At 38.9% G+C, this 131,825-nt stretch overlaps 1 protein-coding gene across 7 annotated transcripts; it reads right to left on the reverse strand.

The window, feature by feature from the left end:
- Window positions 1-69,117: 69,117 nt before the first annotated feature.
- YTHDF3 (YTH N6-methyladenosine RNA binding protein F3) lies at window positions 69,118-121,375 on the reverse strand. 7 transcript variants are annotated; one of them, XM_049853723.1, is made up of 7 exons: window positions 121,188-121,375; window positions 120,607-120,631; window positions 118,761-118,848; window positions 117,114-117,259; window positions 114,717-114,802; window positions 103,730-105,328; window positions 69,118-72,254 (listed from the first exon to the last, which is right to left on the reverse strand). In XM_049853723.1, the coding sequence occupies exons 4-7, from the start codon at window positions 117,169-117,171 to the stop codon at window positions 72,231-72,233; spliced, it is 1,767 nt and encodes a 588-aa protein (XP_049709680.1). In that variant the 5' UTR covers window positions 117,172-117,259; window positions 118,761-118,848; window positions 120,607-120,631; window positions 121,188-121,375; the 3' UTR covers window positions 69,118-72,230. The 7 variants fall into 7 exon arrangements, with proteins under 7 accessions (XP_049709680.1, XP_049709681.1, XP_049709678.1 ...); XM_049853724.1 differs by lacking the exon at window positions 118,761-118,848; XM_049853721.1 differs by lacking the exon at window positions 118,761-118,848 and having other exon boundaries at window positions 121,077-121,375.
- Between the last annotated feature and the right edge of the window lie 10,450 nt (window positions 121,376-131,825).

Here is a 131,825-nt window from a genome sequence, read left to right on the forward strand (position 1 = left end):
GTCCTCCCCGCCTTTTGGTATTAAAATGTCATACCTTTTATGAAATGATGGTGACAATAAATAGTAATTATTTGTTGTTGATGTTGTTTTAATAAACTTGGTTAAATAAAAGTGTGGCACCTTGTGTGAGCCCTCAAATTTTTCTTTAGATTTTCTGAGTTCACTAAAGCCAAAAGTCTGGGAATCATTGGACTGAGACAATATCAGAGAAAGACCACAAAGCCGGATGCAGGAGGCATTAGGGTTATCAGCCTGCAAAGCATGAACGGCTATCATTCTTGAAAAAAAGAATTTGAAGAAAGGCTAAAAACAAAGGAAAGCAGCCACAGGGTTTAATAACATACCGGGCAATATGTGAGGGGTCCTTGTATACGATCCTATGTAATCCTTATAATGCCTTGTAAAATAGGCCTTATCACCTTAATGTTAGTGACGTTGTAACTGATGCTCGGAAAGGCTAAAGAAGTTGTTCAACACCACTCAACAGGATGGTGGCATAGCTAGAGATGCTGGGGGCAGCCCCACAGCAGCTGGGGACAAGAGAGACATCCCCAGAGAGGAACTGATTTTTAGAGACAGTGGAATTGATGGTTATATCTTAGGGCACAGTGTGTAGGACCCGGTATTCATTTCTTTAGGCTGCCATAACATAGTACCACTAGTTGGGAGGCTTATAAGAACAAAAATTTGTCTCGCAGTTCTGGAGACCAGGAGTACAGAACGGGGAAGTCATCCATGTTGATCTCTTCTGAAGCTGTGAGAGAGAATGTGTTCCATGCTTCTCTGTTGATGCCAATCCCAATCTCTGCCTCCATATTCACATGGACATCTTCCCTCTGCGTCTCTTATCCTCCTTTATAAGGACACCAGTCATATTGTATTAGGACCTACCTTTTTTTTTTTTTTTTTTACTCTAGTACAACCTCGCGTTAACTGATAATATCTTCAAAGACTTTATTTCCAAACAAGGTCACATACACAGGTACCAGGGATTAGTACTTCAACATATCTGTTGGGGGAACACAATTCAATCCATAACAGACCCCAAAACAGAGAGTGGGGGAAGGTCTGCCCTGTCCTCTTAGGATAGACAGGGACATCCTCCTGAGATAGAAATAAGTTGGAATGCTTTGGCAATGGACCCAAGCAAACAAATGATTTTTATCTTCAGCCCCATTAAGTTACCTCACATCCACACACATCCATACAGAGGGTCATAAACTTTAACTTCCTGTCCTCCAGGTGTTTCTGCTGCCATCTCAATCTCAGCACTTTGTCTCATGTCATCGACAGTGTTTTCGACAGTGTTTTTTTGTTTGTTTTTTTTTTTTTGTCTTTGTTTTAAACTGAGCTAGCTCTACCACTGCATTCTGACAGTATAACTAGCATTAGTCTGGGAAGAGGAGTTGTTCTGCATTAAAAAATAAGTATTGTAGACAGATACTCTTAGATCTTCTTGCATAGCTGAGGAAGAATCAGGACACAGAGTGTTAAGAGAAGTCAAAGAACAAAGGAAAAGGAGCATTAACGAATTCTCAGACGTGTTGGAAACCTGTTAAGTCCTAGGTTTGACACTCAGACGTAAAGTTAAGTAGTTTTTTTTTTTTTCAAGATTGCAATTTTACAATTGAATATAATCCAAGGATGCTGTCTGTCATTTTACAAAACGTCACTAATAGTTACAGCTGAAGTACATGTTAACTTCTACCAAGGGGATTCCCCTAGGAATTAGTTTTCTAAGCATTCTGGAGAAAGATGATCTTCCATGAAATTCTGCATCTCTTTTTTTTTTTTTTTTGTATTATCTGCTTATATTTGTCAGGAGGGCCACATTGCAAAGGCATTAAAGTTTTGGAGTTAGAAAGGGAGATCGTCTGGTCAATGTCTTTGTTTAAAAGGCAAGGAAATAGGCATATTAAAGTCCAACAACTAATCAGTGACAATCATAAAAAGAAACCCAGGCCTCTTTGTTCCTGATCCAGGACCCATTCTGTCTCATCACTGGGCATTTCTTGGGTTCAGGTAATCTTCATCATGCCTTTCTATGTTTAAAACCCCTTGCCGTCAAGCCGATTCCCACTCATAGTGACCCTATAGGACAGAGTAGAACTGCCCCATAAAGCTTCCAAGGAGCACCTGGTGGATTCGAACTGCGGACCTTTTGCTTAGCAGCAGTAGCTCTTAACCACTACACCACCAGGGTTTCCTTTCTATGTTTAGTAAGTAGTAAAATCCTGTCCCTCATAAATCAACAACGACATATTTCTCAAATACTTATCTAGGAAAGTAAGAAAGAGTTAGGGAAGTATTTCCTGAACTGATCTCTGATATATTTCTGAATTTATATTCATCAGCCTATCAATTTTTAATCAGAAAATGAGATACTATCTAGGAAGATGCCTTGTTAACTATTCAGAAATCTTTTAATGTGATATATTGTTATTGTTATTATCACTAATTCTACCATTACCATATTTGAATTTGGTGTTGAAGCATAGGAAAATAGGCAGTAATTCAGACTACTAACTGGGAGAGAACTATCTAAATCATACGTTGTATTATTAAAATGTAGTGTTATTATTGTCAAGTCCATAGCAAAGTTACTGCTAAGAGTCTGCAACTAAATATAGTTTCTCTCTGTCCTACCTCAGGATAAGAAACATTCGTACTTGGAAATACATACCTGCATACTATAATTAATGTGCTAGATTCCTGAAAAAAGAATTTATCCTATTAATTACTGTAAACATGCCTATATATTAAAACCTCATTAATTCAGGTTTCCAATAATTCAGAGTCTAAGCTCATTTTCTCAGGGTAAGCTCATTTTCTCTACGCCAAAATGAAATATACCTTTTTTTTGGCAGATAATATAAAGGTATATTTCAGTAGGGCAGGAGCTGAATTAATGAAACTTAAGTTGTTTTTTTTTTTTTTAAGTATATAGTCAATGGCAAGAAATTCTATTTGAAAGACTAAAAATCCTACATTGCTGCCATCTGGTGGTCAAAAGTGGTTCTCTATTATTATTTTAAAAAACTATATTGTATAACTTAAAATTTACCACTGTGTGCATGCAGTTGCAAGTTTAGATGTACTACCAAAAACTAAATGAAAGCTGAGAATCAGAAAATAACCTGTAAAAGTGTACATTTATATTTGTAATACGCCCAAACAAATTCTACACTTGGCCATGTTCTATAGCGTATTATTATTTACTGTATAAAACAAGGTCCTGTCTAGTGAATAAACCCCAAAACAATGAAGAGGAGTCTTTGCTAAGCCCATGTCACGTTATTGTGTTGGTATAATATAGAGTTTAACAGGCCAGGAGTTATAAAGTCCAACTACCATGAGTCCAAAGTCACTGAGTGGTGCAAACAGCTAAACACACTCAGCTGCTAACAGAAAGGCTGGCATTTCAAGTCTGCCCAGACATGTCTCAGAAGAAAGACCTGGAGATCTACTTCATAATAAGCAGCTATCATAAACCCTACGGAGCACAGATCTACTCTGACACGGACGGGGTCTCCATGAGCCAGAGTCAACTTAGCAACAACTGGCGCCATGGGTGCAAGCCATGTATTAGCTAAGTGATCTTTGGCAAATAACCTAACAGACATAGATTGCATTTCCTCATTTTTAAGATGGGGATAATTACACTTACTTCTCAGGTTTGTTGTGAGGATTAACTTTGGAAACATAAAGTATCTGACACATAGTAAGCATATAATAAAATGGTAGTAATAACTAGTATATATGCACCAAGTAGCAACAAAGACTAGACACAAGGAGAGGGTATAATTTTGTCTGGACCCTACCACTGACTTTTTAGTCATCCTTGTCCTAAAATGCAAATCAATCACTTGCTTTCTACCCCTCCCGTATAATCACCTAGGACAGGCTTCATTGTAACTTCTCCTACTATGAGTTTTACCTCTTGAGAGGCAAAACATTTCTTGGTATAATGACCAAGAATATAAGGAATCCAACCTAAACCTTTTAACTACTTCCTTTAAGGGACAAGTCCCAAGCCCAGAGGAATTCTTCCCATTAACCTGGAGATGGTTACCCGATTAAGAGCGTCATTCTGATTCTGATCATTCCCCACCTGTCTGGGCATTCTGGCACAGCAGAGAGTGTCATCTGGACAGCCCCTGCTATGTCCTAAAAAAGGTAATTTGCAATCAAGGACCAAACACTTAACTCATCAGAAGTTGTTTCCTACACTCATGTTTCCCAGAGGACTTCACTCAAATGTTTAGACTTAAATTGTGATTTCTGCACTAAGGAGGTTTTGTTGCAGAAAAACGGCATTAGAGTTTTCGTCATATTGATGTAGCACACTCCAGTGACTACATGACACCTCCCCTGAACAGCCTGGCCAGACTGAACCCTGCAAGCCTGCAAGTCAGTAATACTCATTAAGCACTGTATGCTTGCTTGTGTTCATAGCTGTGCTAGGTGATGAAGACCAGTCAAAAACAAATAAATAAAGACGTAACCCCTGCCTTCAAAGATCATAATGTCTAGCTGGGAGGACCCAACAGTAGTGGAGGGGTATATTAAGAAATCACATTAATATAATGCAGACAGAGTACTTCGTTCTTTGAAACAATGGAGAGAAAGAGATCAGAGTCCACCGACATGATTTTAATCTGAGTGTCTCTCACTCACAGTCAAAATGAGTATCAGGCTCTCGGTGCATTTCTGTCTTCCATGGAGTTCATCTCTAGTCTACATTTCACTCCGCCAAAAAAAAAAAAAGTTCAGTGGCTAAATCACTTCGAAAATCATTTAATTGATCGCCGATTACTATGTAAATTGAGCCCCTGAAACAAGCCAATGTAATATTCTTGGTCTAAGGGCATATAAACAGAAATTGGTTTGTAATTTTTACCTAATAAGCTTGAAAACAAGCTAGAGAGGAATTAATGTACAATTCAGGTTTGTCATCATCAACTCCTAAGTGCTGGAGTCTAGACAGGCAATAATAAAGATTAACAATCTTATCAGGATTATGAGGCAGCAAATCATTGGAAAAGATATTTTTGATTTATTATCATCATCAAAAGAATTATTCCAGAGGTATAGGAAATGATACAAGTCAAATTCCAGAAGAGACAAAGAGTCCATTGTTAATCACTAAAATGACTCTTGTATCTTGTTGTTGTTGTATCTTGGTACCTCAAAAATTATTTGAAAACACAACAAAGGAATTAATTATGCCTATCTCAGAAAGAAGGATATGTAGCCAAGTCATCAGTAAACATTTACAAGGGCCTAAACCACATCAGACTGTATCATCTATCTTGGCAGAACTGAATGGGTACCTAGGAGTACCAGAGCAATGATCATCTATTTAGACTACAACTCAACAGTGTTTTATGATTTAAAAAAGAAAAAAATCACAAAAAGTCTGTAGCTATTTGAATAAAGGAGCTGAAGATGACATTGTAACTAACTGGTTTTTAGAAAAGCATGAATAAAAAACAGTGCTATTGCCTATCATGTTCTTATTAATTTCCAAATTGCAACACAGGAATTTGGGATGCAACTCATCTTTCTAAGTTAAAAGATCTGTCTCAGCACTTAAACTCTGAAAATATGTGATGGCTCAAAAAAAAAGATGTGCTAGGGAAATACAGGTGTGTTGGGGGGTTAGGGTGACAGCGGGAATCTCTGAAGGTGGCAAAAACTCAGAAGTCAGATTGAGGAGAATCAGTGTCTTGACTGATAATCACTTGGCCATATCCTAGGGGATGCTGTAGGACCACATAGTTGCTCTGAGTTTGCTTCTTCAGCCTATCACACCCCTCGCTCTCAATGACCAAGACTGTATTTTCTCATCTGCTTACTGTAAGCATTAGAATGTGAGTTCCATGAGCACGAGGTTTTTATGTTCTTTCAGCTGCTAAATTCCTAGTGCCTAGAAGAGTGCTCTATAAACAGTCATTGAATGAATAGTAAATGTGTTGTGTTAAATATACTCATGAAGATCATCCAACTTCTCAATGCTTTTCTCTGCAGTAATAGTAGGCACTTACAAAGGCAAATGGAAAAATATTCCATTCACCAAAAAAACCAAGCACATGTCCATAAGTTAATTCTGACTCATAGTGACCCTATACAACAGAGTAGAACTGCCCCGAGAGGGTTTCCAAGGAGCAGCTGGTGGATTCAAACTCCCAACCTTTTGATTAGCAGCCATAGCTCTTAACCACTGCACCACCAGGGCTCCATTATCATCCACAGAAGTGACAAAAACTAGAAAGTAAAACAAATGTAAGAAGACAAGCACAGCACATTTAGGAAGAACAGTATAAGTTTATTTAAAGACAAACTTGGAAAAAAGATATAGTATTTTTTGTATGGCAGGACTTAATAATAACATCAGTTTTTCCCAAAAAAAAAAAAAAATGTAAATCTATGTAATTCTTATTAGTATTCCAAAAAATATTTTAATTCAGTAAAATTATCTTGAATTTCATATGAAAGAATAAATGTCCCAAAATAATCAAGAAGAATATTTTTTATATGACAAGAAGAGACATACTATATAGCTACTGGAATAAAATCAACAGGGTATTGACATGAAAACAGAGTTTTAAAAATCAGTGGAATAGAATAAATAATCCAGAAATAGATCCCAATGTATGAATGACAAAGGGATATATGAATTTCATGACTAATAAGTTGATCACTTAATAGGGAGTACTGGCATAGCTAGTGCTCCAAAGGAAAAAAATATAGTTAGATTTCTATTTACACTATACATAAAACAAATCCCAGGTGTACACAAAATTCAACTGTAAAAATAAATCCAACAAAATGAAATAAATGAAAATGTTAGAAGAAAATCTACAGGGCTACATATACAATCTAGGTATAGAGGGATAGCTCTCATCCAGGTCAGAAAAACTGAAAGCCAAAAAAAAGAACAAGAGAAGGAACAAAAGAAAGGAAGGAAGGATGGGAAGACAGGAGGGAGGAAAAAGAAGGAGAGAGGGGAGGAGGGATAGAGGGAAGGAGGAAAGGAAAGAGAGAACAAAAGAAAATGCTTGCCAATACTTTCCTAAATTAGGGTAAAATACCATAAAGTCAATAGATAAACAGTACTTTGGGAAAAAAAAATTTGCAACTTAGAAGACAGATGAAAATTTAGCATCTATAATATAGTGAAAGCTCTTACAAGGTTAGGTGGAATGACGTGGGCTAAGAATATAAATAGTTAACAAAAGAGTAAATACAAATGACTGGCTAACATACGAACAGATGTTCAGATTCATTAGTAGTCAAGGAAATTAAAAAGGAGTAACTATGGGATATCACAACATCTGACAAAAAATGATGTGATATCTCATAAACCAAAAAAACCAAACCCATTGCCATGGAGTCGATTCCAACCCATAGTGACCCTAAAGGACAGAGTAGAACTGCCCCATAGGATTTCCAAGGAGTGGCTGGTAGATTTGAACCGCTGGCCTTTTGGTTAACAGCTGTAGCTCTTATAGTCACTTCTTTTTTTGCCCCCAAGAATGTGGGGGAAAGGAGATTGTCAAATATTGCTAGATGGAATGTGAGTTTTACAGCCTTTTGGGACAACAATCCAGCAATATCTATTAAAGTTTAATATGCCATTTCACCCAACAATTCTACTCTGGGAATCTATCCCATAATAATGTGATCAGTGTCTTAGTCATCTAGTGCTGCTGTAACAGAAATACCACAAGTGGATGGCTTTAACAAAGAGAAATTTCTCAGTCTAGTAGGCTATAAGTCCAAATTCAGGGCATCAGCACCAGGGAAAGTCTTTCTGTCTGTGGGCTCTGCAGGAACGTCCTTCAAGTCGATATTCCTCTAGACTAGGAGCTTCTCTGTGCAGAAACCCCAGGTCCAAAGGACGGGCTCTGCTCCCAGTGCTTCTTTCTTCGTGTTAGGAGGTCCCCAACTCTCTGCTTACTTCCCTTTTATCTCTTGAGAGAGAAAAGGTGGTGCAGGCCACACCCCAGGGAAAATCCCCTTGCACTGGATCAGGGGTGTGACCTGGTAAGGGTGTTACAATCCCACCCGAATCCTCTTTAACATACAATTACAATCACAAAATGGAGGACAACCACAGAATACTAGGAATCATGACCTTACCAAGTTGATACACACATTTGAGGGGTGGGGACATAATTCAAATATACTTGCAATATCCAAAAATATTTGCAAGTATATTTATTAAGCATTGTTGGCAACGGCCAGCAAGGTGGCTCCTCATCAAGTTGGGGAATGGTCGAATGCGTTGAGATTAACTTGCATCATGAAGTAGAATACATTATTTAAAAGAATGGCTTAGAATTACACCACGTACTTGGAGAGATTTCCTTGAAGTTTTCTTGAGTGAGAAAAGAAAACGCAGAAAATTAGGAATAATATAATCCCGTTTTTAAGAACTGAAAAAAAAAGTCTTGTAGGTACATGTGTATATGTTTGTATGTCTACATAGTTTGTGTGTAATCACAGAGCAGAAGGAAAACACATGATTTGGGGAGGAGGAAAGGAGAGGGGCAAAGGAAGAAAACAAAGAAGAGAAAGAACTCATAGGCCTAAAAAAGCTTTATGGTACAACCTGTTTAGGCATTTAGGTAAGATTATATGTGTGTGCGCGCACACATGTGAGGAAAAAAACTTAAATTTTAAAAATTAAAAAGGGAGCAAGCATTCAAAAGAGAAGAAATTGGCTATCAGCCTTTTCAGACTTATGTAACTTCAATTAACTCAACTGCTAGCCACTTGTTAAAACTCAGAAACCCTGGTTGCATAGTGGTTAAGTGCTATGGCTACTAACCAAAAGGTCTGTAGTTCAAGTCCACCCACCAGGCGCTCCTTGGATACTCTATGTGGCAGTTCTACTCTGTCCTATAGGGCCACAATGAGTTGGATTCAACTCGACAGCAACGGGTTTGGTTTTGTTAAAACTCAGTGTTGGCAGCTTTCAACAATATCAGATACTTAAACAACTTCGGTCCAAAATGTTAAGGCATTTTTAGTTTTTTAATTGTTCTTGTCTTTTTCCTTCTCTCTCTACCTCTTCCCCTATTTAGAAACAAGAACAACCTGTTACAGATGCTTAGTATTATCCACACAAATCAGTTTACCTAAAAACATGGAAATTCTTTCAGCTGATATGTCTACCAACTGGTTTTCTAAGCATTTTGAAGCATTTATGAACTCTAAGGTAATCTATTAGGTGAGAGCCTTCCCTAAAAGCAAAGCTGTTCAATTCCAAGAAAAGTTTGCTTTTGCAAAACAACAGCAAAAGCTCGTGTCTCCTAAATTACAAAAGGCTAGAGGCTACGTTTCCAACACAGAAGCAACAACTTCTGAAACACCTTAATAAATTTCTGTGATTGTTACAAAATGATAAAGTCAAGCAAAAACAAAGAAGGATATCAATTTCTCAAAACTTCAAGGTCAAGAAATTCGGTTTCGGCAACCCTTCAACAATTTATAATGAGATCAAACTTGTCACCAAATACCTTGGGGAAGTAATTACAATGGACATACTTTTATGCTACTGGTTAGCATAAAGTGTCACCAAAGAATTAAGAATGCTGACAATGTTAGAGGCTTAGAGAATAATGGGTGAGAAATGTGAACACCACAGAAAGTGGTTTTAATACAGAGAGCCAGTCTGCAGAGCAAAATTAATTTAAAAAAAAAACTGAATTCAGTTTGGTATAATTCAGATAATCTCTGCCTGTTGAAATTTTACATTCAACTCTCATCTAATCATTCACTCAACCTGACTCCCTGACCCATTATCTGCTTTAGGTGGATTGACCAAAAAGTACTTCAATTAATAATCATCACAGCTTCTTTTTGTTGTGCTCCCTACTCTATAAAAAACAGTTGCTGTTGCAATCGGACTAAACCAAAAGCAAAGAAGTTTCCTGAATAAACTGAGTGCTTCGAAGGCCAGCGTAGTGGGGGCAGGGGTCTGGGGACCATGGTTTCAGGGGACATCTAAGTCAATTGGCATAATAAAATCTATTAACAAAACATTCTGCATCCCACTTGGAAGGGCGGCATCTGGGGTCTTAAACGCTAAGATGCATCAATTGGTCTCAACCCACCTGGATCAAAGGAGAATGAAGAACACCAAGGACACAAGGTGATTACGAGCCCAAGAGACAGGAATGCCACATGAACCAGCGACTACATCATCCTGAGACCAGAAGAACTAGATGGTGCTCGGCTACAACTGATGACTGCCCTGACAGGGACCACAACAGGGAACCCCTGAGGGAGCAGGAGAGCAGTGGGATGCAGACACCAAATTCTCATAAGAAGATCAGACTTAATGGTCTAACTGAGACTGCAAGGACCCCAGTAGTCATGGCCCCCAGACCTTCTGTTGGCCCAGGATAGGAGCCATTCCCAAAGCCAACTCTTCAGACATGGATTGGACTGGACAATGGGTTGGAGAGGGATGCTGGTGAGGAGTGAGCTTCTTGGATCAGGTGGCCACTTGAGACTGTGTTGGCATCTCCTGCCTGGAGGGGAGATGAGAGGGTGGAGCGGGTTAGAAGCTGGCGAAATGGACACGAAAAGAGAGTGGAGGGAGAAAGCGGGCTGTCTCATTAGGGGGAGAGTAACTGGGAGTGTGTAGCAAGGTGTATATGGGCTTTTGTGTGAGAGACTGACTTGATTTGTAAACTTTCACTTAAAGCACAATAAAAATTATTTAAAGAAACAACAGCTGCTGTTGACTCGATTTACGGTGACCCCGTGTGTCAGAGTAGGACCGTGCTCCACAGGATTTTCAATGTCTGATTTTTCAAAAGTAGATCCCCAGGACTTTCTTCTGAGGCACCTCTGGGTAGCCTGGACCGCCAATATTTTGGTTAGCAGCTGAGCGCATTAACCATTTGTACTACCCAGAGATGCCAAATAAGAATCACCTTTTATATCTAATCTCAATTAAGCGTAATAGCAATTTTATGACATGTTTGTTTCACCATTCTAAGATGAGGAGACTGTGACCTGGAGGCGTATGATGAATACGACCAAGGTCAAACAGCTGGTATGTGGCAGAGAAAGAATTCAAACACAGCTGTAGCTAGTTTCAAAACCTGTGCCTTTTCTGCTCCACTTCCATGGGTCTCTCATTAAATTAGTCATGCCCTAGGAAAGTTCTAACACAGAGAACCCACCATATCCACAACCATCTAACTTGGAGTCAATGATTAGCCATATATACTAGGTCCTAGTTGTCTCCAGTTCAACATCTGTGAGGTGGGTCAGAAGACACAGCTGCCCATCCCCATCAGCCTCATTTTTCTTAGACATTCAGCTAGAGAGCAGATACCCAGTCCATCTGCCCTAATCATTACACCGCCCTCATCACCACCATCAATATCCCTGACTCCCAGGACTCATAAGTGACCTCAGAAAATTAGTCATGACCCAATCCATACCCTCTTTCCTTGGGAGACATACATATTTTGTCCTCCTAAGCCCAGAAAATCTCATAAGGGCCACGATGTTTAAACTAACGGATGATTAAAATATGACTTCAGAATCTATCTCTAAGGACATCATGAGTTAAAGCACTCAGAGACTTTTTGCAGTAGAAGTCTTTTCATTTTACAGTTGAGGAAACTGGGACCAAAGAGGTGACATTATACCAGGTGTTCATCACCCAGCCCTTCCTACTTTCCAATTTCATCTCATGTCTCTCCGATATAAAGGTAGTCCCTGAATTATGACAGTGTTCCGTTCTGACAACGCCATCATAAATTGGTTCTGATGTAAATCAAATACCTTTTTTTTTTTTAAGTGTTCATCATTCTTGCCTTTTATTATCAGTATTTTTATAAATCTGGTCTTTGTCTTCGGGGGTTGAAAACATTACATATAAACTTGTTTGTTGTCATTGTTAGGTGTGGTCGAATTGGTTCCAACTCTAGCGACCCTATGTACAACAGAACAAAACACTGACCGGTCCTGCGCCATCCTCTCAATCCTTATGCTTCAGCCCATCATTGCAGCCACTGTGTCAATCCATCTCGTTGAAGATCTTCCTCTTTTTCACTAACCCTCTAAACTTATAAGCCTACCAACATATTTTAATGCATACATATACACATAAAAAAATACACAAATCATAAAAATTTACTCTGATGAAGAAGAGTAGGATAACATTGGCATTTTGTCAGTTGCAGTAATAACTCCACTTGAGGAAGGTTCTGAATCATATGGATTACCCCTGGAAATGGAAATGGAGTTTCTAGTCAGAAAATTAGTGACAGTTGTCTCTATGGTCCTTTTCTTCACACATTTCAGGGTAGCATCTTATTGCTTCCCAAATCTGCCTATTGACTTTAGCTAAACGTTCATTGTTTGGGTCCATGTTTTCAAGAGACTGAAGCCCTGATTCAGCTTAGAAAACTAAATGTATACAGCAGTGCTTTGAACAGTAAATCATAAAATAGAACATCTGCAAGTGAACTTCTGAGAATAACATTAGCAAATTACTTATTATAACATCGTACATAGTACATATTACTAACGATAAGATACACACAAAAAAAAGACTTTGGTAAGTGTGGTTTGTCATAGTTTGAATATGTCATAAGTCAAAGACTACCTATATTCCGTGCTCCAATTATAACACACAACTCAGAGTAAAGCCGTTAAGTACAATGGGCAATTTGCTTAACATTCCTGTACCTCTGTTTCCTCATTTGTGACATAGGAATAATTCAGCTTGCAGTCTTTCAACACATTTTTATTGACATTCTCCAGTACCAGGCACTTTCTAGTCAACCCAGGGCTTCAAATGGGTTTGTTCTGGTTCAACCCCTAATGAGAATGTACATTTCTACAAGTTTCCAGGAAGTTATACTTAAGAATACCCAGATGCTTCAGTTCCAAATGTTCGAAGTGGTTCAAAGGACTGAGTCAACATCCTAGAATTGTTATGAGAATTAATGAGGATTGATTAATGAGGATTGTTATTGTTGTTATTATTTGTCTTCAAGTTGGCTTCAACTGTTGGCAACCTTATGAATAGCGGAATGAAATATTACCCGGTCCTGTGCCATCTTCATGGTCATTGGTATGTTTGAGCTCACTGGCATGGATATTGTTTCAATCCATCACTGGCCCTCTACTTTACCAAACATGATGACTTTTTCTAGCAATTGGTCTTTCCTAATGATATGCCCAAAGTAAGTGAGTGAGTTTTGCCGTTCTCACTTCTAAGGAGCATTCTGGTTGTATTTCTTTTAAGGCTGATTAGTTTGTTCTTCTGGCAGTTCATGGTATAGTCAATATTCTTCACCAACAGCATAATTAGAATGCATCAATTCTTTTTCTGTCTTCCTTTTTCATTGTTCAGCTTTTCCCATACATACAAGGCAATTGAAAAGACCATGGCTTAGGTCTGGAGCACCTTAGTCATAAAAATAACGCTTTTGCTTTTTAAAACTCTCAAGAAGATGAAAACAAAACAAAACAAAAAAAACCAAACCCAGTGCCATCAAGTTGATTCCGACTCATAGTGACCCTATAGGACAGAGTAGAACTGCCCCATAGAGTTTCCAAGGAGCGCCTGGTGGATTTGAACTGCCAACCCTTTGGTTAGCAGCCATAGCACTTAACCACTACGCCACCAGGGTTTCCTCAAGAAGATGAAGGAGTGTTAAATTCTATGTAAAATGTTAACACGTTGTTGCTGTTAGGTGCCATTGAGTCAATTCCTACTCACTGCAACCCTATGTACAACAGAACAAAACACTGCCCAGTCCTGTGCCATCCTCAAAATCAATGCTGTTTGTGCCCATTGTTGCAGCCACTGTGTCAACCCATCTCGTTGATGGTCTTCCATTTTTTCGCTGACCTGGTACCTTCCCAAGCATGATGTCCTTTTCAGGGTATAGTGACTGCTAAATAGTAACTCCTCTGTAAATATATTGACTGTTACTAGTAGTAGTATTTCCTTATCACATCTCTACACCTTTGTACATGCTGCCCAATCTGCCTGAAATGCCCTTCCCCAGCTTATCCATCCTTCAAGACTCAAAATATCACCTTGACTGCAAATGGGAATGTGGTCTTATTCATAGTAGTAGTTCCTACATTTAGCAAAAGGGCAAAAGCAGAATATATTCTCCATTCATACATACTAAAGAAATGAACGGCCTGCCTGAACTTATACAATCAGTTGGTCATAGAACCAGAGTTCCCTGGTTCCCTGATTCCCTGACCCAATCTTTTCTCTCCAACGTGCTGCTTCTCTGAGTCATCAGGGAGAGCGGCCACAATCTCACGGTGTCACAACACTACAGAGTGACTTCCTTTGCTTCCTAAGATGCCTGGATCAGTCTGAGTCCAATCAGAAGACACAAACCACACAGTGATTTAAACAAGAGAAGCTTAACCTAAAGAATTGTTAAGCTGTGATTTCAGAATAATTTTAAGATGTAAGAAAACTCTATAAGGTACCCTAGGGCTAAGGGTGAGTACCCAAGGAAGGACAAACATAGCACAGGGTCTTCTTCCCAAGTCTAGGGTTCAGACTTCATTGGAGAAGGGATAGTTGCAGTCCATTGGGTAACAAGAAGTTCTCTGGTCCACAGTCATACGGCAGCAGGAAGCAACCCTCAGTGGTGTAGGCAGTCTGTGGCTGATGAGCAAGCACACAGGGGTGCAGAGGGAGTGGGGCACCAGTGTAAGCAGCTCTGGAGTATCTGCTACCTGCATTGGGACAACTGTGGGAGACAAACCAGGATGGAGGGAGCAGGCAAGCAGAGGGAGTCAGGGCACTGTTGAAGACAGGAAGCCTAGAGTGTCTGATGTTTGTGTTGAGAGGTCTTAGGACAGTGATCCGGCCAGGTATGCAAGATCACCATCATGGATTGAATTGTGTCCCCAAAAATGTGTGTCAACTTGGCTAGATCATGATTTCCAGTATTGTGTGATTATCCACCATTTTGTCATCTGATGTGATTTTCCTATGTGTTGTAAATCCTACCTCTATGATGTTAATGAGGTGGGATTAGCAGCAGCTGTGTTAATGAGGCAGGACTCAATCTACAAGATTAGGTTGTGTTTTAAGCCAATCTCTTTTGAGATATAAAAGAGAGAATTGAGCAGAGAGACATGGGGACCTCATACCACCAAGAAACAAGAACCAGGAGAATACCTCAGCCTTTGAACCCTGAGTTCCTGCACTGAGAAGCTCCTAGACCAGAGGAAGATTGATGACAAAGACCTTTCCCCAGAACCGACTGAGAGAAAAAGCCTTCCGCTGGAGCTGGCACCCTGAATTTGGAATTCTAGCCTCTTAAACTGTGAGAGAGTAAATTCCTCTTTGTTAAAGCCATCTACTTGTGGTATTTCTGTTATAGCAGCACTAGATGACTAAGACAATCACTAACAGACCATGCATTGTGGCTCATGGCCAAGGCACTGCTGACAGACAGTACAGCCACTTGAACCAGCAAGAAAAGCCCCTTCCTCCTGCAGTGGATCACCACAGCCCCTGTGAGAAAGCTTAACACCACATTCACTGCAAAGGAGAAATGTTCAAAGATATTCTGTCCATTACCGCAGAGCAAGTATGAATGATGAATTTGGAGCCGAGAGGTGATACACTGATAACTAGCAAAAGGTCCAATGGAAACCTAAGTGTGTGACAACTGCTTAGGCTAATTCTGTTAAATTCAGTTAAAATGCCAGCCTAACATGAACAATAGGATAATGAAAGAATATATGAAGAATAATGAGATAAGACAGGTAAAAGTGTAGTGCAAAATAACCTTTCAAGTGATATTTTTAAACAGTTCCCTTAACAGTGTTATAAAAGTTTGCTGTATTAGTTATCTATTGCTGTGTAGCAAATTATCCCAAAACTTAGTGGCTTAAAACAATACACATTTATTATCTCACAGTTTCTGTGCATCAGGAATTCAAGCTCAGCTTAGCTGGGTCTTCCGAGTCAGAGTCTCTCACAGTGCTTCAATCAAGGTGTCATCTGGAGCTATGGTCTCATCTAAAAGCTCAACTGGGGAGGGACCAAATTACTGGGCTTAGAGCTGGGGATCATGGTCTCTGGGGACATCTAGCTCAATTGGTATAACATAGTTTATATAGGAAATGTTTTACATCCTATTTTGATGAGTTAGCGTCTGGGGTCTTGAAAGCTTGTGAGTGGCCACCTAAGATACTCCTCTGGTCCCACTCTATCTGGAGCAAGGGAGAATGAAGAAAACCACAGACACAAAGAAAATATTAGTCCAAAAGACTAATGGGCCACAACTACCACAGCCTCCACCGGACTGACCGAGTCCATCATAACTAGATGGTACCCAGCTACCACCATCGACTGCTCTGACAGGGATCACAACAGAGTGTTAAAGACAGAGCAGAAGAAAAATGTAGAACAAAGTTTTCACTCACAAAAAAAGACCACACTTACTCGTCTGACAGAGGCTAGAGAAACCCTGAGAGTATGGCCACCAGGACACCCTTTTAATTCAGTGCTATAGTCACTCCTGAGGTTCACCCTTCAGCCAAAGATTAGACAGGCCCATAAAACAAAATGAGACTAAATGGGCACACCAGCCCAGGGACAAGGACAAGAATACAAGAGGGGACAGGAAAGCTGGTAATGGGGAACCCAAGGTTGAGAAGGGGAGAGTGTTGAGAGTGCAGAAAGCTCTCACATCTTGGGGTTGGCAACCAATGTTGCAAAGCAATATGTATATTAATTGTTTAATGAGAAACTATTTTGCTCTGTAAGCCTTCATCTAAAGCACAGTAAAAATAAATAAATAAAAGCTCAACCAGGAAAGGATCTGCTTCCAAGTTCACTGGAAGTGGTTGTTGGCAGGATTTTGCTCTTGGAGAACTGTTGACCTGAGGGCCTCAGCTCCTTGCTTGGTTTGGCTGGAAGTTGCCCTAGTTCCTTGCCACATGTGCCTCTCCAGCTTCCTTCACCAGAGAAAGCATGTAAGAAGAGCTAAAAAGTGCAAACAAAACAGAAATCACAGTCTTTTATAACCTAATTTTGGACCTTTGCCATATTAAGTCCCTGCTTGGTGCAAATGGTTAACACACTCAGCTGCTAACTGAAAAGTTGGTGGTTCGAGTCTACCCAACCTCAAAAAAAAAAAAAAGGCCTGAAAAATCAGCCATCGAATACCCTATGGAGCGAGTTCTACTCTGACACACATAGTGTCACCATGAGTCAGGATCAACTCCACGACACAAGGTTATTCATTAGAAGCAAGCTACTAGATCCAGCTCACACATCAGGGGAGGGAATCATGCAAGCGCATGAATACCAGGAGGCAGGATTATTGCAAACCCTGTCAGAAGCCTCTGGCTTTATTTCTCTTTTGCTTTTTATTTCTATTTTCCTAAAATATAAAATTAATATGTGAAGTTATAATTGTTTAAAAACCAACTTTGGAAATCTAAATATGTAATTCAATTTGGATAATGTATTAAAAGAACTCTGCTCATGTGCAAAGTGAATACTATCAAAACTAATAGTCAAAAAAAAAAAAAAAAAAGCCTTACAACCAATCCATTGACAACCACTCACAAAATCCTCCTCAAGTTAGGCAAGTTGAACCATTTCAAGCAAATTATGAAATGCTTCACAGAACAAATTTAATGTCTACATTAATGATATATATATCCCAGTCTTATGATGTCTTAGGTATCTAGAGCTGCTATAACAGAAATACCACAAATGGATGGCTTTACCAAAGAGAAATATAGTCTAGAAGGCTAGAAGTCCAAATTCAGAGTGCCAGCTTCAGGGGAAGGCTTTCTCTCTCTATTGGCCCTGTGGGAAGGTCTTTGTCATCAGTCTTCCCCTGGTCTAGGAGCTTCTCAGTGCAGGGACTCTGGGTCCAAAGGGCACACTATTCTCCTGGCTCTCGTTTCTTGGTGATATGAGGTCGCCCTGTCTCTCTGCTTGATTCTGTCTCTTTTATCTCAAAAGAGATTTGCTCAAGGTACAATCTAACCTTGTAAATTAAGTCCTGCCTCATTAACGTAACTGCCTCTAATCCTGCTTGATTAACATCATAGATGTAGAATTTACAACATGTAGGGAAATCATATCAGATGACAAAATGGTGAACGATCACACAATACTGGGAATCATGGCATAGCCAAGCTGATACACACTTTTGGGGGACACAATTCAATCCGTGACATGTGCATTTATAAATTCTTTCTCAAAAGTTAGATTTACCAGTTCTGTACTTATGGCTATCCAAGATCATTGGTTACAAAACATTATTATCATAGTAAAAGAGGTTTTATTAATCATTCAATTATGTCCACCACTGTACATATACATATAGAATGGCCTTACATTCCAGAAGTTAACATTATAAAAGATTTAAGACTGATATGACTAAACACACATATGGCAGGGGTTTTATATTATGCTTTATTATCTATTCACATCGCCCTTCCAGGGCTAATGGGTATTCAGAAAATGATTTCTTAAACAAATGCTATATCAACAAATATTTGTTAAATGGTTATTATATGCCAGCAACTACTAGGTGAGAATGGGCGAAAGGGAGGAAGGGTATAGTAGTGAGCAAGAAAAATAACATCCTGCTCTCATAGGACGTTCTCTGTAGTGGGAGAGCTAGACATTAAATATGTAAATGAATAAATAACATAATTACAGAATGTGATAAATGCTATGAAGGAAACCAGTGGGGTTATGTAATACCTGAGGGAGACCACATAGGATTATGGAGAAAAGTGTTTTTGAGAAGGTGATGTTTGACCTGAGATCTAAAGGATGTGACTGAACTGTTGTTGTTGTTGTTAGGTGCCGTCGAGTTGGTTCCGACTCATAGCGACGCCAGGCACAACAGAACCTAACACTGCCCAGTCCTGCGCCATCCTTACAATTGTTGTTATGCTTGAGCTTGTTGTTGCAGCCACTGTGTCAGTCCACTTCGTTGAGGGTCTTCCTCTTTTCCACTGACCCTGTACTCTGCCAAGCATGATGTCCTTCTCCAGGGACTGATCCCTCCTGACAACATGTTCAAAGTATGTAAGACGCAGTCTCACCATCCTTGCTTCTAAGGAGCATTCTGGTTGTACTTCTTCTAAGACAGATTTGTTCGTTCTTTTGGCAGCCCATGGTATATTCAATATTCTTCGCCAACACCACAATTCAAAGGTGTCAACTCTTCTTCTGTCTTCCTTATTCATTGTCCAGCTTTCACATGCATATGATATGATTGAAAATACCATGGCTTGCGTCAGGCACACCTTAGTCTTCAGGGTGACATCTTTGCTCTTCAACACTTTGAAGAGGTCCTTTGCAACAGATTTGCCCAATGCAATGCATCCTTTGATTTCTTGACTGCTGCTTCCATGGGTGTTGATTGTGGATCCAAGTAAAATGAAATCCTTGACAACTTCAATCTTTTCTCCATTTATCATGATGTTGCTCATTGGTCCAGTTGTGAGGATTTTTGTTTTCTTTATGTTGAGGTGTAATCCATACTGAAGGCTGAACTAGACTTCCAAAAATCTAGTGGAGAGTATTCCAGGCACAGGGAAGAGTAAGTACAAAGACTCTCCTGTGGAAAAGTGTCTTAGTTATCTAGCTCTGCTGTAACAGAAATACCACAAGTGGATGGTTTTAATAAAGAGAAATTTATTTCCTCACAGTAAAGTAGGCTAAAAGTCCAAATTCAGGGCATTGGCTCCAGGAGAAGGCACTCTCTCTGTCAGCCTTCTCATCAATGTTCCCCCAGACTAGGAACTTCTCCACATAGGGATCCCAAGTCCAAAGAACGCACTCTGTTCCCAGCACTGCTTTCTTGGTGGTATGAGGTCCCCTTGTCTCTCTGCTTGCTTCTTTCTTTTTTTGTTCTCAAGAGATTGCCCCAAGACACAATCCAATCTTATAGATTGAGTCCTGCCTCACTAACACAACTACCACCCATCCTCCCTCATTAGCATCATAGAGACAAGATTTACAACATATAGGAAAATCACACAATTCCGAGAATCATGGCCCAACCAAATTGATACACACATTTTTGGGGGACATAATTCAATCCTTGACATTCCACCGTTTGGACCCAAAAAAATCATATCCTTGCAACATGCAAAACATATTCACCCCATCATATCATAGTCCAAAGTCCAAAAATTCCTCTTCATCTGTGAAATTTAAAATACAAGTTATCTGCTCCTAAAGGTACAAAGGGTAGAACAGGTACAAGCTAGACATTTCCATTACAAATGGAAGAAACTGGAGGAAAAGAAGGGATAACAGGCACCAAGCAAGTCAGCAGAACACATTACATTAGCCCTCAGAGCTTTGAAAATAATCCTCTGTTCTCTGAGACAATTTACACAATGGCCCTACCTTCTAGGCTCTAGGTATTGGCCACACTCTCCAGATTCTGAGTGGAGTTCCCTCGGCCCTGGGCTTCAGCTCCACTTTTCAAGCCCATTGAGACAGCAACTCTGGTCCCTTAGCTTTAGATGCACCATTCTCCTAGTCCATTTTATTGGTGACTCCACCCCTTGAAACCCATGAGGTCGTGGACATACCTTTTGAGATTGAGGTAACACAGCTTCTTGTCTCTTCGGCTTCTGCTTCTTGCTTTCTTGGCCTCTCGGCTCCTTGGGCCTAACATCCACATCTGCCCTGCTGGGGCAAGTGTTCCAAAGTTCTGTAGCTCCATCAATAATTGCCTGAAGACACCCCACTCCTCCAGGTAACCTCCTACGCACAGGCACTCAGCTCTCTTGCTCTGTGGGTCAGCTCCAGTGCTGTGTTGCACTGGTCTCTTGGTTCTGCCGTTGCAAGTTCTCTGCTGCTGCCGCTCCTCTATCCATTCACAGTTCAAAACTGCTTCTACATTTTAGGTATCTGTTACAGCAGCACCCCATTCTCAGTACCCTGGATATGGATTTGCCTTCCCCGCACACAATGCTTCTGCCAAAACTTACAGAATGCCTTATCCATCATCATGGTATCCCACACAGCATTGCCTTGGATCAAGGGACTCACTTCACAGCAAATGAAGTGGGGCAGTGGGCACACACTCATGGAATTCACAGGTCTTACCATGTTCCCCATCATCCTGAAGCAGCTGGCTTGATAGAAGGATGAAATGTCTTTCTAAAGACACAATAATGGCATCAGCTAGGTGGCAATACCTTGCAGGGTTGTGACAATGTTCTCCAGGAGGCTGTATACACTCTAAACCAGCACCCGATATGTGGTGTTGTTTCTCCCATAACCAGGACTCATGGGTCCGGGAACCAAGGGGTGGAAATGGGAGTGGCACCACTCACTATTACCCCTAGTGACCCACTTACAAGATTTTTGCTTCCTGTCCCCGAACTTTACACTCCGCAGGTCTAGAGGTCTTATTTCCAAAGGGAAGAATGCTCCTGCGTGGAGACACATCACTGATTCCATTGAACTGGAAACTAAGAATGCCAGCTGGCCACTTTGGGCTCCTTATGCCTCTGGATCAACAAGCAAAGAAGGGATTTACCATACTCGCTGCTGTGACTGATCCTGATTACCAAGAGGAAATTGGATTGATATTACATAAAGGAGGTAAAGAAAAGTATGTCTGGAACGCAGGAGAGCCCTTAGGGCATCTCTTAGTACTACCATGCCCTGTGATTAAAGTCAATGGAAAACTACAGCAACCCAATTCCAACATGACTAATAAAAACCCAGACCCTCCAAGAATGAAGGGTTGTTGCACCCCACCAGGCAAAGAACCACGACCAGCCGAGGTGCTTGCTGAGGGCAAAGGGAATAAAGAATGGGTGGTGGAAGAAGGTAGTTCTAAATACTAGTTATGACCACATGATCAGTTGCAGAAACAAGGACTGTAATTGTTGTGATTATATCTGCTTTGCATGTGTGCATCAAATATGTTTGTTTTCTTCACTTATAAAATACAATCTGTAAATGAGGCTAGTGTGTTTTCAGTGGTACACGTGTTAGTTGTATAATGTTAGGCACAAGTATGACTTTATAATTGTCTTCATTCAGAGATTATTTATGGTTTAAGGAGATGTGTACGGTCGCCAAATTGACAAGGGGTGGACTGTGATTGTTAAGATTGTGTGTCAACTTGGCTGGGCCATGATTCTCAGTGTTTATATATGATCACTCCCATGACAGAATCTGCTGTGAGTAGTCAATTAGTTGAAGGGGAGTTCCCTTGGGGGTGTGGCCTGCATCCAAGTATAGGCAGATGTTCTTGCTTTTTGCTTGCTCTGGATCCTTCAGCTGCTTCCTGTTCGTCTGACTTCTGGCTCCCGGAACTTGAGCTATCAGCTTTTATCTGCCAATCTTGGGATTAGTCAATCTTCACAGCCTGTGAGCAGGAGCCCTACCCCATGACCTACTAATCTTGGGTTCCCCAACCCCTGCAGCTACGTGAATCAGGAGAAGCCTTGTGTTCTTGCCCGCCAATCTTGGAATTCATCGATCTTCACAGCCTGTGAGCAAGAGCCCTGCCCTCTGACCTGCCAATCTTGGGTTTGCTAGTCCGTGCAGCTATGTGAATCGAGAGAAGCCTCTATTCTGATCCACAGACTTGGGACGTTCCAGCCTCTACAATCACTTGAGCTGTTTCCTTGATATAAATTTTTATATTTATTTATAAGCTTTACTGGTTTTTTTCTCTAGAGAACCCAGCCTAAGACAAAAAGAATTTGGAGTGACTGAGCAAGAGAAAAGGACATAGTGTACCTGTCGCATGGTGATGAAGGGAGAGAAAATATGACAGGAATTTGGGCAGGTAGGCAGAGGCCCTTATAGGCCCTATCATGCAGGGCCTTCTAGACCAGGAAAAGACTTTGGGAAACTACTGACGGGTTTTACATATAAAAGTGACATAAGCCGATTTGTATTTTTTTAAGTTCTCCCTGGATGCTGTATGGAGAATGGATGAGATTCATACAAGCATGAGTCAAAGTGACAGTGCAGGTAAGAAAGCTATCACAGGTGGCCAGTAGCAGTGGACTTGGAAAGAAGTGGGTTGTTTAAAAAAAAAAAAAAAAAGGAGGCATTTGATGTGAATGGTGAGAGAAAGAGAGAAATCAAATTTGATTCCCCTGATTTGGGACCTGAGCATTTATTAAGACTAAGGGAAGAGCAGGTTTCTAGGTAGAGCAGTGGGCACCTTTCAGGTTGAATGACAGAGAACTCTATTTTAAATAATTTGATATGCTTATTTAGTCATCCAAGTAAAGATGCTAGCAGTAAGATTTACAAGTTTGTAGCTTAAGGGACGAGACGGCCTGACACCAGACGAACTCACCTGAGGAAAGATTGTAGCTGGAGAAGAAAAGTGCTCCAGGACCAAGCCCTGCGGCATTCAAACCTTTAGAGATTAGATGAGAAGGATAAATAGGAGGAGGAATCAGCAGTTGAGATTAAGTAGCAGGAAAACAGGAATGTAGTGTCAGGGAACCCAAGGAGGACATCAACTTTGGTGACAGAAGAGAACCAACAAGTGCAAAAGAAATCCTTGGTGAGATGGATGTCATAATAGCCACAATAATGGACTCAAACATGCAAGTGATCATGGCGATGATGTAGGGCTGGACAACATTTCTTTCTGTTGTACATAGTATCACATGAGTTGGAGTAAATTCACTGGCAGCTAACAGCAACAACAACACCTAGTTAAGGAACACCCATAGGAAGCACTTGAACACTAACACATACTCCACCTGGAAGAAGAGGAGTTAACAATTGTGGGATCTCCTTTCACCAGTAGAGGGGGAATGGAAGTTAATGAGTACTTCCTACTTTTCATCCTCAGTTTCATTATTGAAACATATATCATAAAGTTCTTCCAAAAGTGTCAGCAGCATCAAACATCATCTTCCCAGAGTGGGGGCCAAATAAATAACATATTCCTGTATTAGTTTTCCATTCTTTGTCTCCCATTCCCTCAGCCCCTCACTCCTGCTCCCTTGTATCACATTCCCAAATAAGCTACCTGTAATAAGCCTTTGTCTCAGGCTCTGTTTTCAGGGGAATCCAGGCTGAAACATGCATTATGGTCAAAATATGGTTGACTATGTCAAGAGGGGTGGGATGAGGGCCAAAATATGGATGATCAATAGAGTTGAGTGGGGGCTGGATTGAAGGAAGGCAAGACCCAAAAGAGGAAAGTCGGTGTGTTGGTTAATGTTATGTGTCAAATTGGGTAGGCTATAATTCTCACTGGTTTGGCAGACACTGTGTAATCATCTTCCATTTTGCAATCTGATGTGAGCAGCCAATCAGTTGCAAGGGGAGTTTTCTTGGGGGTGTGGCCTGGATCTAGCATATAAATGAATGTCCTGGCAAAGCTCTCTCTCTCCGTCTCTCAACCCTGCAATGTTCTTGTCATCTGACCTCTTGTTCTTGGGCCATAAGCCAGCAAAGGCCTCTAGTCTGCCACCTGACCTGTAGATTTTGAGTTCGTCTCCCCCTGCAATGAAGTGTGCCAGCAGAAGTTTTCACCTGGTAGTCTGACCTACAGATTTGGGATTTGCCAGCCCCCACAGTTCTGTAAGCCATTTCCTTGAAGTAAATTTATCTCTATATACACTTCACTGGTTTTGCTCCTCTAGAGAACCCAGATGATGACGGTCAGAAAACATTTACAGTAGTCAGGAGAGTAATGATGAGAGCCTGACATAAAGTAGTACCAGTGGAGATAAAGAAGAGACAACTGATTTAAACATCACTGAGGAGATTTAAAAAAAAAAAAAAAAACTCTCTGGTTTAATGAATAGATGTGGATGTAGGAATAGGGAGAGCCAAATATGGCATCATGGTTTCCATCCTGAGCAATCCAATATGAGATGATGCAATTCATAAAAATAATTAAAAAAAAAAAAAAAAAGAGGAAGGGCCAAGATGGCAAACTAGTCAGAAGCTTCTGCTGATCTCTCTTACAACAATGACCCAAAAAAACAAGTGAATCAATTATATATATGACAAGGTCGGCAGTTCAAATCCACCAGGAGCTCCTTGGAAACTCTATGCGGCAGTTCTACTCTGTCCTATAGGGTTGCTATGAGTCAGAATTGACTCGATGGCACGGGGTTAGGAACCCTGAGCATCAAAGGCAAAATTAAGGAACCGGTCTCAGCGACAGAGGGGGGAAAGATGGTGCAGAAGCTGCAATGAGTGCTGAGCCCATGCAGGCCTCAGCTCTGATTCCTTGATGCTGTTCTTTGACACAACTGTGGTGGGGCTGTTGGTAGTTTCCTGGAACAAGGCAGATTCGATGAAAGAAGGCAATCAGAGTGGTGCACCCTTGACCTTGTGGCTCATCTACAGCAGTATTAAGGAAGCAGGACCTTCAGCAAAACAAAACAACTGAAGTGTAGGCACCCCGACTCCCTGGTGTGACAGCTGAGGGACTGGCTATGGAGTTTAGCACATAGCTGCTTCAGCAAAAGAAGGCAAGGGCCAGATGCAGCCTGAACCCCTGGGGAAATCTCATCTGGAACCCAGCCAGCACACACAGAGCCTCTGAATCTGAGCTAAAACAGGCTCTCGGTACAAGATAAGTGATTTTGTCAAATTTACCATATGTGCAGATCTAACAGCTCCTTCTTTTGAAAGAACTCTCTCTTATCTATCTGATCCCTTCTCCTCTGCCCCAGCTGGCTTCTTTAACAATTGAATTCCCTGGGCCTGAGATAGAACTTGCTGCTCTCTCTGACCCATCCTCCTGGCCTGAGAGAAGGAGCAAATTAACAAATGAGGGGAAAAATACTTTCCCGACTCCCCTAACCAGGAAGATCAGAGTAGAAACGGCTCCAGTCCAGGCATAAGTGATCCACAGACCTTGTCTTTCACCCCTGCATAGATGCAGTTGGCAAATCTGTTTGAGGTCTGAATGTAACTGTTTCAGCTGTGCGGTGGAGAGGCAGGTTTTGGAGGTCTGATACCACTCTGCCTATTAAACAGGGCTTTCACCTACCCACAGCAGGGGCCTGAGGACTGGAGGCTCCGTCCACGCCACCTAGCCACCTACGAAAGGGGTCCAAGGATAGTGGGCCTACCAGTCCTTACAGGTATAAGCATTGGGTGCCTAAGGTACAGCTGCAAAGCCCACCCACCAGAGTGCTCTAGAGAACAGAGATGCTCCTTCCTCACTGACTCTTGGAGGAAGGCTGTCAGCCCCCTGCCTTCCTCAGAGTGTGACCCCCTGCTGCTACCAGAAACAAGTTCATACACCCATCACCACTGCTCCTCTAAGACAGTAAGTGAGAGCCTACACTACAGACTAGGTCACCGACTATTCAGGACGCCTGAGCTGAATCTATACAAGAATAGTGAATGGACTCCTAGGCTCATATACCTGGTAACAGTTCTAGCCATCTAGTAACAGGACATTAGTGCTTCAAAGACTCCAATAATCAAGTTAGCTCACTCTAGTAGCCTATTGGGTATATTGAAACAAAACAAAGCAAGAAACTAGGACACAGTGAACAAACATAAAATAAATTAATACATCAACTTATAGATGGCTTGGAGAAAACAGTCAATATCAAATCACATAAAGAAGCAGACAATGACTGCTTCAACAAACTCCCAAAACAGAGAATCAAGGACTCTCCCAGATGAAGATGTATTCCTGGAATTACCAGGATGCAGAATACAAAAGATTAATATACAGAACTCTTCAAGACATCAGGAATGAGATCAGGCAACACACAGAAACAGCCAAAAAAAACACACAGATAAAGCAGTTGAAGAAATTAAAAAGGTTATTCAAGAACATAATGAAAAATTTAATAAACTGCAAGAATCCATAGAGAGACAGCTATCAGAAATTCAGAAGATTACCAATGAAATTACAGAATTAGACAACTCAATAGAAAGTCAGAGGAACAGAAATGAAGAACTGGAATGCAGAATTAGAGAAAATGATGGTAAAACACTTGCCAACAATATATTTGAAGAAAAATCAGATAAAGGAATTTAAAAAAATGAAGAAACCCTAAGAATCATGTGGGACTTTATCAAGAAGAATAACTTGCAAGTGATTGGAATACCAGAACAGGGAGGGATAACAGAAAATATGGAGAGAATAGTTGAAGATTTGTTGGCAGAAAATTTCCCTGACATCGTGAAAGATGAAAGGATATCTATCCAAGATGCTCATCGAACCCCATACAAGGTAGATCCCAAAAGAAAGTCACCAAGACATATTATCATCAAACTTCCCAAAACCAAAGATAAAGAGAAAATTTTAAGAGCAGCTAGGGATGAGTGAAAGTCACCTACAAAAAAGAATTAATAAGAATAAGTTCAGACTACTCAGCAGAAACCATGCAAGCAAGAAGGCAATGGGACAGCATATATAAACCTTTGAAGGAGAAAAATACTCAGCCAAGAATCATATATCCAGCAAAACTGTGTCTCAAATATGAAGGTGAAGTTAAGACATTTACAGATAGACAGCTTAGGGGATTTGCAAAAAACAAACCAAAACTACAAGAAATACTAAAGGGAATTCTCTGGTTAGAAGATCATCACCCCAACACTAGAACACAGAACAGAGCAACCAGTTATCAGTTCAGATAGCAGAATCACAAAAATAAATCAAGATTTAAAAAATGCACAAAACAGGGAATCAATGATGTCATTATGTAAAATATGACAATAAAACCCAATGACAGTAAATAAATAAAAAGGGACTAAATAAAGTAGGCGTAGATCTTCCATATGGAAAAGAAATCAAGGTGATATAGGGAGATACAAGTTAGGATTAAACTTAGAAAAACAGGGGTAAATATTAAGGTAACCACAAAGAAGACTAACAATCCTACACTTCAAAATAAAAAACAAGATAAACATAAAGACCCAGCAAAAAAAAAATTCAACAACAATGTAAAAGAGGAACACACAATTTACAAAGAAAAATTTCTCAGCACAAAAAACTAAGTGGAAAAATGAAACTGTTAACAACACACAAAAAAGGCATCAAAATGACAGCACTAAACTCATACCTGTCTATAATCACACTGAATGTAAATGGACTAAATGCACCAATAAAGAGACAGAGAGTTGCAGAATGGATAAAAAAACAAAACCTGGCTATATGCTACCTACATGAGACACACTTAGACATAAAGACACAAAGAAATTAAAATTCAAAGGAAGGAAAAAAATACATTAAGCAAACAACAATCAAAAAAGACCGGGAGTGGCTATACTAATTTCTGACAAAACAGACTTCAAACTTAAATCTACCACAAAGGATAATAAAGGACACTACATAATGATTAAAGTGACAATATACCAGGAGGATATTACCATATTAAATATTTATTCACCCAGCCACAGGGCTTCAAGATACATAAAACAAACTCTAAAAGCACTGAAAAGTGAGATACACAACTCTATAGTTTTAGTAGGAGATTTCAACGCACCACTTTCAGTGAAGGACAGAACATCCAGAAAGAAGCTCAATAAGGACACGGAAGAGCTAAATGCCACAATCAACCAACTTGACCTCATAGACATATGCAGGACACTCCACCCAACAGCATCCAAGTATACTTTCTTTTCCAAAGCACATGAAACATTCTCTAGAATAGACCACATATTAGGCCATAAAGCAGACCTTAGCAGAATCCAAAACATTGAAACATTACTAAGCATCTTCTCTGACCATAAAGCCATAAAACTAGAAGTCAATAACAGAAGTATCAGGGAAAAGAAATCAAACACATGGAAACTGAATGACACTTTGCTCAAAAATGATTGGATTATAGAACAAATTAAGGACAGAATAAAGAAATTCACAGAATTCAATGAGAATGAAAACACTTCCTATCAGAACATTTGGGACACAGTGAAAGCAGTGCTCAGAGACCAATTTATATCAGTAAATGCATGCATACAAAAAGAAGAAAAGTCCAAAATCAAAGAACTATCCCTATAACTTGAACAAATAGAAAGAGAGCAATAAAAGAAACCTTCAGGCACCAAAAGAAAGCAAATAATAAAAACTAGAGCAGAATTAAATGAAATAGAAAACGGAAAAACAATTGAAAGAGTTAACAAGACTAAAAGATGGTTCTTTGAAAAGATTAACAAAATCAATATACCATTGGCCAGGCTGACAAAAGAAAAACAGGAGAGGACGGAAATAACTCGAATAAGAAATGAGACGGGTGATATCATAACAGACCCAACTGAAATTAAAAGAATCTAAACAGAGTACTATGAAAAGCTGTACTCTAACAAATTTGAAAACCTAGAGGAAATGGACAAATTTTTAGGAAAACACTAACTACCTAAACTAACACAAACAGAGACAGAACAACTAAATAAACCCATAACAAAAGAAGAGATTGAAGAAGTAATAAAAAAACTCCCAACAAAGAAAATCTCTGGCCCTGACAGCTTCACTGGAGAATTCCACAAAACTTTCGAAGGAAAGTTAACACCACTACTACAAAAGGTATTTCAGAACATAGATAAGAATGGAATACTCTATGAGGCCAGCATGTACCTGATACCAAAACCAGGTAAAGACAGAGCAAAAAAAGAAAATTACAGACCAATATCCCTCATGAACTTAGACACAAAAATTCTCAACAAAATTCTAGCCAATAGAATTCAACAACATATCAAAAAAATAATTTATCATGACCAAGTGGGATTCATATCACGTATGCAGGGATGGTTCAACATTAGAAAAACAATCAGTGTAATCCACCACATAAATAAAACAAAAGACAAAAACCACATGATCTTATCAATTGATGCAGAAAAGGCATTTGACAAAATCCAACATCCATTCATGATAAAAACTCTCAGCAAAATAGGAATAGAAGGAAAATTCCTCAACATTATAAAGGGCATTTACACAAAGCCAACAGCCAACATCATCCTAAATGGAGAGAGACTGAAACCATTCCCTTTGAGAACAGGAACCAGACAAGAATGCCCTTTATCACCATTCTTATTCAACATTGTGCTGGACGTCCTAGCCAGATCTATAAAAAAAAAAAATAAAATAAGGCTAGATAAAGAAATAAAGGGCATCCAAATTGGCAAAGAAGAAGTGAAAGTATCTCTGTTTGCAGATGACATGATCTTATACACAGAAAAACCTAAATAATCCTTAAGAAAACTACTGAAATGAATAAAAGAGTTCAACAGTGTATCAGGATACAAGACAAACATACATAAATGAGTTGGATTCCTCTATATCAACAAAGAGAGTGACAAAGAGGAAACCACCAAATCAATACCATTTACAATGGCCCTTAAGAAGATAAAGTACTTGGGAATAAGTCTAACCAGAGACGTAAAAGACCTATACAAAGAAAACTACAAGACACTACTGCTAAAAAAAAAAAAAAAACTGCTAGAAACCAAAAAAGACCTCATAAGTGGAAAAACATACCTCGCTCATGGATAGGAAGACTCATCATTGTAAAAATGTCTATTCTGCCCAAAGCAATCTATAGATACAATGCAATTCCGATCCAAATACCAGCGACATTTTTTAAGGAGATGGAGAAACAAATCACCAACTTCATATGGAGGGGAAAGAGGCCCCGGAAAAGTAAAGCATTACTGAAAACTAAGAACAAAGTGGGAGCCCTCACACTACTTGATTTTAGAACATGTTATACCACCATGGTAGTCAAAACAGTCTGGTACTGGTACAACAACAGATACATAGACTGATGGAACAGAATTGAGAATCCAAACATAAATCCATCCACATATGGGCAACTGATATTTGACAAAGGCCCAAAGTCTGTTAAATGGGGAAAAGACAGTCTCTTTAACAAATGGAACTGGCGTAACTGGATATCCATGTGCAAAAAAATGAAACAAGACCCATACCTCATTCCACGCACAAAAATGAATTCAAAATGGATCAAAGACCTAAATATCAAATCTAAAATGATAAAGTTAATGGAAGAAAAAACAGGAACAATACTAGGAGCCCTAATACATGGCATAAACGGTGTACAAAACATTACTAGAATTGCAAAAGAGAAATTAGATAGCTGGGAGCTCCTAAAAGTCAAACAACTATGCTCATCCAAAGACTTCAAAGAAAAAGTAAAAACATTACCTACAGATTGGGAAAAAGTTTTTAGCTCTGACATTTCTGATCAGCAGCTGATCTCTAAAATCTACATGTTACTGCAAAAACTCAACAACAAAAAGACAAACCAATTAAAAAATGGGCAAAGGATATAAACAGACACTTCACTAAATAAGACATTCAGGCAGCTAGCAGATACATGAGGAAATGCTCACAATCATTAGGTATTAGAGAAATGCAAATCAAAACTACAATGAGATTCCATCTCACTCCAACAAGGCTGGCATTAATCCAAAAAACACAAAATAGTAAATGTTGGAGAGTTTGTGGAGAGACTGGAACACTTATACACCGCTGGTGGGAATGTACAATGGTACAACCACTTTGGAAATTGATTTGGTGCTTCCTTAAAAAGCTAGAAATAGAACTACTATACGATCTAGCAATCCCACTCCTTGGAATACATCCTAGAGAAGTCAGAGCCTTTACATGAACAGGTACATGCACATCCATGCTCATTGCAGCACTGTTTACAATAGCAAAAAGATAGAAGCAACCAAGGTGCCCATCAATGGATGAATGGATAAATTATGGTATAGTCATACGATGGAATACTATGCATCGATAAAGAACAACAATGAATCTGTGAAACATTTCATAACATGGAGGAATCTGGAAGGCATTATGCTGAGCGGAATTAGTCAGTTGCAAAAGGACAAATATTGTATAAGACCACTATTATAAGAACTCAAGAAATAGTTTACAGAGAAGAAAATATTCTTTGATGGTTATGAGATGGGGGAGGGAGGGAGGGAGGGAGGAAGGGAAAGAGGGACTTACTAATTAGATAGTAGACAAGGACTAATTTAGGTGAAGGGAAAGACAACACACAATATAGGAGAGGTCAGGACAACTAGACTATACCAAAAACAAAGAAGTAACCTGAATAAACTGAACACTTTGAATGCCAGCGTAACAGGGGCAGGGGTTAGGGGCCCATGGTTTCAGGGGACATCTAGGTCAATTGGCATAATAAAAACTGTTAAGAAAACATTCTGCTTCCCCTTTTGGAGAGTGGTGTCTGGGATCTTAAATGCTAGCAAGCGACCATCTAAGATGCAACAATTGGTCTCAACACACAAGGAGCAAAGGAGAATAAAGAACACCAAAGATACAAGGTAAGTATGAGCCCAAGAGTCAGAATGGGCCACGTAAATCAAAGACTACATCAGCCTGAGACCAGAAGAACTAGATGGTGCCCAGATACAACCCATGACTGCCATGACAGGGAGCATACCAGAGAATCCCTGAAGGAGCAGGAGAGCAGTAGGATGCAGACCTCAAAATCTTGTACAAAGACCAGACTTAATGGTCTGAATGAGGCTAGAGGGACCCCGGAGGTCATGGTCCCCAGAACTTCTGTTAGCCCAACATAGGAACCATTCCTGAAGCCAACTTTTCAGACAGGGTTGGACTGGACTATAAGACAGAAAATGATACGAGTGAGGAGTGGGCTTCTTGGATCAAGTAGACACATGAGACTATGTGTGCAGCTCCTGTATGGAGGGGAGGTGTAAAGGTCAAGGGGGATAGAAGCTGGCTGAATGGACACAGAAACACAGGGTAGAGAGAAGGAATGTGCTGTCTTATTAGGGGGAGAGCAACTAGGAGCACATAGCAAGGTACATATAAGGTTTCGTATGAGAGACTGACTTGATTTATAAACTTTCACTTAAAGCTCAATAAAAATATAAAAAGAAAAAAAGAACACAGTAATCAAGATAAAAAAAAAAGAAGGTGAATAAATTTGGTAATGGGAAAGAGGAATGAAGAGCTAAATTTATGTACACTCAGGAGGACATATATCCTGTCACCAACAAACAACATATCGTGAGGTTCAGGAGAAAGGTCTGGATCAGAGATCCCACTTCAACCCCACATACCTGATTCTTTCCTCTGCCTACTCTAGGATCGGCGTTAGATTAACCTCATTCCTTATGAGCCAAAACTAAGTATGACTGCTCCTATATGTTCCCATAGCACCTGCACTTCTGTTATTGGAATTTATCATGTGATAAGCTATTTATTTATGCTTCTCCCGCAATATAACATAAGCTCTTTGAGGGTAGGGAATTTGATTCATTCGTCTTTGTATTTCCAGTGCCCCCACTAAACCCAATGCTATCCAGTGAATTCTGGCTCATAGCAACGCTATAGGATAGAGTAGAATTGCCCCATAGGGTTTCAAAGGCTAAATATCTTTACGAAAGCAGGCTGCCACATATTTCTCCTGCAAAGCAGCTGGAGGGTTCAAGCTACCAACCTTTCAGTTAGCAGCCAAGCACTTTAAACACTGCACCACCAGGAATCCTACCAGTACCTGTTGTTGTTGTTAGGTGCCATCAAGTCGGTTCCGACTCATAGCAACTTTATGTTTCACTGCCTAGCACTCAATAAACACTTATTGAATGAATGAATGAACAGTACATTTGAAAGTTATCAATACAGAGTTGCTGGTTGGATTTGTAAAGTAAGTGTAGGATAAGAACAAGTCTTAGAATAGAACATGATTATCATTACGCATGCAAGAGTAAGTCCATATTAGATGGTGACTACAAATGTTGATGCAAGGTTGCTCTATTTCTTAAGCAAGATGGAGTGTTTCCCAGCTCCTTTCTGAGTAAGACTGTCTCTCTTCTGGCCTAGAAAACATGGTGTTTTCAAACATACAGACTGAAACCATGCATTGAATTACAAACATAATTGATGATTATTTCTTTTTAAAAGCTTGTTTTACAGTCATTCAACAGATATTTATTAACCAATTACTGTGTCTCAAAATGAGCAAAAGATAGATAAACCCCTTGCTGCCACGGGGACTGCTGTCTACAGGTGGAAATGGATCAATGAACCAGTAAGGATCAAAATGTGATGAATATTATCATAGGGAAGAACAGGTACCATGGAAGACAGAAAAATGAACCCTACTTGGGCATGGTGTCAGGGTATGACCTAGGCTGACTCAAAGGCTGACTATGAAGGAGCTGGATATGAATAGACTCCACTCCACGTAGAGTTGTTTCACCACCTCCAGTGCCTAGCGCAGTAATTGCTGTCTAGTTCTTAGCCAAGGTTAGAGTTGTTTCCCAAGTATAGCTTAATGAGGCCTGCAAAATCTAACTCTTTCCCTCCTCTGGAGGGGTGAGACTCTGAATTACAGCAGGTTATTTAGCTTCGGAGTCCCTAGGTGATGCAAACAGTTAGTGTGCTTGGCTGCTAATCAAAAGTCTGGAGGTTGGAATCTACCCAAAGGCCCCTCAGAAGAAAGGCCTGGCGATCTACTTCATAAAAATCAGTCCTTGAAAACTGTATGGAGCACGGTTCTACTCTGAGACACATGAGGTAAAACTGACTGGACAGCAACTGGTACTGGTACTGAGAAGCTCCTCCTTCCCTGCTTCCTGCAACGTCAGCTTCCGTTTCTCTTTCCACAACTGATCCTGGCCACCATCAAAAGATTCACTTTCAAATAGGAAGAGCAAATTTATTCTAATTCTTTCTCTTGCTCTCTCTCTCTGTCTTTCTGATTTGCACAACCAGAGTATGGATTTCCCATACTCACCACCTCCTCCATTCCACTCCCAATGCCCCCCCCCCACGCCATCACCCTTCCCTTCACTGATGTTCCAATACAACTGTCACAGCTGATTTGCCTGATGAGGATTTTGACAACAGGTGACTTTCCTAACCACTTTTTATATACCCTTAACTTCTCAGCTTGCAACTTTGGCAGACAAGCTTAAATTCATTTAATGTAGGTTTGGAAGATAAGAAAGCAATCCTTAGGCTCACTTGTTTGGGAGATTACACACTTGCACACAATATGAACTACTCAGGGGCTTCAGTTTAATTTACTTATCATTGTCCCCAAACTATTGCTCTTGCTGCAAACTCTGATCTTGAATCGTTTCTCCATTTGATATAATTCAACTTTCTTTTCAGAGTTGGGAGCATAAGGCAGGTTATTGCTACCATTACTGAAAATTTTATGTAACACTTCACAACTGCAAAATAATATACCAATGTAAGGACAGCAGACCATCTTAGTTCAGAGTTTGAGGAGGGCTGTCACAACAGCTATTCGCTATATCTCCTAAGAGAAACTTGGTAATGACATTTCTAATGAGAGCAATCACAAACATTTCTCCATGCTTCTTTGAGAAATCATTGCTAAACTCCCAAGCCAGAAAAAAATAAAACTGCTTAAAAGGCTAATTTGATATCTAAGTTATTCTAATTTACCTTTTTCTCTCCAATAGGGGGAGTTAAGCCTACTCCAGTAACACATATTAATATCACATTTTCTACCCTCCAGTTTTATTTATCTTTAAACAAAACTAACATTTATTTTTGAGCTGCCTCTAATAAGGTTGTTTTTTTTTTTAATTGTTCTTGAATTGAGGGTGGTACTACATCTTTAGTGAGGTTGACAATTTCTTTTTTTGTCACATCATGTTCCATTAAAATGCTTGACGTACTGGCCTTGTTAAAATTTCAAACTGCTGAAGAAATTTGTCTCTAACAAAAAATATGTATAGATATGTATGTGTGTGTGTGTGTGTGTGTATTGTGTATGTAGATGGGAGGAAGGAAGGAAGGAAGGAAGGAAGGAAGGAAGGAAGGAAGGAAGGAAGGAAGGAAGGAAGGAAGGAAGGAAGGAAGGAAGGAAGGAAGGAAGGAAGGAAGGAAGGAAGGAAGGAAGGAAGGAAGGAAGGAAGGAAGGAAGGAAGGAAGGAAGGAAGGAAGGATAGACAGATAATAGGTAGATAGATGATAAAAAAAAATAAAAAGAGAGTCCAGTACATACTGTTAAATTAAAAACACACACACACACACACAGTTGTCACAGAGTCGATTCCAACTTATAGCGACCCCATGTATGTCAGAGTAGAGCTGTGCTCCATAGTGTTTTCAATGAATGATTTTTCAGAAGTAGATAACCAGGCCTTTCTTTCAAGGTACCTCTGGATGGACTCAAACCACCAACCTTTCAGTTAGTAGCTAAGGGCATTAATTGCACCACCCAGGGACTCCATTAAATTAAAAGTACCCAGTGATTCCAAATATATCATTTTAAAACCTCTCTCTACATACCAAACCAAAATCAAACCCAGTGCCCTCAAGTCGATTCCAACTCATAGCGACCCTATAGGACAGAGTACAGAAATTCAGCACACCAAAGAGAATCATGTCTCTAGGAATGGCAAAACTTACTTGAGTTGTGTAAACAAAGAGTTATCTGAAAGTGCCAAACAGGCACATACTGGACCATCTGTGACAGAGATATGCCCATTTTTGCATTTCGTGGATTTTGGAGGAAACATCGAAGACCTCAGCTTAGTAGCTGTACAAGATGGAATTTTACCTGCCCTACGTTCCCACTGTCCTTCCTTCCCATATGCTTTTTTATGCTTCCAGATAATGAGGATCGCTATTGTTTGTATTTTGTGTTCCCATTGAACAAATTTAAAAACATATTCCATTGTACTATCTTAATTTCTAAATTTCTATCTTCTGTCAGGCTTCTAAGATAGTGAAAAAGTTTTCAAATGGTGAGGGGCAATGGTAAATCTTAAACACTTCTGGTAGGAGTGTAAATGATTAAAACAGCCTCAAAAAACAATTTGACAAGATATAGTGAAGCCAAAAATGTTCATACCCGAAGACACAATAACTCCATTCCTACATATGTGCCCCAGAGAAAATGCTTGCATGTTTACGTGGGGACATGCATGAGAATGTCCAAAGCAATCTTATCTCAACAGCAAGATAATGTAATCAACCTAAATGTTCATTAAGAAAAATAATTTTAAAATTGCCATGTATTAATAAGCTGTAATATTATGTAAAAGTAAAAATTAATGACTTATAGCTGCAGGTATACACATGTATGAATCTCACAACTATAATGTTGAACAAAAAAAATCAAGTTGCAGAAGTAAAAATACACTATAATGTTACTTCCGCAAAGCTCATCAATATGTAAAACAATATTAAATAATGAGGATGATAAACATTAAATTCCGGACATGATTACCTATTGGAAATAGATAGAAGATGCAATCAGGGAGGGGTAACAGGGAGAACTGGCTATTGGTAGTGGTTTCTTTCTTAGGCTGGGTTATAAGTACATGAGTCTTTGTTGCATTCTTCTTCCTCAAATAATGCTACTATTTATTGAGCAGCTACTCTGAGCAGGACACATTGCATCCATTATGTCATTCAAAATCATGCAAGATAGATATACTCCTTTAAAGAGGAAGGATATGCTCAGAGAGATGATTACTTCCTCTGGTCACGTAGTCACAGCAAAGGTGGGGTGTCAACATAAAATTTAAAGTCATTGTTACGCACTTTCCACAGCATATCCATTGTCTTGACAGACTTTTCTTTGTGAGGCCAACCCCCTCCCAGTCTAAGGCCATATGGCTGACTCCATCCTCCAACTCAAGAGAAAAACACATAATCCCTAACTAGCCAGTCAGAGGACTCCATGCTCTTAGGCACAATAATAGATTCTGAGAAGGACAGGTGACGCAAGCCAGATCATTGAAACACAATCCTGGAAACTTTATGAAATTATTAGGGAAGAAATGTTCTCTCTTTGTTGAGTTGGCTTAAGCAACAGGAGACAGTTAAGGTATTGTAAGCTGCTTGGTAACTAGGATGGACTTGCTAGGTTTGTAGGATGTAAACCAAGACCACTTAGTGGCCATCTTTGCTACCACTTGTGGAGAACCCATTTGAGAATGAAAATAACAGAAAGAAGAAGACACATGGTGAAAACAGAGATCTTCCTAACAATACCAGTTGAAACCTGGACTTTTCACTAAATGAGCCACTAAATTCCCTTTTCCTTGGTTCAGCTCCACTTGAATTTCCATCACTTGCAGTTAAAATTGTCCTGATAAATCAGGTTTTGTTATTATATGCTTTCATAGAACGACAGCTCTTTCCTTCATTTCCTCATATGTCAGTATATAATTATTCATTTATTTGAATGTATGTTGATTATTGTGTTTCCCTCTTGTCTTGGTTATTGAGGGCTGCTATAACAGAAATACCACAAGTTGATGGCTTTCACAAACAAATTTATTCTCTCACAGTCTAGGAGTCTAGAAATCCGAATTCAGGGCATCAGCTCTCAGGGAATGTTTTCTTTCTTTGTCAGTTCTGAGGGAAGCTTCTAGTCTAGGAGCTTCTCAGCTAAGGGAACCCGAGTCCAAAGGACATGCACCCCTCCTGGCACTACTTTCTACATGATATGAAGTCCCTCTATCTCTCTGCTCAATTCTGTCTTGTATGTCTCAAAAGAGGTTGACTCAAAATACCACCTAATCTTACAGATTGAATTCTGCCTTGTTAATAAAGCTGCCTCTAATCCCGCCTCATTAACATCATAGAGGTAAAATTTACAACAGGTAGGAAAATCACACCAGATGACAAAATGATAGATAATCACACAGTACTGAGAATCATGGCCTAGCCAAGTTGACACGCATTTTTGGGGGACACAATTCAATCAATAACACCCTTCTAGACAGTAAGATCCATGAGATCCAGAACCATGTCTTATTCTTCTTATTCCACCATAGTAGTCTCAGTATTTCCCAGAACAACCAAAAGGGTCTTAACACACATTTTCAAGTAAGAGAGAGAGAGAGAGGAAGGGAGAAAGACAGAAAGAAAGAAACAGAGTTTCCACTCAACTTTTGCCTTCACAGAAGCACAAAGCAGAACGAAGGCATATCAACTACCTGTAATAATCAACTTAGTCCTTCATTCATAAACAGAAACGAACAACCAAGGATCACCAGATATTTGGAGGAAGCCTTTCAAAGAAGTGTTAGGTGAGGAAATCTATCAAAATGTAGAAGTTGAAAAGAAATAGAATAAAATTTTGATAAAAGGAAAAACAGTTAAAAGACATGAAACCTCTGCCAGAATATTCAAATCAACTAATATAAATTCCCATTAGGGTGGGAGAAAAGCAAATAAATACAGGCAGAAAATATTGCAAAGCTAAAGAATAACGTGAATCTTCAGTCTGGAAGTATCCAGCAACATGAATGAAAAAAAAAAAATCATTATGTAGACGTATCTTTGTGGAAGTCAGAGCACCAAAGCAAAGCAAGCATCCTGCGCAAATAATAATAATAATGCTATATTTAAAAGGAGACGTTTCAGACTGGTACTAGAACTCTTACCAACAAGACCAGATTTAGGAATATAACAACGCAATAGTTCTAAATTCAGACAAAAAAACAATTTTCAATCCAATACTCTACATTCTTCTAAACTATCAACAAGTATGAGAGAAAACAGAATTTTTCACGCATACAAAGACTCAGAAAATTTACCCTGTACCACCACCACCTATCCTTGATGAAAAAATATTTACGTGGAGATATTTACATGAAAAAAAGCTTTACTTCATTATGTCATCCAGGAAAATGAAAAAAGAATCCAAAAAACGAAAGACAATAGAGCCAAGAAAAAAGTAATCTAGGTATGCAATGAAGACGACATCTCAGATGACAGACAGGCAGCGGGTCCAGAAAGCAACCAACCCGAATTAAAGCAGAAGGCAGAGGCTCTGAGGAAACTGTCCACAAGGAGAGAGTAAAATTCATTCAACAGATGAAGCTATAAGGAAGCTGAAGATTTTAGTCGTGAGGATAAAGAAGGTATAAGCTTCTACCATCAGAAAGAAAAAAGACAGCTGTGGCGGGAGGGGCAGGGGAAGTAAATAGCTGTACAAGAAAACTATGCTCCCAAATCTAGAATTTAACATGATTTTGAGCTGACTTCATATAAGAGAAAATAAATACATTTGACTGTGTTACTTGGAACAGAATGTAAGTGTTACAAACCTTGATTATGAAAAAGTTGTGAAGTAGAAGTGTAGGGATACCTAAACACGCCTAGGTGGCACAACAGTTAAGCCCTCGCCTGCTAACCAAAATGTTGGCAGTTGGAACCCACGCACCGGCTCCGTGAGAGAAAAGATGATTTGCTCCCGTAAAGATTACAGCCTAGGAAACCACAGGGGACAGTTCAACTCTATCACATGGGGTCGCTATGAGTGAAAATTGATTCAATGACACCTAACAACAGGGAAGTGTTTTTTGGCAGTGGTAGTTCAGTGGTAGAATCCTTCCCTTCCACGAGAGCGAACCAGGTTCCATTCCCGGCCAGTGCGCTTCATGCACAGCCACCACCCAACTGTCAGTGGAGGCTTGCTGTTGCCTTGATGCTGAAGTGGTTTCAGCAGAACTCTCAGAGTAGGACAGACTAGGAAGAAAGGCCTGGCGATCTACTTCTGAAAATCAAACAATGAAAGCCCTAAAGAACACAAGGAAGTTGAGCTGACTCAATGGCAGCTAACAGGAGGGAAACGTAGGCATGCTGACTCCCTCATCTTATATGCTGTATCCGTGGATATGAGCATTTTAGATTTAGGAAGGTAAGCAATGAAAAAAACTAAAAACAAAAATATTTAGAAGTGGTTAATTTTGGAGAGAGCAGGAGAAAATAAGAAACTTTTCATAGATATACTCCAGACCAGCTTGAATTATTCTTTTCTGTGTTGGAATTACTTGTGTAACAAAAAAAAAAGGTGGGGGAGATGACCAAAACTGCATAACTACATACTCATATTAGGCCTTTTGAAAGATAAATTTGTTTTAGGTCAGCTTTGTTGTAGTAATCCATTGTTGTTGTTGTTGGCTGCCTTAAAGTAGATTCCTGACTCGTGGAGAACCACGCACAACAGAACAAAATGGTGCCTGTTCCTAGCCATTCCCACGATGGCTATGGGTGGGGAACCATTGTTGCCCACGGGGTTTTCATTCCATGATTTACAGAAGTAGATCACCAGGCCTTTTTCCGACTCTGTTTTTAGTCTGAGGCTTCTGCTGAAACCAGCACGACATCATAATAACACATGGGCCTCCACTGACGGATGGTGGCTGTGCATGGGTCCATTGCCCTGGAATGGAACCTGGTTTTCCTTATGGAAGGGGAGAATTCCACAACTGGACCACCAAAAAATGCACCCTTTTAAGTGCAAATTTGACAAATGTACCCAATGATGTAGTTACCAGAATATTTTCATCAACCCAAACATTTCACTCCTCCCACAAACGCCACCCCGCCCCCCCAATCCAATCATCTAATTTCTTCCCCTAAAGTTTTACCTTTTTGAGGATGCCATATGAATGGAGTTGTACAAAGTGTAGCCTTTTGTCATCTGCCCATGAGGTTTTTGAGATTTACCCATGGTGTTGCATATATCATAGTTTGTTCTTTTTATTGCCAAGAAGTATTTCATTACATAGATATACAACAATTTATTGATCTATTCATCAGTTGATGGGCATTCGGGTTGATTCTTGTTTTAGACAATTATTAGTAAAGTTGCTATAAATGTTAGCATACAGGTCTCTTGGTGGACGTATGCTTACAGTCTCTCGGACAAATACCGACAAGTGAGATTTTGGGGACATATGCTAAACATTGTTGTTGTTTGTCTCTGTGCAGTCGGTTCTGACCCATTTGTTACAGAGTGGAACTGTTGCATAGGGGTTTCAAGCAGATCGCCAGGCCTGTCTTCCAAGGTGCCTCTGGGTGGGATTGAACCACCAATTTTTGGCTAGTGGTCAAGCTCTTACCCATTTACACCACTCAGGACTCCATTAAGCTAAATGTATGCTTCACTTTCTAATAAACTACCAAACTGTTTTCCAAAGTGACTGCCCCATTTTGCATTCCCACCAACAATGTATAAAGCGAATGAAGTTTTCCACACGGGTAGTGGGTGGGGGTGGGGAGGGCTGATTTTTAAGCACTCCTCAATCATTCCGTGGGTAAGGGGCTCATTATTGGTGTTGTCGTTTTGTCTGTTATACAGCTGGTCTGGAGAAGCTACAGCTCTTATGCTCTGAATAGCTTATTCCATGGTATTTTATTATTTCCCGGGATTTTTATCAACCTGGAGGACATCTCTCTGAGCTGACCATGATGTAGTCACTGAAGCAGAAATCCCAAGTAGGAAGCCTTTCTGTGGCACATGATTCTGCCCCACTGAATTGTCTCCATGATGACATAAAGCATTGGGCTGAGCGTGAGACGGCCTAGCTGCTGCCGTTCACCCTCGGACAGCCTAACTGCTCTGTGTTTCCAACACACAGACACATCAGCCAAGTGTCGTAACAGTGCCCTGGCTGGAACAATTTCCTTTAGATTCTGCCCAGAAACTGAATACACCTACTCCTCACTTATCGACTATCTTGTTGTCTGACATTTCACATTTATGACAATAGTAAAAAAATCTACTATCTGGGATCACTTTACAGGCAAAGGAACACCAAGAATTTCCAGCAGCCTCCAGAAGCTATGAGAAAGGCATGGAACGGTTCCTCGCTCAAACCTCTCAGAAAGAATTAACATAACTGAGACCCTGATTTGCACTTTAGCCTCCAGAACTGAGAAAATAAATTTCTGTTCTTTAAAAAAAAAAATCTACTATCCGACTCTTTTATGCATGAACAAAATATGTCTGGCAGTAACAAACACTGAGGTGCAAGGCGAGAGTAACACTGGCTATGGTGGTTAAGGTCGTGTGTCAACTTGTCTGGGCCCCGAGTCTCAGTCTGGCAGTTATGTAATCATGTAACTTGGCAGTTACATAATAATGTAACCCTCCTCCTTTTTGTGATCTGCTGTGGTCATCTTCCACAATGCCGATTTTCACATAACGACCTGGTTTTTGGAACCTAACCATGTCGGTAAGTGAGGAATAGGCGTAGTGTCTTCTTTATATCTCTCCCTTCATATATATCATATACAGCTAAAAGAAACCCATTGGCCCTCTCTATTCTCCCTGAAAACCCCTTGAAGCAAAATGTGTTAAAATTATGACTGTACCACTTACCAGTTGTGTGACAGTGGACAAGGTATTGATCTCCTTTAGTCTGAATTTCCTCACCTCGGTAATAGGAATACTGATGCCATCCTTGTAAGGTTGTTGAGACCAGTATAGTAATGTCATAGAGTAACAAAATATGCTCCATTTAAAATGAAATCAGGAAAAATTTACTGGAAGAACAGGCAGCCTGAGCTGCAGAGGCACTGAGTCTCACAATGTGAAATCCAGCCCAGTCCAAGGAGCTATAGGCATTGAAGCAATATTTACATTGTTAAACCAGGAATAACGTAATAGTCTGATTGGATTACTAGCGTTAAAGGATGGTTGGCAACAGCAGAGGCTTTACAGTGAATGGTGAACACAACATATGTGAATTTACATGATTGGTGGCTTACAGGTTTGTTTTAAGGCTCCTTGGGAACAAACTAATAATATTGTGGTTGGTGCCTGGTGAAGTAAGATAGCTGCCGGTGGAATAGCTGAAAACAGGGCTTTTGCTACAATTGGTTTAAAGAGTATAAGTTGATTAGTTACTACTTGGTGATTATAGAGGGTTTTACAGGGGTATTACAAGACAATTGCAAGGCACTCATTTCTAGGAACATAGAGGTTAGATACATTGTTCGTATCAAGGCTCTTTGGGAATCAACTGACCGCATTCTTTCTTAGTTTGGTTATAGAGAAAACATTTTCTTAGCTACAAGATTAAGTCTACATGATGGTTAACTGTTACTGAAGTAAAAACAAAGGTTCAAAATGGGGTCAGGCCCAAACCTGAACCAACCATTTCAGGTATGCCAGACATCTCTATTTTTAAAACCCTTTCACAGTAATTTATGCAAAGTGCCATAACCACAGGTTCATTAGATGCATTTTCTATTTTCCATATTATTACCATCTGCCAAGCTTTCTGTCATAGACAACACTGGTCACCTTTTTTCCAGCTCCCAATGACAATTTCCTCCTGTCCTTCCACGCTTCACTGACCGTCTCTTTGAGTCCCTTCTAGCTTTCACCTATGCCAAAGCCAAACACATATGTTTGAGGTTTTTATTACAGCATCACCCCACTTCCAAGTAACAATTTCTGCTTTGGTTCTTATTGCTATGCAGCAAAAAACCCCACAAAACTTAGTAGCCTGAGAAAACAATCATTCTATTCTCTCTCACACTTCGGTAAGTTGATTGGGCTCAGCCGGGTGATTCTACTGGTCTTTCATGTGGTCTCCCAGTTGGTGATGAGACTGAAGTCATTTAGAGGCTTCCCTCAGACAATAGAATAGATCAGTCTTTCTCTCTCTCCAATTAGCGTCACGTGGTCTCTCCAATGGGGTAGGCAGATTTTTAAAATATATGCATATGGGCATTTATAGCTCCCAAAAATCAAAACTGGAAGCTGCCAGACTTTCTTAAGACTTGGTGCCACTTAGCACAGGGCCACTTCCACTGCCTTCTGTTGATTAAGCAGTTATAACGTAGGTGAGATTCAAGGGGAAGATAAACTTCACCTCTTGATGGGGAGCACGCAACAGAACTGCAGCCATTTTTATGTACCACCCATAGGCTTATCAGAAATGTACTTTAGAAAGTATTTGCTACCAGGCACATAAATGGCATATTGAGTTGGTTGTCAAAAGTTTTGGCCACAGCGACCTGGGAGGACCACCTGACCTTCCCTTTGCTGTACACTGGGCTCTTGCTCAAATGCATTTCCTTGAACAGATTTTGCTGTTGCTATTTTATGCAGACACATTTCCACTGACTCATTTCCCGTGATAACAGTCTTACATCCCAAGAAAAATAAACCTTTGATTTGTTCTTGAGGGAGTGGAGGAGGAAAGAAGGTAATGTTTAAAACAGAGATTAAGAACTGAAGATAAAACAGCACACCTCTTGTTGCTGATGAAAACCAAAGTGTTAAAGGAAGCAGCTAAAATCAACCACACTTCCAGCTTGTTGCTGACAGGAATGAAAGGGGGCAGGGAGCACTGAGTTTTCACAGCCTCTATTTCTGACATAGGTTCACTCACCTGGATGCATCACCTTATCACGTTACTGCAGCATTAGGCTCCAGCAACATCTTCTAGACAAGGTAGTAGTTTTTACATCTTTATGAGTCAATAGAGAAGGTCCAAGGTCATTGCCAATTAAATGCTTTTCAAGAAGGAGAAGAAACAGTTTGATTTATCTCATTAAAGAAAATGACATAAAATTAGATGTGTGGAGGTATTATCAGACTTGGGCAAAAATCATGGATTGATTGATTTACTCATTAAAAAATTTGTGTTGACAAACAGATATATGCACACCCATGTTTATTGCAGCTCTGTTTACAATAGCAAAAAGTTGGAAGCAACCAAGGTGTCCATCAACGGATGAATGGGTAAATAAATTGTGGTATATTCACACAATGGAATACTACGCATCGATAAAGAACAGTGACGAATCTGTGAAACATTTCATAAGATGGAGGAACCTGGAAGGCATTATGCTGAGCGAAATGAGTCAGAGGCAAAAGGACAAATATTGTATAAGACCACTATTATAAGATCTTGAGAAATAGTAAAAACTGAGAAGAACACATACTTTTGTGGTTACGAGGGGGGGGAGGGAAGGAGGGAGAGGGTTTTTTATTGATTAATCAGTAGATAAGAACTGCTTTGGGTGAAGGGAAAGGCAACACTCAATACATGGAAGGTCAGCTCAATTGGACTGGACCAAAAGCAAAGAAGTTTCCAGGATAAAATGAATGCTTCAAAGGTCAGCGGAGCCGGGGCGGGGGTCTGGGGAACACGGTTTGAGGGGACTTCTAAGTCAATTGGCAAAATAATTCTATTATGAAAACATTCTGCATCCCACTTTGAAATGTGGCGTCTGGGGTCTTGAATGCTAACAAGAGGCCATCTAAGATGCATCAGTTGGTCTCAACCCCCCTGGAGCAAAGGAAAATGAAGAACACCAAGGTCACATGACAACTAAGAGCCCAAGAGACAGAAAGGGCCACATGAACCAGAGACCTACATCATCCTGAGACCAGAAGAACTAGTTGGTGCCCGGCCACAATCGATGACTGCCCTGACAGGGAGCACAGCAGAGGACCCCTGAGGGAGCAGGAGATCAGTGGGATACAGACCCCAAATTCTCATAAAAAGACCATACTTAATGGTCTGACTGCGACTAGAGGGATCCCGGCTGCAATGCTCCCCAGACCTTCTGTCGGCACAGGACAGGAACCATCCCCGAAGACAACTCATCAGACATGAAAGGGACTGGTCAGCGGAGGGGAGAGAGATGCTGATGAAGAGTGAGCTAATTAAATCAGGTGGACACTTGAGAGTGTGTTGGCAACTCTTGTCTGGAGGGGGGATGGGAAGATAGAGAGAGAGGGAAGCTGGCAAAATTGTCATGAAACGAGAGACTGAAAGGGCTGACTCAATAGGGGGAGAGCAAGTGGGAGAAGGGAGTAAGATGTATGTAAACTTACATGTGACAGGCTGATTGGATTTGTAAATGTTCACTTGAAGCTTAATAAAAGTTAAAAAAAAAATTTGTGTTGACTTTTTTAGTCTCTACTATAGGGCAAATGCTGTTTAAAATTTTAAAATGAAGTGTAATAAAAGGCAGTATAAAAGAAGTACCTTTAAAAAGGTAATTTATAAGAGAGGGTGATGCTGTTAAAATTATATAACCATTCCACTATCTGCAAAGGACCTCTTTAAAGTGTTGAAAAGTCAAGCTGTCACCTTGAAGGCTAAGGTGCACCTGACTCAAGCCATGGTATTTTCAATTACACCATATGCATGTTAAAGCTGGACAATGAATAAGGAAGACCAAAGAAGAACTGACGCCTTTGAATTGTGGTGTTGGCGAAGAGTATTGAATATACCATGGACTGCCAAAAAAAACGAACAAATCTGTCTTGGAAGGAGTACAGGCAGAATGCTCCTTAGAAGCAAGGATGGCGAGACTGCTTCTTACATACTTTGGACATGTTTTTAGGAGGGATCAGTGCCTGGAGAAAGACCTCATGCATGGCAAAGTACAGGGTCAGTGGAAAAGAGGAAGACCCTCAATGAGATGGATTGACACAGTGTTTGCAACAATGGGCTCGAGTATAACAATGATTGTAAGGATGGCACACGACTGGGCAGTGTTTTGTTCTGTTGTGCATAGGGTCGCCATGAGTTGGAATGACTCGACAGCACCTGATGACAACAACAACAACATCCCACTATCTATGATGCAGTAGCAGCACCAACTTGACTGTTTGCTCTTCTCTGCTTCATGGTGGCCAGATAAAACACAAACCACACTGGTCCTTTGGGCAATATGACTAGAAACTGCCTCTATTGTTGACTTGAGAATGCCAAATCTTCACTCCGAATTTTCTACAACTATGCTCTTCCTGACACGGTGCCTGAATGCCACCATGAGACTCCCCTTTTAGGTGAGCCACTAGAAGTCCATTTGAAAAATGCCAGCAAGCTTTGGTATCAAGGTGTAATCAAGATTGTTCATCCAAATAGCTAGCTGAGTGCATGCCTTTGAGGGAACCAGACATAGTACAGGTATAACTTCATACAGAATTCTAGAATATTGTCGCACCACAGAAGAAAAATTTGGTATAAAAAGTACTATGCATTAGTGCGTTTATTCAATAAAGTATCAAGCCTGTATAAATGGATTTAAAAAAAAATCCCCACTCTTAATAATAATAATACACATTCCCTCTTATTGAGGTCATTATATTATGACAATGCATATATTCACTCTGCCCCCTACTACAAAAATATCATCAAAGTGCCCACTCAGGCTAAAGGGAGGTTAAATATTATGTCAGTATCACACAGTGGATAAGTGGCTGAGCCATGGTTTTGACCCGAGTATCCCTGACATCAAAGACCCTACTGGTTCCACTATGCTAAACTGCCTCAAGTAGAAAAGAAGATTATAATTCAGTGACCACAAAGGAACGCCATCTAAGTCAGCCCCACAGAATCATGAAAGTTTTCAGGAAGACACTGAAGGTTGAATTGAATCTTGAAAGATCAGTAGATTTATTCATTTAAATTAGCTTATAAATGATAAGAATAAGCTCTTGGTAGACAGCTTAAACCAAAGAAAGATATAAGGCAAAAAGTAACTCTCCCCTTTTTCCTCTCCCAAATCCAGCAAGTCAAACAACATACTTCAGAAGTAATGCCTTGTGCATACTTCCAGAAATTTTCTCCATAAAATCATTTTAAAATTGTTTTAAATTTCAAATGCAAACTGTGCATTAAAATGAAGTATAAATCTTATACTTAAATTATGTATTAAATTTTAAAACTAATGGTACAGACCACTATATGTGCCATGAGTTTCCCCCCCTTCAGTGTTTTTTTTTTTTTCTTTTCTTTCTTGTTTTTTTTTATTGTACTTTAGATGAAGGTTTACAGAACAAACTAGTTTCTCACTAAACAGTTAGTACACATATTGTTTTATGACATTGGTTACCAACCCCACAACATGTCAACGCTCTCACTTCTTGACCTTGGGTTCCCTATTACCAGCTTTCCTGTCCCCTCCTGCCTTCTAGTCCTTGCCCCTGGGCTGGTGTGCCCCTTTAATCTCATTTTGTTTTATGGGCCTGTCTAAGCATTGGCTGAAGAATGAACCTCGGGAGTGACTTCTTTACTGAGCTAAAAGGGTGTCCGGGCCAAACTCTCAGGGTTTCTCCAATCTCTGTCAGGCCATTAAGTTTGGTCCTTTTTTGTGAATTAGAATTTTGTTCTACGTTTTTATCCAGCTGTGCCTGGAACCCTCTATTGTCAGAGCACTCAGTGGTGGTAGTGGGGGACCATCTAGTTGTACTGGACTCAGTCTGGTGGAGGCTCTGGTAGTTGTGGTCCATTAGTCCTTTGGACTAATCTTTCCCTTGTATCTTTAGTTTTCTTAATTCTCCCTTGCTTCCAAAGGGGTGAGACCAGTGGAGTATCTTAGGTGGCTGCTCACAGGCATTTAAGACCCCAGATACTACTCACCAAAGAAGAATTAGAACATTTTCTTTATAAACTACGATATGTCAGTTGAGCTAGATGTTCCCAGAGATCATGTTCCCCACAGCCCTCAGCCCAGAAATTCAGTCCCTCAGGGAGTTTGGATGTGTCTATGGCACTTTCGAAAACCCTGGTGGTGTAGTGGTTAAGTGCTACATCTGCTAACCAAAGGGTCAGCAGTTCGAGTCCACCAGGCATTCCTTGGGAATTCTATGGGGCACTTCTACTCTGTCCTACAGGGTCACTATAAGTCAGAATCAACTCAAAGGCACTGGGTTTGGTTTTTGGAATGGCACTTCCATGACCTTGCCTTGTACAAGTTGTGCTGGCTTCCCCAGTATTGCGTACTTACTCTTCATCAAAATTACCACTTATGTATTGTCTATTTAGTGTTTTTCCATCCCCACCCCTCCCCTCCCTTGTAACCAACAAAGTTTTTTTTTTTTTCAGTATAAACCTTTTCATGAGTTTTTACAGTACTGGTTTCATACAATATTTATCCATTTCTGACTGACTTATTTCACTCAGCTTAATGATCTCCAGATTCATCCATATTATGGAATACTTCATACATTCATCATTGTTCTTTATCAGTCCATAATACTCTACTGTATGCATGTACCAAAGTTTGTTTATCCATTCATCTGTTGATGGGCATCTAGGTTGTTTCCATCTCTTTGCTATTGTGAACAATGCTGCAATGAACCTGAGTGTGCATATGTCTATTCATGTGATGACTCTTATTTCTCTAGGATGTATTCTTAGGAGTAAGATTGCTGGATCATATGGTATTTCTATTTCTAGCTTTCTTAAAAAAGTGCCATATCATTTTCCAAAATGGTTGTATTATTTTGCATTTCCGTCAGCAGTGCATAATAGTTCCAGTCTCCCCACAGCCCCTCCAACATTTGTGATTTCCTACTTTTATCTCATTGTGGTTTTCACTTGCATTTCTCTAATGGCTAGCGATTGAGAGCATTTCCTCATGTGTCTGTTGGCCACTTTAATGTCCTCTTTGGTGAAGTGCCTGTTCATTTCCTTTGCCCATTTTTTAATTGGATTATTTGTCTTTTTTTTTTTTGTAGAGGTGTTGGATTTTCTTGTAGATTTTAGAGATTAGATTTTGTCTGATTTGTAATAGCCAAAATTATTTTCCCAGTCTGTAGGTTCTCTTTTTACTCTTTTGGTGAAGTCTTTTGATGAGCATAAGTGTTTAATTTTTAGAAGATCCCAGTTATCCAGCTTATCTTCTGGAGTTTGAGTGTTGTTGGTTATGGCTTGTATCCTGTAAATGCTGTGTATTAGGGCCTCGAGAGTTGATCCTACTTTTTCTTCTATGAACTTTATACTTTTGGGCTTTATATTTAGGCCTTTGATCAATTTTGAATTAGTTTTTGTATATGGTGTGAGGTATGGGTCCTGTTTCAATTTGTTGCAGAAGGACATCCAGTTTTGCCAGCACCATTTGTTAAAAGGACTGTTTTCCTCATTTGATGGACTTTGGTCCCTTGTCAAAGATCAGGTGACCATAGGTGGATGGATTTACATCTGAGTTCTCAATTCTGTTCCATTGGTCAATGTTTCTGTCATTGTACCAGTACCAGGCCGTTCTGACTACCGTAGCTGTGTAGTAGGTTCTGAGGTCAGGTAGTGTGTGTCTTCCTACTTTCTGCTTCTTCTTCAATAGTGCTTTACTTATCCAGGGCTTCTTCTCTTTCCATGTAAAGCTAATGATAAGTTCTTCCATCTCTTTAAAGAAGGTTGTTGGTATTGGATTGGGATTGCATTGTATTTGTGAACTGCTTTGGGTAGAATTGTCATTTTCACAATGTTGAGTCTACCTATCCATGAGCATGGTATGTTTGTCCATTTATGTAGGTCTCTTTTGGTTTCTTGCACTAGTGTTTTGTAGTTTCCTTTGTATAGGCCTTTTACATACCTGGTTAGATTTATTCCCAAGCATTTTGCTTTTTTAGGGGCTGTTATAAACAGTATTGTTTTCTTGATTTCCTTTTCATCATTCTCTTTATTGGTGTATAGGAATCCAACTGATTTTTTTTTTTTTTGTATGTTTATATTGTATCCTGCTAATCTGCTGAATCTTTCTATTAGCTCCAGTAGTTTTCTCATGGAGTCTTTTGGGTTTTCTATGTATAGTATCATATTATCCACAAATAGGGACAGTTTATCTCCTTCATTACCAGTTTGAATACTGTTTATTCCTTTTTCTTGCCTTATTGCACAAGCTAGGACTTCCAGCACAATGTTAAATAGGAGTGGTGATAAGCGGTATCCTTGTATTGTTTCTGTTCTCTAGGGGAATGTTTTCAGCCTCTTTCCATTGAGAATGATGTTGGCTGTTTGTTTCGCATAAATGCCCTTTATTATGTTGAGAAACTTCCCTTCTATACCTATTTTATTAAGAGTTTTTTATCAGGAATGGGTATTGGTCTTGTTGAATGCCTTTCCTATGTTGATTGAGATGACCATGTGATTCTTCTCTCCCCTCCTATTTATGTGGTGGATTACATTAACTGATTTTCTAGTGTTAAATCATCCTGGCATACCTGATATGAACCCTACTTGGTCATGGTGTATTATTTTCTCGATATTGTGCTGAATTCTGTTGGCTAGAATTTTGTTAAGAATTTTTGCATCTATATTCATGAGAGATATTGGTCTGTAATTTTCTTTTTTGTGGTGTCTTTGTCTTGTTTTGGTAACAGGGCTAAGCTGGCTTCATAGAATGAGTTTGGAAGTATCACTTCCTTTTCTGTGTTCTGAAATAGTTCAGTATTACTGGTGTAAGCTGTTCTTTGCATGTTTGGTAGAATTCTCCAGTGAAGCCATCTGGACCAGGGCTTTTTTTTGTTGGGAGTTTCTTTATTACCTTTTCAATGTCTTCTCTTGTTATGAGTCTGTTCAGATTTTCAACATCATTTTGTGTTAGATTGGGTAGGTAGTGTGTTTCTAGAAATTTGTCCATTTTGCCTAGGTTTTCAAATTTGCTGGAGTATAGTTTTTCATAATAATCTGTTAAGATCCTTGTATTTCAGTTGGGGCTGTTGTAATGTCCCCCATTTCATTTCTTGCATTATTTGTGTCCTCTCTGTTTTTCTTTTGTCCCACATAATTCTCCGTGTTTCTTCATTTTTCTTTGTTCTTTTTTCTGATTTTTCCCCAAAGTTGTATTCAAGTGTTTTTCTTCAATTTCACTGATCCTGTGTTCCATTGTTTCAAACCTGCTCCTCAGCCCTTCTCTGACACTGTCCATTTCTGAAACCTTGTCATTTATCTTTCAGATTTCTAATTGTTGTTTTTGTATAATTTCTAGTTGTGAATTTATTTTGGCATTTTGTTCCTGTATTATTTTCCTTTTTTTTTTTTTGTCAGTATTTTGCATGAATTTGAATTTTCCTTGTTTTTGTCTACTTTTGGTTTCAACTCTTGGATAGCTCAGAATATTAGAGATTTAAATGCCCTATGAGGTAGTTCTAGTGTCTTTTTTTCTACTGGAAAGTCAGCTGGTGTTTTATTTTGGATGCCTACTGGAGCCATCCTGTCCTGTTTTTTGTTTTGTTTTGTTTTTTATTATCTGCTGGCTTCAGGACATTCAGTAGTTACTTTCTTCTTTCATTTATGGTAGATTTGTTTATTTTGTCCTGTTTTTTTGTTTTATTTGGTTATGTCTGAGCAGGCAGGCTGTGTGTTCTTTGTTGTTCGTTCATCTATGAGCATGATACTTTTCACCTCTTTGTTCAATGAGCAAGGCCAGTTGCTCAGCTATGGTGCAGCAGAGCAGGTCCAGCTGAAGGGGAGGGACTGGGATGGATTATTTGTGGCACATACTAGAGCCACGGAGGGGGGCCAGGAGTCAGTGCATGGCAGGTTCTGGTAGGCCATGCCTGTGCTGCTTGTGGGTGTGATGTTCAGTGCATGGTGCAGGTAGGCAGGAACGAGTGGGAAGGTTGTGATGTGTAGGGCTAAGATAGGTATTCGAAAGAAGAGAGAGAGAAGAAACAAACAGGAGCCAAAAAAAAAAAAGTGTTAAGGGAGCTTGCCATTGGAGGGAGAGATGAGAAACTGAGACATGGAAAAAAACAGAAAGAGAAAATAATAATAATAAAATAACTATGTGTTAGAAGAAAACAAAGAAAAGTAAAACCGGGATCCCACAGGTGCAGCTGCAAAGACCGGGGAAGTGGCTCCCAAGCCCCACAGTACAGCCTGGCTAGAAGAGGCAGAGATGTCACACATCACCAGCTATTCAGGAGACAGGAAGTGAAGGGAAGTATAGTGAGATGAGAAGCTGAGAAATAAAGAAAGACAAAAAGGAAAAAAGGAGGGAAAAAAATGCCCCCAGGTATCCCACTGACGTGGTTGCACAAATACGGTAAGTGGCTCCCAAGCCACACGGTACAGCCCAGCTAGAAGGGACTTCCAAGCCATGAAAAGAAAATAGACAAATGAACAAAACAGAACAGAACAAAACCAAACCAAAGAAGAAAGTCCCCAGAGATCCCACCAACTTGGCGGCACAGACCAGGGAAGCAGTTCCCCAGCCAAGCAGCACTTCACAGCCTTTCAAGAAGAAGCAAAGATGGCACACAGAGCCAGGTGTTCTAGAGAAAGGAGGGGGAGGCAGTGAGAGGCAGGGAAAAAAACAAAAGAAGCAGAAAAAAGTAACACCAGTGACATAGAAATGGCACTGAGGGATCTGGCATGGAGTTAGAACTGGTGCCTCCTGGCCAAGAGACTGCAGCCACTAGGAAGCAGTGGAGGCTGAGCAGGGAGAAGAAGGGTGAGGGGTGGGAAATCATATATTATGGGTTACCAGGTGCTCTGTCTCCAGCTGGGACTCTGTGAAGTTGCTTTCTTATACTTCCTGTCCACCGATCTCCAATGTAGGCGGGGAAAACCCAAGTGACATAGAGCCTGCACTTCCCAGCCGGCTGAACAACCACAGCCAGCTAGGAAGCAGCGTAAACCGAGCAGGGAGGAGAAGCATGGGAGGTGAGAAAGCATGTATCACTGGTTACCAGGTGCTCTGCCTCCTGCTGGGAGCTCTGTGAAGCTGCTTTCCCATACTCCCTGTCCACTGATCTCTGACAGGAGTCCAAGATGGCCCACCCATGCTGCATTAGCTGATAGGGGACCTCTGCACATATTTCTTCTTACTCTCTGTTCTCTGTCAGCTTCTTATTCCATTTGGTGCTTGGCTGAGTTCTTTATCTCTTCATTTGTCCTTTAGGGTTCCAGGATTGACGTTTACCTCTGTTTTACTTACTTATTTTTGGGTGTTTGTTGTGGAGGAACAGTGTGGTGCTTCTGTCTATAGCACCATGCTGTCTCCACCCCTAGTGGTCACTACTGTGAGTTTTTTAACTTAAAAAAATATATTAAAATCTTCTCATATCAGCATTAATGGTTACGTAGTATTCCATGGTACAGAAGGCCCACAATTTGTTTCTTAGACAGATTAGTTTCCCTTTTTAAATTTTCTATTACAAATAATGCCACAAGGAGTATCCCTATGTATCCATGCTTTTGTGTGTGTGTATGTGTGTGCACTTACCCACAACAGAAGAAATTCCTAAAAGGGGAAGTTGGAATTGTGCTTAAATAATTGCAATGGCTGAGGTGTAGAGGGTAGATTTGAGTGAGACCTTGGGGGCAGAGAAACCAGTTAGGAGACATTGGGGAAGAACAGGGAGAGAGAAAAATATAAACAGTAGCACAGCGTCAGACACACGGATGTGGCATAAAGAAGGTGCTGAAGAAAGGCCTGAAATGAACTTTTCTGCTTCACTCCTGCCAACCACCAACCACCCATCCACATACAAACAAACACACGTACATATACACCAGATCTCGTGCAGATACAACCCTCCCTAATGAGCACTTTTCATAAAATGCTGTGATGGTAATCCTTTGTGGTCTCACAGTCCACCACATAAAATTGCAGGCAGGGCAGAGCAACAGTTTTCATGCTAGTAATCCCTATAAGACTTTTTGAAGCCCAGCAGAGGTCTTCAGGGAACCTGACAAAAACACAACTAGGGCAATGGCCTGTAGAGCAGGTGACCTTGAGGACCAAGAAGATTGATGGTAATGGGATAAACCCATTTCTAAAATTGTTGTTATTGTTGTTTGCTGCCCTTGAGTCGCTTCCCATTCAGAGCGACACTATGTACAATAGAATGAAACACTGCCAGTCCTGCACCATCCTCACAATCATTATGTTTGAGCCCATTGTTGCAGCCACTGTGTCAACCCATTTCATCAAGGGTCTTCCTGTTTTTCGCTGACCCTCTACCTTACTAAGCACTAAGTCCTTCTCCAGGGACTGGTCCCCCCTGATATCATGTCCAAAGTACATGAGATGAAGTCTCACCATCCTCGTTACAAGGAACACTCTGGCTGTACTTCTTCCAAGACAGATTTGTTTGTTCTTCTGGCAATCCATTATTCAATATACTTCACCAACACCATAATTCAAAGGCATGAATTCTTCTTCTGTCTTCGTTATTCATTGTCCAGCTTTCGCATACATATGAGGCAAGTGAAAATATCATGGCTTGGGTCAGGCACACCTTAGTCCCTAAAGAGATATCTTTGTTTTTGTAATTTTATAAAATAACAGCCATAAAATTATCATTGTTTTCCTTGTATCAACTACCTTTATAGGAGTGCTGGGAGTGATAATGGGACTGAGGAGGGGACAGATTGAAAAAGATGCCTCATTTTTTGCAGTCTCTCAAAGTCCATGTATATTCCCCAATATGATAAAGTGGGATAATTGATAATTGAGAAAGCCTAATTCAAAATACTATAGTTTTTTTTTTAAAAAAAAAAAAAGCAAAAACCTCTACCAGTGCAATAGAAAATTTAGTCAAACCTCAATAGCTCCCTCTGCTGTCAGTTTGTGCAATTTTTTATTTTTGTAATTATTCAATTAAGAGCCATATTGAGCTGAGTGCTGTAAAAGTACAGTTGATGAAATCCTTCTCACTTTACCAAGAATTGGAAACATCACTTCTGAATCATGAATAATGACCATTTTATGGTTAAACTTTTTTTTTTTTTAATGGCACTGGTACAGTGGAATTTTAAGAAAGTGATTCAATTTCTGAAGTGAAAGCAATATATATGACTCAATAAAAAGGAAAACTCAATCTCTAAACATTAGATTAATATTTTTAAATATCAGTTATCTAAACAATTTTGGCCATGTGAAAGCTAAAAAAAACAATGATTTTAAGGAGGATCTATAGTTGAATACTAACACAGATTAGGAAGAAAGGCCTGGTGATCTAGTTCTGAAAATCAGCCAGTGAAAACCTTATAGGGATATTACCCATAGTACAGTGATCTATTAAAAAAATAAAATCTATATGAAACCAAAAGGTCAATAATTATTCTAAAGCAAAAATGAGACGATAAAGAGAACGCCAGAAATGAAACAAACAGAACACAATGAAAGAGAATGTTGACCCATTGTGAAAAATGTAACTAATGTCACTAAAAAAATTGTATAGAAATGGTTAAATAGGAACCTAATTTACTGTGTAAACTTTCACTGAAAACACAATAAATTATTACTTAAAAGAAAACCATATGGATCACAACAGTCTGATTCTGTTGCACATGGGATCTCCATGAGTCGGGAGTCAACTTGATAGCTAACAACAACATGGCTGAGTCCAGAGAAGGAAAAAGCACTAGCCAGACTAAGAAAAGAGCAGGTTTTTCTCCATGAAGATAGATAGGACCGCTAATGAGAAGAGTTGGGGGGAGCAAAAACTAACACTAGACTTCACTATGCCAGCATGTGCATTTTCATTTAATTCTCAGAAAAATTCTGAGTAAGGATTCTGTTTTACAAATAAAAAGACAGAGACATTTAACAGTTTGGCCAATTAACAACCAAGGGTAGGTCTGAAACACAGATTTAGATGTATTTTGCTTTGAAGTGAGAACTAGAAAATCTGATTTCAAAGTCCTGGTTCTGTCATAAACTGGGACTGAGAAAGTCATAGCCTCCCAGTCTGTTTTTTCATTAGTGAACTGCAAAAATGAGATTAAATGATCACTTACATCCTTCACAGCATTCTAAGTGATCTGAGGGTAAATCATATTGTATTCCCTCGTGATGGTTAAGTTTGTGTCAATTTGGCAGGGCCTTGATTCTCAGTGGTTTAGCAGTTATGTAATGATGTAGTCATCCTCCATGACGTGATCTGATGTGATCATCCAATCAGTTGTAAAGGGGATTTCCTAGGGGGTGTGGCCTGCATCCAATATATAAATGGATGTTTTGGTAAAGCTCACTTGCTTGCTCTGGATCCTGCATCCAGCTTGTCATCATCTGACCTTCAGTTTTTACGACTTGAGCCAGCAGCATGCTATCTTACCTACCAATCTTACAGTCCTCAGCCTGTGCAGCCCATGAGACAGCAGCCTGCCGTCTGGCCTGTTGATCTTGGGTTTGTCATCCCCTCCATGACTACAGTCCCGCAGCTACGTTAGTCAGGAGAAGCCTCCAGCCTGATGCCTGACCCATGGACTTGGGACTTACCAGCCTCTACAACCATGTGAGCCATTTCCTTGAGATAAATCTCTCTCTCTCTCTCTGTGTGTGTGTGTGTGTATACACACGCACACATTTCACTGGTGTTGCTTCTCTAGAGCACTCAACCTAAGAAACCCCACCATATCTGACCCAGACAAAATCCAGTTTAAATGAAAATCAAAAGCAATTTTGGAAGAGAGGAAGGGAAGGAGTGAGGGGAGGAAGAAAGGGAGGGAGAGAGGGAGGAACAGAAGGAAGGAGGGAAGAAAAAAGGAAAGATTGGTTTCAGAAGATCAGCTGAAGAGAATCTAAAGATGAAATGGGAATACTGTCAGTCAATTTGCCCTTGGTAAGGAAAATGAAACTTATAATAACTTTTTTAATTGTAGCAAAATATCTGTAACAAAAGTTACCATTCTAACCATTTTAAAGTATACAGTTCAGGGGCATTAATTGTATTCCCAATGTTGTACAACCATCACTATCATCTATTTCCAGTTTTTTTTTTTTTTTTTTAATCACTCCATACAGAAACTCTGTACCCATTAAGTAATAATTCCACTTTTTCCAGTGCCTGGTAATTTCTAATCTACTTTGTGTCTCTATGAATTTGCCTATTATAGATATTTCATATGAGTTGTTGCTGTTGTTAGGTGCCATCGAGTCAGTTCCAACTCATAGCGACCCTATGTACAACAGAACAAAACACTGCCCAGTCCTGAGCCATTCTTACTATGGTTGTTATGCTTGAGCTCATTGTTGCAGCCACTGTGTCAACCTACCTCGCTGAGGGTCTTCCTCTTTTCCACTGACCCTGCACTTTGCCAAGCATGATGTCCTTCTCCTGGAAATGATCCCTCCTGACAACATGTCCAAAGTATGGAAGACGCAGTCTCGTCATCCTTGCCTCTAAGGAGCATTCTGGTTGCACTTCTTCCACCACAGGTTTGTTCATTCTTTTGGCAGTCCATGATATATTCAATCTTCTTCGCCAACACCACAGTTCAAAGGCATCAATTATTCTTCAGTCTTCCTTATTCATTGTCTAGCTTTCACATGCATATGATGCAACTGAAATTACCATGGCTTGGGTCAGGTGCACCTTAGTCCTCAGGGTGACATCTTTGCTCTTCAACACTTTAAAGAGGTCGTTGGCAGTAGATTTGCCAATGCAATGCCTCTTTTGATTTCTTTACTGCTGCTTCCATGGTGTTGATTGTGAATCCAAGTAAAATGAAATCCTTGACAACTTCAATCGTTTCTGAGTTTATCATGATATTGCTTATTGGTCCATATTTTCTTTATCTATTTATCTGTTGATGGCAGCTGCTTGGGTCATTTCCACATTTTTGTTTTTGTTTTACGTTGAGGTGCAATCCATACTGAAGGCTGTGGTCTTTGATCTTCATTAGTAGTGTTTCAAGTCTTTTTCATTTTCAGCCATCAAGGTTATGTCATCTGCAAAACGCAGGTTGTTAGAGTCTTCGTCCAATCCTGATGCCCCGTTCTTCTTCATATAGTCCAGTTTCTCGGATTATTTGCTCAGCATACGGTATGGTGAAAGGATACAACCCTGATGCACACCTTTCCTGACTTTAAACCACTCAGTATCCCCTTGTTCTGTCCGAATAACTGCCTCTTGATCTATATAAAGTTTCCCCAAAAGCACAATTAAGTGTTCTGGAATTCCCATTCTTTGCAATGTTATCCATAATTTGTTATGATCCACACAGTCGAATGCCTTTGCATAGCCAGAATCCATCTGACTTCAGCAACGATATCCGTGGTTCCACATCCTCTTCTGAAACCAGCTTGAATTTCTGGCAGTTCCGTCTATATACTGCTGCAGCAGTTTTTGTATGATCTTCAGCAAAATTTTGCTTGCATGTGACATTAATGATATTGTTCTATAATCTCCATGTTCATATGAGTAGAATCATGCAGTATTTGTCCTTTTGAGTCTGGTTTGTTTCACTCAGCATAATGTCTTCAAGATTCATCCACGTCATAGCATGTATCAGAACCTAATTCTTTTTTATTGCTGAACATTCCACTGTATGTATGTGCCACATTTTGTTTATCTATTCATCTGTTGATGGCAGCTGCTTGGGTTGTTTCTGCATTTTTGGCCATTGTCATAATACTGCTATGAATATTTGAATACAAGTATCTGTTTGGGTCACCGCTTTCAATTCTTTTGTGTATAAACTTGGGAGTGGAGTTGCTGATTCATGTGGCAATTTTAACTTTTTGAAGAACGTCCAAGTTGTTTTCCAACTTTACCACTTTGCTTCTCACTAGCAATGTATGACAGTTAAAAGTTCTCTACATCCTGTGCAACATTTGCTATTTTCTTTCTAATAATAGCCATCTGAGTGGGTATGAAATGACCAAAAGGTTAGCAGTTGAAATCCACCAGCCCGTCCTTGGAAACCCTATGGGGCAATTCTACCCTGTCCTATAGGGTCACTATGAGTTGGAATTGACTCAATGGCAACAGGTTTGGGTTTTTTGGTTTTAATAACTAATAAGAAGCCCTGGTGGAGGAGTGGTTAACACCTTGGATACTAACCAAAAGGTCAGCAGTTCAGGTCCACCAGCCACTCCTTAGAAACCCTATTAGACAGTTTTACTCTGTCCTATAGGATCGTTGGAAACCCTGATGGTGTAATGGTTAAGTGCTATGGCTAGTAACCAAGAAGGCTCCAGTTTGAATCTGCCAGGTGCTCCCTGGAAACTCTATCGGGCAGTTCTACTCTGTCCTATGGGGTCACTATGAGTCGGAATCGACTCAGCAGCAGTGGGTTTGATTTTTTGGTTTACAGGATCATTATGAGTCAGAATTGTCTCGACAGCAATGGATTTGGTTTGGTTTTGGAATAATTAATAAAGGAGCCCTAGTCACTACATCGACAGGGAACTGCCTGAAATTCAAGCTGGAAGATGGGTCTTGGCTGAAAGCAGAGAATACCAGAAAGATGTTTACCTGTGTTTTATTGACTATACAAAGTTATTCGACTGTGTGAATCATAACAAATTATGGGTAATATTGCAAAGAATGAGAATTCCCGAACACTTAATTGTGCTCATGAGGAACCTGTACATAGATCAAGAGGCAGTTATTCGAAAAGAACAAGGGGATACTGTATAGTTTGAAGTCAGGAAAGGTGTGTGTCAGGGTTGTATACTTTCACCATACTTATTCAATCTGTATGCTGAGCAAATAATCCGAGAAGGTGGGCTATATGAAGAAGAATGAAGCATCAGGATTGGAGTAAGACACATTAAGAACCTTCGATATGCAAATGACACAACCTTGCTTGCTGAAAGCGAAGAGGACTCAAAGCACTTACTGATGATAATCAAAGACTACAGCCTTCAGTATGTATTACACTTCAACATAAAAAAATATTGATAATAAAATAATCCTTACAACTTGACCAATAAGCAGTATCATTATGTTGTTGTTGTTTAGGTGCCATCGAGTCAGTTCTGACTCATAGCGACCCTATGTACAACAGAACAAAACACTGTCTGGTCCTGTGCCATCTTCACAATCATTGTTATGCTTGAGCCCACTCATTGTTGCAGTCACTGTATCAATCTATCCTGTTGAGGGTCTTCCTCTTTTTGATGACCCACATTGCCTTATGACCTGATGTACAATGCAATACATCATTTGATTTCTTGGCTGTTGCTTTCATGGGCATTGTGGATCCAAGTAAAATGAAATCCTTCCTTTTTTTCAATAATGGATGTTTATGCATTTCATTTTTGACAACTTCCAATTTCCCCAGATTCATACTTCATACATTCCACATTCCGATTATTAATCAATGTTTGCAGCTCTTTCTTCTCATTTTCAGTTGTGCCACAACAGCAAACGAAGGTCCTGAAAGCTTGACTCCATCCACGTCATTAAGGTCAACTCTACTTTGAGGAGGCAGCTCTTCCACAGTTGTATTTTGAATGCCTCCAACCTGAGAGGCTTATCTTCTGGCCTTACATCGGGCAGTGTTCCACTGCTATTCATAAGGTTTTCACTGGCCAATTTTTTCAGAAGTAGGCCACCAGGTCCTTCTTCCTAGCCTCTCTTAATCTGGAAGCTCCATTGAAACCTGTCCACCATGGGATACCCTACTGGTATTTGAATATCAGTGGCATAGTTTCTAGCAACACAGCAACACACAAGCCACCACAGTAAGGCCACGTGACAGAGGAGTGGTGGAATACCATGATAAACAGAGAAAATGCTGAAGTTGTCAAGGATTTCATTTTACTTGGATCCGTAATGAACACTTATGGAAGCCACAGTCAAGAAATAAAATGACATATTGCATTGGGCAAATCTGTTGCAAAAGACCTCTTTCAAGTGTTAAAAAGCAAAGATGTCACTTTGAGGACAAAGGTGTGCCCGACCCAAATTATGGTATTTTCAATCACCTCATATGTTTGCAAAAGCTGGACAACGAATAAGGAAGACCAGAGAAGAATGGATGCATTTGAATTATGGTGTTGGCCAAAAATATTGAATACACCATGGACTGCCAGAAGAACAAACAAATCCATGTTGGAAGAAGTACAGCCAGAATGCTCCTTAGAAGCAAGGATAATGGGACTTCATCTCACATTCTTTGGACGTGTTATCAGGAGGGCCCAGTCCCTTGAGAAGGACATCATGTTTGGTAAAGGAGACGGTCAGCAAAAAAAAGAGGAAGACCTTCAAAGAGATGGATTGACACAGTGGCTTCAACAATGGGCTCAAACACAGCAAAGATTGTGAGGTTGGCACAGGACTGGGCAGTGTTTTGTTCTGTTGTACACAAGGTCACTACAAGTCAGAACCAACTCGATGGTACTTAACGATAACAGAAACAACAGTGGCACAGCAGTTTAAAGTGCTCAACTGCTATCCGAAAAGTTGCCAAGTTCAAACCCACCAGCTGCTCCATGGAAGAAAGATGTGGCAGTCTGTTTCTATAAAGATTACAGCCTTGGAAACCTTATGGGGCAGTTGTACTCTGTCATATAGGGTTGCTATGAGTCATAATTGACAGCAATGGGTTTAGTTTAGTAATTAGATTGAACATCTTTTCATGTGTTTATTGGCCATTTCTATATTTTCCTTGGAGAAATGTCTATTCCAGTCCTTTGCTCATTTTTTTACTTCGGCTATTTGTCCTTTTGTTGTTGAGTTGTAAGAGTTTTTATATATGCTGGGTATTAAACTCTTATTGGAGGAATTATTTGCAAATGTTTTCTCCTGTTCCATTGGTTGTCTTTTCACTCTCTTGATGATGTCTTTTGATGCACAAAATTTTTTAACTTTGATGAACGTCAATTTATTTTGTTGTTGTTGTCCTTTTGTGTCATTTTCAAGAAACCATTATCGAATCCAAGGTCATTAAGATTTACCGCTATATTCTAAAACTTTCATGCTTTTAGTTCTTAAATTTAGGTCTTTGACCCATTTAAATTTTTTTATATGGTATAAGCATCTAATTTCATTCTTTTGAATGTGGAAATCCAGTTTTCTCACACCATTTGTTATAAAGCCTGTTCTTTCCTCATTGAATGGTCTTGGCACACTTGTCAAAAATCAGTTGGCCATTTATGCATCAAGTGATATTTGCAATAGATTTAACCTGAAGCAGATATGAAAATCCAGCTGTTTTCTATTGAATGAGACAGTGAATGTTTTAAAATGTTTTAATATCTGATATAGTAAGTATCAATAGATATAACCTGCATGAGCAAAAGCTCCTTGGGTCTTTAATAATTCATAAGTATGTAAAGGGGTCCTAAGACTAAAAAGCTTGTTGCCAAACTTGTTAATAAAGTATAATATTAAGTATATTTAAATATTACAAATATTATTGATAATTTATTAAGAGTCCATTAAGACCAGACACCTGGGACTGTAGATCTGATTATTAAAACCACTCAAAAATCATGATAATTTGTGTCTACAGTGAGATATGCAACACTCTGGAGTAGTGTGAAAAGAGATTCACATCTGAGGCTTTCCTTGACAACAGCACAAACTGTGACTTCATTGTGAATGGAGTTTCCACACCAAACTGTAAGCCTGAACAAAAGGGCAAGAAGAGGCTGTGCATACACATGTGCTATCCATATGCCCTTTGTTTGATGTATGACCTTTTAAATATTGCCTGGAAAGCAGTGGGTAATTCGAAAACAAAACAAGGCTAGCTGAAAAGCCTAGGCTACATATTCCCAAGACAGGTATTTAATGGCTAACTTTCTTTTCCACAGGCATTTTCACACTTACTAAAAACAAGTATGGAGGATGGGAGGAGAGGAGGGAAATCAGTTTACGTATCTCTGAGAAATGAAAGGAGTGCCTTTACAAAACAGGAATGACTTGCTCAAGGCAATTCCAAAGACTTGACATGGTCTCAGAGACTTTACATTTAGACACTAGGAATTATTAATGGGTATATTTCTTCTCCTCAACATTTCATACAGGAAACATTTCTTACAGTTTAAATACTTGAATTAAATCTTTAACTGCTAGTAAAAGCTAGTACATTTCCTAAATGGTAGGTGTGAACATTTTTTCCCTTATTGCATTTACTTGCAAAGATAACAGCTTTATCAATATACGTGTAAACTTGCAGCCATGTGCAAAAAAAAAAAAAAGTTCAACCCAACCTATTTAATGCAGAGGATAATAACTGTTTCTGGATTTTAGAAAGAATAATTTCAAACATTTTGTTTGTAACGAAGTGTTAAATAATGAAACCTACTCGAAGTAGATGCATAAAAAAGTGATACATATAAACCTTAAACATTTTAATTTAAAACAGACAGGCTTTAATCCACCAATCATTTGCTATAGGTTCAAGATTTTTTCTTTTAATAGGCATCTGCTGATGTGAGTTCCCTAATGTCTTTCTTCTCTGCACCAAACCTATAATGCATCGCCTGAGACTTTCCAGTGGAGTGAGAACTGGAAAAATACTTGTAAACTAAGTCCAAATGTCTACATTTTTAGGAAGTCCCCTTAAGCTTTTACAGTTGTTAATCTATACTTAGACAACTCACCTTTATCCGGCATTTTCAAAGTAGTCAACTTCATTTTCAGAGAACCAATCCTTTTTCAGCCATAGTTCATTAGTTTGCATATTTAAATTTCATCATAAAAGAAACAAGTAAAACAGGAATAAACACGCTTAAAAGAAGCACAAATGACCCTTGGTAAGCATACAAACTGAAAGGTGGGCTCAAAAGTGCATGGACATACTGAACAAAGCTAACGTTAATTGTGCTCCAGCAGTTGGGAGCCTGACAGAGAAAATGAAGGAAAGAGAAGCCATTGCTGAGGAGTTGATTCCAAATCGTAGTTGGAATCACAGTAGGATTGCTCTACAGGGTTTCCAAGGAGCTGCTGGTGGATTTGAACTGCTGACCTTTTGGTGAGGAGCCAAATACTTAACCACTATGCCACCAGGGATCCAAGGAAACAAAGAGACAGTTAATCCAGTAAGTCCCAAGCAGAAAAAATAAGCGTAATACATTTGTTGGGGATAATAGCTCAACAATATTATGCTGAAGCTAATATTTTGTTTCATTTGTAAACTTTTTAATCTCAAGATATAATTTTCCTTTGAATATATAGATTAGAATTGTCATCTTATTTTGAGTACAACAAATATCCCTTCCTTTTAAAGTTGCATGATTTCACTGGTAAAATATGGAGGTAAATATACCCACACTAGTATTTCCATTTTAAAATGTTACTAAAAATTCATTATGAAGCTCTTACAATTTACTTGTGTATTTAAATGGCATTCAATATCTCCAGGCATTCTTAACAAGCACAGCAGGAAATTTCTTCTATTGTTTATAGGTTTCTATTATTCCCCATTTGCTTTGTTTTTAATCTCATTTTCCTTTGGTTCTGTCGTTTGCTCTAGCAGGAAAAAGTAATTTGTTACAATTTTACTTATTTAGAAGCGGCATGGCTGACAGTCACTGAAAGCACTGGAAACCAAGAATAGCAAAAACAGATAAATGTTAATTTAAGTTTTATTCAGGCAGCAACTGTTCTCAAGATCTGAATGGTATAGCAATATGAATTGGAAGTAACGCACTTTTAACAATGCCTAAGCTGGGGCAGTTCTACTCTGTCCTATAGGATCGCTATGAGTCGGAATCGACCCAATGGCAGTGGTGGGTAGTGGGTAAGCTGAATCTGAGCAGTAAAGATTACTCTAAGAAACCTTTAAAGGCAATCAGTAAACTCTAAATTTTCCATAAGATACAAAAGATAGTACAGTGAAACCTATGAGAGCCAGAACTTGACAGGGCTGCCTTGTTTTTCCGGGTCTCTCAAGTTCTCCTTTGACAGGGTGCAGTCTTACCACTTTCCCATCTCTTGTTTTAGTGGAAAATATTTGAGTTTTTCCTCCAACGGATTTCCACCTTACACAGGTTCCAGGTCTCACAGGTTTACTGTAGCTACTAACATTTAATGGCTTGCCATGGGTCTAGGAGTTGTGCTAAGCATTTAATGAATACTACTTCATTTTTTAGGTAAAATCTGTTATTTTTTTTAATCCATGAGATCTATCTAGGCTTAGAGAGAGCAAAGGTGGACCTAGGATTCCAACCCAGGTCTATTGGATTTTCCCCTATACAACTGTAATTTCCATTCTGGTTACGTATGTGTCATTTAGAAATATGTTTAGTCATTATACCATGCAGCTTCAGAAGTGCATCAAAAGAATTCCATCAGTAAAAGGATGCCAACCTACGTAAATCACTTTAAAAAAAAAAAAGCACCATTCCAACTATAACATACTGCTCACTCAGTTCCTGGATAAGATTTTTTTTTTATTGCCACCATCTAAATCTCTATTACTACATCTACAATCCCCTTATTAAAATCATTGCTTCTCTATACACACAAGTACAATTAATTCAAGGAATAGGAAGAAGTCTACATTAGAATTCCTCCTATATACGACTGTTTTGTCAAAAAGAAGGGAAAGCAACTGCGGAGTTTTAACACAGAGAAGCAAATAGAAAAGTGTATTGGCACACAGGCCTGCTGGAGGAAGGCTAAGTAGTAAGATTCCCTTACTCCCCTTCCAAAAATACAAGGATACGGGGGAGCTTATCATCCCATTCTTTACTGTGAACTGCACACAGTGACTCCCTCACAAGGAGCACAGTAAGAAGGCAGAGGGGAGATGGGGGAATACTTTTACCTCTCGTGGAGATACCTGGCAAATGCTGCTTCAGTCAGGGAATCAAGGTCAGCATCAAGTCACAGATCATGCACCTAATACGTTCCTTGGTATCAGATGAAAATGGCACCTTACCGCTATGACTTTTGTTGCCAAAACACCTGGGCCCAGTCTAACCATGAGAAAAACACCAAACCCCAAAAGAGGAGCACCCTACCAAATATCTGACCAGTACTTCCTCAAAACTGTCAAGCTCCTAACAAGTTTGAGAAATGTCACAGCCTAGAGGGGTCTGTGAAATGACAACTAAACGTCATGTCATATCCTGGATGGGATCCTGGAACAGAAAATGAACATTCGGTAGAAAGTAAGAAGTTCTGTAAACTTTGTAACCAAGATACCACACTATGGTAAGGTGTTAATAATCGGGGAGACTAGGTACAGAGTATGTGGTAACTCCATGTAACATTTTCTCCATTTTTCTGTAGTTTCCCCCCCCAAAATTCAACAATAATGTGAAATGGTGGCAGAAGAAAAACAAAACTTGGATTTCTCTGGGACACATTCTCTTGCTTCTCTTTACGAGTAATTGTGCTAAAGACGAAGATTTTCTATTACTACATTTCAAAACCCACTGGAGGGAATGTGGCCACATTTTATCAGGTTCAGTCATGAAATGATTCAGGATACTCGGTACCAATACTCTGAATAAAATAAAGGATGATTATTAAAACTTACATTGGTTTTTTAACATATTTTCAAAAGAACAAATGTCTGCCACTGCTAGAACAAGTCCACAAAGCTAACTACTTAAATCACAATTACAAAATCTCAGAACTGGAAAGTACCCTTAGATGCATTTTCCTGCAGCTTCCTGGTTTTACTGATTAAAATGCCAACAACGAAAGGAAATGATTTTCCCCGTGTCAACCTACCAGTTAGATGTAACAACCAGAAGTCGGGTCTTTAAACTGCCAATTCTAAATTCTTTCCCTATACAGTACTTCCCAGTTTGGTTACACATTGTCAGTTAGAAATATTCGATGAAGTTTTGAAATGACATTCCAGTACATAAGTCTCTAAGGGTGTGTTCTACATAAGGAGTAGTCTTTGGAGGTGCAAGTGGAGTGCTGGGGGTGGATATTTAGTTTTAAAAAAGGTGGGGGAACCCACTAGTGTTATGAACTCCATGCTCGTATCTTCCCTGTACGCTGTTTTACAGTTTTTCATTTACGTTTAGTCCCAACATTGTACAGGTAACTCAAATTTGATAGTAGATGAATTCTGAATTTGGTGGACTTTTTTAAGTAAACTGTGATTAAAGTGGCACTACTATGTGTGGGTGACACATACGGGAGTTTGTTACATCGGACAGTTCTGCTTCTCCTACTGTACTGAGACATAAGGAAATAATACACATAAGACTATATACCATAGCAAGTACTGTGTTTAGAAAGTGAAGATAAAGACCTTGAACTGGCCAGTTAACTTCTGACTGTGAGAATATTTGAGTCATTAGACTACAATTATTAAACCTAGCATCACTAAGCAAGATAAAGCCGCTGAGCTGGTTTAGGAATTAGGGTTCCAACCAAGAATAAGTAGTTTCAAGTAAAAGTATGCTAGTAAGATGTAAAACCTCCCTTTAGGTGACCAGTAAAGCCGGCTTCTGAAATGTGGCAGTGTGCTGGTAGAGCACCATTCGTCACAGGCCAGCAGATGTTTTCCCTCCTCTGAACAAGTGCCTTGGCTAGACAGCCTGGCACTAGTCAACGCACCATCAGACCTACCTTCATTCTATCAATAACCAGCTCTATTCCAAGGAGTTATGTACGGATTGTTAGAAAAACATTCTTTGGTACCAAAAGTGGGGGAATCAGGGTTATTAGATGGCTGTTGCCACTGCTACATGAAAATAACCAGACCCACTTTCTCTGAATTTAGTACTATGGGTATGTAATTCAAGAATTTATTTGAGAAGGTAAAGATTAGGATAAACTGTTATCTTCTCTCTTTAATTCTTCTATTTAAACAGCCAAACTAGAATGAATTCTATAATCTATCTATACTTTAAAGATATGTCAATCAGGAAATCCATAATACTGCAGGCAAAATGTTATAATGCTCTCTGGCAGGCAATACATATTTATAAAGATAAAATGGAAAGAACACAAATATGAGTGAATAATTTTTATTGAAACCCTCCAAGATTAAAGAGGACCAAATGGTGAGTTTGGGTACCATAACAGAAAATCTCACCTAACTGTACCATCATTCACAGGAATGAACAAACCCAAACACGACAAAATTCAAATTCCCATGTAATTGCTACAAGTGAATGTAAATGAACTAATCATTTCATCATAGCCTCCCTTTAAACATACAAAAAAGAAGGGAATTTACATGGCATAACAAAAGATATGCAAAACTTAATGAAAACACAATTCTCTTAAATTTCTCAAACTTACTTTTAAAGGATGCAAAATGCACTTGAAATGATTAAATGACTCAAGCTGATTCTTTTTTTTTTTTATTGCAAACTGTTTTAACATCAGCTTAACCCCCATGCATGGTATTCAAAAAGAACGCAGCTTTTGAATTAGAAAGATCACTTAAATTAAGGAATTAAGTACTGAAATTAGGAAAAGCCTGGGTTTTTTTTTTTTTTTTTTAAAGGAATCTTCAAGTACCAACATGTATAGAGAAAGAATACTAATTTTGGTTACATTTTCCCCTTTACTGTTAAATATACAAACTATAATACCTTTCAAAATAAAATACCCACATAGCTTTAATAAGAAACATTCATAACCAGAACTTGGAAAAACATTAAGCAAGAAATTTACTGGGCCAATAATTTCTCAATTTGTGGTTATTCAAACATTTGCTTATGTGCCTCCTGTAGAGCCAAGGTTCTCTCCCTTTTGGTATCTACAGGAGTTAAGAAACATTCAGTTAGTTGTGCTATTGAGACAACCTGTGATAATTTCACTTAGGGGAAAAACATCTTGCAATACCTTGACAAAATAAGGAGGAAGAGAAGGTGGGCATTCTGGAGAAAACTTAAATGAGAAAAACACAACATTACCAATTGAAAAGAAAACAAAGTTTGTTTCCAAAGGAATGCTGCACCTATTTCACTTAAGATTAGAAATTCAGGTTAAAGGCACTGGGATATACTCCTCACCATGAACAGACTATTCAATCACATTGGACATTTCTGAGTCTACTACTGCAATCAGCTCACTTGCTAAGTGTTCATGACACTTCTCACATAGAAACCTATTGCAAATTAAACAAGTTTAATCCATTTATAATGTAACGATTTTTATAAAAATATTCGGAGTTGCTAATAAGCACCAAGAAAAAGAGATCCTTCAGGGAGAAGACTCAGATCCTTCCTACAAGGTCACCCCTTTCCGGTTTTCTCTAATAGGGCCTCCAGAGTGACAACGGTCATCTCTGACACACCCAATCTACATATATATATATATATATCTAACCTTAGGGACGCAGAACATTGCTGTCGTGACTATACCCAAATGCCGATTTTCATTATAAATAGCTAAAAGACATTTAACAAGATTTCATGGCTTATTTCTTAAACCCTTAAGAAGATAAAATAGGTGCAATTTTCCTTTAAGAAAGTCTTTATTTTGTAATATACTGTATTTTGATGTTCCCTTCAGTGAACACTGATATAACTGTTCTGGGACTACCAAAGAACTGTGAAGTAGCTATGGTTATCTCCAAATACTGTAATTTTTTTACTTGACTACAGTATTTGCATACTTTAAGAAAACATTGTACAAAAAAATTATATAAATGAAAGCCTCAAAGAAATATGTCACTAATTTGTTGAACTGAGGTGACCAAAGACCATAGTAAATGAAAATATTTCTAAACATGATGTAAACATAAGTGGAATAATGCAAAACATCAAGGTATTCAGATCTACTGTATTGCTATTTTCACCCTTAACAAATCATCTTTCTATACAGCTTTCTCCTTTCAGAACAGTAATGTAAGGGGCAGTACATTATCTTCATAACTTTATGCCATCAAATCAGTTAATACAGATGCTTGACACATTCAATTATACAAAATCAATCTGTTTCAAGATACAAAATTAATGTTGATATGTAATTAATGAAAAAAATAAGATGTTAGAAAAAGATAACTAGAAGAATACCCAGATATATGCTGTATTCCCATTTATATAGCTCTGATCAATAAAACATCAACACATTCACTTAGATACTGATTTAATCCATGGATCAAGGCCATATTTTCAAATATTTTAAGGATGCCAGGACACTGCAAAAGCTGGAGAAAAAAGTGGAGGAACAGTATATATGCTTGCTAAACAAGAACTATGTTTATTTTGCTAGTGAATATCTAGAGTAATAAATTTTTACTTCATGATAGCAATCAGGCTCGCAAACACCCAGAAATAGGAATTAAGGGTTTTAAATGTAGTTATAAAGGTCATAAAAAGTCTGATTAGACTGAGGTACATTTACTCAAAATTTTGAGATTCATTAAGTGGTAGCAAACAAAATAACTCCTCAGACAAATGCACATTTTTCAGTATACACGTTATGGGGGGGGGGGGGGCGGAGAATGTGCATTGGCTGGTGAAATCCACCAGGCTGCATGTCAGTATTTTGTTACACCAAACAGTTTGAAGACAAGGGAAATGCTCTAATATAATTTCAGATTATGTTTCATTTGGCTAAAATAGAGCTTAAGGTTGCTTCGCCATATTAAAATTTACTACAATAATTTTCCACATGAACATTTAGACTTGACTCCAGGACTAAATATGGCGTGATTATTTTGCTTTTAATCTGTCAAACAGCTAAAAATTGACAATTTAAAAACTACGACAAAGAAAAAGTTGAAGCAGTGTGACTCTTACATCATTGAACCACTTCTTATGGTTAACTGTTAGTATTTAACAAATTCAAAGAGTTAATGAATCCTTGCATTCATTCAGTCTTCTGTGCCTTAGCTAGGATGCATAATTACAAAAGACAGCAGATACTGGTAAAAGCTTCAGGACAGAAAGTGCTTGACGAAGTTACAGTTCTCAAGTGTGTTTGGTGAGAGTATGAGGGCAGACGCGCTGATGAAAACCAGTACAAGAAGAGTCAACACCGTGGTTAGAGTGTTCAAAGATGTCACCTTAAGCAGAAAAAAGCTTTAACAACGTCTTCTTTGACTTATTAGACATTTCCAGAGTCTACGTCATTAGTGTTGTAATTCTAACAGGGTTATCTCCATATGGTTATTGTTTGTTTCTATTTCTCTCCTGAAAGAAAAACATAAAAAGAAATACAATAAAACACTATTGTTACTTAAAATATAAATCACGTACACATATAAACCATCTCCATACAAAGGTCTTGAAATATTAATCCAAGCGATTAGTTAAGAATGACTTACTATTCTTATGCAGTCCATAGTGGGATCATTGCCACAAAACATTTTAAATAAAAATTCCAAACACAAAGACCTATTTCAGGAAAGTAAAGGTCCTCTCCACAGCCCTATTTTCTCTTAGGATTTTGATTAAGGTGAGAATATTATAACAATGCCTTTCTGATCCTTTCAATGAGTTTTTTTTTTTTTTTAATTTACTGTGGTAGATCTACACATAACAAAACGTTTGCCATATCACCATTCTTCACATGTACAGTTCAGTGTCAAGGAGCTTTTGATGATGAAGTATCAAATAAATTAAAACAAGGCCTTTCTAGTGAATGAAAATGTTCAGCTGGGGTGGAAGAAATGAAGCATGGTAAAGAACTTGAGTAAAATTAAGATTTCAGTATTAAGAAAATAAAAGAATTAGAAGAATAAAAAACCTCTCTGAATCACAAATTTCCTCCGTATCTTATTTTCACACTCAGCACATTATAAATTTTCATCTCAAGAAGTATGATCAGTGTAAGACTGAAGAGGAAATCACCAAATCAATGCCATTTACAGTAGTCCCCAAGAAGATAAAATACTTAGGAATAAATCTTACCGGAGATGTAAAAGACTTATACAAAGAAAACTACAGTACACTTCTGCAAGAAATCAAAAGAGACCTACTTAACTGGAAAAACGTACCTTGCTCATGGATAGGAAGACTTAACATTGTAAAAATGTCTATTCTACCAAAAGCGATCTATGTATACAATGTAATTCCAATCCAAATTCCAATGACATTTTTTAATGAGATGGAGAAACAAATCGCCAACTTCATATGGAAGGGAAAGAAGGCCCGGATAAGCAAAGCATTACTGAAAAAGAAGAAGAAAGTGGGAGGCCTCACTCTACCTGATTTTAGAACCTATTATACCGCCACAGTAGTCACAACACCCTGGTACTAGGACAGCAACAGATACGTAGACCAATGAAAACAGAATTGAGAATCTGGACATAAATCCACCCACATATGAGCAGTTGATATTTGACAAAGGCCCCAAATCAGCTGAATGAGGAAAAGGCAGTCTCTTTAACAAATGGTGCTGGCATAACTGGATATCCATCTGCAAAAAAATGAAACAAGACCCATACCTCACACCAGGCACAAAAACTAACTCAAAATGGATCAAAGACCTAAATATAAAATCTAAAACAATAAAGATCATGGAAGGAAAAATAGGGACAACGTTAGGAGCCCTGATCCATGGTATAAACTGTATACAAAACATTACTAACAACGCAAGAGAGAAACCAGATAACCCGGAGCTCCTAAAAATCAAACACCTATGCTCATCCAAAGACTTCACCAAAAGAGTAAAAAGATTACCTACAGACAGGTAAAATTTTTAAGCTGTGACATTTCTGATCAGTGTCTGATCTCTAAAATCTACATGATACTGCAAAAACTCAACTACAAAAAGACAAATAACCCAATTTAAAAAATGGGCAAAGGATGTTTGAACGGGCATTTCACTAAAGAAGACATTCAGGTAGCTAACATATACATGAGAAAATGCTCACGATCATTAGCCATTAAAGAAATGTAAATCAAAACTACAATGAGATTCCATCTCACTCCAATGAGGCTGGCATTAATCCAAAAAATACAAAATAATAAATGTTGGAGAGGTTGTGGAGAGACCGGAACACTTATACACTGCTGGTGGGAATGTAAAATGGTACAACCACTTTGGAAATCGATTTGGAGCTTCCTTAAAAAGCTAGAAATAGAACTACCATACAACCCAGAAATCCCACTCCTCGGAATATACCCTAGAGAAATAAGAGCCTTTACATGAACAGATATATCCACACCCATGTTTACTGCAGCACTGTTTACAATAGCAAAAAGCTGGAAGCAACCAAGGTGTCCATCAACAGATGAATGGTTAAATAAATTATGGCATATTCACACAATGGAATACTACGCATCGATAAAGAACAGTGATGAAGCTGTGAAACATTTCATAACATGGAGGAACCTGGAAGGCATTATGCTGAGTGAAATTAGTCAGATGCAAAAGGACAAATACTATATAAGACCACAATTATAAATTCTTGAGAAATAGTATAAACTGAGAAGAACACATTCTTTTGTGGTTACCAGGGCAGGGGAGGGAGGGAGGGTAGGAGAGGGTTATTTACTGATTAGTTAGTAGAGAAGAACTACTTTAGGTGAAGGGAAGGACAATACTCAACACATGGAAGGTCAGCTCAACTTGGCTGGACCAAAAGCAAAGACGTTTCTGGGATAAACTGAATGCTTCAAAGGTCAGCGGAGCAAAGGCGGGGGTTTGGGGACTATGGCTTAAGGGGACTTCTAAGTCAATTGGCATAATAAATTCTATTATGAAGACATTCTGCATCCCACTTTGAAATGTGGCATCTGGGGTCTTAAATGCTAACAAGTGGCCATCTAAGATGCATCAATTGGTCTCAACCCACCTGGATCAAGGGAGAATGAAGAACACCAAGGGCACACGATAACGCTGAGCCCAAGACAGAAAGGGCCACATGAACTAGAGACTTACATCATCCTGAGACCAGAAGAACTAGATGGTGCCTGGCCACAACCGATAACTGCCCTGACAGGGAGCACAACAGAGAACCCCTGAGGGAGCAGAACAGTGGGATGCAGACCCCAAATTCTCATAAAAAGACCAGACTTAATGGTCTGACTGAGACTAGAAGATTCCCGGTGGTCATGGTCCCCAAACCTTCTGTTGGCCCAGGACAGGAACCATTCCCGAAGACTACTCATCAGACAGGGAAGGGACTAGACAATGGGTTGGAGAGAGATGCTGATGAAGAGTGAGCTACTTGTATCAGGTAGACACTTGAGACTGTATTGGCATCTCCTGTCTGGAGGGGAGATACGAGGGTACAGAGGGTTAGAAACTGGCAAAACGGTCACGAAAGGAGAGACTGGAAGGAGGGAGCGGGCTGACTTACTAGGGGGAGAGTAAATGGGAGTATGTAGTAAGGTGTATATAACCTTGTATGTGACAGACTGACTTGATTTGTAAACTTTCACTTAAAGAATAAAAATTATTAAAAAAAAAAGCTAGAAATAGAACTATCATGCGATCTAGCAATCCCACTCTTTGGAATATATCCTAGAGAAATAAGAGCCTTTACATGAACAGATACATGCACACCCATGTTCACTGCAGCACTGTTTACAACAGCAAAAAGACGGAAGCAACCAAGGTGCCCATTAATGGATGAATGGATAAATTATGGTATATTCACACAATGGAATACTATGCATCAATAAAGAACAGTGATGAAGCTGTGAAACATTTCATAACATGGAGGAATCTGGAAGGCATTATACTGAGTGAAATTAGTTGCAAAAGAAATATTGTATAAGACCACTATTATAAGAACTCGAGAAATACTTCAAACAGAAAAAAATACTCTTTGATGGTTACAAGAGGGGGGAGGGAGAGAGCGTGGGAGAGTGGTACTCACTAATTAGATAGTAGATAAGAACTATTTTAGGTGAAGGGAAAGACAACACACAGTACAGAAGAGGTCACCACAACTGGACTAAACCAGAAGCAAAGAAGTTTCCTGAATAAACTGAATGCTTCAAAGGCCAGCGCAGCAAGAGCAGGGGTTTGGAGACCATGTTTTCAGGGGAAATCTAAGTCAATTGACATAATAAAATCTATTAAGAAAATATTCTGCATTCCACTTTGGAGAGTGGCGTCTGGAGTCTTAAACGCTAGCAAGCGGCCATCTACGATTCATCAATTGGCCTCAACCCACCTGGACCAAAGGAGAATGAAGAACACCAAGGACACAAGGTGATTACGAGGCCAAGAGACAGAAAGGGCCACATGAACCAGAGACTATATCATCCTGAGACCAGGAGAACTAGATGGTGCCCGGCTACAACCGATGACTGCCTTGACAGGGAACACAACAGAGAACCCCGAGGGAACAGGAGAGCAGTGGGATGCAGACCCCAAATTCTCATAAAAAGACCAGACTTAATGGTTTGGGTGAAACTAGAAGTACCCAGTGGTCATGGTCCCCAGACCTTCTGTTAGCCCAAGACAGGAATCCTTCCCAAAGCCAACTCTTCAAATGGGGATCGGACTGGAAAATGGGATAGAAAATGATACTGGTGAAGAATGAGCTTCTGGATCAAGTAGACACATGAGACTATGTTGGCATCTCCTGTCTGGGATGGAGATGTGAGGGCAGAGGGGGTCAGAAGCCGGCTGAATGGACACGAAGAGAGTGGAGGGAAGGGGTGTGCGGTCTTATTAGGGGGAGAGCAATTAGGAGTATATATAAATTTTTGTATGAGAGACTGACTTGATTTGTAAACTTTCACTTAAAGCGTAATAAAAAAAAGTATGATTAGTGTTGGGTAGATTCAGCTGACTGGTGCTTTATAACATAACAAATTGAGAGAAGTGTAACAATTCTTCAAAAGCCAAACTGAGTAATATTTTCACAATATTTATTAATGAAGTATTTACGCGTAACACTTCTGTCTGAAAAAAGATGGCTAAGCCTGCACATGCCTGTCAGTGGAATGCATCAAGTAGTCTGTTTGCACCATCTTGTATTAATGTACAGCTCAGTGGTTCTCAAAAAGTAGCAGGTATCAGAGTCACGCTGATTACTGGACCCCACAAGTCTGAGGTGGGACCTTGTGAATTTGCAGTTTTAACAAGTTCACAGGTCACACAGAAGCTCCTGGTCCAGGAAGCATACACTGAGAATCACTAGTGTTTAACCACTTACCTGTCAGTCTGTCATACTGTGGTGGCTTGCACGTTGCTGTGATGCTGTATGCTATGCCACTGGTATTTCAAATACTAAAAGGGTCACGTATGGCGGACAGGTTTCAGTGGCGCTGCCAGACTAAGACCAGGAAGAAGGACCTGGCAGTCTAGTTCTGAAGAAACTGGCCGGTAAAAACCTTATGAATAGCAGCAGACACTGTCTGATACAGTGCTGGAAGATTAGCCCGTCAGGATGGAAGGCACTCAAAATATGACTAGGGAAGAGCTGCCTTCTCAAAGCAGAGTCAACCTTAATGACATGGTTGGGGTCAAACTTTTGAGACCTTCACCTGCTAATGCGGCATGACTCAAAATAAGAAAGAGCTGAAAACATCCATTAGTAATTGAAATGTGGAATGCACGAACTATGAATCTAAGAAGATTTCAACCGGTCAAAAATGAAATGGGACGCATAAAGGCTGACATCCCAGGCATTAGTGACTGGAAATGGGCTGTCTTGGCTGTTTTGAATCAGACAAGCATATGGTCTATTGTGCAGAGAATGACGAACTGAAAAGGAAGGGCATTGCATTCATTGTCAAAAAGAACATTTCAAAATCTGTCCTGGACTGGAACCAGTGTGGCACTATTGTCATATTACAGACAGAGACGCTACATGTCCCTCTGCAGCAAAGACCCAGATAACTAAGTAGAACAGATACAAATGCCCATCATGGAACCCTAAGCACCAAATGGAGGAATAAAGAACTCAATCAAGCACCGAATGGAATAAGAAACTGATAGCGAACAGAGAATGAAGAGAGCTATGAAGTGGAAGTCCCCTACCAGCTAACGTAGTTGGATTCTCAATCTTGGACTAGAGCGACGAAAGAACGAGGACAGGGAAGCAACTTCACGGAGCTCCCAGTAACCAGGGATACACACTTTCCCATCCCCTACCCTTCTTCCTTATGCGGCCTCTGCCTCTTTCCAACAGACCATGGTTGCCCAGATGGAGAGATAAGAGCTCACTGCTGCCGGGTTTCACCACTTTGGACCTCAGCTACCAAAGACTGTGGACAAGAGTATGGGAAGACAACTCCAAAGAGTTCCCAGCAGGAAACAGAGCACCCAGTAACCAGGGATACATGCTTTCACGTCCTCCACCGTTCTTCCATGTGGCCACAGAAGAAAAAAAAAAGATCAAGCAAATAGCAACCAAAAAAGAACAGGAGTGGTGATACTAATCTCAGACAAAATAGGCTTTAGAACAAAATAAATCATAAAAGACAAGGGAAGGACATCATGTGATTATTAAAGGGACAACCCACCATGAAGACATAACCACAAAAAATATCTACACACCCAATGACAGGGCTTCAAAATACATAAAAGAAACTCTAACATCACTGAGAAGAGAAACTGACAGTTCCACAATAATAGTAGGACACTTCAACACAGCACTCTCAGTAAAGGACAGAACATCAAGAAAGAAATTGAACAAAGGTACAGAAGATCAGCCAACTTGACCTCATAAACATATACAGAACACTCCACCCAAAAGCAGCAAAGTATACATTCTTTTCCAACACACATGGAACATTCTCCAGAAGGCCACATCTTGCCACAAAGCAGCCTTCAAAATCTAAAACACTGAGAAAATACAAAGCATCTTCACTGATCACAATGCAAACAAAGCAGAAATTAGTGACAGGAAGAGGAAGGAAAAAAAAATCACATACATGGAAACTGAATAACACCTTGCTTAAAAACCACTGGATAACAGAAGAAATCAAAGATGGAATAAAAAATTTCTAATAATCAAACAAGAATGAAAACACCTCATACCAAAATTTCTGAGCAGCACTCAGAGATCAGTTTATAACAATAGATGCACACATCAAAAAAGAAAGGGATAAAACCAAAACATTAGCTATACAATTCAAACAAATAGAAAGACAACAGCAGAAGAAGCTCATAGCCACCAGAAGAAACGAAATAATAGAGATCAGAGCAGAAATATATGAAAGGGAGAATAGAAAAACAAGAGGAGCAATCAACAAAACCAAACACTGGTTCTTTGGAAGCATCAACAAAATCAACAAACCACTGGCCACACTGATGAAAGAAAAACAAGAGAGGATGCAAATAACCCAAATAAATGAAATGGGGGACAGTGCAACAGACCCAACAGAAATAACAAGGATCATAACAGAGTGCTATGAAAAACTATACTCCAACGAATTTGAAACCCTAAAGGAAATGGACTTTTTAGAAACACACTACCTACCTAAAAAAACACAAACTGAGGTCAAAAACCTGAACAGATCCATAATAAGAAGAGACTGAAATGGTAATAATAATAATAAACCACCTCCCAACAAAAAAAGAGCCCTGGCCCAGATGGTGTCACTGGAGAATTCTACCAAACACTCAGAGAAGAGCTTACACCAGTACTACTCAAACTATTTTAGAACACAGAAAAGGATGGGGTACTTCCAAATTCAGTCTATGAAGCCAGCATAACTGTGATACCAAAACCAAGTAAAGACACCACAAAAAAACTACAGACCAGTATCTCTCATGAATACAGATGCGAAAAATTCTCAACAAAATTCAAGCCAATAGAATTCAGCATCATATCAAAAAAATAACAGAACATCGACCAAGTGGGATTCATACCAGGTATGCAAGGATGGTTGAACGTAATCCACTACATAAACAGAACAAAATAAAAGAATCACATGACCATCTCAGTCTACAAAGAAAAGGCATGTGATAAAGTTCAAAGCCCATTCCTGATCAAAACTCTCAGTAAAACAGGAATAAAAGGGAAATTCCTCAATATAATAAAGGGCATCTATACAAAACCCGGAAACCCTGGTGGATTAGTGGTTAAGAGCTACGTCTGCTAACCAAAGGTCAGCAGTTTGAATCCACCAGGTGCTCCCTGGAAACCCTACGGGGCAGTTCTACTCTGTACTATAGGGTTGCTATGAGTTGGAATCAACAAAATGGCAAGTTTTTTTTTTTTTTTTTTTAATGCAAAACCAACAGCCAACATCATTCATGATGGAGAGAGGCTGAAAACACTTCCCCTGGAAACAGGAGCAAGACAAGGATGCCCTTTATCACCATTCCTATTTAACGCTGTGCTGCAAGTCGTAGCTAGAGCAGTAAGGCAAGAAAAAGAAATAAAGGGCATCCAAATTGGTAAGGAAGAAGTAAAACAACCCGTATTTGCAGATGATGTGATATACACAGAGAACCCAAGTGACGCCACAAGAAAACTACTAGAACTAATATAAAGATCAAGCAGCGTAGCACAATACAAGATAAACATACAAAACTCAGTTGGATTCCTATACACCAATAAAAAGAACTACGAAAAGGAATCAGGAAAGCAACACCATTTATAATAGCCCCTAAAAAAAATACTTAGGAGTAAATCTAACCAGGGACACAAAAGACCTATACAAAGAAAATTATAAAACACTAAAGCAAGAAACCAAACGAGAACTACGTAAATGGGAAAACATACACTGCTCATGCATAGGTAGACTCAACATCGTGAAAATGTCAATTCCACCCAAAGCAATCTACGTATACAATGAAATCCTGATCCAAATACCAACAGCATTCCTTAACAAGATGGAAAAACTAGTCATTAACTTTATATGGAAAGGAAAGAGGCCCCAGATAAGTAAAGCACTATTGAAGAAAAACAACAAAGCAGCAGGACCCGCATTATCTCACCTCAGAACCTGGTATACATAACCTCAGTCAAATCAACCTGGTACTGGTACAACAACAGACACATTGACCGATGGAAGAGAATTGAGAACACAGATGTAAATCCATCCACCTACAGGTTACCTGATCTTCAACAAAGGCCCAAAGTTCATTACATGGGGAAAAGACAGTCTGGCAAAACTGGATATCCACCTGTAAAAAAATGAAACAGGACACATACCTCACACTATATACAAAAACTAACTCAAAATGGAACAAAGACCTAAATATAAAACCAGAAACTATAAAGATCAGAAAAGAAAAAATAGGATCAATGCTAGAGGCTCTAATACATGGCATTAACAGGATACAAACCATAATTAACAACAAACACCAGAAGATAAGCTAGATAACTGGGGTCTTCCCAAAATTAAACACTTATGTTCATCAAGACTTTACCAAACGAGTAAAAAGAGAACCTAAAGACTGGGAAAAAACTTTTGGCTATGACAAATCTGACAAAGGTATAATCTCTAAAATCTACAAGAAAATCTAACAGCTCTACAAAAAAAGACAAATAATCCAATTTAAAAATGGGCAAAGGATATGAAGAGACACTTTGCAAAAGAAGACATTCAGGTAGCTAACAGACACACAAGGGAGGGAATGCTCGATCACTAGTCATTAGAGAAATGAAAATCAAAACTACAGTGAAATACCATCTCACCCCAACATTACTGGCACAAATCAAGAAAACAGAAAACACATGCTGGAGCGGCTGCAGGGAGATTGGAACTCTTATGCACTGCTGGCAGAAATGTAAGATGGTACAACTATTTTGAAAAACAATATAGTGCTTCTTTAAAAAGCTAGAAATAGAAATACCATACGATCTAGTAATCCCACTCCTAGGAATATAGCCTAGAGAAATAAGGGCCATCACACGAATAGACATACGCACACCCATGTTCGTTTCAGCATTATTCACAACAGCAAAAAGATGGAAACAACCTAAGTGCCCATCAACAGATGAATGAATAAACCAACTATGGTACACGCACACAATGGAATAGTACACAATGATGAAACTGCAAAACATCTCACAACATGGATGAATTTGGAGGGCATTACGCTGAGTGAAATTAGTCTCAAAAGGATAATGTATGAGACCATTGTTATAAAAACTCATGAAAAGGTTTATACACAGAAAGAAATAATCTTTGACGGTTACTAAGAATGGGAGGGAAACCCTGGTGCATAGTGGTTAAGTGCTACAGCTGCTAACCAAAAGGTTGGCAGTTCGAATCCAGAAGCCGCTCCTTGGAAACTCTATGGGGCAGTTCTACTCTGTCCTACAGGGTCACTATGAGTCGGAATTGTGGAGGGAAAAACATTAACTAGACTGTAGATAAGTGGTAGCTTTGGGGAAGGGTAAGACAGTACACACTTCTGGGAAAGTCAGCACAACCTGACCAAGGCAAGGTCATGGTAGCTTCATAAACACATCCAAACTCCCCGAGGGACCAAATTACTGAGCTGAGGCATGGGGACCATGGTCTCGCAGGACTTCTTGCTCAACTGGCATAATGCAGTTTACAAAGAAAATGTTCTACATCCTACTTTGATGAGTAGTGTCTGGGGTCTTAAAAGACTGTGAATGGCCATCTAAGACACTACACTGGTCTCACGCTATATGGAGCAAGGGAGAATGAAGAAAACCTAATATACAAGGGAAAGGTTAGTCCAAATGACTAATGGGCCTCAAGTACTACAGCCTTCACCAGGCTGAGTCCAGCACAACTAGATGGTGCCTGGCTACCACCACCAATTGCTCTGACAGGGATCACAATAGAGGGTTCCGGACAAAGCTGGAGAAAAATGGAGACTAAAATTCTAACTCACAAAATAGATCAGACTTGCTTACTCTGACAGAAACTGGAGAAACCCCAAGAGTATGGCCACTTGATACCCTTTTAACTCAGTAGTGAAGTCATTCGTATGGTTCACCCTTCAGCAAAAGATTAGACAGGAACATCAAAAAAAATGAGACTAAATGGGCACATCAGCTAAGTGGCAGGGACGAGAAGGCAGGAGGGCACAGAAAAACCAGTATTTCGTGGTATTCAAATTTTTGCACCAACCACAAGGTCAAGAGGGGGAGAGTGTTAACATATCATGGCACTGGCAACCAATGTCACAAAACATGTGCAGTAATTGTTTAATGAGAAACTCATCTGCTCTGTAAACCTTCATCTGAACTACAAGAAAGAAAAAAAAAAAACCTATCCGAAGTACAGTGCTGTCAGTTATAGGATAAAATGCACAGGCCTCCAATGAAGGCCAGTTAATATGACTATTACTCAAATTTACACACCAACCAGTAATGCCAAAGATGAAGAAACTGAAGATTTTTACCAACTTCTGCAGTCTGAAATTGATCAAACATGCAATCAAGATTCACTGATAATTACTGATGATTGGAAGCAACAGTCGGAAATGAAGAAGGATCGCTAGTTGGAAAATGTGGCCTTGGTGACAGAAATGACGCTAGAGATCAAACGGCAGAATTTTACAAGACCAATGACTTATTTATCACAAATACCTTTTTTCAACAACATAAACAATGCTTATACACACGGACCTCCAGACAGAATACAATAATTAAATTGATTACATCTGTGGAAAGAGACGAGCTAGAAGCTCAAAATCATCAGTCAGAAAAACGCCAGGGGCCCACTGCAGAACAGACTATCAATTGCTCATATGCAAGTTCAAGTTGAAGCTGAAGAAAATTAAAACAAGTCTACAAGAGCTAGAGTATGACCTTAAATATCCCACCTTGATTTAGAGACCACCTCAAGAACAAATTTGAAGCAATGAACACTAATGACTGAAGACCAGACAAGTTGCAGAATGACATCAAGTATATCATACATGAAAAATCAAGAGGTCATTATAAAGACAGGAAAGAAAATACCAAAATGGATGTCTGAAGAGACTCTGAAACTTGCTCTTGAATGTGGAACAGCTAAAGTGAATGGAAGAAATGAGAAAATAAAAAAGAACAGAAGATTTCAAAGGGAGGCTTGAAAAGACAAAGTAAAGTATTACAATGAAATGTGCAACAATCTGGAGTTAGAATCCAAAAGGGAAAAACACGTTCAGCATTTCTCAAGCTGAAATAACAAAAGAAAAATTTAAATCCTTGAATTGCAATACTGAAGGATTCTATGGGAAAAATACTAACCAATGCAGGAAGCATCAGAAGATGCAAGGAGTACAGAGAGTCACTGTAGCAAAAAGAACTGGCCAACGTTCAGCCATTGCCGGGGCTAACATATGGTCAAGAATCAATGGTACTGATGGAAGAAATCCAAGCTGCACTGGAGGCACTGGCGAAAAATAAGGCTATAGGAATTGACGGGAGCCCTGCTGGCACCGTGGTTAAGAACTAGGCTGCTAACCAGAAGGTCAGCAGTTCCAATCCACAAGCCGCTCCTTGGAAACCCTATGGGGAAGTGCTATTCTGCCCTATATGGTCACTATGAGTCAAAATTAACTTAATGGCAATGAGTTTAGCTTTTCGTTTGTTTTTTTTAATGAGGAACTGAGGGAACACAGCCGAGATGTTTTAACAAATGGATGCAGTGCCAGAGGTGCTCACTCATCTACGCCAGGAAATCTGGAAAACACCTACTTGGGTAACCAACTGGAACAGATCCGTATTTGTGCCAATACTAAAGAAAAGTGATCCAACAGAATGCGGAAATTATCAAACAATATCATTAATACCAAATAAGTAAAAATTTGTTGAAGATAATTCAAAAGCCACTGCAGCAATACATTGACAAAGAACTGCCAGGATTCACAAGCGGATGTAGAATGAGGGGTATCATTGCTGGATCTTGGCTGAAAGCAGCGAATACCTGAAAGATGTTTACCTGTGTTTTATTGACGCTAAAAGGCATTTGACTGTGTGGATCATAACCAATTATGGATAACACTGTGAAGAATGGGAATTGCAGAACACTTAATTGTGCTCATTAGGAACCTATACATAGACCAAGAGGAAGCTGCTGGAACAGAACAAGGGGATACTCTGTGGTTTAAAATAGGGAAAGGTGTGCATCAGGGCTGCATCCTTTCACCATACTTAATCTGTATGCTAGGCAAACAATCCTAGAAGCTGGGCTATATGAAGAAGAGAACACGGCATCTGGATTGGAAGAAGACTCACTAACAACCTACAAATATTCAGACGACATAACCTTGCTTGATGAAAGTGAAGAAGACTTGAAGCACTTACTGATGCAGATTAAAGAGTACACCCTTCAGTGTGGATTACATCTCAACATTAAGAAAACGAAAATCTTCACTACCAGACCAATAAGCAACATCATGATAAACAGAGAAAAAACTGAAGTTGTCAAAGATTTCATTTTACTTGGATTCACAATCAATGCCCCTTGAAGCAGCAGTCAAGAAATCAAATGACATACTGCATTGGGCAAATCTGCTGCAAAAGACCTCTTTCAAGTGTTAAAAAAGCAGGAAGATGTCACTTTGAGGACTAAAGTACACCTGACACAACCCATGGTATTTTTAATCGCCTCATACTCATGTGAAAGCTGGACAATGAATAAGGAAGATCAAAGAAGAATTGATGCGTTTGAAAACTGTGACATTGCCAAAGAATACTGAATACACCATGGACTGCCAGTACAGCGAACAAATCCGTTACAGCCAGAATGCTCCTTAGAAGCGAGGGTGATGGACTTTGTCTCACATACTTCGAACATGTTTATCAGGAGGGACCAGTCCCTGGAGAAGGACATCATGCTTGGTAAAGTAGAGGGTCAGCAAAAAAGAGGAAGACCCTCAATAAGGTGGACTGACACAGTGGCTGTAACAATGGGCTCAAATATAGTAATGACTGTGAGGACAATGCGGGACCGGGCAGTATCTCATTCTATTGTACACAGAGTCCCTACCAGTGGGAACCAACTAGACAGCACCTATCAACAACATCAGCTCCAGAGCACTAGAAATATGACAGTACGAAATGATGCGCTATCGCTGATATCGCTAACTTCTAGTGTAATTATATAATGAAGTACATATTACACAGCTGACGCTATACATGTATGTACTAGTGTTGCTGTGAAGTAACATAAAGATAAAGGAAACCTGAATTATACAAAAGGAACCACATTCCAGCACACCTCAGCAAGACTAACCTGCAGTGATAGTTCAGAAGGCAACGCTGTAAATACATACTGTTTTTAGGACAGAAATCTTCCAGTGATTCATAGAACCCCATTTTTATAGTTAATAACAGACGATACTTCAAAAACTGATTTGCAGAAGGATTCCCCCACCCCTTCTATTTATACTGTTAAGCGTCACCCAGGCAGATTCTGAGATATAAGGACTACTAAGTCTCTGAGAAAAAACTGGGTGGTACAGGGCTTCTTCCCCACACTGGGCTGAGCAAATAAATACACTGGAGACCAATATAGGATCATAAGGCCAAGACCCAGAACTTGGCCTCTAGAGATAAACTCCAGGGTGAAGTTTACTGCCAACCCAGGTCTTTATGAAGAAGCTTGCAAATGAGCTAAGGCTCTTCAGACAAGTGAAGAGCTGGAACACTGAGTCTCTCCAATTTTCTCAGGGGGACCAACGGCTTGCCCTTCACACTAAGGGAAAGGGCTTATTTTCCCTTTAATTACAGTATGTTTCTCACCATTAGCAATATTTCAGTAACCAGACCTGAGTCCAAATGAGCTCCGAGGGAAAAAGTAACTGCCTATCTAAGAAGCCACAGCATTCAGAAAGGAAAACATGTGGATAACCAATCAGAACATGAGTTTAATAAGACAGAACTGCTGGAGGGACCGTGGACACCCGAAAAATCTAAAAAGGAAAGAAGAAAAAGGAAGTAGGTCTTGAGATCCAAATGCAATACACACCAAAACCAAAAAACCCCAAGCAAATAAGCAAACGACATTTTTCGTAGCGTAAAACCCTGATTTTCAAACTGAAAAATTCAGTAGATGAATTAAGGGGGCAAATGATCACTGTGGGTAGCCTCATTTGTGCAGTAGAACATTAGGCCCAAGAAATAAACCATGGCGGGGGGGGGGGTGTGTGAAAATCATAAACAAAAATTAAGAGAACTATAGGACAGATCTAAGATACCTAACAAATATGAATATTCCAGAAGTTGAAAAAGAACAAATAAAAGGCCAACAATTAATATAATGAACATTTCACAAATTGTGACACTCCTCCCCTACAGGAAATGTGGTTTGATTTTCCTATCCTTAAGTGTGGGATAGACTTAGTGACTTGCTCCTAAGAAAAAGAATACACAAAGGGGAAAGCAGGACATTCATAGTGGACAAACACAGCAGAAACCATCTTTACCAAGTAATCAAAGTTAACATTGTCAGTAGTAAGCTACATTGATACAACACGCACTTGCAACCCCTCTCCCACTATACAATGAGATGAGGACACATCAACTCTGGTATTCTTCCCAAAAGCCCATAATCTCAGTGATTCATGACAAAACATCAGGCAAAGCGAAACTGAGGGGCACTCTACAAAATACCTGACTAGTATGCACCAAAAACGTTAAATCCATGAGAGATAAAGAAAGAAGGAGAATGTCAGAGCTTGGAGGAGACTAAATGCTATGTTGCCCATCTTGGAAGGAAAAAAGGCCATTAGTGGAGACGCTGGAAATATGAATAAAGTGTATAGCTTAGTTAATTAGTATTGCACCAATGTTAATTTCTTAGTTAAGGTAAATGTACAAGGGGTATATAACACATTATCATTAAGGGAAACTGAGTATAAGGGTATACAGAAACTCTCTGTACGATCTGTGCAACACTTCTGTAAATTCAAAAGTATTTCAAAATAAAGTAAAAAAAATTCACAATATACGACCACGGTCTCATGGGACAACTCAGTCAACTTTATGAACATGGTTCATAAAGTTCCACAGCCCAGTTTGGTGAGTGCCATCTCAGGTCTCAAAAGCTTTTGGGTGGCTATCTAAGATACGACCTATTGGTCTCTATTCATCTGGAGCAAAAGAGAATGAAGGAAACCAAAGATTTAAAAAAGAAACTAGCCCACAGGTCTAATAGCCCACCAACCAAAGCCTCTTCTAGTCTGAGACCAAAAGAACCAGATGGGGCCTGGTTACCACTACCAACCATTCTGACAAGGGACACAACAGAAAACCCTGGATAGAAATGTAGAACAAAATTCAAATACCTAAAAAAGGACAGACTTACTTGACAGAGACTAGAGGAACCCCCAAGACTACTTCCCTAAGATACCCTTTGCACTTGGAACTGAAGCCACTTCCAGAGGTCACCTTTCAGCTCAGTAATAGATTGGCTTATAAAATAAGCAGTATCACTCGTGAGCAATGTGTCCCTTAAACAATCACCTATATGAGACCAAATGGTCAACATTCACCCAAAAGCAAAGATGAGAAGGCAAGGAGGAGCAGGGCAAGTAGATCAACGGGAACAGAACAGAATAGAAACAATGACAATGCTGACACATGATGAAAATTGTAACCAATGTCACAGAACAATTTGTGTAAAAATGGTTAAATGGGAACCTAATTCGCTGTGTATTGAGGAGTCATTTTTAAAGGTTTTAAACAGGGAAGTTACATGTTTCTATCTGTAAATTAAAGGTACTTTGAAGCATTACTTTAGAAATACTTTGCATGTATTGGGTAAAGATATGCAGAAGCAGACTGCCAGGCCTGTCTTCTGAAGTGCCTATGGGTAGGTGTGAACAACCAACTTTTGAACTAGTAGTCAAGTGCTTAACTGATCATGCCACCCTGAGACTTCACCCGTTGCCGTGGAGTTGATTCCAACTCACAGCAACCTTATAGTGCGGAGTAAAACTGCCCCATAGGATTTTCAAGGCTTTAATCTTTATGGAAACAGACTGCCACACCTTTTCAGCAAAGAGGAGCTGGTGGGTTCCATTCACCGATCGAACCCACCAACCTTTTTCTTAGAGGCTGTGTGCTTAACCACTGTACCACCAGGGCTCCTTCCTGGGACTCCAGTCAACCCTTCACTATCATATATATTTAGATCCTGTGTGTTCTTTTCTCAACTATGACCCCTCATTCATGCAACAGATAAATATTAAAGGTTACCAATAAACCACCCAAAGATCACTAACCCTTTCTTGGTAGAGTCCAGTCTGCTGGGGGAGGCAAACAATTTTTCTCAGGAGTATTTTGTAGTTTCAGCATTGAGGACTTGAATGCCTTCTCTTATATTTCTAAGTGTTTTATATTTCTTGATGTTATTGTAAGTGTTAATTACATTTTTGGTTTTTATTTTCCAATTGTTTGCTGTGGTTTACTGAATAGATGTTACATGTCCTGGTATCCTGTTACTTTGCTAAATTTCTTATTAATTGTAGTAGTTTTAATGGAACAGTCCTAGGGTTTTCTACCTAGGAAATCATATCATCTGCAAATAGAGACCACTTTATTTACTTTTTGATCTTCATGCTTTTTTCCTCATGATTTTATTTTTAATGTAGTGTTGAACATAATGTTAGGCAAAAACTATAAAACCAAAAGCACACATAAACAAACAAGAATTTAACGTGATGTTATTTTGCTAAAACTAAATCACAGCTCAAAAGATGAATTTAGTCTTAACCTTACAGCCATGTTTTTAGTCTCATTTGGACCACCGTATGCGATGACTACTCTCTACTACTTTTCTGTATGTAAATTTGTTCCTAACTATTCCTTTGCACACCTTGAGGTTATCTGACCTTTGGATGGTACAAATGAATAATTTATATATTAAGGTTGTGCCTATTCTGTTCTCAACTCTAAAATACAAAGAAACCTGATCAGTGGAATCTTTCGGAGTAGTTCTATATTATAATGTGATCATGCATGTTAGGGACTCATTTAAATAGAAACCAAAGTTTTTTTAAAAAAAATTTTAAGAGTGGACTTCCAAGAACAGAACCTCTCTATTCCCAAAGCTCCACAGGATATTCAGGCTGTCATCTTTACGGGAGCAGATCTCCAGGTCTTTAGTTCTACTCTGACACATGGGGTCTCTTTCAGTCAAAACTGACTTGAAGGCACCTAACAACAATTTCCAGAGCATAATCACTGCCCTCTTCCCTGGCCACTACTTAGTTTTCAGTTTGTTCTGTAGTGGAGAATTGGTCTGTTTCCCTTATATTCTTTGTCTACTGCTTTCTTAAAATAAAATAATCTATCATGTTGTTGGGATACTTGCGTCAAGTTGAAGTCAACTGATGGCAGCTCCATGTATATCAGAGTACAACTGCGCTCCATAAGGTTTTTAAGGGCTGATTTTTCAGAAGCAGAATGCCAGGCCTTTCTTCCTGGGCATCTCTTGGTAAACTCAAACCTCCAACCTTTTGGTTAAGAACCAAGGGTGCTAACAGTTTGCAACACTCAGGTACAGTGCACATCAGAAATTTATCTCAGTATTACTATGCTTCAACAGCTCTGGGCAAATGCTCAGGCTGTTGAACAGCTGGGATTTGTATTCATCTGTTAATTTCCTTGTTCTATTCTTTAGTATGAATATTTCCGGTCCTATCAGCCAACCTGTGCAAGATTTTATTCCTGGTAAGTCATTAATTTTCTTGCCAAAATGAATATATTGTATGTTTTAACTTCACTTAGTCTACTCTGGCACTGCTCATCAATAAACTGGCTTTTAAAAAAAAAAAACCCAAACCCCTTTCTTTTTTAAAAAACATAGTCTGGTATATTTAACTTTTTTTAAAAACTTTTGAGCAGAATTTAAGTAACGCTTTTATCATCCAATAGTAGAGAGAAGCAGGGCAGTCATTAAAGTAACAATACAACAGCTCTACACATTTTATATTTCTGTAGCAATATGGTATTTGTTACTTGGAAGTTTTATGCTAGTTATATTTAACTTTTTAAAAAGTATTTTTTATTGTGCTCTAGGTGAAAGCTTATACAGCAACCTAGGTTCCCATTTAACAATTTTTATACAAATTGCTCCTTGACATTGGTTACAACTTTCACAATGTGTCAGCATTCTTCATTCTTTCCATTCTGCTTGTTCTATTATCACCCAGTGATCTAGCTTCCCTTCCCCTCCTTGCCTTCTCATCTTTGCTTTTGGGTGAATGTTGACCATTTGGTCTCATATAGGTGATTGTTTAAGGGACACATCACTCACGGGTGATACTGCTTATTTTATAAGCCAATCTATTACTGAGCTGAAAGGTAAACTCTGGGAGTGCCTTTAGTTTGCATCTTAGGGTATAGCTGCACGGGTTCCTTTAGTCTCTATAGGTCTGGTAAGTGTGCCTTATTTTAGTAATTTGAATTTTGTTCTACATTTTTCTCCCATTCTAACCAGAACCTGAAAGGGAAATTAAAGAGTTCCATTTACAATAGCATACGAGATAAAAAAAAAGACCTAGGAATAAATATAACCAGTGATACGAAAGACTCATGGCATTTTTATGCAAATAACACATGCCTTTTGTGTTTTTTTTTTGCCAGTTGTGTCCTCCCCCTGCCCTTGTGGCACCCTCACAAGTGCTGCCATGCCAATCCTCTTCCACGTTATAAAAAAAAAAATTAGCACAGCGTGTTTACAAAACTGCCTCAAGGAGAGGGCGTGGCCAGCAGAATGAACAAATCTGTCTTGGAAAAAGTATGACCTGCTTAGAAATGAGGATGGCAAGACTATGTCTCACATACTTTGGACACGTTGTCAGGAAGGATCAGTCCCTGGAGAAGGACATCATGTTTGGTAAAGCAGAGGGTCAGCGAAAAAGAGGAAAACCCTCAATGAGACAGACTGACACAGCAGCTGCACAATCAGCTCAAGCACAACAAAGCTTGTGAGGGCGGCGCAGGACCGGCAGTGCTTCATTCTGTTGTGCAGCATAAGGTCACTACGGTCAGAACCGACTTGACTGCGCCTAACAAGAACAACATACACCTATCTGTTGCACTGAGTGGACTGATTCCGACTCACAGCGACCACGTAGTGGTGCAGTGGTTAAGAGCTCGACTGCTAACCAAAAGGTCAGCATTTCAAATCCACCAGCCGCTTCTTGGAAACCCTATGGGGCAATTCTACTCTGTCCTATAGGGTCGATGAGAGTCAGAATCAATTCAATGGCAATCGGTTTGGTTTTGGTTTTTTTATACAGCTACAGTAATTAAAACAGCCTGGTACTGGTATAACAATAGACACAAAGACCAATGGAATAAAACTGAGAGTCCAGAAATAAACCCACAAAACCACGGTCAACTGATTCTTGATAAGGGTGTTAAGTCCATTCAACGGGGAAAGAACCCTCAATAAATGGTACTGGGAAAACTGGATTTCCACATGCAGAGAAACGAAACAGGACCCATGTCTCACACCATATACAAAAACAAATTCAAAATGGATTAAGGGCTTAACGTGAAAACTAAACCTACAAAATTCTTAGAAGAAAATGCGGGAGCAATGCCGCAGTCTAGTTTTTAACAATGGAATGTCTAATAAAAAAAAGCACAACAGCCAAACACAAAATAAGTAAATGGGACCTCATAAAAATTAAAAACTTTTGTTCATCAAAAGACTTTACCAAAAAATTGAAAATACAAGTTACTGACTATGACAGTATCTTCAAAAACCATATATCCAGTAAGAATCGAATGACCAAAATATATATAAAATTTTGACAACAAAAGACAAATAAACTAATCATAAAATGGGCAAAGGACATGAACAGACATTTCACCAAAGAGGGCATTCAAATGGACACTAGAAACATGAAAAGATGCTCAGTGGTCCGTAGCCATCAAAGAGATGCAAATCAAAACCACTGTGAGATACCGTTTTTTTTCCGCTAGGATGGCTAAGATTAAAAAAAAAAAACAACAACCACACACACACACATAGAAAATAACAAATGTTGGCAAGAATGTGGGGAAATTGGAACCCTTATCCACTGCTGGCGGGAATGCAAAATGGTACAGCTGTTATGGGAAACAGTGTAGTAGTTCCTCAAAAAACTAAAAATTGAAAAACAGCAATCCCAAAAGACTTGAAAGCAAGGACTGAGAGATCTGTACACCAATATTCACTGCAGCACTATTCACAATAGCCAAAAGGTAGAAACAACCTAAATGCTCATCAACAGACAAATGGATAAATAAAATGTAGTATACACACAATGGAATACTACCCAGCCAGTAAGAGATATTAAGTCTTGATACATGCTACAGTATGGATGGAGCTTGAAGACACTATGCTGAGTGAAATAAGCCAATCACAAAAGAACAAATATTGTATGACCTCACTTACATAAAAAGATAAGAAAAGGCAAATGTACAGAAGCCACTTTATTAGTGGTTACCAGGGGCAAGAAGGGAAGTGGAAAAGGTGGTTAACAGCGACGGAAAAACCACACTGATTAAGGGTAGGGCTGATTATTTAATTATTTATTCAATTGCTGTCAGAAAGTTATACACTTATAAAAAGTTGAACTGTCAAAAGCTGTGTGATGTATTTACAACAATGACACAAAAAAAGAGTAACTGCTGAGGCTGCTTTTGCAAGACTTGGTTCCTTGGTTTGGAGGTTTAGGGTCACGGTTTCATGGGAAAACCCAGTTAGCTGACCTAATAATTTATTTAGTGCTTCTGTTCTACCTCCTAGTTGGCTGTGTAGTGCCTGGGGTCTTAAAAGCTTGGTAGCAGCTATACAAGGCACAATAACTGGTCTCTATTCACTGCAGGAACAGAGGAAGGAGAGTCAGCAATAGCAGGAGGATATGGAACGTATGGTTAACTGTCTTCACGAACAACTGTCTCCCATGCCATGAGACCAGAAGTGGATGATGCCCGGCTACCATTACTTAACATTTTAATAAAAGATTCCATAGAAGAATTCTGATCAGTAGGGGTAAATGTACTACAGAACTTCAAATTCTCATGGATTCTAGACTTTCTAGAGCCATGAATGTTAGATGAACCCCTGAAACTACTTCCTTCAGATAATCTTTAAACCTTAAACCAAAAATGTTCCTTGGAGTCTTCTTAAAACCAAAGAGTAGTTTAGCTTGACTAGCAAAAAAGGTCTGCCTTGAGCATTATGCTATTTTATGAAACTATCTATATGGGGTCAAATTGAACACAGCAACTCAAAAGATAGGAACATTCGGGAGCAGCGAATTTATGTTAACGGGGGGAGGAACAACTCAGAAAAGGAGGTTAAGAATGGCTGCGCTACTTGAAGAATGTAATCCACGTCACTGACTTGTACATGTAGAAACTTCTGAACTGGCGTATGTTTCGCTGTGTATATTCTCGACAACAACAAAATAAATTATTTTAAAAAAGAAAGAAAAAAAGACTGAACCTTATCATCAATAGCTGTAGCTTCTTTACTGGAAGTAACATGCTCTTTTCCTGGACAAATGTATTCTAAATTAAGAAATGGCTTGTCACACTTTTTAAATAAACTGTTAAATAAACAGAATGATAATTTAATAACTTAAATTTCTTCCTGAAACTTAATTTCATATTCACTTAAATATATACGCTCCTTAAGCCATTATTTGTTGCTGAAGAAAAATAATTGAAATGTCATTCAATTTAGTGATAATTATTTACTATTACCAACCTACAAAAACCTGTTGCTGTCAAGTCGATTTTGACTGATAGCGACCCTACTGTCAGACAGAGCAGAACTGCCCCTGCAGGGTTTCCAAGGAGCAGCTGGTGGATTCGAACTGCTGACCTTCTGGTTAGCAGCCATAGCTGTTAACCACAATATGAAAGAACACCTCTCAAACATTTATGATTACTCTGATAAACCTTAGGTAGCTCATTAGAACATAACAGCATTAACTCTCCTGTGGGGTTACAAAATAAATCTGCGAGAAAAACTGAAAACAAATCAATACTACAAAATGGTAACCAAAGCACCGTTTCCCACAACTGACTCATAAAACATAGTCACTGAGTTCAGAAAAGAATCATCCCATTAAAAATAAATACTACTCAATGTTTTATCAGAGTACTCACTTAAATACGTAATATAAAATTTTATATCCCATCTACAACTGTGTAAGAGAACGTGTGGATTGATCAATATATATATATATATGTTTTTTTGGCCAATCGAATAGTATTCTGGATTAAATTATGTTCCCTCAAAATGTGTGTTGGAATCATAACCCCTACACCTGTGCATGAAATCCTGGTTAGAAACAGGGCTTTCTTTGTTCCGTTAATTAGATTATACCCAAGTAAACAAAAAACCAAAACCTAACCCACTGCCGTAGAGTCGATTCCGACTCATAGCGACCCTATAAAGGGTGGTTCTAAATCCAATCACTTCTGAGTTATAAAAAGAGCAGATGAGCTAGAGACATGCATCCACTGGAGGGAAGACAGATGTCATGTGAGGATCGTCTACAAGCCCAAGAACGAAGGAACACCCAGGGCTATCTACAAGGAAGAAATTAACACAAACAAGACGCTGATCTGAACTTTTAGCCTCCAGAACTGTGAGAAAATAAATTTGTTCTTTAAAGCCAGCAAATTGTGGTATTCTATTCCAGCAGCACTAGGAAATTAAGACAAACGATATAAAATAAACTCACTGTAGTTTTGATTTGTATTTCCCTAATTACTAACAGGCTGTCCCTGGGTGGCACAAATGGTTAAGTGCTCAGCTACTAACCTAAAGGTTGGTGGTTCAAATTGTTCCAGAGGTGCTTTGGAAGAAAGGCCTGGAAAACTACAAGCACAGAAAACCCCACGGAGCACAGCTCTACCCTAAAACATATGGGGTTGCCATGAGTTGGAATCAGCTTGATGGCTACTGGTTTTTTAATTATGAATAAGATCAAGTATCTTTTTTATGTACTTACTGGCCATATGTTTTTCCTCTCTCATGAAATGCCTATCCATGTCTTTTCCCATCTTTCTACTGGGTTATTTCTCTTTTTTAAAAAAATTGCCTCACGGGAGTTCTTTAAATATTCTTGATAGTAATTTCCGGTCAGTTATGTGTTTCATATTTCTCCCAGTTTCTAACTTGTCTTTTACTTTCTTTAAAGCATCTTTTAATGAACAGAAGTTCTTAATTTTAATCTAGTCAAATTTACAATTAGTGCTCTTCTGTACCTTGTTTAAGAAACCCTACTTTACTCAAGAAGTCCCTGGGTGGCGCAAACAGTTAAAGTGCCCAGCTGCTCACTGAACGGCTAAGGTTTGAATCTACCCAGAGGCGCCTTGGAATAAAGGCCTGGAGATCTACTTCCTAAAAATCAGCCACTGAAAACCCTACCCTCACACTCATGGGCTTGCTGCCCTTCATCAGAACAGACTTCACAGCAACTTGTTTACTTTACTCCAAGTCTGAAATATATTCACCTGGGAAAATGTGACCTCCACATACCAGAAGCTTTGAGGAATGTCAGGTAGATACACTACAGATGAGGTCATGTTAAGAGAGGACATGGGATGCTGGCTTGCAACTCTCCATTTATTAAAAAAGAAAAGGGGGAGGTGTATAAGAAGTAAGGAAATCCTAGCAAAACACCACTAATTTATCCTTTTTTGATAAGGCACACGGTACCAAAACGCTGAACAGTAAATGGGAAAAATGGTTTCTGATACAGTAGTTTCAAACTGAAAAGAAAGTCAAATTACACCTACTAGCAGTATCCACTGTACTGGCTCTCCCTTCTTGCTCTCCATAGACTGAAGAGTCACTTAACTGGTAGTCAACCTGTATCATCAGGCTCTTCCACTTCCCATTCACTGTGGGAAGCGAATCTGCAACTAACACCCAGGTATTAAAGTACAGCAGGTCAAAAAAAACTTTTAAATACCTATTTGGGGGCAAATACTTGAGCTGGATAATCATCTTTATGGTTCAATGCTGACTAAACAGAAAAAAGTTAAAATGAGTCTTAATCATTATTATTTTTTAAAGGATACTGACAAATCTACAGCGAGTACAGATAAGTGGCTGCCAGGTTTCAGGATTGGAGGGAAGGATGTGAATAGAAGTGTTGGGGGCGGGGGGGCATGATGAACTGTTTGTATCCTGACTGTGGCGGCAGTATTTTGAATCTATACATGTGTTAAAACTCAAAGAATTGTACATCCCCAAAAACATCTATTTTACTATGTGTTATGTAAAACTTTTTATTAAAAAACGTTACGTACACGAATGTTTTTTGGAGTCTTATTTGCATCTGCCAAAAACCAAAACCAATGGAAAACAAACTGTGGTACATCTATACAATGGAAAACCACTCAGCAATAAAAATACTGACATAGATGAATTGCAAAGACATCATGCTGCATGAAAGAAGTCTGTCTCTAAAGATCACATATTACATTAATCCACTTAAATGATAAAAAATACCTTATGAAGCAGAGAACATATCACTGGTTGGCGTGAATTACGGTAGAAGGAAGGCTTGACTACACAGGTGCAGCATAAAGATTTTACAATTTTACTATACACAAATTAAAGAAAAAATAAATGGGAAAACAATAAAGAAGAGGAAGACTTTTTTAAAATTATAATTATGGAAAGTAGAAGTAACCTTTAAACACAATAAAATCAAGATGGACTCCGGATAAGAAATTCAAGTAAGAAAACAATCTAATGTAAAGGAGAGCTGGATGCAATTATGTAATAAGCAAACGAATTATTTGTCACAATTTAAAACTTCAAAAAAAAAAAATCACAGAATCCACAATAAGCAAATCAAATCAATGACACAGAAATACAAATGTGAAAAATCTCCGAATGCAGAAAAAAATAATAAAGGTTAATCACGACACTCAGTATGTTTGAGTGGAAAAGTCTGTAACCCAGAAATTCTATACCCATCTAAGCTGTTTTTCTCATATCATGGCCAAAGAAAGGCATTTTTTGAATCTGTTAGTATTCAAAAAATGTATTAATTACTCTTCCTAAAAAGTTAAATAAGAGGAGAATTAAAATAAAGTGAAAAGTGGGCTAGATATGTTATAGAAAGATTGGCAGTAAACCATTAAACAATTTAAATGTTAAAAAAAGTTTAAATTTCATTGTATCTATGGTTATAAAACAATACGCAAATATTATAAATAATTCCCTGAGACAACTATATAACACAAAAAATAATAAAACTAGGGAAAAGCTGGTAATGGGGAACCTAAGGTCGAGAAGGGGAGAGTGTTGATATGCTGTGGGGTTGGCAACCAATGTCACAAAGCAGCATGTGTACTAATTGTTTAATGAGAAGCTAGTTTGCTCTGTAAACCTTCATCTAAAGTACAAAATAATAATAATAATAATAAAACTAAGACACTTTATAGAGTAGGGTAGAGAAGACAAAGAAGTGTCAACTGCTTCCTCAGTGGAGGGAGAAAGAAAGGTTGATCAATATTTCCTTGACATGAATCTTTCCTCCCTGGGTAATCTCATCCTACCCCCACAGAATCGACTGTTTGAAAACAAAAAGTCCCTGTATCTGTGACTCCCACATCTCTTCAACTGCCTAATGAAAGAGATTCTGCTGCCTAAATTTCTCAAAAGCATATCAAAATCAGTTTGTCCCAAAATGAAATCTTTTTCATCCGGATCACATCTCCCAGAACTCCAAATCCCACTACTTACAAGAGCAGTCAATAACATCACCATTTGCTGAACTGCTGAGCTCAGATACAACTTTTGATCCCCCTTTTCCCACATTTCCCATATTTAGCTGGTAACCAAGTCCTCTGCTTCTTTCAATTTCTCTAGAACTCATTTCTCAACTTTACTAAAGCCATTTTTTTTCCTGCCTAACTTGGAATGCCTTCCTCACCTTTCTACCTATCGAACTTTAACACTTCATGACACAATTCAAATGTCTTCTGTCACTTTGACTCTTCTCCAACTCCCCTTTGTGTAAAATTAACCACTCCCTCTTGAACGCTTTTGAAATTTAAACTGATGAAGTATCTTACTGCTCTTACTATTTTTCATCTCAAAACTTCCACCAATAATTCTTATCACATTGTCAGATCAATGGCCAACATAAAAAAAAAAAAGGGATCTTAAAATTTGAGTGGGTTAATGTATAAATTAACAAACTTAACATTTCCACACTGCTTACTACCGAACTCGTGTGTAGTATGATTACAATTTTCTAACTTTTCCATGTGCTCACCCTCTCCCATACCATTAAGAGAATCAAGGTTAGAGTCCAGTTTACTTGATGCAGCTAGATGCAAACACATATACCTTGAATCTTAATCACTGTTTTATTCTCTGGCTGCATGTACACTTACAGAACCAAACTAATAATAGTTTGTAACCACTGTTGTTTTTAGATGCCGTTGAGTTGGTTCCGACTCATGGAAACCCATGTACAACAGAACAAAACACTGCCCAGCCCTGCGCCACCCGCATTATCATTGTTATGCTTGAGAGCCCACTGTTGCTGCCACTGTGTCAATCCATCTTATTGAGGGTCTTCCTCTTTTTCGCTGACCTTCTACTTTACCAAGCATGATGTCCTTCTCCAAGGACTGGTCCCTCCTGATGTAACATGTCTAAAGTACTAGTATGTATAAACTACTACTGGCTTTATTTAAATAGAATAATGAATATTATGATACAAAAGATTAATAATTATATGGAATCTCAATAAAGTAAAAATTCCAAAAGGAAAAGTATTCTTCCTCTTAGGGGTAGCAGATGCTCAATAAATACTAAATGAAAAACATACCAGAACTGAAAACCATTTCTAGAAGCTACTGCCCATATTCTCTCAGGCTTATCAAAAAATTATGGAGCGATTTCAAGGCAATATCCTGATATACTCTAGTTCTGTCGGTCTTCAAAAAAAATTTTAACATCAAGGCCTGGATGAAATAACAGTAAGACATAGTTTCAACATTTTTATTGATGAATACTAGCTTCTTATCATCCTTCCACTTCCTAAAATAATTTACAACTCCTTCTCAAGTTGGAATGCACTGAACCATATTCATCCAATTCAATTAGTATTTCATTAAATTAGCTACTGAACTCTGGACAAGGTTGCTTACCAAATAACTGACTTACTTAACTAAACTTCAAAAAGTGTTTGCACATGTAGAAACCACTGAACTGGTGTATGTTTTGCTGTGTATATTCTCAAGAACAGCAGCAGCAGCAACAAAACAAACACAAATTGAAAAAAAAAAAAAAAAAAAAAAAGCAGGGCTTGCCCTGGTGCACAGTGGTTAAGATGGTTAAGAGCTCGGCTGCTAATCAAAAGGTCAGCAGTTCGAATCCACCAGCTGCTCCTTTGAAACCCTAAGGGACGGTTATACTCTGTCCTATAGGGTCGCTATCAGTCAGGATCCACTTGACAGCAACAGGTTTGGTTCTGGTTTGGCCAACAGGTAAGTGAACCTAAATCTAAATCTGGCCTTACTCCTAGATACGCTATTAAGATAGTAAGATGCCCATTCCCAAGAGCTTAAGTTTTATGTTACCAAAATAAAGCTTTTACTTCCTACTATATTCCCCACACCCAAAATATTCTCCAGCAGACAGTAGTTGCTCAATAAATAAATCTCGAAAATGGCAACACTATTTGTTAGCACATTCACCATAATGGCCCTAAAGATTTTTAATTTTAATGTTAAAAAAAAAAATTTATTGCTGTGAATTCCTTGGAAAAAAAAAAAAGTATAATTTTAAATACAGTAAGTCCCCGGGTTACAAATATCGGACTTAGGGACAACTCGTACTTGCCCTTTAATGTTATGCAAATTTGCCTTCACTTTGAAAAGACTGAACCCCTAAACCAGAAAAATAAATAAATAAATAGAACCAAACCCATTGCCATCCAGTTGATTCTGATCCGTAGCGACCCTATAAACCAGACCGACTCCGCTGCCATCGAGATTCTGACTCAGAGTGACCCTATACTAAAGATAAATTCGTCACAATCACCTTCACTTGCTGCATGGGCAGCTTTTCAATCACTGAAAGGCTTCGAGCTTTTCTGCACTGAAGGAAGACTAAATAAGAACCTTATGCACCTGTTCTGACTTACCTACAAATCTGACTTAAAGACACAGTTAGGAACAGATCTCATTCGTAACCGGGGACTCGTGTAACCTGATACAGTACTATGGGAACCTACCCACTGCCATCTGGATTCAGACTCAGACAGCAACACTATAGGACACAGAAGAACTGCCCCACAGGGTTTCAAAGGCTGTAATCTTCACAGGAACAGTCTGCCACATCTTTCTCCTGCAGAGCAGCTGGTGGGTTCAAACCTCAAACCTTCTGGTTAGCATCTGAGTGCTTAACCATTGCACCACCAGGGCTCCTTTATGTGAACCGAAGTACTTAGAACTTATTACTGGGGCCAGATATGGTGCTGAATGATCTCATACTTTGTATTTAATCACATCTTTTATACTTCATATTCACTTATCAGGTCATATAATAACCAATCTTGCACACTGGTTTTATCCCTATTTTCCCAGAATATGGAACAAACTCAAAAGTCACATGGCTAGTAAGTAGTTCCAAATTCAATGCTCTTTCCACTAAGTGCAGCCAGAGAGAATATTATCAAAGTCTTTGTGAGACACAAGGGTGACAATCCATCCTCCAGAAAGCAACCTCTTGGCACAAAGACTTAGAGAAAAGTCCTCAAAAAGTGTAGAAACTACAGGAAATAGACCTGAGAGTAAGCAGATACTAACCCATGTACAGAAAACATCTTTATTGGACAATGAAAAAAGTGAGTTTTTATATTCTGAAGACTATTCCTCAATTTGCTTGGATTAAAAAAAATAATAATTAAAAAATATATATTAAATTATTCTGGGACACAGCTTCTTTAAAAGCTGTCTTCTATTAAATTCAATTTTCTCCAACAATCCATTTAAAGTTAAATTCAGCAGGGCCTTTGCCATTGTTATTACTCCAAGAAAAAGTTTCTAACAATTCCATAAGGCAGTCCGCAGGTTAGGAATGGGATCCAGTCCTAAGTGTCTTCAAGGCGAATTTGTAGGTAACTTGGAACAGGTGCATGTGGTTCTTATTCAAACTTACTTTAATGCAAGAAAAGGTTCGAAGCCTTTTCAACGATGTAAAAGCTGCACATGCAGCACATGAAGGTGATTGTGATGAAGAATCATTTCAAAACCAAACCCAGTGCCCTCGAGTCGATTCTGACTCATAGCGACCCTACAGGACAGAGCAGAACTGCCCCCATAGAGCTTTGAAAGAGCGCCTGGGGGGATTCGAACTGCCTACCCTTTGGTTAGCAGCCCTATGCCACCAGGGTTTCCATTTCAAGGTGAGGACAAATTTACATAACATTAAAGGGCATTAGGAACCCAGGGACTTACTGTGTAGCAATCACTAGCACCAGAATCACCTGGGATACTTATTACAAAATGTACACCACCAGGTCCCATCAAATTACAATGGATTGGATTACCCAGATGTGGGTCTTGAGAATCTGCACTTTCAGAAAGTACCCCAGCAGATTTTAAAGATCTTAAGGTTTGAGAACTGCACGCGCAACGTTATTTCAACCTCACTCACCACTGAGGAATGCTGGATGAAGCAGTCCCCTTCTGTGCAGAACCAAGAAGACTTAAGACGTGTAAGTTCACATGCAGAAACGAAGCAGGGGAACCACTGACGTTTTGCATGGACAAAGAATTAAATTCCTGTTTTATCTTAATTTTCTACACAGGACCTTTCCATACAAGAAAGGTTATTTGCTAGAAAAGCTGGTAACTTTAGCCTGCTTTATTAGCAGTTTAAATGCATTGTCTATAGAAAAATCTGCTGGTTACCAACTCCAACATCCACTCTCCCTTTCCTCCTAACAACAGGCCCCCAAATTTCTCTTAGTTTGGAACAGAAAACACTCCCCAGCCTCCCCTGTGCTAGGTGGCCCTGTAACCAAATTTTGGGCAAATGCGCCAAGCACACAGAGGGTAAACAGAATTAGAGGCAAACTCCGCACAGGCTCTTCCCAACTCTCACCTGCTTTCCTAAAGCCCAACCCCCACTTTAAGTATACAAATTACAAAAATGCTTCAGAATTTTAGGCCAAAAAAGAAAAATTATTTCTCATGGATACAGAATAAATATTCAAACATTTATTTAAAAGCTGTTTCAAACTCCAAACACATACGTTTTCTCATAAAATAATGTTTAAGATTAGTGATTAGTCCCTGGCCAGTTCATCAAAGTCTTATTTAAAAAAAAAAAAAAGTTGTCACTGAGTTGATTTCAGGCCAGACTCCACGTACGCCAGAATAGAACTGTGCTCAATACGGTTTTCAACAGCTGATTTTTCAGAATCGCCAGGCCTGTCTTCTGAAGCACCTCTGGGTGCACTCAAACTATCAACCTTTCAGTTAGTCCCTGACTGCTTAATAGTTTACACCACTGAGGGACTCCCATGTAAGTCTACTTAATTCAACATATAGAACTCCTCCGGGTTTGATGAACACTGAGACTCAATGACCTTAATCCCCCAAGTAGCATGAATAGGCAAGAAGCAAATTCAGAGGAGGGTTTACTCTTGAGAAGGCAGGAATGCCTCAGAAGGGGCACAGAGGCCTTCAAGGGTATTAAGGTCAAGCTGTGTCTTAACCTAATTAGTTGGTTTCCTACACAGTGAAGTTCTTAAAATCAAGGCATTTAAGAATATCCATCCATGAGCCCACCCCAGAAGACCCTACCCACAAAAATCGCTGTACTCTTACCCTACGCATGGCTTCCTCCTCTTCTTGACGCTTTTCATAATGTGCAAAGTCATCGAAGATTGAGGTGGTATGCTTGAAAGTAGCAATTATTTTAAGCACTTGCTTAGCTTTTTCTAGGGGTACTTCTTGAGTGTCCCTTGAATTGGTAACTGGTTTGTTGTCATTATTTTCTAAACGAATATGCCGTAATTGGTTATTGGGAACATCTTTGACAAAGATCCATTTAACTTCAAATTTGCCCTTCCACTTATCCTGAGACCAGACACCAGCATATGCGTTGTAGTCCACAACTGACTTCATCTCGGCCACTCCACAAAAATGTCCACTACCATTCACACTGAAGAGTAAATAGAGTGGGCCTTTCCCATTCAGGGAGCGGTAAGCTGCATCCAAACGCTTATTACCATGCTCAGTACTACACCAGATAGAGTACTTAATGGAACGATGTATATCATCTTCAGAATAGCTTTTGATTATAAACACACGTCCATTCTTCAGGTTCCAATCAAAGTCTTTGGGATTGTAGTTGTTTATGGCCTTTAGCTTTTCCAGCACGGGATGCACTTCTACACCAGAAGGTGAAGCGCTGATAGGAACGACACCTAAACCAAAGTTTTCACTGCCCGCTCCGTTGCTCTGGTTGAAGCCTGCTCCCCTGTTACGAGGAGCTACCCAGCGATTCTGCAGCTGCTGCTGCTGGGGCTGTACTTGGTGAGGCTGGGCCTGTGGCTGAGGTCCTTGTTGCTGCTGTGGTTGTGGTGGCTGAGGCTGCTGTTGAGGCAGTTGGCTTTGCACCAATGTGGGTGGTTGAATTAATGGCTGAGGCTGCTGGATTATAGTCTGAGGAGGCAGAACTGGCTGGGCTGGTGGAGCCTTTACCACTGACCCCTTTTCATCCCAAGTTCCAATATTCATGTTGTGTTTTATAGGAGGTGGTGGCACAGCAGAACCCCCAATTCCCACATTGCCCTTGGGTTTAAGTTTCGGTTGAGGTTTGGCAGGCTTTCTGGCAATGGCAGCCCAGGAAGTCGGTTTAGGCGCTGCACTGCTAACTGGGGGCACACTATTGGTTGCAATGCTAGTCATACCAGTGCTGCTCAAGGCTGTACCCACAGTTTTTGTCACTGCAGCTGTCAGGTCACCACCAATTTTCAGTCCAGTCATACCTTGCTCAATACTGCTAATGCCAGGCACCTTACTCAAAGTATCATTGCCAAATCCAGCCTGTCCATCAGTAATAGCTCTCCCAAGAGAACTAGGTGGATAGCCATAACTGCTACTATAAGCAGAACTTTGTGTTGATTGTCCCTGAGATCCACTTGTCCCCCATGTAGAGAAATCAGCATTACCAGGAAAAAAGTTAAATCCATGTTGACCAAGAAATGGAGGGGTATTTCCTAATGCCCCAGGTTGACTAAATACACCATCTGGTATATAATGATGTTCTCCATTACTCATTTGTCCATAGGTTGTCAGATATGGCATAGGTTGGTCTCCAGCTGTAGACCATGCTGCTTCACCAAGAGAATATGGAAATCCAATGGATGGAGCATAGTAACTAGGCATATACGGATCTGACATTGGTGGATAGCTGTTACTCTGGAAAACAAAAGACTGCAATCAGTAGCGAAATGTCCTCTTAAGAGTAGGAAAAAAAAAAAAGACATCTGAAAGATTAAAAATTGAATGGTTTTAAATAAATGAAAAAGACATACCTGCTCTAGATAAACATTAAAATTTCAAATTCAATCTTATCAACAGAAAAATCAGATGATGAGCACTCATTTTAAAATGTGTGTTACAAAATTACTTACAAGGTTTTCTGAGGGGATTATTTCTGTTTCGAGAGTCAGCTCCTCTGGAAACATTTAAAAATACTGTAATTTCTACAAAAAGCAGATTTATAGATTTTGCAGGTACAATTTTATCATTAACAGCCAGCTGTATTTTTAAACACCTGCTGTATTAAAAAATTAACATTCAAGAATAAAACTTAGAAACTGCCAAATGATATATGAATTATTTTATCAGCTTATATGATAAAATCAGTTCAGCTATTAAATACTGTACTTTCATAACGAAAAAAAATAAAATGAGGAAGCGCGCACACCGAGGGGGAAAGAAAAAGGTCAAAGATTATGCCCTAAAGCATGACCCAAATTTGTTTTCATTTTGAAAAAAAATAAAACCCTTACCATACTTTCCTAATGGTAGAATAACAGGTACCCTTTTTTCTGTGTACTTGCCTCTATTTTTAAATTTTACACAATACACTTGTTACCTTCCTGATCAAAATCATTGCAATTAGATCAACTTTAACAGTACATATTATTAAATGGTCATTCATTTAGTGATCTGCCAAAAATCAAGGCACGAAATTCTACACACACACACTCAGATTTATTACTAATCAATGTAAAAAATAAATATTTTAAGGGTTTCCTTTAAAAATGGTTTTTTTATGCCAAATAAGTATCTGATAGTAGATTTTCAATCCTTGGTTTAGGCATGATTTTAAAGTCACAGAGCTTTGAAATGCATACTTAAGCAAGGTGTAAAAATCAGCTGAGATCTGGTCAGAACAACTAGCATTTCCTTCCAAGGGTCAACACCACTTTGAAGACTTACTAGTCACCTCCTTTATATGTGAATTATATATAATGACTGGGACTATTCTGCAGCTGCTTTCCCATTCAAGAAAGTGTATCAATATAAATGAGTGATAACAACATCATGGATACTACCTTAAGTTTACTATAAATTATTTTTTAAAAGCTTATCATTGAAAACTGGGATGCTTTATTATTATTGTAATTACTTTATTATTGCTGCTATTTATTATTACTATGCTTGTGAAACACCTTGCAACTGTTTTAACTATTCACTGTCCATGAGAAAGCTAATTTAATATGTTGTGTTTTGAGATGATTCTCAAAAGAACTAAAAAGCTGATAAAGTTTTACCGGGTATTTCCAATAAGCTTGGACTTCACCACTACCACCACCACCAAAAAAAAAAAAAACAAAAAAACAAAAAAAAAACTATAACTTACTACTGTTTAAAGAAAAAAAAGATTTTTCAAATATACTTATTACATGTATTTTACTATATTCAAGCCTGAAAATTCATGTTACTATTAACTAATGTAGTTCAGCATATTCTTTAAACTATATTGGATAATTATAAGCTATATTTGAAAATATACTCAGAGAATGTTCACAATATTAGTACAAAGGAAACAAAGGAACACAATAGTGGCATCATTACGGAGACCAACACTGGAAATACTGACCGCTATAATTAAATACAACTACAAAGAGGAGATGAGCCCTGGTGGCACAATGGTTCATCACTCAGCTGCTAACAAAAGGTTGGCAGTTCAACTCACCAGCCACTCCATGGAAGACCTAGTGATTTGCCCTCGTAAAGAGTGTAATATATGGGGCAGTTCTACTCTGTCTACAGGGTCACTATGAGTCAGAATTGACTTGATGGCACACAACAACAAAAACAATTCTGCAGGAAGCTCAAAATCACCAACTGGTTTTCAAAGAAAAAATATTTGACAAATACAGTAAACTTTAGTAGGTATGAAGGCATATACACGTGTGTGTAAAATCACTAAAATATAGGCTAAAAATAAAACTATATTCATAGTGCTTCATACTGACAAGTCAACGTGATACAAAACTCTAAACAGAAACTTAATAAAAATAAACTGAACTTTTAGCCACTGTCTTTAAACAGAATTAAACACATCCTTTTCTTTCATTTCACAATTCCAACCAACACTTACATTGTAAAAAACACTGTTATAAGATACTCAGAGAAGAGAAAACCTACACTTAAGTGAAAAAGACAACACAGGGAAAGTAAAGATATATATATATCTATATTTTTTTATATAGATATATGGGGAGAGCAGGAGAGCTGGGCTGAATATGGAGGTAATGAAGTTTCTACATTTTAATTTTGAATGCTGGCAATATCTGACTTCAGTAAGTCCTTGCCTGGCTGTGGGACTGGAAAAGCACACCAGGTAGACAGTTTTTAAGTTCATCCTTCATAATAAACTATTTCTAAAATTACACTAATAACTTACAGTGAATATTACTTCGCCATTAAAAAAATGCTGAAATCTGCACAACAGTTACACATCAAGTTCCTATTTTGTCTACAGTCCTAGCTCAGTTCCTACCCACCCACTGTCATCAAGCTGACTCTGACTCATAGTGACCCTACAGGACAGAGCAGAACAACTGCCCCACAGTTTCCAAGGCTATAAATCTTTAAGGAAGCAGACTGCCACATCTCTCCCCTGTGGAGCCACTAGCAGGTTCGAAGCACCAACTGCTCCACAGTTTCCAAGGTTTTAAGTCTTTACGGAAGCAGACTGCCACATGTTTCTCTTATGGAGTGGCTGGTGGGTTCAAAGTGCCAATCTTCTGGTTGGCTATTTAGCGCTTTAACCACTGTGCCACCAGGGCTACTTAGTTAATTCAGGAGTTGGCAAATTAAAGGGCTAGAGGGTAAATATTTTAGGCTTTGCGGCACACATCTGGTCTCTGTCACATATTTTTTGTTTTATATATTTAACAACTCTTTAAAAACTGTTAGCTCAAGGGTCAAACAAATATGGCATGAATTTATCAACCTCGGGTTTAATTTATTACCTAATCTAGGCTAATTCCTAGAACGAAAAAAAAAAAAAAATCCCCTAAACCTATTCTACTAGATTAACGGGGAACAATTTTTTTTTGCAAATTCTTTTACCTATATGGATGAGTCAGACACAACTTGGGTACGGCAGCATTTACTAAATATTTTTATAATTTTATAATTATTCTTTACAAATCATTACTTTTACTTTGTTGTTGCTATTAGTTGTTAGGTGCCGCTGAGTCGGCTCCAACTCATAGCAATGCTATGTACAACAGAACAAAAAAATGCCCAGTGTTTACTTTTATTAGTTCCCCCCAAATTAGTGATTTTGTCAAAGTAATAGTTTAAGTTATAGTGGTTTAAATGGTTTATAAACTATTGAAATGTGCTCCAATAGGTGTTACCCAAACAAACGTTTTTCAATCCTAAAAAAAAAAAAAATGTGCCCCATTAGTTAAATTACCCACCGAACAGTAAGCCAGCTTTGGCTGATAAAGTAGAGATGTCCCACTGCCCCTCTCTGATTACAGAGACGTTCAAAGTGCTACTACTACTGAGTCTCTGAGTGGTGCAAATGCCCAATGTGCTCGACTGCTAACAAAAAAGCTGGAAATTTGAGTTTACCCAGCAGCACCTCGGAAGGCAGGCCTGAATGATGTACTTTAGAAAAATCAGCCGTTCAAAACTCCATGAAACACAGTTGGGACACACGTGGGGGCACAGTTACAACTTGGAACTGATTAGAATCCTTGAGTATATTACTGTATAAATGGCCTGCTGTTTATCAAAAATGCTAACCGCTTATTTTCCAATTCTTTCAGTAGTTTTAGCTGAATAAGATTATTTTTCCTTAGTTCTACCAAAGCCTTGGGTTTTGGTTCTTGTAGGAAAAATTGTAGGAAATTCTTTACAGTTTAAAAGCAGGATATAATCAACTCTGTATGAATTGGCACTTTGACTTTAATTACAAATGTTTTTACCTATGTATCAATAAATTGAAGATAAATTTTTAGTTGCTAGCTCAGTGGAATATCAATGAGAAAAATGTACCTTGTTAGTTAAGAATAAGAAAATTTCCAGTTACTGGTGATGGAAAATAGTAACTCAAAGCTTTACTTTTTCCTTTTTCTCAAACCTAAAAGGAGGGATGTAATCAACTTAATATTTACTTCCAAAGAATCCTCTTTAAGAGTCCCTTCATGATTCAGGAATTTGTTAGTAACAAGGAAATGTTACTATGTTCTCTAAAGACATGCTGCTACCTTTAAACAAACTGATGTGAAACGTTTGGTACTTTCCCCATACACAAATTGGAAGAGGAAAAATAACAGTAGTGTATAAATATGAAAAGTGATACAATGATTACTAGATATAATTAAATGTACTTGACACAGAAGATTCAAAGACTTTTTACCCACAGCGTAAATTTAGAAACAATCTGGAGAGGCCATCTAACATGGTACTCAAGTGAAGCCATGCAATACCTAGGATCCAATCCCAGGCGAGGTACTTGCTAGAAATGCCAAAGAGGCTGAATTTCTTCCTCATGGATTCTAAGGAAATATACAGAGCCTAAGACACATTATTTTTTTTTTAAGACACATTATAGGGTTGCTATGAGCTGGAACCAACTCAACAGCAATAGTTTTTTTGTTGTTGTTGTTTTAAGACACATAAAATATACAGGAAATGACAGTTATGTTTACTAATACAACTTGTCTCTTTAAAATATAAATGAATCACCACGCACCAGGTATAATTTCAAACCTAGCCTGAATATTAAGAGTATAAAGTGGTATGATATAGTAGTCTCAGGATACTGGCTCAATTTTTTAATCTCCTACTTTCTATGTCATTTACGTCAAATCATTTAATTTCTATAAAACTATCTTCATCAGCAAAATGGGAATAATATCTGCTGCAGTTCTGAAGATTAAAAAAAAAAAAAGTTTGTAATTGCAAAGCGCTATATCAAAGTAGGAAACCCTGGTAGCACAGTGGTTAGTTGCTATGACTGCTAACCAAAAGGTCTGCAGTTTGAATCCACCAGGCGCACCTCAGAAACTCCATGGGGCAGTTCTACCCTGTCCTGTAAGGTCGCTATGAGTCGGAATCAACTTGAAGCAACAGATACAGGTATATCAAATGATGAGAACTTAGCCCTTAACTTATTTTTTTTTTAATTTAAATACTAAAATATAAAAAGGATTAAAAGCTCTTCCTTAAAATTTCAAAATCATTTATAACTATTATCTTTTAGCTTTGTGGTATAGACAAAATATTTCAAGAAAAAAAAGTTAACAGTAAGAAAAAGTTCTTACTACTGTTCTAACCTGAGGACATTTTAATACAACTAAGTGGTAGCTCAGCACCTTTCAGCTGCAATAACCAAATATACATTTTTACTTCATTATGTATCAATCAAATTTCTAAGAAAGATCACTGTACAATGTCTTAAAAATTCAATAAAAGTGGGTATGGCATTATTCACCAACAACAGCTAGCGCTTCTGCATAAAGCAAAATGAAAAGTGCTTTCCACTAAGAACCCAAGGTACTTCAAAATCCTGAACTGACTTCTGAATAAACAAAATGTAAATAACATTCAGTGGTTTTAATATTTGCATGTATTTCTTATAATATTTAAAAAATATTGTACTTTTAAAAAAGTATCATCTGCATACATCATAAGGATGTCTTAAGAAAAAATGTGTTATGATACTCAATTGATCTGAATATTTCATCAACCCTAATTCTTCATTTCCTAAACCAGATAACCAAATTCATTCACCTAATATTAATGACTGCCTACTATATGCCAGATACCATGCCAGTCACCCGGGACAAAAACAAGGACAGGTCTCTGACCTGGAGCACTTCGCAGTCTAGTAGGGAAGGCATATTTACCCTGTACTGCCGTAGGTGCTGTAATTGAAGAATGAAGCAAAGCAAATACTCTAGTACAAAGAAGGGGGCAGATAAGCGGGTAATTCAGAAAAGCAGTCACAGAGCAAGAGACGTGTGCGGGTGCATGAAAAAAACATACATGAATACAAAGATTCAGGTCATGAAAGAAAAATATATGGAACGTATTTATTGTATTTTCAAAAAAAAATTGTCTATTTCCCTGGATAAATCTAATTGGGAAAGTTGACAAAAGATAGAGGACAAAGGGGAGCGAAGCTGTTTTAAAGCCACTCTTACGGTAGACACATCCACATCAGAAAGCCGTTCTCAGTCTTTAACATGTCCTAGACACAATCGGACTTGAGTTTTAAGAAGACTGCTTAGCTGGCAATATAGAATAACCAGTTAGGAAATCTCCGCAACAGGCAAAGATAATGAAAACCTGAACTAAGTAACGGCAACGATAGCAGGGATAGGAAATGAACAAAATTCAAAACGTTATAGTATTTTCTTAATTCTCCATGCCTCTTTTTTGGCTCAAACTTGTTTTCCAATTTATTCCTCTAATTTACATGTACAAATTACCTGGCATCTTTAACAATACCAATTAAAATCTGAGTTTCAATCGAATTATTCTGAAGTACCATTGAAGAAACCTAACTTTAAGACCTGAACACTGACAGTTACTTTTAAAACTAGTACGAAAATTATTCCCTACGAAATTCAACACTATAAATCATAAAAACACTGCCACAGAAGTAAAAAGACCAACAGTTTGAAAGTATTCCCTGGGTTTGATCTGAATTAGATCTAAAATATATGAAACAATTTCAAACACTGGTCAAAAACATCTTTATCTTCAAAAGGCTCATTTTTGCTATTTATAACTTTAAAATTAGGTAAAGGGATTTAATTTTAAAGATGTGCTACATGCTTAGTTGAAAAAATGTTTAAAAATTATTTTAGGTAGGTCAGTACAAGGAGCCTAAATACTTGCATAACTTTAAATCTGAATAGAATTACTTGACGTACTTCACCAATAAATCCAGTTTTTACCAATATGCTCTGATAGTACTATTTAAAAGTCAAAAAAATTTTTTTAATTTCTACTTCAGCTTGGTAAATACAAATAACTTAAATTCTTGTATACGCTTACCTTAAAAAATTCCAATATTTCTTGATTTTTTTCCTCCGATAAACCCAGCTTTCAATAATCAGTGTCAGTACTCTTTAAAAGGTAAATAACCATGCACCCTCATTACAGATAATTATTTTTAGAGCTATAGAAAGATGACTGCTGAAAACCTACAACCATCTAGTTTCGTTTACTCCAGCACTGGTGAGAGGAGAGGTACAGTGTTACCTTACCAGAATCAAACTTTGAAATTTCTCTTTAAATATCACATAAATATATTGATCCAAATAGCACAAGTGATGATTTAATTAATGTAAAGCATAAAATCTTTCCATTTGAATATCCCATTAAAATAAGTAGTTTATAGATGTTTTTGCCCCAAAATAAGGCAAATTTTATGATGCCATTTAAAAATCACTAGGGTTTACTAATGTAAATGTCTACAACCTTTAAAAAAAGGTGGGGGAGGAGGGTTTATAAATGAAATCTTATGCAGAATTCCAATATATGAAACAGAAGAGTCGCAGAGCACAGCTTTGGCTCCAGCCCGGTGGGACTCAGGGCATCCCCCCTGAACTCCCCTAGGCAGCCCCTGAAGCACTTCTGTGGAATGCCAGAAACCACTCTTCTATCTAAGTCCCAGTGACAAATAATGAAAAGGTATAAAATATCTGTTACCAAGTAAAATAAGTAAGAGGATTCTCTCAGGTAGCAACTGCCAAACGGTGTTTGATAGTCCACTAAAATTCCTTTAAAATAGAGTTTGAACAAGTTAGTTAGAGGTGCTTCACACTACATCCTCCTAAAAATTCACTTTACATTATCATACATAAACTAGAATACCAAGTAATAAACTAGCTCAATTGTTTAGACCAAATAAATTTCCCAAACTGATCTGATTAATTTATCAAAGCCCTTTTAGGGAAATATCCACTACACCTCATAGTAACAGAATTCCTCAAAAAGAAGTTGAGAAACACTGCCATTAGGGATGTTAACTAAGATTATTGTATGGATCTAAATATAATAAAAGCATATTTCTTTTAAAACTTTGCTTTAAATTTCACAATAAATGATCTTCCCATACTTTCCCTTAATATATTCTCTCACAACCTTTAGGTGAAAATGTAAATTCGTTACTGAGATAAGAAAACTAGATTTTGTAAGTACCAAATGGACTTTTTCATTCTTTTGAGAGTAGCCAAGCTTTCACAGATTGCATCATCAATTTTTATTCTTTCCCATTTATTAATTCCCTCCCAGTGTATTCTAAGAATGCAGTTCAGCAGGTAAGAGGCAGTGGTTAAGGAGAAATGACCAAAAGATAGATCAGGCTGTATACAACCACACCTTTCTATAGTCCTAAAAATAATCCTATGTTCTACAAATTGAGAACTACTCATTTCAATTTTTCTCTACAATTATACAGTAATATTTGATCCCTTGTTCTTTTATAGTTTCCAAAAAATCTACATGCTAAAATGTCAAGATTTTTTTAAATATCTTTTTTTTTTTTAGCAAAACAAAAGCATTTTCATTCTAGAAAGCTCTCTCCAAAGAAAAAGATTAATACAAAAAATTTTTTAAATTTCTAGCGGTGATATGTTTTTAGTAACAGGAATGAAGACTACACAGATATAAAAAAACCATTGTTTTTCAATGATTAAATCTGAATTATTGCTGTACACAAATCACAAGATCACATAATTGAGAAAAATTCAAACACAAAAGAGTATCTAAAGCCACCAGTTATTTGATTTGAGAAAATTCTCTATGTTCACAATATTGAATCAAGTATTTAAAAAGTCTTTAATCCTATTCTCTGAAGTTACCAAGTTAGAGTAAAACTTTCAATAATTCTCCATGAAATTAAAATCGAATGCCTTATAAAAAGAAAACTCTACATTTACCCAAAAATTTCAGGAATAAACTAGTTTTTCCCCCCACATGTCCAGGTAGTTAAACCTTGTATTTTGCTTTAGCTATGAAGATATGCCAATGACATTAAAAGATTAAATTCCCTCAACATTCCAGAAAAAAAAAAATAAATAATAAAGCAGTAACTTCACCTTTAAATCTTTATTTCATATTTCAAAATCGTTTTCAGCGACCCACAATATCTAAAGGAAAATTCCCTTCACCATAAACCTGCAACTGCTATTCACTATTATGCAAGCAAAATATACTATGGTTAGTCTTGCTCAATTAAAATATTTATCTGAAAAACCATTTAATACTAATAAAAGTTTAATTTCCTAAAACATGAGACTATAAGAAGACTTACCTGATTTGTCTGGCTACTTAAGTATGGCTCAAAATCATCATCATTTACAGCATCTTTTTGATGAATCGAACCGTTTTGTACTGAAACTAAAAAACACATTTGTATTAGATATGTTGTAACTAACCTTATGAAACTCACAGCACAACCTAACATTTTCAATATTTTTCAAACCAACTCAGAAAGTTATCCTGAGTTCTTTTCACGTAAATACCCTCTTATGGATAAACTATTTTGGATACAAATATTTATATGTCACAGAAAACTTACAAATTTTATAAATATAAACTCAAAATTATATATATATACAAACCACGTATATATATATATACTTTCCATTACCAAAAACATAAATACCCCAACTTCAACAATGCAGTAAGCAAAGTTTTATGAAAGTGCTGGAAAGGGTTCCCTAATGGTATATTTGAACCTAAAATATACCAATTAGTGCTGTAGAAAACATGATTTCTGAATGTTCTCTACCTTTGTTTAAATCTCCATATTATTTAGTTCAATGTAATAATAGAATAACTTTATCTATTTTGATAACTGAAGTTAAGAGTAATTGTCTCCAGTTAAGAAAGTAGAAAGCAGCTAAAGTTCACTTAAAATATTATAATAACGAACAAATACATTTATAATTATAAAAAATCTTAAAAAAACAACAAAAAAAGGCCCTTAATTCTAAATAAAAAAACACAAAGACTTTCGTATTAAAGCACAAATAAACTTATCACATCAAAGGTAGTTCCTGCAACACATGAGAAAACCAGTCAGGGCATAATTTATAATGCCAGATTTGTTCAGAGGCCATTTCCACAAATGCTCTCTAAAGCTGTTATTCTCAATGCTGTGTCTCAGTGCTTTTGAGCACAGACTCAAAAGGTAAGAAGGTCCTAGGTTTGAATCCCAAGCCTACCACTCCATTAAGTGACTTAACCTCTCTAACCCACTTACTACTTCTCTGCTCAAGGAGATTATTAATACTACCTCATCTCATCTCAGGATTAAATAACAGTGCTTAATCATCTTCTATATTATTACGTAAAATTACAAGCACCAAATAGGACTAGAAAACGACTTTGGGACAATAAAAACAGATGCTTTACTAGGCTAAAAGTTGATATGGTAGTACCGTCTATGTAAACATACTATTCTACACTCCTCTCGAAACATATGAAATGAAAATAGTTGAAAGTTTCTGATGGATGTCAACTATCTTTTTGGAAACAATCTTGCAGAAACAAAAATAAATCAATACCTGAAGATTTACTGCTTTAAAATACTCCATCACAAAGTATAAAGGTTGGAAACAATGGGTTTTAATTGGCGTTTCCTCAATAGTACCACAATATTTTTACTATTCCTAATTTTGCCAATGAGTTGTGCTCACCTAAAACGGAATTTTATAAGCTGACCAGCACGGGAGCAAAAATATGTGAAATCATGTAGCTCTCTGCCATCCACTGAGTAGAAGCAATTGTTCAAAGAAATGATGATACTCTAGTTTAGCCTTCAAGTGGATCTCTTATGCTACATTGCCCCTCTGAGGCCACAAAGCAACCTGAAGGTCAACCTGATCGTGGCTCCTCTGGAGTGGTTTAACTGTATTACTTGATGAGGATCACATCAGGGTTAAGCTAAATGTGTTCCCCAAAGTTTAAATATGTAACAGCCACTAGAAATAAAAACAAAGAGGAGGGTGCCTTAGGTTATTTCTGGTGCCAATATACGGCTGGAGCTAATCATACACTGGCTTTATTACTCCTTTATCAAATGTAGTCATGCATGGTCTACTACCTCTTAAAAACAAAATTTGTCACTATTAGACTATTACACTAGTACCTATTGGTCAATATTTGAAACTGCTAACCATTTCACAATTACAACTACCTCTGTATTCATTAGATTCTCAGAAACCTAATCCATACTGCTACTCTAGTCCAAAATCACTTTATAAAAAATTTAATTGAATATGTTATGCTGCCATCCTTACTCATTTCCTCCTGTTCTTTCTCTTTTTCTAACAGACTGAGACTGAGAACTCAATATTCTCATACATTACACAAATAGTCTCCCACCATTTTCAAAGGAAGCATAAATATATCTAAAAATGTCCTAAAATACTATTCAATAAGTCAAATTAAGAAACAAAATTTTATTAAAAGTATTTCACACGTACTGACAAACAATTTGCATTAAATTAAAATCCAAATAAAATGCTAACCCCTGATTTTCAGAAGCATACCTTCAATTAATTCAACTGTCACAGACTTTAGTTTTTGAACATTAATGACAATCTAATATCTTGGAGACTGAAAGCCATTAAATAGTAATGAAATCCAAGCCAGTTCCACAGTCTGTAAAAGATCTTCAGGGAAAAAAGAACAGATGACTTACATGATTCTTCGCCTGTTTCCTCTGCTCTATGAAGCAGAGTCAAATCAAGATAGAACATGGGCCTTAGGAGCCAGGTGATTCTTTGCTCTGGTCCTGACTACATCAAGTTAGGAAAGTCAACAGATCTGTGCATCATGTTTTCCCACCTACAAAAACAGCGACAATACCATATACCCTCTATCTCCTTATAGGAATGTTTTGAGGATTAATAATAAAAATGAAGTCTAAAATAATGACAGAAAAGTGCTTTGAAATCATTTCTGGGGTTGGGGATCGGGGAAAGGATACAAGAGAATATTGCCAAAATATAAGGCAGTTTCCACTACTTTCCTAAAACATTAAAACATAGCCAAACTCGAGCTAATTCTTTTAATTTGCAGTTACGTACAACGATGCACATATCCCTACACTGAAAGGGGAAGGGGAGGAGAAGAGAGAAAAGATAAATTCTTTCCCATATATTTGCCTATGTAGAAAGTTGAGAGGGGAAAGCAAGGCCTCAAACTACAGGGAGAGTGGGATCTGACACTTCCATCCATGGTGCCCTCAGGGAAAGGAATAACACACCTTTGTTCCAACACCCAAATTTTCTACTTCTTAATAAATAAGTAAAATTGACATAAAGTCAATATTAAATTATGCGTCAAGAGGTAAAAAAAAATTATCCTTAAATTTCTATTATACCAACTTTGCCAAGGATAGTAAAAGGGGTTGATATTTAACAGATGGACCATCTATAAAGTTAAGAAAGCATTCAAACTTGTAAACAAGAAAACCTAGAATATTATTACTTACATTACTTAAGGATTTTGCTTTCCAAAAAGATTCATGTAGAATTCCTTTCAAATTATAGCTCCTTTAGTGCATTTAAGTTAATAAGGATACACAGAAAAACCCTCAGCAGAAAATCAAAGACACTAAAGAAGCCAGGTGCTATGCTACTATTGCCAACTGAAGAAAATTCAGAAAAAATAAAAAATTAAAAAATACAGTATCTCTAAAATTAAATTAGGTCAACTGAAAAGACTATGCTTTCAAAACCTTAAATGACACCAATTTTCAGGGACATATATTTTTCATAAAGCTTGGTAAGTTCTGAATTCAAGTTTACTACTCATTCTTAGAACACTAAGGCCTTAGTTCAAGGAAAATAACTTTGCTTTCTGCTCAGAAAAGAAAATAATTATAAAACAATTTTATTAGCTTGAAAACCGAGTTAGCTACGGCAGAGTAGTTTTCCTCAAATACACACAAAGCTACCTGTATTAATTTATTGGAGGTGGTGCCTTTGCCTTGCAATTCTCTCTGCAGGGTCATAAAAATACAAGTTATGTATATGTGTATCTATGCACTTGTAGCATCTATCATTTTAAAGCAATTTAAATGATCACCAATACTTTTAGGCCAGTAGAGCTTTTTCCTTATGCCAAGACTAAGGCAATGGACTCCTCCTGCACCTTAAAAATACATAAAGTGAAGGAGCTGAAAAGACTCTGGCAGATAAATAATGGCCTCTAGAACAGTGGACTATATTGATTGTAATTACAACAATCCTCATAACAATGGGATTTATAGTTAGAATTACTACTTTCATTTTACAGATAGAGGGGAAATTCTGACCAAAAAGTGAAATGTATTCAAGCTCACTTGGCAAGTCAGTAGCCACAGGCAGTATTAGAACTCAGGTCTCCTGGGAATCCCAGTCCATCGTTCTATCCATGGATGAAATTATGAACTGAACAATAAGGGGGAAAGAAAGAAAATTTCTTGGAATAAAGAGCTACCCAAATAAGTACTTAGTGTGTCTAAAGACACATAACAGAGGTGATACTGATGGATTAAAATTTTTGAAATAGTTAATATTTATTTATAAATAGTCAATATGTAATGTAGTTTATAGATAATTTGTATCACTGGGACATGCTTAAGTGAAATGACTATGCCCTATATCAAGCTTATAGAATATACTACTGGCTTACAATGTTGTAGATTGTTTATTTTGTTTTGTCAAACATTAAGTACTTCATAGAACTTGCTTACTTACCTTAAAGCAGGTAACACAAAACACTTAGCATTTCAAATAGCCTTGCAAAGTGCCACCTCCCCATAGATCTAGGATAAAATAATTTATGCTAGGCAATAATGACCACAAATTTCACATATCTCCAAGTCTATATACTTCCTAATGGCAGATTAGCGAAAAAGAAATTAATGAACCATTCTCTTTAAATTTATACATAAATTTCTTAAAAACTTATTTAAAATAAATCAACAACTTCCAATTCTAAGGTTTATTCTTACAACACAAAAAATTCTGAAAATAAAATTTAAATTCTAAAAATTAAAACTTCCAAATGTTTACAGACTGCAAGAAAATACTTTAGTCAAAACAAAGTAATACATTTGTTACCTAATACAATGGCATGTATCTGGTATGTATAAATTCTTACATAAATTGTATAATACACAAAAAAATTAACTTACAGATCCTAATTTCTAAAACAAACATATAAACACCTGACAAATTCTAAACTAACCAAATTTACAATAGCAAATAAAAACCCAAAGAATTTAAAGAGTACCAGTAAGTCACTGAATCTACATTTAAAAGGCTACGGTAGATCTTATTTTCTAAGGAAAACTTCGCTACTAAAACAAAAACAGGAAGTGTAATTCTCTTCAGCGTAATTTCACGCCCTATTACAAAACACTATAAATATATAGTACACAGTAATATCATTTAATTGCCACTGTCCAGGAAAGCAGTTATTGTTCTACATTTACTAATGTCACGTGATTAATGTCGTTTCAGTCAGCTGACTGCACTCTTCCGTGTTAACAGAAAATACACTAATTTTTTTTAAATGCTTTGCTTTCAAAGAATCTTTAAAGAGTAAATCATTTAATCTTGGCAGAAACCTCACAAATTATTTCCTTCTTAGTCCTTTCTAAATACCAGATTGAGTAACACCTTGCAATCAGGATTATACAGCAAAGTGACATGCCTCTTCAGTTCTCCTATGTTGCTGCTTCCTTGCAACTGACTTCAATAGAATCAGTGATCAACAGCATGACAATTTTTATTAATATGACATGGACTACTATGTGGGCTGCATGTTCCATGTAAACCAGAGATGTCAAAACGAATGTCCACTTTATGAACATACTTGTCTACACTAACTAGAAACTGCTGTGGCAGAAATTACATAATACAGTAAACTGAAAAATCACAGAAATACTACTACATTCAAAATACCTCCTCAACTGAAACATAACTAAGAAAACTGTTTCTCGTACCACTTTAAAAGTAGCTTCAACGCAAAAACTACTGAACTTTGGGTAACATTTGGCTGACTTTGTTATGAGGAATGATGTTTCTCTAATCCTAATTTCAAAAAAAGGGAGAGGGGCAAAACAAACAAGAAAAGCCTCACACAGTTTAAAAGTAACATCAAACCAACATTGGGAAATAAGAAAAAATACCCAAGCTCACCTTTATTTCCTTGCCCTTTAGGTCTCTGTGTAGCAAGGCGAAAGGTGCGGTAAGGAGAAGAAAAAAAAGAAAGAGAAAGTGTGTTAATCAAAGACACTACCATAAACAAGTTATTTTCAACAACCCGCGTAGGAGTAAAACCGATCCCATCCTCCACCGCCACCAATTTCCCAGTCACCCTCCGTCTCCTACAGCTCGCCTGGTTTCAGCCCCCCGGCTCTCTCCCTCGGCATGCGTCCTAAAGCCCCGAGGAACAATCCTTCCCCCGACTCCATCGCGGCACCGCGCCCGCCCGCAGGCTCCGGGGCCAGACTCACGCCTCGGCCCGGGCGACAGGACCGCAGCAACTAGCGCCCGAGGCACCGTTATGGGGCCGGCGGCGGCGGCGACGGGGAGGAGCCGCAGCCCCACACGAGGGTGGAGCTCCGGGGCTCGGGCCTTCGCTGAGCCCGGGGCCTCTGCTCCCTCACCTGATCCACGCTAGTGGCTGACATTCTTCACCGCAACCCGAGAGCTGCTGCTGCTGCTGCCGCTGCTACCGCCGCCGCCGCCGCCGCCTGGGCCTCTCCCCGTGCACTCACAGCAGTTAGCTGCCGCCCTCAGCCAAGACTGTTCCAGCCGCCGCCGCTGCCGCCGCTCGCTGACAAGCCAAAAACAGGGCTCGCACTCGGGAGTCGGCAGAAGGGACCCGTCTTTTCCGTCTGTACGCTCCTCTTCTCCCTCTTGCTCTCCGCTTCTCGGGTCCACAATGGCGGACAGACTCCCTAGTCTCACTTCCGCTCTGAGTCGCCCTGACCTTCCGCTCTCCACTCTGACGTCCGCGCTCACCTCGCTCTTCCTCTCCCACCCTCCCGCCACCGACCTTGGCTCCGCCTCCGCATCGCCACGTCACGGAGATGGGACCCGGGCGGCCAACCCCTGGGCGCATGCGCCGGGGGAGGTAGCGCGCATGTGCGGCCCAGAGCGCCAAGTTCAGGGGTGCTGCGATGGATTCTTTGTAGTTCATCCCGCTCGAATGCGGCAGGGCGCGTGCAGGACGGCTGACGCAGAAAGGCCGGCCAGAATCAGATTCTGTCGCATTCTGGGCAAGATGAAGGCCGGCGGCCACTGGAGAGTGAGAAGTCCGGCTGAAGGCGCGGGGTCCGGAGGCGGAATGGACGGAGGCCGAGAGGAGGTCGCAGCGCGCCCGCTGCCCGGTGAGCGACGAGCGGGCGAGCGAGGAGTGCAGGAGCCTACGGAGGCCACCCAAGGCTGTGCGGGCGGCTGTGGTGAGTCAGCCGCCCGCGGGACAGGGCTGCGGGCGGGTGGTAACTTTCGTCAGACATCTGTGAAAGAAAATCGGCGTGCTGGCCAGGCTTCCTTCTTCCCACGCCCGTGAACTAGAGAGAGAAAACTCACTTGAACCGTAATCTGTGGAGTTAAAATTTTGCCGCCCAGTTTTTGGGCTTGTGCTTCCGCTTTGTTCCTCACCCCTCACATTCAGTTCGATTTTTATGACTGGATAAAGTTACCTTGGCAAATACATGCACAGTAGTTACAGGGCGTTTTCTTCTCTTCTAAAGGGAAAAGGCTAGACTTTCAATAGAAATCGGCAAAGTTACTTTTCTACAGATGGGCAAAACCAAAGGAAGCCAATTTGCACCATATCGAAGTTTATGTTGGAATAACATGTTTACAATAGAGGCAAAAAGATGCCTTTGCTTTACAGGTGTGACGTCGGGGACTTTATTAAGAAAATAATTTAAGTAACAGTTAAATGATTTAGGAAACATAAAATTGCTTAATTTTAGGATTAATTTTGTGATTTACAACGCAACAGTATTTTTAGAAGCACTGAATAATACAGCTGAAACTTTCTTGAGAGGCCACTTTACCTTATAAATCCCCGAGAGGCATTTCCGGGCCAGCCCAGCTCCCATGCTGTCCAGGACTTTGCCTAAACTGGCAAGGACTCAGCCCGATCTTCTTTACTGCTGAGCGTAGTTGCCATTTCCTGGGATGCCTCCTAGTTGCTGCTCTCAATGTCTTTAATTTCCCATCCTCCACTTACATACAGACGTTTTTTAGGTTTAAAGATTTTGCTGCTACATGCTATGGGGAGTGAGAGTAGGGGGATAGAGAGGTAATCTACAAGAGGAAGCTTATGAAATCTTGCAGGCCTTGTCTTTGAATCTTATTTTAGTGAAAAGCATTGCTTTGTAATCCAACCAATCCGTGTTTGAATTCTAGCTGGGTAGAATCTGGGGTATAGTTGTATAACCTTGGAAAAGTCACACACCTTTCTAAGCCTTAGTTTCCTCATGAGTAAAACCAAGCCTGTAGCCATTGAGTCAATTTCAACTCATAGCAACCTTATAGGACAGAATAGAACTGCCCCATAGGGTTTCCAAGGAGTGGCTAGTGCATTCAAACTGCCAGACTTTTGATTAGCAGCTGAGCTCTTAACCACTGTGCCACCAGGACCCTTTCATGAGTAAAATAAGGCTATATATATACATACACACACACGCGTATATATATGTGTATATATGTATATGATTTCTGGCACAGTAAGTTTTTAATAGACTGTGGCTATGTATAGCTAGTTTCTTTGCTAGATAATTCCCAGAACTCAGGTGTCCCCCACTTGTTGCCACTTTGCTTTTACGAACCAAACAAACAAACAAAAAAAGACCTACATTAATACCTGTTTTTGCTAACAGAAATCCGAAGAGGGTTTTCGCTTTTATGAAAAAAGGTGTAAAGTGGAAATAGCGTTCAACTTTTGTTTTGTAGCAAGCTGTTAAAGAGGTAGTGCATGACCAAACAGCCAGAGTGACATCGCAAGAGAGGTGTCGCCAAGTTCCTCCCCTGTGAACTATACCCAGTGTCTCAGCTTTTACTATGTGTTAGTGTTATTTTTTTGTTTTGTTTTGTTTAGTTTTGTTTAGTGTTATTTTAGGTTTAATGTATTATTTGGTATGATATGGTACGTTATTTTTGGGGTCTGGGAGTGCTCAAAAATTCTTCCCATATAAATTCGTAGCAATTGCTTCATTTTATGTGCTAAGAAAGTTTTCATAGGAATGCTCTACTATCAGATAGCAGGGAAAACCTGTAATAGTTATTGTTTATTGAATGTTCATTATATGTCAGGCACTGTAACAATCATTTAATCACGGCATCCTTGTGTGTTAAGCGCTGTTATAAAACTGACACAATGAAGTTAAAAAAAACTTGCCCAAAATAACAGAGCTATTCACTGTGAGAGCCAGGATTTGAACACAGGCAGTTTGGATCCAGAGCTTGTACTCTAACCACTATATAATGCTGTCTAATGATGTGATGTTCTGATGAGTTTCTGTTCTTTCATTCCTACCCCTCAACAAACTCATTCTTCCTTTGTGGCCCTTCTTCCCAGCAGTGAGGTCTGAACTTGCAAAATGGAATGCTAACTATCATTGCATATCCACCCATTGAGTTTAATTTAACATTAATATATTTTTTAAGTATATCTGGGAACTACCTAAAATCTTCAGTGACCCCAGGAGTATGCAAATGATGCTTTGAGAAATGTTGCTTTGCAATCTAGATTGTAGACAAATTAAACTCTTCTGCCAGGTCGCTATCCTGGTTGCATAGTGGTTAAGAGCTATAGCTGCTAATCAAAAGGTTGGCAGTTTGAATCCACCAGGTGCTCCTTAGAAACCCTATGGGGCAGTTCTACTCTGTCCTTTAGAGTTGCTATGAGCTGGAATCGACTCAATGGCAACGGGTTTACAGGGTCACTGGCAACTCAGCCTACTGGTGATCACTGCATTGTGCAGAGCTCTGAAGGGAGAGGACAGGCTGGATTTCAGCCCCGTTCACCCCTCAGCCTTCTAGGTACCTTTATGGTGTGAGCTTCAACACTGCACAGCTGTGCACAGTAGCTCTGCACCTCTGCATGACTCCTTGTGTCAGTTCAAATTAAGTTCAGCTGTAAGTGACATCGAGTCCAAAATAACAAACTTAAGATAGAAGTCTGTTTTTCTCTCATGTGAAAGAAGTCTGGGGGCTTGGGGTCCAGGGTTTGGGCTGCCAGTTTCAGGTATCTAGGTTTCTTCTAGTTTGTTGCTTCGCCATCCTCATCGGAACACTCCCACCTATGGTCTAAGGTGGCTGCCCTGCTCCTAGCAATCATAATCACATTCCCACCAGTAGAAAACAAGATAAGAAAAGCATGTCTCTTCCCTTTAAGGACACTTTATAGAGGTTATATTCCTCACTTATTCCTGTGTCCTGTTAACTAGAATGTTGGCTTCTGAAAATAATCTAGTTGAAGGAAAGCTGGAAAATGTATTCTAAGTGGCCATGTGCTCAACTAAAAATTAGGGAGTTTACTACAAAGAAGAAGGAAAGAATGGGTAGCGAGAAATAACTAGTTAGTAATAAACTGGGTGCAAAATATTTAACCAGATTCAATTGGTCACCTAGTAGCATTTAACTTTGAATTTTACCAGTATGTAAGCCAAAATATGCAAGGCTTTTTGTTATATTTATATGACATAATAAGTGAATCAAGAATAAATTCAGTTGAATGATTGATTAATATATTTTTAAAGGAAAGGTATCCTTAAATATCATCTTAAGGTAAAACTAGTAATATCAGAGAAGGCCACTGAATAAAGCAAAAAGATAAAACTGCTTTGAAATAGTAAGCCAAAACCTTTTTCATTCATTCTTGTGTTTACCGCGGGGAAATTTACAACGATAAGAAAAAGACAGCAGAAAGTCTCAAGTAGCACAAAGTTTTCTTTAAAGCAATGTTTTTCAAAGCCACCATTAGCATCTTCTGGGTACTTATTACAAAATGTTTCTTCTCTAGGGCCCTACCGCAGAGTTACTGAATCAAGACTGTATCAACAAGAAAAAAAGTTTTCATTTTGAAACAATTTTAGATTTACCGAACTGGTGGAAAGGTAGTACAAAGAGTTCCTGTATATATTTTACACAGCATCCCCTAAAGTTAACGTCTTACGTAATCATGGTGCATTTATCAAAATTGAGAAATTCACATTGGTACAATCCTGTTAACTAAACCACAGACTATTCGAATTTCTCCAGTTTTTCCGCTAGTGTTCCAGGCTCCAGTCCAAGATTCCACTTATATTTAATCATGTTTTAGTTTTCTTGAATTTGTAACAATTTCTTTCCTTGTCTTTTGTGACCTTGACACTTGTAAAGAGTACTGAAAAGGTTTTCTTAGACTGCCCCTGTATTCTCCAGGGCTGTTGTCACAAAGTACCACGAAGTGGGTGACTTAAAATGACAGATTTATTGTCTCTCAGCTCTGGAGGTTAGAAGCCTAATTTCAGAGTGTCAGCAGGGCCATGGTCTCTCAGAAGTCTCTGGGGGAAGATATTCTCCTAGTTTGTGCTTGCCCCAGGCATTCTTGCCTTGTATGTGTGTCTATGTCTCTTCTCTTTTAAAGACATCATAGAATTAGGACCCACCCTACTTCAGTATGTACTCATGTTAACTGCTAACATCTTCAAAGACCCTGTTTCCAAACAAGGTCACCTTCACAGGTACCTAAGGTTAAAACTTCAACATATTTTTCCAGGGGGATACAATTCAATCCATAATAGTCCATCGATTTGGAATTGCTGTTGGAGTGTGTCAGACTGGGGTTATGGGTTTGGGGAGAATACCACAGGTGAGGTGCCCCATTCCCATGATGTGAGCAGATACGTGGTACCAGCATGACTTAGCACTGGTGATGCTAACTTTGATCCACTTTAAGATTGTGTTTCAGGCTTCTCCGCTATAAAGTTAGGGAAGGGAATTAAAGCCCCAGCTCCTGGAGCAGGAGAGTACCTACCTGTACTATTTGGATTTCGTGTGTAAGAAAGGTTTGTCCCTCTAGGTTAATTGTTATAACAAAATGTATTAAGAAAACGCTCTGCATCCCACTTTGGTGATTGGCGACTGGGGTCTTAAAAGCTAACAAGCAGCCATCTAAGATGCATCAATTGGTCTCAACCCACCTGGAGCACAGGAGAATGAAGAATACCAAAGACACAAGGAAATTATGAGCCCAAGAGACAGAAGGGGCCACATAAGCCAGAGGCTCCCTCAGCCTGAGACAGCAAGAACTAGATGGTGCCCAGCTACCACCAATGACTGCCCCGACAGGGAATACAACAGAGAATCCCTGATGGAGCAGGAGAAAAGTGGGATGCAGACCTCAAATTCTAGTAAAAAGACCAGACTTAATGTTCTGACTGAGACTGGAGAGACCCCAGAGGTCATGGCCCCGGGACTCTCCATTAGCCCAAAACTAAAATCATTCCTGAAGCCAGCTCTTCAGACAAAGGCTAGACTATAAGGTATAAAATGATACTGGTGAGCAGTGTGCTTCTTAGCTCAAGTAGACACGTGAGACTGTGTGAGCAGCCCCTTTCTGGAGGCAAGATGAGAAGGCAGAGGGTTCAGGAGCTGGTTGAAGGGACATGAGAAATACAGAGTGCAGAGAAGGAGTGTGCTGTCACACTGTAAGAAGAGCAGCTAGGGTCACATAACAATATGTATAAGTTTTTGTATGAAAAACTGACTTGAATTGTAAACTTTCACTTAAAGCACAATAAAAAGAAAAAAAGAACCACACAAAAGAAAGGTTTGTCCTTCTCCCCTCTTTATTTATGTCAGTATGAATTCATGGATATCTTATTCTTTGGGCTATAATCTAGTAATTTTATAATTTATCTTGTTGCTCAGATGGTTCCAGCCTCGGCCATTGGGAGCTCAGTTTGTTTTTTGTGTCCTTTAGACATGCCTCATCCTCTTTTTTTTTTTTTTTAATTCAGTACTTCACTTTTGAACACAATAACATTTTTATTTTAATTTTGGTGAAAATATACACAGCAAAACATACAACCATTCATGAGTTTTTACATGCACAATTCGATAACATTGGTTATATTCTTCAGATGTATGTTGCCGTTCTTGGTATCTCTACCCATATTGTTCCACCATTGGCTTAGACTGTCTACCCCAAAACTTCTCATCTGTGTTTTAAAGTTACTGTTGACAGTTTGATTTCATATAGCTAATTAGTTAAAGGAGCACAATGCTGAACATTCTTTATTAATTTAGCTAAACAGTTGTGTAGTTTAAAGATGAATTCAGCGGTTAATTTGGTTCATGGTTCTGTATGTTTCTATAATAATCTCAAGTCTCATAACATCTAAGTCATTAAAAAAAAATGCATTCAAAATACCTGTGTATAAATGCTTATAAATATGAGCTTAGAAATCTGTCTACCTTTGTGAGACACTCTAACATTATAAGTCATTAGAAACCTATAAGACATGAGAAAGGTATTTAGAAAATTATTGAACTTAGATATAAAAACATAGAAGTACTTGAAGAATGTGGTAAACAACCTTTACCTTGACTTTGACCTGACATGCTGTGTTAAAAGCAGACATAACATAGCTAATCTTTGTAAATTAGCCTTCAGACAGAAGTCTAAACAACCTCCCTAATCTCTAATCTTGAAGAAAAAGTATGTCATTCAGTTACTTTCTAACCCTGGAGAAAAGACATAGTAGTTTTTGGTATCACACTGCACTTAACCTGTGGACCCAAGATGACAAATTCACATATAAACCCTAAATTTCTACTCTTGCTGAGAGAAGGCAGAGGCAAACAACGAAAGCCTGCTGAGACTCTGGCTGCCACAGATCTCAACCCAGCTACTGGGGACCTCTGCTGAATTTGAGCCATGGTTAAGCTTTTCTCCTGAGACCTGTCATTAAAGATAAAAGGCTGAAGTCTAAAGATTTGAACTCTAGCCATTGAACTAAGTTTGTAATTGTGAATTCTGATTCTCCAGCTCTAAATGAATGTCATGAAGTCTTTCTTACGTGCCTTGCCATGACTACCTTGCAATAAACTTAAACACGTTTATGCAGATCACACCTGAGTATCTATTAATTTTCTAAAATAAAAATCCTGGAAATCCTAACACAGCAATGGTGTGAAGATTTTCTCAGAGCAGTAGATTTCAGGGTTCCTCTAGTCTTAAGTAGGTCCGGTGTAAATTTGGATTCTGTAAGAATTTTTAATTTTGTTCAACTGTTTGGAGTCCTGGTGGCACAGTGGTTAAGAGCTCAGCTGCTAACTGAAAGGTCAGCAGTTCGAATTCACCAGCCACTCGTTGGAAGCCCTATGAGGCAGTTCTACTCTGTCCTGTATAGTAGCTAGGAGTCAGAATCGAGTGCAACAGATCTGGTTTTTTGTTTTTTGTTTTTTTTTTTTGCGGTGGGGGGTGGGTCCCACATCTTTATCCCTTTTGATAGAGATTCGTTTATTGATTTCTTGATTAGAACATTCAATAATGGTAGCCCAGCACCATCCAGTTCTTCTGGTCTCAAGGCTAAGGATGCAGTAGTTCATGCAGGTAGTTAGACCTGTGGTCCACTTCCTTCTCCGCTTCCAGGGCCTCCTGCTGCTGCTGCTGCTGCTTCAAGCAAATAGACCAATTGTCGTATCTTGGATGGCTGCTCGCAAGCCTTTTAGGCGCTTGGCACTACTCACCGAACTAGGGAGTGAACAATAATTCTAAAAACAGTATTAGGCCAATTGACTGGACAGTTCCATGAAGCCGTGACCCTGTACCTGTGAACCAACAAAACTAATCCCCTGAAGTGTTTGGATGTATTTAAGTAGTATTAGTGTCTTTTGTTATTGCTACTATAAAATTATATATAACACAATATTTGCCATTTTGCCCTTTTTCTGCTGTAGAACTTAGTGATGTCAGTTACACTCATCAAATTGTACAACCATCACCCTTAATTGATGCCCAGTTTTCCTTTCACCATAAACATAAACCCACTGCTTCCCAGAGAATAATTTCTTCTCTCCCTCCCATGCCAGGTAACCACTAACAGCCACTGATCCCTATATATTATTAAAGTCTTTTTGTATAAGTGGGAAACCCTGGTGGCGTAGTGGTTAAGTGCTACAGCTGCTAACCAAAGGGTCTGCAGTTCAAATCCACCAGGCACTCCTCGGAAACTCTATGGGGCAGTTCTACTCTGTCCTGTAGGGTCGCTATAAGTCAGAATCGACTCAGTGGCACTGGCTTTGGTTTCGTTTTGGTTTTTGTACAAGTGAGGTCATACAGTATTTGTCCTTTTGTGATTGACTTATTTCACCCAGCGTGATATCTTGGAGATCATCCATGTCGTAGTATGTATCGGGACTTCATTTCTCTTTATGGCTGAGTAATAGCTCACTGCGTGTATGTACTACACTTTACTTTTGAGCACAGTAACTTTTTTTTTTCATTTTTGTGTTTACTGTAGGGAAATTTACAATGACAAGAAAACGGCAGCAGGAAGCATCATCAGCTACCCTAAAGTTTCCCTGAAGCACTGGTTATCGAGTGTGGTCTCAGAATAACAGCTTTGGCATCAGAGGGAGCTTGTTGAAATGCAGGTTCTCTAGGACCCTGTTCCACAGTCACTAAATCAGAAAGTCTGGGGTTGGGTCCCACAATGTGTGTTTTAATAAGCTCTATATGTGACTCTGCTGCACACTAAAATGTGAGAACCACTGCCTTAAAGTGTCCTCAAAGATGCAAGTCAAAATCTAAAACTCTTAAATATGTTAATTTGTTGTTGTTGTTGTTAGCTGCTGCCGAGTCCATCTTCAACTCATGGCAACCCCAAGCACAATGGGATCAGACTTGCGATCCATAGGTTTTTCATTGGCTGATCTTTCTACAGTAAATTGCCAGGCCTCTCCTCCTAGTCCATCTTAGTCTGGAAGCACCACCGAACCCTGTTCAGCATCATGGCAACACACAAGCCTCCACTGATAAGGCAAGTGGGGACTGCGCTGAGGTGCGTTGGCCAGGAATCAAACGCAGGTCTCCCACATGGAAGGCAAGAATTCTACCCCTCGGCCACCACTGCCCCCAGTTACGTTATTGGCCCTGATGAAGATGTTTGTGAAGAACTGATTATTTGCATTAAAAATAAGCAGACAAGACATGAACAGACATTTCATCAAAGAGGATATACAGGTGGCAAATAAGCACATAGAAGACGTTCAGCATCATTAGCCATCAGGTAAATGCAAGTTAAAATTACAATGAGATATCATTATCTGTCCAAGTGGACTAAAATAAAACATAGTGACAACAAATGCTGGTGAGGTTGCAGAGAGACTATATCACTCACACATTGCTGGTGAGAATGTAAAATAGTACAGCCACTAGGGAAAACAGTTTGGCACATTTCTGTAAAACTAAACATGTAACTGCCATAGAACCCAGTGGTCACACTCTTGGGCATTTATCCCAGAGAAATGAAAACTTAACTGTGGTAGACTGAGGAGTGGTCCCCCAAAGATGCTCATATCCTAATTTCCAGGATCTGTGAATTTTTTTTTTTTTTAGCAAAAGGGACGTTACAGATGTGATTAAGTCAAAGATCTGAGGTGGGGAGATTACCCTGAGTATCTGGGTGGAACCTTGTAATCACAAGAGTCTTTTATAAGATGGGAAGGTCAGAGTGAAAGAAAGATGTGACATTGGTAGCAGAGGTTGAAGCGTAGAGGCCACAAGCCAAGTAATGTCAGCAGCCTTTACAAGGAAAAGTCAAGTAACAGATTTTCCTCCAGAGTCTTTAGAAGGAAGGCATTCTGCCGACACTTTAATTTCCACCCTGTAAAACTCACTTTTGATTCCTGACCTTTTTAACCATAAGACAATTTGTATTGCTTTTAGCCACTCAGTCTGTGGTAGTTTTTTACAGCAGGAATGGAAAACTAATGCACTCTCATCTTCACATAAACACTTGTACACAATTTTTATAGCAGCTTTATACGTAGCAGCCAAAACCAGATGTTTTTTAATGGGCGAATGATTAAACATAGTGTGGTGTGTGTATGTGTATATATATTCCCCCCCCCCAAAAAATAAAAACCCTTTGCCATCGAGTCAATTCCAACTCATAGCAACCCAATAGGACAGGGTAGAACTGCCCCATGGGGTTTCCAAGGAGCACCTGGTTGATTCGAACTGCCTACCTTTTGGTTAGCAGCCATAGCTCTTAACCACTATACCACATGTATATATGTGCATACCATGGAATACTATTCAGCAGTAAAATGGAAAGAACTGTTGATATATGCAACAACTTGGATGTCTCTCTAGGGGATCATGCTGAGATAAAAATGTCAAT

Source organism: Elephas maximus, chromosome 15 (genome assembly GCF_024166365.1).
Source record: "Elephas maximus indicus isolate mEleMax1 chromosome 15, mEleMax1 primary haplotype, whole genome shotgun sequence".
Classification (NCBI taxonomy): Eukaryota; Metazoa; Chordata; class Mammalia; order Proboscidea; family Elephantidae; genus Elephas; species Elephas maximus.

Excerpts from the sequence above, each read along its gene's own strand:
- YTHDF3 (XM_049853724.1), bottom strand. The coding sequence starts at position 117,171 with ATGTTCTATCTTGATTTGACTCTGCTTCATAGAGCAGAGGAAACAGGC. Across the intron at positions 114,803-117,113 it reads GGAAACAGGCGAAGAATCAT|TTTCAGTACAAAACGGTTCG; the intron begins GTAAGTCATCTG and ends TGTGTTTTTTAG. Across the intron at positions 105,329-114,716 it reads TAAGTAGCCAGACAAATCAG|AGTAACAGCTATCCACCAAT; the intron begins GTAAGTCTTCTT and ends TTTGTTTTCCAG.